Here is a 142,822-nt window from a genome sequence, read left to right as displayed (position 1 = left end):
ACTCGTTATTCTTTTAAACTTTTTTTTTTTTTTTTGCGGTACGCGGGCCTCTCACTCCTGTGGCCTCTCCCGTTGCGGGGCACAGGCTGCGGGCGCGCAGGCTCAGCGGCCATGGCTCACGGGCCCAGCCGCTCTGCGGCACGTGGGATCCTCCCGGACCGGGGCACGAACCCGCGCCCCCTGCATCGGCAGGTGGACTCTCAACCACTGCGCCACCAGGGAAGCCCATTATTCTTAAGTAACTTTTTTTGCCCAGGCATCAAGGTTTAATCATCTGGGCCAAAGAAGTAGGTCTAGGTAGAACTGTGATGGCTTCTGGTACTGGCCCAGCTCGGCAATGTTGCTTGAAATGTCACTTGAATGTGAAGGCAGTTTGAGAACTTGTATATTGAACAAATGCTGACAGAAGTTTTAGTGCTGCTAAGCCTGACGCTTGTTTTAACATATGTCACCTTCTCAGTGACCTGTCCTAACCACTCTGTCTGGATTTGCAGTCTGCCCCCTTAACTAAGGCCCCTACACACCTTATTACCTTTGCTTTGCATAGTTTATCTAAAGCTCCTCTAACTAACTTACAGGTAGACCTCGTTTTATTGCACTTCACAGGTAATTGCGGTTTTTACAAATTGCAGGTCTGTGGCAACCCTCTGTTGATCACGTCTGTCTGGGCCATTTTTCCAACAGCATTTGCTCACTTTGTGACTCTGTGTTACATATTTTGATAGTTCTCAAAATCTTTGAAACCCTCCACCAGCAAAAAGATTACATCTCGCTGACAACTCAGATGATGGTTAACTTCTTTTAGCAATAAAGGATTGTTTAATCACTTTTTTTAGACACAATGCTGTTGCACACTTATAGACTACAGTCTAGTGTAAACATCACTTTTTTATGCACTGGGAAACCAAAAAATCCATGTGACTTGCTTTATTGCGCTACTCGCTTTATTTGGTGGTCTGTAGCCAAGCCCACGGTATGTCCCAGCTCTGCCTGTACTTACATGCTGAGTTTTCTCATACGTATTGTGTGTCTTCCCTCACCTCCCAACCTCTTCCTAGAATGTAAGCTCCACAGGGGCAGGGATTTTTATCTTTGTTCAGTCTTGTATCCCAGCACCTAGAATTGTGTCTAAAATACCGTAAATGCTCAATAAATATTTAAGGGAATAATACGTTGTGTTTCTTAAAGGTGGAGCTGTGACATCAATTGGATACACACACCACCACCACCCCAAGATGATAAAAATGAAGACTAGGGGTTGATGTGCATTGACTTGTGCCCTCTAGCCCTCCCTTCAGTGACCGGGGGCGCCCACTGTAAGGTGACCGATCTACGCCTGGGGGCTACAGCGCTGCCTCTGCACAGCCTTCTGTCCTCAGACCCTCGGCATCAGCGCAGCTCTCCAGCCAATGGAACGGGTGCATTTTAAACTGGATTGTTGTTTTGACTTTGACCACGTGAGACCATTTGACTGTTATCCAAAGTGCTTGGGCAACAGTGTATTGACTGATGAGTTCTTCAATCCCAAATCACCATAACGTAGGAGAATGGGAGACCTGATAGAAGCCTAGCCTTATAGTCACGCATTTTCCCAACTCTTCCCAAATATGGACTGAAAGTTCTGAAAACAAGTTGATCTTAAGAGATGGTTCTGGTGGTGGTCTGTGAGAACTGTTCCAGATACAGATTTTTTTTTTTTTTTTTTTTTTGCAGTACGTGGGCCTCTCACTGTTGTGGCCTCTCCCGTTGCGGAGCACAGGCTCCGGACGCGCAGGCTCAGCGGCCATGGCTCACGGGCCCAGCCGCTCCGCGGCATGTGGGATCCTCCCGGACCGGGGCACGAACCCGTGTCCCCTGCATCGGCAGGCGGACTCTCAACCACTGCGCCACCAGGGAAGCCCCAACAGATGTATTTTTGATGTATTTGTGGGGGGAGGTGGGCTCCACTTCCTACTCCACGATCTTGACCTCCTCCTCAAGGGATGGTTCTGAGTTTGAACTAGGCCTCTGCTTCCTTGAGAAGCTGACCAACTCCCACAGTGAAGCACAATCAACAGGGCATGAAACAGGACCCCAGCCCCAGGGGTGGGCAGGATTGTCAGTAGGTGCTTGGTCTGGCCCAACGTGGTTTTTCAGTAAATGATACCAATATTGGCGGTGATGTTGGGAGCCTCCCTCCTGCTGCCGGGCACATGAGCGTGGTCAAGGCTAGCCGGGGCAAGCTGCAGGAATGGATAAGGTACCTGCCGTTGGGGGAAGATTTCTCGTCTGTGGATTGCGGGAATTGGACCAGATGGCCATCAAATTTCTCCTTTACAATTCTATTATTTTAAAACGCGTAGCATGGACTTCCCTGGTGGCTCAGTGGTTAAGAATCCGCCTGCCAATGCAGGAGACATGGGTTCGAGCCCTGGTCCAGGAGGATCCCACATGCCGCAGAGCAACTAAGCCCGTGTGCCCAACTGCCGAGCCTGTGCTCTGGAGCCCACGAGCCACAACTACTGAGCCTGTATACCACAACTACTGAAGCCCACGTGCCTGGAGCCCATGCTGCGCAATGGGAGAAGCCACTGCAATGAGAAGCCCGCGCACCGCAACGAAAAGTAGCCCCCGCTCGCCACAGCTAGAGAAAAGCCCACGCGCAGCAACGAAGACCCAATGCAGCCAAAAATAAGTATAAAAAATAATAAATAGTTTAAAAAAAGAAACCGTGTAGCACAGATGACTCTTATTGAAAGGAGTTGCCAATAGGTATTTTTGGGACTTCCCTGGCCATCCAGTGGTTGGGACTCAGCGCTTTCTCTGCCAGGGCCCGGGTTTAATCCCTGGTCGGGGAGCTAACAGCCCGTAAGCTGCGAGGCATGGCATGAAAAAACGAAAAAAAACTTTCAGAGAGAAGGAAAGGGGTCTCAGATGAAGGCTTGAAGAGGAATACAGAATGAAAAATAAAGAAAGCACGTGTGAGGGCAAATAAATAACAGCCGTTGATTGTTAAAAAAAAAAAAAAAGAAAAATTGTGTTTTACCGGAGTCCTGGGTATTGCTAAACAAAGTGCTGTGGTTTTATCAGGATGGCCAAAGGCCTCAAATTTCGTGCTCAAAGAAGTTTTTCTCATGGATACTGCACATTGTGTGTTATCTATTTCTGATTATGATTTCTGGCTTTATATAAAATTAATAAAGCAACTCACAGAGTGAAAAAAAAAGTAGCATATCAATGATTTAGAAAAGGCCCTTCAGAGGCCAAGGTTAGAATTACATCTCTTAAAACAGTTTGTTTATTGAAATACAATAAGTGGGTTTAAGGTGCCAGTTATATCCCACAGGCCAGGTTTGCTTTTTACCTGTATCATAGTCTCATAAGGCAATTTTATTTTCTTTACCATGTACCATTTGAATTTAACGATGGGAATTCTGTTCCTTGTCCTGCAATAATTTTTGCTCCTCTGGAGGGAGATATTTGCCTAAGTTCTTATCATTAATGTCCTGCGAGCTGCAGGAATGGCCCGTGGACTATTGATTGCACAGGAGGCATAAGACTAGTCAAGTTCATGTCTTTACCTTCTCCTTAAAGGATTAAATGAATGGATCCTTATGACAGCAGGTGCATGTTTGGTGGTTGATGTTTAAATTAATCCTTTGCAAGAGCTCCTGAAGAAAGAGCTCCTCAATAACATTTCCTAGAAGTTGTAATTCATTTAATCAGGAGTTGTTCATTTTACTTTAAAATTAGACACATACTTGAAGCAAAGAATATCAACCACACACAAAAAGACTCCTACGGAGCCTTAGACTGGAAATCTGACCTGTTATTAACTTGTGATGCTCACTTCATCTTTCTGGGCCTCAGTTTCCTCATCTGTGAAACAATGACATTGGGGAGATGAAGCCTGTGATCGTTCTTGAGCTGCACTTTCCACGTGGTATCCACGGGCCACATGTGACGGTTAAGTTTTTGCAATGGTGCTAGTCTGGACTGAGAGTGTCAAATACACACCGGATTTTGAAGACTTAGTATGAAAATAATATATATATATATATATAAAGTAACTTTGTAATTTTTTGATAGTGATTACTTGTTGGAATAATAATATTCTGCATGTATTGGGTCAAATAAAATAAATTAGAATTAATTTCACCTATGTTTACTTTTCTTGTGGGGTAGAAAATTTTAAATGACATATGTGAATATGTGGTGTATAGGACACAGCAACATACAAAGGAAGGAATGAGCAAGATGTTCCCCAGAATCTATCTCAACCCTTCTTCTACAAGAGAGTTTTAATATTTCATATTCAAAAATATATTATTTCTGAGGGCAAAATTGCCATTCTAATTGGCTTAAATACAGATCGTATATACGGTGTATGAGGGACAATAGGGCTTTTTAAAAATAAACAAATAAAAGGAGACATTAGGACTTCCCTGGTGGCGCAGCGGTTAAGAATCCGCCTGCCAATGCAGGGGACACGGGTTTGAGCCCTGGTCCAGAAGATCCCACATGCCGCGGAGCAACTAAGCCCGTGCGCCACAACTACGGAGCCTGAGCTCTAGAGGCTGCGAGCCACAGCTACTGAGCCCGCGTACCACAACTACTGAAGCCCGTGCACCTAGAGCCCGTGCTCCACAAGAGAAGCCACCACAGTGAGAAGCCCGCGCACCCCATCAAAGAGCAGCCCCCGCTCGCCACAAGTAGAGAAAGCCCGTGAGCAGCAACGAAGACACAACGCAGCCAAAATTTAATTAATTAACTTTAAAAAGGAGACGTTAAATACTTGTTTTCTCCCCACAGTATTTTGTGCGCTTGTTGGTTTGCTCCTCAAACTTTCCTACCGAAAGGGATTCACCGAGACGGAAGAACATGGCCCCAGGATGCCTTCCACTCCACTTCCAGGCAGCCCTCTTTTTTTTAATCTCTTAAAGCTTAAGAGATTTTAGCTTAAAAGACAAAATCCATGTGAGTTTTGCATTCATAATAAATTTCTGTTAAGAACTTTGGGGAAAAGTTTTAAATTACCATCAAGTAATATCGATACTCCAGGAAGTGGTGCCTCACGTATAACCCGAGGTTTCCTTGGTCCACACCAGGACCGTCATAATCATATTTTATTTTAAAGTCAGTTGCTAGTGAGGATAGTGTAGCAGGATTATTGCTTGTAAATTGCAGAATAACCGTGTCCATTATATTGCAGTAAGGGTTAAATGAGATTTAATGCAGGCAAGTCATTTAGCACACACTAAATGTTTCTAAAACATAAGTATTGGCTATTATTCTCATTTGGTTCCTAATAGGTGCCGTTCCACATAAAATGAAGGACAGAGGCTAAAGACGTTTTCTTAGAGGATGCTGACTGCACTGGGGTGGCTCACATCAAGTTACAACATTGTATCAGGACTGCCATTATACCAGTGGGATACAGGTTTCATTTACAGTTTTGTTCATATTTATGCAGGTGTTAGTAGGAGCCCATGTGTCCTAACTGAAAAAGTCTCAGATTTGAATTAAGAAACCCTGAAATTTAGTCCAGGATCTGCTACTCCTTTTTATTTATTATTTATTTATGTATTTATTTATTTATTGCGGTACACGGGCCTTTCACCGTTGTGGCCTCTCCCGTTGCGCAGCACAGGCTCCGGACGCGCAGGCTCAGTGGCCATGGCTCACGGGCCCAGCCGTTCCGTGGCATGTGGGATCCTCCCGGACCGGGGCACGAACCCGTGTCCCCTGCATCGGCAGGCGGACTCTCAACCACTGCGCCACCAGGGAAGCCCTCCTTTTTATTTATAACTTATACTCTGTCTATGAAGAACTGTTAAATGGTCTTTAGTAAACAGCATATTCAATACTACCGATAAAGGGAACAAAGCCGTTTGGAGGAAGGGAGAAGTGAATACAGCAACAACCTATAGGCTGATATACTTGTTGCCTGGCTGAATTTCCTCATGTGTTGGGCTTGGAAAAGTCATATTTGACATAAGCCCTTGTCTCATCTCCTTAACGAGGGTGATTGCTAAGGCCTAAGCACTGAACTTGCAAGTCAGACAGCCTGACTTCAAATGCCACCTGGTTGGCATTTGAAGTCAGCCTAGTTTCAAATTCCACCTCCACTATTTGCTAGTTGGACAAACTTGGGCAAATCAAACTTTCTGAACTCGCTCCTTCATCTGAAATGAGCGTGGTACTCAATTAATATTGGTTTCCCCTAAGAATTCGAGGAAATGCTAAGGCAAGTTCCCTCGCTGTGTCGCTTTCTTGCTCCGTTTCCCTCTTCCAGAAGGAATACGTTTTATTTTACCAACAGGGTAACTGGGAACTTAAAAACGGAGAATTCCAGAGCGAGGGGTCTAAGTCCATGGACAGCCCTTGGAGAAGTGAGGAGAAAATGACCTTCACCACCAACAGGTTGCTTCTGGAATAGGGTTTTAGGAGCAGATGAGGGGTGGGAATTCCCTGGTGCTCCAGTGGTTAGGACTCCGCCCTTCACTGCAGGGGGAACGGGTTCCATCCCTGGTCAGCCAGAGGGCGGGGGATGCGGGAGGGGAATCTAGTTATAAGCAAACTAGTGGAAAAGGAGCAGATGAGGACCAAATGTACATGGTGAATTTCTGTGGAAGGAACCTCGAGGAGGCGGAGGGCAGGGGACTGCCGGAGGGGTGAGGTGGGAAGCGCAGAGATGGGTAGAAAGGGGAGGGTGGAGGAGTCCGAAAGCCAAACTCCCAGCCTGGGCAGTTTCACTGGTGCCAGCCCCGCCCTAGCTTAAAAGGGTGGGCGGGGTCGGCCTCATCACCACTCCCTGTTTTGGGGCCTGGGATCTCTGCGTGATGCTTGGAGGCTCAGGTGGCGCTGGTTCGACACCCACCCTAGCACCTGAGCAGGAGAGGCCGGCCTTCCCAGCTAGGTGAAGGGGTGCGTGCTCACCCCAGGGTCAGGGCTGGGGCTGCGGCTGTGAGATCAGCTGAGCGCTGGACTCCCCGCCCCCCGGGACCCGAGTGTCTCTGGGCAGGCCGGCCATGTTGTAATTAGGATTCTGCAGGAGAGCCGTGGGTTGATTTGGGGGATGGTCGTTTTTCTGGTTTTGCGTTTTGGCTGCTTTTTGTTTGGTTTGGTTGGGTTTAGGTTCATGGCAGCCTAGGGAGCATCTAGTTACCCGGCTCAGTGGAAAGTGGAAAGCCGGTGGCCCTTGCTTTCACCGGGAAGCCCACTCTGGTTAGGATGTCTCTGTCCCCTCCTGCAGGAGCTTCGCTGCTTCTTCCCCAGTTTATGAACGAGTCTGCTTTGTTTGCTGCTTTTAGCCTGTGCTCGCCAGGGAAGAAAGTGGCCAGAAAAGCAGTGAGCAGTCTCGGCCATTAGCTGGATTCACTCTCCCAGCATCTCTCTGAAATACCTTTGACCTTGGGGCATGGTTCTGTGGCCCTGGGATGGCCCAGAGCGGGCTGAAATCCTCCTGCCTCTGGAGTCTGGGCTCGGGGAACAGAGAGCAGGTTCTCTGGGGACAGTTCTCCAGGATAAGGCAGTTTCTCAAGGTGTCACGGAGATGGAAATCTAGCTCTCTGACTGGAATGGGCTTGTTAGGAGTCCAGGAAAAAAAGAAAAAAATCCTTCAAGGATCTTAACAATGGGAAAACATTTTTGTAACAAAGGAAGGGCAAGCCCCTACAAGAAGGCAAGTAACAGAAAAGATCTCCGAATGGTTGTATTTGGGGTTTGAAATTTCAGCTGCTTCTATCTTCAAGCCCAAGGGAGGCCCCACCCAGCCTCAGTGGGCTGTCCTAGTCCAAACACCTTATGCTGGGCACGTTGCCAGCCAGTATCAGCATCCCAGCATGCAGAGGAGTCTGTTTTCCAGACCGTGAGGATCGAGGGGGAGAAGAATCCGAGTAGACACATCAGGGGTGCTTTGGATACAGCTGTTGGCGTGGGTGAGGCTGCCTGAGGCCGCTGGAGCTGGATGCTGGCCGGAGCTGCGTCACATTGAGGCAGCGTGAGCACCGCCTGCACGTGATGGAAACCCATGTGTCCCCAGAAAATAGAGGACAATGAAGAAGGGCACCCAGTGCCTGTGCACGGGGGTGGTGCAGGATCCATCTGGCCTTTTAGGAATGTGCGAGGCCAGTGTCTGTGGACGTTCCCAGTAGCAGAACCTGCAGACAGAGTCCAGCCCGACATAGCTGGGGTTGTCCGCTAGGTGGATGGAGGTGGTTGAGGATCAGGCAGTCTGGGATTTGGTTGTCTGTCCTCTCCGGCTGCTCTTAGTGGTGGTGGTCCCCTTCTTCAGACCAGCTCCTTGAAGCAGGCAAGAAAGATGAGGAAGATCAGGCCGTGGGAAGAGCTTTGAGGCACCTCCTGGCCGAGGCCCACTTTGTCATCCCCAGCTCCAGGCGGGGCTGTCGTAGACTCTATACCCTAGATGTAGAAACAGGATCCACTTTCCCATGGCCCGTAAGGATCTTTCTTGGAGGGGTTTTATTTTTATTTTATTTTACTTTTTGAGGTACGCGGGCCTCTCACTGCTGTGGGCTCTCCCGTTGCGGAGCACAGCTCTGGACGCGCAGGCTCAGCGGCCATGGCTCAAGGGCCCAGCCGCTCTGCGGCATGTGGGATCCTCCCGGACCGGGGCACGAACCCGCGTTCCCTGCATCGGCAGGCGGACTCTCAACCACTGCGCCACCAGGGAAGCCCTCTTGGAGGGGTTTTAGATGCTCTCTGCCACACACAATTCCAAGAAGACCAGAGGAAGGAGGAAAGTCCTAGATGTGATGGTCAGCCCTGCTCTGGTTCTGAGGACGACAGTCCAGCTGCGGCAGTTTGACCGTCCCTCCCACGTGAGTGTCTGGGCTGCTCTGGGGCTCCTTCCCAGCCTCCGCAGGCCACGCAGCTGCTCAGAGGCCTCTGAGGCATCCGTGAGTCTGTTCTGGGTTGTGTGGTGTTGGGTTTTTGAAGTAGGAAATGTAAACAGCTGAATGAAACACCATCCAGGGCCCTCCTTGCTCTGGTTTATGACCTTTCAAGCTCCATTCTTGGGGAGGCCTTGACCACACAGAGTCCAGTCTGAGGTCCCAACAGAGGGCAGTAAATTTTTACAATAAACAGAGATCTGCATACCTTGGATTCTCTGACATCCATGCCCCCATCGAACGAATCTCCCTGCAAGTAAATAGAAAGTCAGTGAAAATCAACACTAACCATATAGTTCATTCTCTCTCTCCCTCTTTTTTTTTTCTGAATTAAATATTATTCTAAACCTACTGATGATATGCTATTGAGAGAATACAAGATCTATACTATAGCTACTGCCCTTAATGTTACTGCTTTCTTATGGAATAAAAAAACACACACACGCTGGCTGCCGGCGTCGGGAAGCCTTGCGCAGCGGGGGAGCTTTGATTGCTTCATCCCTCAGTGTGTGAACGTTCAAGCCATCCTCTGCCCTCAGTACAGTCTCCTGACCCCTAACTGTGCCTGGTGTCCCCCGGTCCAGAGAGCCTCTCCTTCACCTTCCCCTGGCAATAGATCTCCCTGCTGTTGCCATGGGGGAGGAGCAGTCGTGGAGTCGGGGAGGGGATCCGTGGCTCTAACTGCTTCTTAAACAGCTTTCATCCTCGACCTCCCGAGGAAGGAAGTCACACCTCCTTTACTGCTGGCTCCTGGGACCCCTGGTGCTGCCACTCCCCGCATCTTTTAAGGATTCTGGGCTGTAAGTCAAGCTGTTCTCAGCTTCCCCCGTTGGTTACTCAATCTTTTCAGGTCGGCAAAGTCACTTCCACTGTCCATCTGTTTTCCAGCTTCCAGAGTTTTATTTTGTCTCCTCTCTCATTCTCCCTGGCCATGGGCCGGTTTTGTTTCTTTGGTTTTTAGCACTTCAGGAGGAATGAAATGAGTTGTGTGTGCTCATCATGTATCTTTACCCTGAACTGCATCTCAGATTCTAACAGAACTGTTTGCTTAACGAAGGATATACAAACAGCAGAGATGGCCTGGAGATCTTTTATTTCGTTGGTGTGAGCCCCTATGAGAAAAGGAAGTAAAAATATTCCATTTCGATGAATGCATAATTCTTTTATCTCTATTTTATCTTAAGAATCTTTTCAAAGCAGGCCAAGGAAGGTCAAGGAGAGGTAGTATTAATGCATCATGGACAGATTTCAGGTCTCTTTCTCTCTCTCTTTTTAATTGATAAAACTTTAAAGATCATACATATTTTCACTTTTGACAATGGAAAAAAAGGATCACAAGAGGACAGGGTTACTTGGTGGGCAAAGGACCAGCAGAATTTTATCACTCACATTGCTTAGAATTGGCAGCACATGGTGGTAATAAAAAGCAGAGGGAGTTTTAATTGGCTTATTATTGTCGTTAAAATCTTTGCAGGCAAACCCATCCCTTATTGTCTGTACCCTCGATAATGTCTCCCTCTCCTAGGACAACCACTGCTTGGAGGTTCTGGCTGAGGATCCTGGGAAAAGAGACTTGTAGTGATGATGTGGAGATCTGAGACTTCAGGCAGAAAATGGCAAGTTTCTGGGCTTTCAGAAATTTTAAAACTTCAGGAACTAAAAATTGTTGGCGGTTCTTCATCTTATTTCATCTCTATAAAATTCTAAACGTGGAAAGAACGTGTTTCCTTGTATTCTTCTTCAATTAGTCATGCATTTAATACATATTTATTGAGAACCAGTTGTGTACCAGCCCTCTGCTGGGACTTGAGGGATGCAAAGCTACTTAAGACTTGTCTCAGGGAGTTCGTCTGGAGTCCAGCTGGAGAGAGAGACGTCTTCTTAAAAAATGCACCAGAGGTACCATGTGAAACGTGATATAGTAGGGGTTTTCCCAACTACACAGTCCATAGGAGGCCCAGAGAAGGATGGTATTGATTTTGCCTGGGGGCACAGGAAGCCTTCGGCTGGAGAGGGTGTCCAGATAGCAGAATAGCTCGGACAGAGAAGGGGCGTCCCGGTGAGAAATGTAATCATTAAGGATGCTGAAGAGTAGGGTGAGTTTTGGTGTCAAGGTGCTTCAGAAGAATTTAAATTGATTTCAAAATCAGGTCCATGGCAGGGCTACCCTCTTACCACTCATTGGAGATCCTGACTTGGCCTTTCTTGGGTCCTCTGAGTCTCCATTTTTAAAAAAGCTCTCAGGTCTATTAACCAGGTTTAGAAACCACTGCCTTAGGCAGTGCAGTCCCACTGAAGGCATGTTAAATAGAAAGAGAACATAACAGATTGGCATTTTAGAAATGCCAATCCCTTTGGCCACAATGTGGAAGTTGGACCCGGCAAGAGACTGGAGACAGAAAAGCCACTTTGGAGGCTAACGAGAAAGTGGGCCTTTCGGAGGCAGTGGTACTAGGGATGGAGAGGATTCGACTTGACAGCCCATGAAGATGCAGCCGTAGGGATGGGAGGAGAGCAACTCACTGACTCCCAGGTTTCCAGCGCTGATGGTGCCAGGCGAGACAGCGGCACAAGCCACCAAGATGGAGAATCAGGACACGATCAGGTTTGGGGAGACGGAACAAGATACTTTGGGGGAATAATGAGTTTGCAAGTGTGTAAGTCGATGTGGCGATGTGGGAGTTGCCACTTGGGGGAGGGGCAAAGAGGAGGGTTCGACATGATAGGAATAAGTGAGTTGCCCAACAGAGTGTGAGGGGTAGACGCGGGAAGAGAACATTGCTTTCAACATTGAAGGCAGGCAGGACAGTGCATGTGGGGTGGAAGAAGGTAGAGGACACAGGAAACATGGCAAGCAGGAGCAACCAGAGGGACGGGAGGAAGATGAAGGGTTAAGTGTCCCCCAAACAGACGAGGACAGCCTGGAAGAAGAAGGGTGTGTTCATCCAAGCCCCGCTCTCCCCCAAGGCCCCCTGGGAGCGGGTGGCCACGTGCCCAGAGGGGAAGGGAGGAGAGCAGAGCTGGGCATCTCCCTCAATTATTTTTAATCTCCTTGCAAATTCTGTCAGGACTCAGCAGCATTTTCTCCCAGAGACAAAAGCTGGCAGATGCTTGGGGTCTGGGTGGAGCTCCCTCAGCCTTTTGCTGAGTGAGAAGCTCCTGCAAAGCTTTGGTGTCCTGGCTTTGAAGGAACTGGGCTTTCCAGCCTCTGGGAAGAGGCCAGCTCTGAGCTGTGCATTGCCGTATACATTTCTTCTGATTTTGGCAGGATACGCCCAGGGCTCAGTAATCATTCTAGACACTGCAAAAAAGAGAAATGACATTTAAAGGGAAAAAAATACATTTTCCCCCCACATCCTATGCTCTCTGCTCTTTGTGCTTTCAGTTAAATGGGCCTTCATGGTTATTAAGAAAGGGTAATCAAGGCCCCCTATTATGAGATAAAATATATTTTATTTTTTAAGCTTTTTTTTCAGCCACCAAGATTTAGTGGGGGGGTTTCTTAATCATATATATTTATTTATTTATTGAAGTACAGTTGCTGTACAATATTATATAAGTTACAGGTGTAGGATATAGTGATTCATGATTTTTTTAGTGCTTAACAGTTTTAAGGATTTATAGTTATTAGAAACTATTGGCTATAGTCCCCATGTTGTACAATATATCCTTGTAGCTTATTTTATACCTAATAGTTTGTACCTCTTACACCCCTACCCCTATCTTGCCCCTCCCCCCTTCCTTCTCCCCACTTGTAATCGCTAGTTTGTGTTCTATATCTGTGAGTCTGCTAAAGATTTAGTATTTCTGATCTGAAGATTTCAGGCCTCATGAGGGACACAAATGAATTAATCTGTTCAGCACGCCCCGTAAAGTAGGGAAGAGCAATCCTCTCTGTTCTGTGGAGCTATTTTTTTGGACAGATGATTTTGGATAGATAATCAGGTGCTAGGATTACATTCTCTCACTTATTCGTTCAGCAGATATTTATTGGCTGCCTACCCTGTACAAAAGCGTGTATATGAAATTCTGCCCTGCCCACAGGGACACGGCCAGCCGGGGAGACGAGAGGTGCCACGCGCACAAAGTTTAAAAACGCTGCCGAGACGAGGCTCAGGCCATTGTTCTCAAAACGAAAGGCAGAAGGTAGGAGCTTCTGTTGTTAGGTCTGTCTGGCCTGGGGAGACTGGTGGAGAAGACGGCCTGGGAGCGAGATACAGCAGAGTGGCCTCTGCTGTGTGCTAGCCCTCGGCCTCCTCTGCTCTGGAATGGGTGTAACTCTGTCTCCCTAACAGCTGTTGAAAGCATGAAGTTAAGTGTGCCTGACATTCTTCCCTGTCCCCCCCGCAAACGCCTGCTCGCACTGCATTTGCAACAGCCTGCATCCTTGCCTGCCGCCCTCACTGGCTGCGTCCCCGTGAAGTCCCACCGTGGCACATCGTGGGGACTTTGTAAATATTTGTTGAATGAGGAAATAAAGAGCATTGTGGACAGAGAGTAGAGTGTGGTCTGAGCAGAGGCTGGAAAGCGCTTGGGGTGCTCAGAGGAGAGAGCGAGTCAACCTGCCTGGCTGGGGTAGAGGGCGTTGGGGGAGAGAACAGTGATGGGCAGATGCGGACCCCACTGGGCCACGTCCTACATGTCCGTGCATCAGGCTGAGGCTCGAGATGTTGTCCTGCTCGTACCAGGTGCTGGGGGGGTGGGGGGGCGGAGAGGGGGAGGGGGACTGACAGGGAGATGTGGGGCAGAGGTCAGCCTGGGTTGCTGTGTGGGATGAGGGGACAGGGCGAGGGGAGGGGGCAGAGAGCAGTGAGCACTGTGACAGGAGTCCGGGGGGTAGGATGCTGGCCGCTCCCACAGGGCGAATACAGAGGCAGGGATACAGTTTAAAGAGAGATGTGTCTGTGTTCCCCTAAAGAGCATTTTAGCCCCTGAGGGGACAATGACATAATTTAAAACTCCAAACAAGTTTTATTCAGGTTTTACCAGGATGACCTAAGCTTCTGAGCAAGGATTGACCTGAAGCTCTGATCTTTGACTCCCAAGGACGCCTCTCTGGTAAACAAGGCCTATCTTCCTAGGAATTCTCTCTGGAGGCCGGAGGGACAGAGATGGCGGCAGAAGAGTCTAAGCCCTTATCTTTGGTGTTTACTCTGACTCCCAGGAGAGACTCCAGGCACAGAGGTTGCTCTGGAGGGGTGTGTGTGTGTGTGTGTGTGTGTATGTGTGTGTGTGAGACCTCCCTCCTGCTTCTCCAGATCTTATCTGCAGCCAAACACTGTCCAGTTGCTGCTGATTGTAATCTCTGTTACGAGAGTCTCTGGAGCTCAGTAAACCTGGGCTTAAAAAGACCACAGTTCACACTTGCGGGAGCAGCGCGGTTTCAGCAAACCTCTTGGCCTGCAGATAAAGCGCTAATGGCAAATGTGACTATTCAAAGAAAGCTCCCGGGTGCTAGCTTTTAGATTTTTTTTTCCAGGTTGAATTCATTTGGAAACGATGATTGTACATGTTGGCAAAGAGGGGGAATGAAAAAATGCCCAGTAAAGGAAGAAAGGTTAGTTATTCGGGAGGGAGAACGGGGAGGGACTGGGAATTCTGAGAGAGGGTAGCAGCAGACAGAGGAGGGAAGGAAAGGACGGAAGAAACAAGGCAGGTGGGTGAGAATGCAAGGGATGGGAAAGGGAAGATTTGACTTAAATGAAATTTTGACCTTTTCACAGTTGCGCCAGAATGTATTGTAAATGTGTATTAAAATGCATACAGAAAACATCCACTTTGTAGCTGGACACGCTGCCCAGCTTTTATATTGAGTATCAGGAAATCTTGGACTTTAGTATGGTTCAGATTTTGCACTTCTGCAGCATTATTCATGATAGCCCCAAAGTGGAAACAACCCAGCTGTCCATCAGTGGGTAAACAAAATAGGTATGTCCGTACCATGGAATACTTTTCAGCAGTAAAAAGGAATGAAATTCTGACACATGCTACCACATGGATGAACCCTGAAGACATTTTGCTGAGTGAAAGAAGCCAGTCGAAAAGAACCACATATCGTATGATTCCATTTACCTGAAATGTCCATAGGTGGCAGATCCAGAGACAGAAAGCAGGTTAACGGTTACCAAGGGCTCAGGGGAGGGGACATGGGGAGTGACTGCTAACAGATAAGGGGTTTCCCTCTGGAGTGATGAAAAAGTTCCAGAATTAGACATGGTGATGGTTGCGCAACTTTCTGTGTATACTAAAAATCACTGAATTGTACACTTTAAAATGGTGAATTTCAAGATATGTGAATTATATCTCAATTAAAAAGATAAAAGAATTTTGCATTTCTGTGACTTCCCTTCTCAATTTTGGCCCTACTCATTCTGTTTTGTTTCTATTTAAACTTTTTCCCCCTGGAAATAATATTATTAGTCACATGTTTCAAGATTCAAAAGATCTGAAAGGATATCTCACTCCCCTTCATCTCCCCAGCTACTCAATTCCCCTCTCCAAATGTACACTTTAAAAGCAATAGTACCTTCTTGCGTGACTTTCACAGATTTTGTGCACACAGGCAAATATGTATATAAAACTTGCCCCTCCCCCCTTTAAACAAATGATGGTATTCCGCAGCTCTGCGCCTGGCTTCTCTCAGTAGACAGCGTATCTGGTTAAACGCTTTCCCACATCAAGGGGAAACAGCTGAGCGCCTCTCGACCTACCAGGGATGACCGGGCCTTGTCAAGGGAGAACGGGAGTGCAGGGGAGCGGCAGGCTGGGCTCAAGCAGAGTCAGGGCAGTGAAACGTTACAAAAAGCTGGTGAGGGCTTCCCCGGTGGCGCAGTGGTTGCGAGTCCGCCTGCCGATGCAGGGGACACGGGTTCGTGCCCCGGTCCGGGAAGATCCCACATGCTGCGGAGCGGCTGGGCCCGTGAGCCATGGCCGCTGAGCCTGCGCGTCCGGAGCCTGTGCTCCGCAACAGGAGAGGCCACAACAGTGAGAGGCCCGCGTACCGCAAAAAAAAAAGAAAAAAAAAAGCTGGTGAGAGAGTTAGTCAGTGTAAACGCCATTAGGCCAGCTGTGTCCACTAATCGGCAGTTCTCAGTGAGGCTTCTGCCCTCCTACAGCGAATGGGAGCCAGTGGCCCTGTCCTTCTTGATGACACTTAAAAGGAATGGCTTTGAACCGCATATATAAAAATATAAAATTTAAATTTAAAAAAAGAGAAAGGAATGGCTTTGAGGTCTTTGAGAAAAATCGTCCTGGGTTGTAGCAGAAACACACACATCTCAAAAGGACAGAGGAAATATTTACAATTGTTAAGTTTTGGGTTTTTTTTTTCAGCAAATGCTCCAAGAAAGGGAGGTCAGAGGCCTATCGGTAAGGGGTTGGCTGGAACAAATGGTAAATTTCTTTTGGCAGCTTTGTGTTTTTCCAGAGAAGAACGCTGACGTGGGAGGTGTGCGGGCTTCCCAGGGATGGGGGCAGAGGCTGCCAGAAGACCTACTAGAGTTTGGTCGGGTCGCGTAGTGAGGGGTTTGAATGGAGTCTTTCACGTGGAGAGTTTTTGCAGTTCTCACAGGTCAGTGGCATTAAGTGCATTCACGTTGCTGTACAACCATCAGCACCATCTGTCTCCCCAAACCGAACCCCTGTCCCCATGACACTAAACCTCCATCCTCCCTCTTCACAATCCCTGACAACCACCATCTACCTTCTGTCTCTATGAATTTGAGACACCTCATTTAAGCGGAATTATATAGTATTTGTCCTTTTGTGACTGGCATATTTCACTTGGCATACTTTCTTCCAGTTCATCCATTTTGCAGAATATGCCAGATTTTCCTTTTTAAGGCCGAATGATTTCCCGTTGTGTGTATAGACCACATTTTGTTTATCCATTCATCAACTGATGGACACTTGGCTTACTTCCACCTTTTGGCTTTTGTGAACAGTGCTGCTGTGAACACAGGTGTACAAAGAACCCTTTGAGAACTTGATTTCAATTATTTTATTTACTTTTGCATCTTCAGGGCTGGCCACCTGTTAGTGCCTCAATAAATACTTGTTTAAAATCTTGTTGAAGGAAATTCCCTGATGGTCCAGTGGTTAGGGCTCCACGCTTCCACTGCAGCGGGTATGGGTTTGATCCCTGGTTGGGGAACTTAGATCCCATAAGCCGCATGGCCCGGACAAAAAAAAAAAAAAAAACCTAAAAAAATGTTTCTTGGGCTTCCCTGGTGGCGCAGTGGTTGAGAGTCCGCCTGCCGATGCAGGGGACGCGGGTTCGTGCCCCGGTCCGGGAAGATCCCACATGCCGCAGAGCGGCTGGGCCCTTGAGCCATGGCCGCTGAGCCTGCGCGTCCAGAGCTGTGCTCCGCAACGGGAGAGCCCACAGCAGTGAGAGGCCCGCGTAACGCAAAAAAAAAAAAAAAAAATTTCTGTTGAGTGAGTCCTTGACAGTGGGAATGGCCCCAGCAGCTCTGCCAAGGCATACAACGGAGAGATTCCAGGAGGTCCACGTGGAGATAAGGGGCTCCTAGACCGGAGCAGAGCATCAGGGCCCTGGAGACAACAGAGCTAGACGCTGTAATAAAGAGCCCTCCAGTCCTGGAGGAAACTGGGAGTTCGAAGTATAGTGGCTTTCCATTGGCTGAGCTGTGGCAGTCTCTCATTGGCTGGGCTGTTGCCAGGCGAGGAGAAATCTTTCTTCTTCCGGCTGGGTAGTAAAGAAGTGTGACTTCCTGCCGGAGATGCAAGGTAAGACTCTTCCGGGGAATTTCCTCAAGGTCCAGTGGTTAGGACTCAGCACTTTCACTGCTGGGGCCCGGGTTCGAACCTTGATCCCTGGTGGGGGAACTAAGAGCCCGCAAGCCATGCAGCATGGTAAAAAAAAAAAAAAAGGGAAGTTTCTTCCCGTTGGGCTCTGTAATGATGCAGGGTGGTACGGTAGTGAGACCACCCCTTTCTGGCCTCCCAACTCCATTTTAGCAAGCTTTCCTTTTTTTTTTTTTTTTTTTTTTGCGGTACGCGGGCCTCTCACTGCTGTGGCCTCTCCCGTTGCGGAGCACGGGCTCCGGACGCGCAGGCTCAGCGGCCATGGCTCACGGGCCCAGACGCTCCGCGGCCCGTGGGATCTTCCCGGACCGGGGCACGAACCCATGTCACCTGCATCGGCAGGCGGACTCTCAACCACTGCGCTACCAGGGAAGCCCTAGCTTTCCTTTTATGAATTTAATTTTCACATTAAAAAAAGGCAGAATGAATAATGGTCAGTGTGGTTTCATGAAGAATGTTAAGTATCTCTGGTTGTAGTCTAAACAGCGATGGGGGAGAGGCAGTGACCCAAGACCCTGGCCGTCTAAGACTTCCCTGGCCTGGGGTGAGGGTTACGAAAGATCCCTGGAGCAAGCAGCTGAGTGGAACTCAGGCAACCAGATGATCTCGGGGGAGTTTGGGGGACCAGGCACGGGACACAACAAGGCCCCAGACTCCGGGATTAAGTTCAGGCGCAAGATTATTCATTAGAAGAAGCAATGAGAGTGGACAGGACTCGGCCAAGAGGAGCCAGACGTGAGGCTGGAGCTCCGAGCCTGGGGTTGGGCCTAAGGAGAGCAGACAGAAGGGTCCGATGAGTGGGTCCAGGGAATCGGTTTTGTGTGAAACCAGCCAGCAGGCTCTGTCTACTTTGATTTGGGCAGCGTTGGCCTAAGAGCCTGGGTTGGGGGTGAACAGCCTTAGCATTCTGATTTCAGGGCAACAGGAACCAGAAACAGGCAGGCCGCTATAGCAAGCATAGTATACTCAAAAAATGATGTTTCATGGGATATAAAAAACAAAACAAAACAAACCCCTCAGACCATAAAGGAAAGGGTGAAAATGAATGAGTTGAAACTTAAGGGACTTCCTTGGCGGTCCAGTGGTTAAGACTTTGCCTTCTAATGCTGAGGGTGTAGGTTCGATCCCTGGTTGGGGAGCTAAGATCCCACATGCCTTGTAGCCATAAAACAGGAGCCGTATTGTAACAAATTCAATAAAGGCTTTAAAAATGGTCCACATCAAAACAAACAAAAAAACCTTAAAAAAAATAAAGTAAAACTTAAAAAAATTTTTTTTCATCAAAAGCGTAAACAGAGCAGGGACTCAGATACTTGTACACACATGTTCATAGCAGTGTTATTCACAATAGGGAACACGTGGAAACACCCCAGTGTCCACTGACAGATACATGGATAAACAAAATGTGTTGTATACATACTATGGGTATAATATTATTCAGCCTTAAAAAGGGAGGAATGAGGAGTTATTGTTTAATGGATATACAGAGTTTCAGTTTTGCAAAATGAAAAGAGTTCTGGGATGGATGGTGGTGATAGTTATACAACAATGTGAATCTACTTAGTTTCATTCAATTATACACTTAAAAAGGGTTAAGATGGTAAATTCCCTATTATGTGTATTTTACCAGAATTTTCAAAAAAGAAAGGAAGGAGATTCTGACATATGCCTCAACATAGGTGAACCTTGAAGACATTATGCTGAGTGAACTAAGCCAGTCACAGAAGGACAGATACTGTGTGATTCCACTTATATGAGGTCCCGGAGTAGCCAAATTCATGGAGACAGAAAGTAGAAGGGGGGCTGGGGGAGGGGGGATGGGGAGGGAGTTGGTGTTCAATGGGTACAGAGTTTCAGTTTTGGAAGATGAAACATTTCTAGAAATAGATGGGGTTGATAGTTGCATAACATTGTGACTTTATTGATGCCAGTGAAACCTACACTAAAAAATGGTTAAAGTGGTCAATTTTATGTATGTATATTTTACTACAATGTAAAAAAAAAAGACAGCATAAACAAAGGGAAAAGATAAGCTTCAGACCAGGAGAGGATACAGTTAAGTTTTTATATCTATTATTCATTTAGTATCCTGACTGGAGGCATGAGGTTTCTGGATCAGAGAAGAGACCAATGATTTGCTGACATTATCAGTCTTACTGCCAATTCCCAGCAGGCAACATAGTGAGGGCAGATGTGTCCTGCAGGTCCAGGAGCTTGTAGCACAGGGAAGAGCTGGAGAATTATGGCTCTCAGAGCCGGTATAGCTGCTGCCGGCACATCTGTCCCTCCCTTGCACTCTGGAGGTAGAGGGAGAGACCTTTGCTCTCTAACCTAAACCACTCCACTCTGGGGAGAGGAGAGGAAGTTCTCTGGGTTTTTACAACCATTTGGAATGTAAACAAATGGCTCTGGGTTTATCACCTTTAGAAAATGAAGAGAAAAATGGGTTTGGGGAGAAAGGAGACCATTTCTACGTTTATAGCATGTCAATATTTGCTGCTCCAAAAGGTCTGGACAGTGCAGGGAACACTGAGAAATCCAGGGAGCATTGCCTTCCAACAATATCTGCAACATATTGAACCGATAAAGGACACCTGTACAGAATATGTAACTAAGTCCTACAATTAAACAAGGAGAAGGCAAGCAATCCTATTTAAAAATGGATAAAAGAATGTAAATTGGCATTTTCAAGAAGAATCCCAAATGGCCAATAAGCATATGAAGAGTGTCAGAATTACTAGTAATTAGGGAAATACAAATTAAAATGGGCACCAACCACATATTGAATCTTTCCCCAAATTACAGAAAAACACTAAGCAAAATGTTTTGTGGTCAAGTTGTAGGAATTTGTGAAAAGAAAGAAAATGTGGTTCCTTCTTATATGAAAGGTCCAGAACAGATAAATCTATAGGGACAGAAAGTAGGTCAGTGGTTGCCTAGGCCTGGGGAGATGGGGAGGGACGTATGGGGGTGACAACTAAAGGAACTGGATTTCTTTCTGGGGCAATGAAAATATTTTACAATTGATTGTGGTGGTGGATGCTCACCTCTGTAAATAAACTCAGAGCCATCAGATTGTACACGTTAAATGGATGAATTGTATGGTCTATGAATTATATCTCAAGAGGCTGTTTTTAAAGAGGGAGGAATATACCATTTTATTCCTGCTAGATGAGCAGAAACTAAAAAGTCTGATTATTCTATGTGTTGGTGAAGATGTGGAAAGATAGGAACTCTCCCCACTGCTGGTGGAATTGTAAGCTGGTACACTTTGGAAAGCAAATTGGAAGCATCTAGTAAAAGGAAAGCTGTGCTATTCTGTGTCCCAGCATCCCTACTTCTAGGTAATGAATCTAGGACACGCACACAAGGGGACTTTACAAGTATGTTCATGGCAACTTTATCTGTAAGAGAAAATTTCAAGCAACTTCAGTGCCCATGAACAGGAGAGTAGGTAAATAATTGTTTTTATTCATGCAGTGGAATACTATACAGCAAATTAAAATGGATGAATTAGAGTTACATGTGTCAACATGGATACATCTCATAAACATAATTTTCAGTGAAAAAAAATGTTTTAAGCTGCATATAGTGGGATGCCATTTGTATAAAGCCATGCAAAACATAACTTATTTGTATTATGACTAACATATGAAGTCTTGATGTAAAATATGCATGGGAATGACAAATAGCAAAGCTCTGCAAAGAAGGAGAGAAAGGATTGGGTACAAGTACTCAGGGAATATCAACTCTACCTGGACATTTGTTTCTGTCAAAAATATTTAATGTCGATAATTGATAAAGCTAGTATATACATATTTGCAAAATCATCTGTACTTTTCAGTACATTTGAAATATCTCCCAATATTAAAGAAAAAGGTGAGTGCAAGTTTTATGTTGTCAGGCTGTAGGAATTTGTGGACAGAGTGAAAGTCTGCTGTCTAGGGGAAGCTGGAGCAGGGGGAGCGGGGGGGGGGACTCGGGGAGTGGAGCATGCTGGGCACGCTGCTGTCACCATCTCCACCCTCCTCCCCTCAGCGAGGCGCGGGCCAAGGTGCTGGTGGGCAGTAGATGTTAGCAGACGCACGTTTGTCTCTGTCCTTGCTGTCTGGGCCAGAAGAGCACAGGCAAGGTTCCTGCCTGGGTGACTGTCTCCTGGTCCTGGAGGCTGTGGGTGGAAGTTTCAGGTCTGGGAAGGTCCTTGACTCTGCAGTACACCTAATTACTTAGAAATTGTGCCCTAGGGCCTCAACTGTCTCTTAGTTTATAGGGTGGCAGACTGGAAGACTAGAAAATGAGACTGCTTGGATGACTCCGGCATTCCATAGGTGTTGAGAAGCCACTGCTGGTTATCAGCGTTGCCATGACAACCACTGGGCACATGAATAACTTGACAGAGGTGAAAGGTCATTTCAGACACTGTTAAATGTATGTAGTAAAACCTCTTATGTGCCTGGACTATGTTCTTGAGATGCACTGGATGGCTGGTTTGAAAGGTAATTTTTCCCTTCACTCTCAAATGACCTCCTATTAATTTAATCTCTTTTTCAGTCTATTGCATTGGAATGTTGCTTAGCAAACAATTTTACCTGGTAGTACTCTTCGAAGGAGCATGTCTATTAACTATGTTAAGTACGATCAGCGATAAAACCATCTCCCTAGTTTGTACAGGCTTTAAACAACCATGACTTCCTTACCTCCATCCAGTGCTGTGATGGGCTAACATGAGCATGGTTTGCAAATCAGACTCTTAAGAGTCAAGATAATTAAACTCAGAATAATTAAAGACTCAGACAATTAAGCTCCCAGAAAGTTGGTGTTGAGGGAAGCCATGGATGTGCTCTAAGTCTTATTTTTCAAGAGGGCAGTGTCCACAGGTGGCTTTCTCTGGCTGGTCCCCTGCTACTCAAAGTGTAATCACTGGACCGCCAGCAGCAGCTGAGAGTTTATTAGAAATCCAGGGGCTCAGGCCCCACCCAGGTCTATCGGATCAGATTCTGCATTTTTTTCTTTTTTAAATTTATTTTATTTATTTATTTTTGGCTGCATTGGGTCTTCGTTGCTGTGCGCATGGGCTTTCTCTAGCTGTGGTGAGCGGGGGCTACTCTTCGTTGTGGTGCGCGGGCTTCTCATTGTCGTGGCTTCTCTTGTTGCGGAGCTCTAGGCACGTGGGCTCAGTAGTTGTGGCGTGCAGGCTCAGTAGTTGTGGCGCACGGGCTTAGTTGCTCCGCGGCATGTGGGATCTTCCCGGACCAGGGATCGAACCCGTGTCCCCTGCGTTGGCAGGCGGATTCTTAACCACTGCGTCACTAGGGAAGCCCCAGATTCCGCATTTTAATATAATCTCCAGGTGATTTTTCTGCACATCAAAATCTGAGAAACCATCTTAAAACCTGAGGTGACTGCCTTCTAAAAGACATTGGCATTGTAAGAAATAAAGCTTTCAGAAAGGGGAGACGCTCCCGGGAGAGTTCAGGAAGCAAAGCTATTCTAAAAGCCACACAGAGATTCTCCGGGCTGTCCTAAAGCACTGGATTGCTGTTTGTAGATTATATTTTGTCCAAAGTTGTTATTCCCTTTCCCCATCCATTGAAAATACGAGTTCGATTCCAGAAAATATCAGGAAAAAGGGTGGGGGAGGAAGGGTTAAAAATAACATGGAAGTCCCAAGTTCTCGCTGAATCATCTTCTTGTGTGATGTCCATCATGACCGTGACCCCACTGTGCCTTAGCTTCCCAGACTTTGAAAATAGCCCAGTCATTTCCCAGGGCCTGCATGGGACTCATGAGCCAGCGCTTTAAGGACTCTGCGGTCCCCAATGAGAGGCGTGGCCCAGGCGTGAGGCGTTTACTGGGGCCATTGCTGCAGGGCTGGCGGGCTCCTGATTCAGCAGCCTCCTAGCTCTCTGGGCCCAGGGTGCCCACTTTCATTTCCGTCCCTGGCTTGTCTGAAGGAAAGGCTGGGCAGGGCACAAGGGTGAGAGGAGGGAGATAAAGCAGCTTTGTGCACGGATGAGTCAGAAGAAGCCTCATTTGTCATTGGCAGGTCCACATCATTCACCGACCCAAGGTTGAGAGGAGCAGGTGTTTCTCCCTGCACTTCCGTGGTGGGAGGGGGACCACTGCCCGTGAGCCCCAGCTCCCTGGGGCGGGGCAGTTACAGAATGTCAGGCAGCAGGTTTGCCATCACACACCTGACAACACACAGCGATGGAGGTGAGTAAATGGCCATGACTCACAAAGTGGTTTTTAGACATAAGCAGGAAATGTCTGTAAATGAGTGACTCTCACGGAATCTCCTGGAAGAAGTGATTGCAAATGGGCAGGTCCCTGAGCAAAACATATCTCAGGTGTGCCTGGCTTTAGAAAATTCGGTGTACATAATCTAAACCTCTCAGAGTAGTTAGGGGGAGGAGGTGTGGTTGCTGACTTTATTCAAAATGAGACTTTGCTTTACAGTGGGACTCATATATGGCTCTCTTCATATTTTAGAATTTTGTAATGAACAGTACTAATTTTATAATCTGATAAAAGATGCTGTTTTTAAAACATAAAAGGAACTATCAAAAAGAGGCAGGATGATGAGAACATTATTTCATTGAAAAAAATAACGTAAAATAGAATACTAGCAGGAGAAACACTCAGAAATGACAGTGGAGAGCTAGGATCACATGCCATGCTTAACTTTGTCACACACTAAGGATGGTCCTAAGCATTTTCTGTAATCTGTCATAAAATCGAGGAAGAGTAGACCTGAAAGAGACACTGATTGCACGCTAACCCCTGCACACACTTCCTCAAGAAGAGGACGATGACTTGCTCAGACTCACACAGTATCTTTTTTTTTTCTACTGTGTGAGCTGTCATTTTATCTTGAAAGTTATGAAATTCTCAGGTAGGAAGTGGCATATGAGGGCTGGTAAATGTTGAGTTACAATTCTTAATTGTGACAGTTTAATTCATGAGAAGAGAAAGATTTAATGTCTCTAATGGGAGCATGACACATTCTAAAACAAAGGAAGGTCACTACTACCTGAAATAGACGTTTTAGGTTTGGCTGGTTTGGTTGGAGGGAAGCTAATCTTCTAAAAAGACATGCATGGCTAGTCTGAAATTCAACTTCCATGAGTATCTGTGGGTAGGTAGGGAGAGAGATGGAAATTGTGTTTTGGGTGTATATCCTTGTTTTTAATACAGCTGCTTTATATTGGCCTCATGGGAAGGGGATCTGATTTTCTTTGTATCAAATCTCTAGACAAAAGAAGTGAAGTGTTGATCCCGCAAGTTGCTGCTTGCGTTGGCAGGTGAATGAATATGCTTTCCCTGGTGGAGAGCTGAAGCTTGCGGCTTCCCACACCCATTCCTGAACTGCAAGTAAGAAACCTACCCAGAAGCTGGAAGGAATCCAGAACACCTGGGCAAACCTACAGCTGCTCCCTAGAGAGAGCTGCTCATGTCTCAGGTCTACTGAGTCTTAAGATTAATGAGGGACTGCTTGCCTCGGAGGCATTTCACAGAAGCAGGCTTGGTCCTGACCAGCAGCATCCCAGGCCGTCAGGATAGACACAAACTGGGGCTCTTCCGTCTGTGAAATCCCCCAAGTCACAGCTGCTGACCTAGAATTTTGTAGACCCTCTCAGCCTTTTAAGGCCGGAGGAACTCAGTGGCGAACACCCCTGGGGAGGTCTTCCTTTCCTTGTTACATCTTCAAATTAAATTAAGGTGAATGATCACAGCTAAATTTGAGAAATTATTAGCGCAACTGTCAATCAAATTCTCTAGATGGAAAATACTATTCTTTAGAACAGAATCTGAGTTCAGAACCCGTCTAGGATTTTTCAGTACCCTGGGGATCAACTTAAAAATTCCATTACCTTTCTTTACAACGCAGACGTCCGTCAGGGTAATGTGGTGGGGTTTTCTTCCAAGGCACTCAACTTGACAAATCTGGTCTCAGAGAGGAAAATATTGGTAAAGGTGTCAAAAATAACAGACAATGGCATTCAAAATATTTGGCCCATCTCTAACCTTAGTCATTTGCCCTAGTGAAGTAAAGCAAAGAGCTAGTTAGTTGGGGGTTTTGGGGGGTAGATTTTTGGAATTAGTGTAGATAATAATTATTTAGCTCCTACATTTAGATCTGAGAATGAATTTTTGCGTATAGTGGGAGGAAAGTTATACTTTTTTTTTTTGCCTTGGCATCTTTTGTTGGAAAGCAATTGATTGTGACCATAAGGGCTTATTTCTGGACATGCCATTCTGTTCTATTGACCCATATGTCTACGTTTATGCCAATACAAGGTTGTCCCAGGGAATTCCCTGGCAGTCCAGTGGTTAGGACTCCGTGCTTTCATTGCCAAGGGTGCAAGTTCGATCCCTAGTTGGAGAACTAAGATCCCACAAGCTGTGCGTTGCGGCCAAACAAACAAACAAACAAAAAAGATTGTCCTGATTACTCTACCTTTATAGAAAGCTTTGAAACCAGGTAGTGTAAGTGTCCCAACTTAGTTCTTTTTCAAAACTGTTTGGCTGTTCCATGTTCTTTGCATTTCCATGTAACTTGTAGGATCAGGTTGTCAAATTCTATTATACCAAAAAAGCCCTCCTGAGATTTTCGTGGGGATTATGTGGAATCTCTAGATCAGTTTAGGGAGGACTGCCTCTTTAACAATAATTGAGCCTTCTAATTGATGTGCATGGTACGCCTCTCCATTTGATCAGACGTTCAGGTAAATATCTCAGCAATGTTTTAGGAGTTTTGTGCATAGTTCTTGCACTTTTTTGTTAAATTGATTCCCAAGTATTTTGTTCTTTTTGATGCTATTGTGAATGAAATTGTTCATTTCTGAAAAATGAACAAAAAACAGTTCATTTCTGGATTGTTCATTGTTAGCATATTAAAATATAATTAACTTCGTATTGGTTTTGTGTCCTGTGGCCTTGCTGAACTGGTTTATTTATTCTAGTACATTTTTGGAGACTCCTTAGAATTTTCTACGTACAGGATCATGTTTTCTGTGAATAGAGACATTTCTACTTCTTCCTTTCCAGTTTATATACCTTTTATTTGTTTTTCTTGCATTATTTCACTGGCTGGAGATTCCAGGACAATGCTGAGTAAAAGTGGTGAGAGCAGATATCCCTGCCTTGTTCTAGGTCTTAGGAAAGCATTCATTCTTTCACTGTTGTATTTACTTATTTTTATTTTAAAAATTGTGGTGAGGCACTTCCCTGGTGGTGCAGTGGTTAAGAATCTGCTTGCCAATGCAGAGGACACGGGTTCGAACCCTGGTCTGGGAAGATCCCACGTGCCATGGAGCAACTAGGCCCATGCACCACAACTACTGAGCCTGCACTCTAGAGCCCTCAAGCCACAACTGCTGAGTCCATTTGCCACAACTGCTGAAGCCTGTGAGCCTAGATACCATGCTCCACAACAAGAGAAGCCATGACAATGAGAAGCCCGCACACTGCAATCAAGATTAGCCCCTGCTCGCCGCAACTAGAGAGAGCCCGCACGCAGCAACAAAGACCCAGCGCAGCCAAAAAAAAAAAAAAATTGTGGTGAAATATAAAATTACATAACGTAAAATTTACCATTTTTAAGGGTACAGTTCATTGTCATTTAGTACATTCGCACTGTTGTGCAACCATCACCACCATCATCCGTGGAACTCTTTTCATCGTCCCAAACTGAAACTCTGTACCTTTAAACAATAACTCCCTGTTCCTCTGTCTTCTCAGACTCCGGCACCAACCATTCTACTTTCTGTCCCTATGAATTAGACTATTCTAGGTACTTTATATAAGTGGAATCATACAGTATTTATCTTTTTTGTAACTGGCTTATTTCACTTAGCATAATGACTTCTAGGTTCATGCATGGTGTAGCCTGTGTCAGAATTTCCTTCCTTTTTAAGCCTGAATCATATTCCTTCACACAGTCAGTCATTTTTTTTGCGATACGCGGGCCTCTCACTGCTGTGGCCTCTCCCGTTGCGGAGCACGGGCTCCGGACGCACAGGCTCAGCGGCCGTGGCTCACGGGCCCAGCGGCTCTGCGGCATGTGGGATCTTCCCAGACCGGGGCACGAACCTGTGTCCCCTGCATCGGCAGGCAGACTCGCAACCACTGCGCCACCAGGGAAGCCCACACATTCAGTCTTTTACTGTTAAGTATGATGTTAAATTGTGGAAGCTTCCTTTTATCCATAGTTTATTGAGCAATTGTATCTTGAATGTAAATTGGATTTTGAGAAATGACTTTTCTGAAGCTATTGAGATGACCATGTGGTGTTTGTCCTTTTTTCTGTTACTATAGTGAATTACATTAATTGAATTTTGGGTTTTAAAACAACCTTACATTCCTAGGGTAAATTCCACTTGGTCATGGTGTATAATCCTATCCTTTTTTTTTTTTTTAAGAGTTACATAGTTCTAGCTCTTACATTTAGGTCTATGACCTATTTTGAGTAACTTCTTTTAGATGATGGAAAAAGGGGGTCCAAAATCGTTCCTTTGCATATTGTTGAAAAGACCCTTCTTTCCCCATTGAATGATCTTCGCACCCTTGTTGAAAATCAGTTGATTATAGATGTGAGGGTTTATTCCTGGACTCTCTATTCTGATCCCTTGATATATACATCTTCTTTATGCCATGCCACACTGTCTTGATTACTGTAACTTTATAGTAAATTTTGAAATCAGCAAGTATGAGTTCTCCAACTTTGTTCTTTTTCAGTATTGTTTTGGCTAATCTAGGTCTCAGATTTCTCCAAGTCCTTTTTGACTTTACCTCACCCGGGAAGAACAGCCTTCACTCAGTTGTGATTTAGTGTTGTGCATGAGGCTGGTGACTCTGAAGCTTGGCAATATGTAAGAATCACCTGAGGAGCTTTTCAATCTGCTGCTGATAAATGGGCCTCATCCCATTATCAGAGCCTCTGCAGTGTGAGGCCTGAGTGTTGGTAGAAGTGCCCAGCTGAGCTCAGCCCAGTTTGCTGACCCTCAGGATCATGAGCAAATAAAATGGTGGCTGTTTTAAGCTTTGGGAAGATTTATTACACAGCAACAGATAACTGATACAAACTCTATATCCCAGCTTGAGAACCTCTTTATTAACCTTTACTACAGAGTTTTACTTTACTGCTTTTGCTCTAGGAATGTATGATATAGTTTCTACTCTGTCATGAGTGGGGCAGGTGGAAGCTAATATGAAATTGTGTATGAGGTATATAATTTAGAACCAAATTTTTCAAAGAGCTAAGCTTCCCTTGAGGAAGTTTCTTTTCCTAAGAATAAGGACTATGTAACTGACCATATTTTCCTTTTCAGTTTGGCTGGTAGTAAACAAAAAGTAAAAATTGAGACTTAATTATGGCAACTCTATAATTCCTTACAGCCTACATATTTGTGATTTTACTTTGCCTCTTCTGTTATTAGCTTTTATTTTAGCTAGTCATGTTTAAGTTACCCATGATTCTATTGTTTTATTCTTATTTGTACTTAGTCATGTTATTGTAGGTATCTTTGTGGTAAATCACTTTATTTTATTTTTATTTTTATTTTTTTGGCTGCATTGGGTCTTAATTGCTGCCCACGGGCTTTCTCTAGTTGCGGTGTTTCTCTACTCTTCATTGTGGTGCGCAGGCTTCTCATTGCAGTGGCTTCTCTTTGTTGCAGAGTGCAGGTTCTAGTCATGCAGGCTTCAGTAGTTGTGGCACATGGGCTTAGTTGCTCTGCGGCATGTGGGATCTTCCCGGACCAGGGCTCAAACCCATGTCCGCTGCTTTGGCAGGCGCATTGTTAACCACGGTGCTACCAGGGAAGTCCCAGTAAATCACTTTAAATCCCTGGAAGGAAAAAGTAGGGTATAAATAAATGCATATAAGACTTTGACTTTTCCTTTAGAGAGCCTAATATGGTGCCCAGAACTTCCGGTTCTCCACCAATATATGTTTGGAGTGCTGAAATAAGGCAGAAGGGCAGGAAAAACTAGGTAAAATTTTATCAACTTGATCAGGGACAAGGATCCAGCCAAGCCCATCTATCATACATCAGTCATCTGCTGTGCTAGATACTTGCCTAGACCATTGTGCTCAAGACTGGGCTGGGTAACGGTGGCGGCTAAGTTCCCAGTAACATGGACTTTGTGATTATATTCACATCTGCAAAATAGGTGAACAATGCCTACCTCACAGGAATGTTGAAGGATTAAATGAGATAATATATTTAGAGCACCCACCACAGAGTTGAGCACGTGCTGGGTTTGTAAATGCAGTCAGCCCTCAATCTGAGTATTGCACATCCACAGAATGAACCAACCATGGATTTCCAGCTACGGTTTGTTGAATCTGCGGATGCAGAACAGCGGACATGGAGGGCCGACTTTCTTTTTTTTTTCTTTCTTTCTTTTTTCTTTTCTTTTCTTTCTTTTTTTTTAACATCTTTATTGGAGTATAATTGCTTTACAATGGTGTTAGTTTCTGCTTTATAACAAAGTGAATCAAAAAATATGGAACGCTTCACGAATTTGCCTGTCATCCTTGTGCAGGGGCCATGCTAATCTTCTCTGTATCATTCCAATTTTAGTATATGTGCTGCCGAAGTGAGCACGTACAGGGCATTTTCTATGAGGGACTTGAGTACCTGTGGATTTTGGTGTCTGTGGGAGTCCTGAAAGCAATGCCCCACAGATGCCGAGGGACGATTGTATTCTCTTCCTTCTTTACCCTCTTCCTCAATTAGATGCTAAGATAACTTAATAAAATTATGCTATGAAAAGAATATAATTTGTTGAATGTGCAAATGAACTTTGCCATGTCTTGATCAGAGGGAAACAGGGAGTGGGAGGCAGAGCTCCCTTGTTGTCCGTGATCAACAACAGACAGCTCTGTATGGTCTCATCACTGTGAGGGCTCGAGTAGCAGAGACATTGTGATGCTGGACGACATCAGAAGAGGAAATATCAATAGATTCAAAGGAGGGCAGGTGGTCAGGTGTGGAATGAGAATTCCCAGCAGCAGCCATCCTTAAGGACACGGAACCCTCCCCTCAGCGGAGCCTGGACTCTATTGCCTAAAAGCTATCGGTTCCCCACACTGCTTTTCCAAGGAGATCACATCCTACCTGTGCACCCCTTCCTCAACCTGCACATCTTCTCAGCCCAGACCCAGGACCCAAGCAGCCAACAGCAGGGCCCGGAGTCACTCAGCCTGCTGGGAATTGCCCCAATGGCATCCTCTTCCGACTGTCCCTGTTCTGCTTGACTTATTTGTAATAAACTGACAGTTTTGAAGTTGGGGATGGGGGCGTGGAAAGAGAGACTTTTTTTTTTTTTTTGGTACGTGGGCCTCTCACTGCCGTGGCCTGTCCCGTTGCAGAGCACAGGCTCCGGACGTGCAGGCTCAGCGGCCATGGCTCACGGGCCCAGCCGCTCCACGGCATGTGGGATCTTCCCGGACCGGGGCACGAACCCGCGTCCCCTGCATCAGCAGGCGGACTCTCAACTGCGCCACCAGGGAAGCCCAGAGAGACTCTTCTTTTGTTGCTACTGGTTCTCTGAAGAGTATGGTTGAGCTTTAAGAGCTTGGTTCAGTTGCTCTTAGGACCACTCATTCGAACTCAATCGTATTTTACAATCCAGTAACACAATTTATGTTGTGTATGTTAAGATGAAGATGAATTACCTGTTATTACTTATTGAGGATGGTAAAACATAGAACCCCCTGGCCTTACTCTGTATTTTCAGTCTCACTTCTTATCAGCTTACCCCCATATTTATAGCAATATAGATCTACACAGAGTTGTCCTAAACCCATCACTCTCTTTTGTGTTTCTTTGCACTTGCTGTTCCCTCTTGCTGGAGTGTTCTGTTGACTTTTGTAAGCATGAAAATGCCTATTCATTCTTCACTTTTTTTTAACATCTTTATTGGAGTGTAATTGCTTTACAATGGTGTGTTAGTTTCTGCTGTATAACAAAGTGAATCAGCTATACATATACATATATCCCCATATCCCCTCCCTCTTGCATCTCCCTCCCACCTTCCCTATCCCACCCCTCTAGGTGGTCACAAAGCACCGAGCTGATCTCCCCAGTATTCACTTTTGACTTTTACCTACCACCATGAAGATCATCACCACCCTTCATCCCCTACTCCTTTTTGTGCCTTTATCAGACTTTATTTTAATGATTTATTTATATGCCAGTCTTCCATGCTATACTGTGAATTTCTTGAATACAAAATCTCTATATTATTTATATTTGTATTTCCAACACAAATATAAATAATATATTCATGTGGGTGTGATAAACACTTCTGCAATTTTACATTAAAGACAAAATATTCATGAGGGGAATTCCTGAACTTACTTTACACCAGCAGGTTAACAATCTACTTCTGGGGTTATTCCCATCTTAGTTATTGGTTAGAATGAAAATTACACCCTTTTAGGGACACTCCCAGAAAAGCTAGTAGATGTTCTCAGTCTTTGTTTATCTACAGGATGGCATGATGCCATAAAATAAATAATTATCATGTGATTTCTTTATCTACAGGATGGCATGATGCCATAAAATAAATAATTATACATGTGAAGTATATAATATACTGTGTAATTAAAGATTTGATGATAATTGAATCTACTTCCCTGAAAGAGCTGTCTCTTAGCAATTAGTCTTTAGGGCAGCTGTGTGGTGTATCTGCATAGTATAATTTGAGCAGAACAGAGAAACCAAAATAAAGGAAAATTGAGCAAACTAGCCATCATATCAAATCTAACCAAATGTCACTTATACAGAAGTATGTATCTATTTTAAAGGCTCAGTTTTCATTTTTAAGCAGAAATGTTGTTACAGTCACACTTCTTTACCTGTGCTTTTCAGGAGGAGCTTTTCATTCAGGAGGTTTAAATATTTGAGGACATGTCTGATTTGCAGGCAGCTCACTCTTAAATTCAAAAGTGGAGAGCCCAGAAAATCAGTTTCCTGATCCAACTGAAGGTTTAGAATCATCCACATGAAGTTGCAGAGATATTCAAAGAGGCTTGAAGTACATAAGGACCCTATGTGCTCTCTTTTAAACATGTCCCTCTTTAAAAGCGGAACTTAAACTTCTTTAGTATCCCAGGGATGTCCTTTTCTTTTCTCCTAACAATCACCTCTTTGTACTTCTTTCTCCATCTTATAGGGAGCTGGGATTCTCTATATATCACAAACGTATTTTGAGCATCTTCTGTGTGCCAAGCACTGCCACGCACATTATCTCAATGCTCACGCTTTTCTAGAGATGGATCAGAACACTGCAGTGCCCCAGAGCCAGTGTCCTGCGGGGTCAGAGGAGGACGGAACGTGACTCTAAGTGGCTTTCTCTTAAGGTAACAGAATTCAACATTCTGCTGAATAGGAAACTGACATACCTTATCCTGAAAAGTAAATTAAAAGGCTATGGAAGCCATAGTGCCTATTTTTTTTTTGACATAAGAGATGCTGGAAGATTAAACATTTTCTAGCTAAGCAAGCTTTCGAGCATCTGTCATCTGAGTTTTTTTTTTTTTTAATTTAACATGGCAAAGGAAGTAAGTGCCGCCAGAATAATAAAGCTTGGGCATAGAAAGTGAACTTAAGAGATCATTTTCTCAGCATCTTGGGGTGGCCCCAAAAGCCTGTGGATCAGTCTGCTGACTCCAAGGGTGAATCTTGCTTCTCCCAATTTGTTGGAACAAATCTTCTCTGCCTATGATTTTTGTGTATTTAGGCATATTTTGGCATCTAACACAAAATGTCTTTGAAATAAAAGCCTGGCCATTACCACATACTCTCCCAATATCTACCCATTCCAGAGAGTGCCAGGTACACGTTGCACCTTGCTTCTGCTCCTCACATCTGCCAACTCTTCTTTTATTTTATAAAAAAAAATTTATTGCGGTAAAATATGTTTAACAGAAAATTTGCCATTTTAACCATTTTAAGTGTACAGGTCAGTGACATAAAGTACATTCACAATGTTGTACAAGGATCACTATCTATTTTCAAGACTTTTTCACCACCCCAAACAGAAACTTTGTAAGCATTAAGAAATAACTCTCTTGGGCTTCCCTGGTGGCGCCGTGGTTGAGAGTCCGCCTGCCAATGCAGGGGACACGGGTTCGTGCCCCGGTCCGGGAAGATCCCACATGCCACGGAGCGGCTGGGCCCGTGAGCCATGGCCGCTGAGCCTGCGCGTCCGGAGCCTGTGCTCCGCAACGGGAGAGGCCACAACAGTGAGAGGCCCGCGTACCGCAAAAAAAAAAAAAAGAAACTCTCCATTGACCCCTCCCCCAGATCCTAGTAACCTCTATTACACTTCCTGTGTCTATGGATTTGCCTGTTTTAGATGTTTCATAAAAGTGGAATCATACAATATTCGGCTCTTTGTGTCTGGCTTATTTCATTTAGCATAATGTTTTCAAGGTTCACCCTTGTTGCATCAGAACTTCATTCTTCTTTTAAGGGTGAATAATATTTCATAGTATATATATAACACATTTTGTTTATCCATTCATCTGCTGATGGGCACGGGTTGTTTCTTCCTTTTGGCTACTGCAAATAATGCTGCAATAAACGTTGGTGGACAGGTATCTGTTTGAACACCTGTTTTTAATTCTCTTGGGATATACCTAAGAGTGGAATTGCTGAATGATATGGTTATTCTATGTTTAGCTTTTTGAGGAAATAGCAAACTGTTTTCCAAAGTGGCTGCACCATTTTACATTTTCACCAGCAATGTATTAGCATTCCAGTTTCTCCACATCTTTGTCAACACATTATTTTCTGGGTTTTGTTTGTTTGTTTTTGATAATGGCCCACCTAATCAGTGTGAAATGGTATCTCAATGTGCTTTTGACTTGCATTTCCTTAATTACTAATGATATTATACATTTTTTAATATGCTTGATGGCTCTTTGCATATCTTCTTTGGAGAAATGTCTATTTAAATCCTTTGGCCATTTCTTAAGTTTTGTCATTTGTCTTCTTGCTGTTGGGCGTTAGCAGTTCTTTATATATTTTGGATATTAAACCTTTATCAGGTATTTGACCTGCAAATATTTTCTTCCATTCTACAGGTTATCTTTTCACTTTCTTGATAATGTCTTTTGGTGCATGAAAGTTTTTAATTTTGAAGTCTGATTTATCTTTTTTTTTTTCTTTTGTTGCTTGTGCTTTTGGTGTCATATCTAAGAATTCATTGCCAAATCCAAGGTCATGAAGACTTACCCCTGTGTTTTCTTCTAAGGGTTTTATGGTTTTAGATTTGATATTTAGGTCATTGATCCATTTGACTTGATTTTTGTATATGGTGTAAAATAGGGGACTGACTTCACTCTTTTGCATGTGGATATCCAGTTTTCCCAGCATCATTTGTTAAAAAGACTTCACCCATTGAATGGACTTGGCACCCTTGTTGAAAATTATTTGACCACAGACACATGAATTTATCTCAAATCTCTTATCCTATCCCATTGGGCTATATGTCTATTTTTATGCCAGTACCACACTGTTTTGATTACTGTAGCTTTGTGGTAAGTTTTGAAATTGGGAATTATGAGTCTTCCAACTTTGTTCTTCTTTCTCAAGATTCTTTTGGGTATTTGGGGCCCCTTGCAATTCCATGTGCATTTGAGGATCGGCTTTTACCTTTCTGCAAAAATACCAGCCAACTCCCCTTTGTCCTCTTCTTATAAGTAGTATTCAAACAGCAGTGTTCCACCCCAAAGTTTGCCCTGGCACCAGCTCCCCTCAGGCCCTCTGTATGATCCTTATCACAGGCGTTGGTCCTACCTGCTTCCAAGGACAGGTTAATTATCTCCTTGGATGCAGACTGCCAAGAGTCAGTCACTCAACCCTTTTATCAACATTATGCACGTGAGGATAAGTCAGCTTTGTGTTTCGACCCAGGAAGCTCCTTTTGGAGGTATAAGGACTCCTCTGCCTTGGGGCTGATGCTTTTTTGAGCTGTATTAAGGAAGTAAGGGGAGAGCTGGTGCAGTTGTGACTTAAAGGCTATTTCTATGGATTGAAATAATATACTTAAATTTTATCTCTACTACTTTTGTTACTAACCCCACTTCCTGGGCCAAGGGAAAAACCTCCATGGACTTCTGGGGTGTTGGCTACTGTCTCAGCATTAATTTCTTGAGCACCTAGTATGTACTGGATCTGGCAGGTAATAAATACGTAAGAAGTCCCAAATTTATAACCTCAAGGAGTTTAGAATCTCCTGGGGGAGTTTGCATGAATGTTCCAAACATCTTGAGCATTGTCATAATACATTATTTAATATCCTGGTGGATTTTATGGTATAAGCGTGTGTGATTAGGATTCAGCCAAGGGAGAGTGCCACCTGAACAGTAATAATCATGGAGGGCTGTGTGGACAACGCTGTGTATAAACTGGGACTTCAAAGATGGAGAGGATTTTCAGAAATAGGGAAGAGGAGAGAGGACAGCCTGGTAGGTGTAAGTGATGTGATGCAGGGAGATGACAACAAAATCCAAGACACAGTGGAAGTGAGTTTAATGCCTCTGTGAATCAGGAAGAATCTGTTCTAGTGTAACCCACCCATCCTGTAGAGGAGAGAGCACCCAGCTGCAGAGCCAGGGCGGGGCCAAACAAATTGAGTGGGCCTTGAATCAAAAGGAATTATCTGGAATCATTGGTGTCTCCGGACTTATGAGCTCACCTTACATGGCTTTGGTAACCGCTGTCCTTCCAGTTTCTAGAGGACTCATTGTTCTCAAGGTGAAGGTGGAATGTGGTCCTCACAGGTGCATCAGCTGGTGCAGGTGCTTGGAGCAACCACCAGGCACACCCGACCGTCTCCAGCTTTTATTCTGTGGCCAACACCTTGGTCAAGGCCCTTGTGGCCCCACACCTGGAATGACTGAATTAGCCTCTCATCTGACCTCCCTGCCTCCAGCCTCACCTCTGCTCCAACCCACAAGGCAAACCAGCGCCTTCTAATGTGCCCGCAACAGTATCAACCACCAGGCATTCCTTTGCTCCAGTGTCTTAGAGCTTGAGCTGGACTTCTCTCTCCAGTGCTCAAGGCCCTCCATGATCTTTCCTACTGTAAGTGTCCCACTAACTTCCCACCGTTTCCACAAACAAAGCAAACACAATTTGCTTCACTCATTCAGTTTTTCAACCATTTTCTCACCATTTATTACACTTCAGGTGTAGGCAACGTGGTGGGCTGAACTGTATCCCTTCAAAATTCATATAGTAAAGTCTTAACCCCCAGGACCTCAGAATGTGACTGTATTTGGAATTAGGGTCTTTAGAGAGGTAAGTAAGTTAAAACGAGGTCAGTAGGACAGACTCTAATCCAATAAGACTGGTGTCTGTAGAAGAAGAGGAAGTGAGGTCAGGACACAGACACACACAGAGGGAAGAGGCCTCAGGGGAAACCAGCCCTGCCCACACCTTGATCTTGGACTTCCAGCCCCCGGAACTGTGAGAAAATACTTTCCTATTGTTAAAGCCACCAAGTCTGAGGTACTTTGTTACGGCAGCCCCCGTAGACTAACACAGGCACCTGTGCCAGGCCTCGGTCAATGGCAGCCACCTCCCCTCACACGCTCACTCCCCCCGATTCCCTCATGCGTCTGCTCCTCCAGCCTGACCCACTCAGCCTTTCGTGCCTCTTCTCTGACCATCCAGCCATCAGGATTCTCTCTCTTCCAATTATGACGTCTAGGCCAATTATTCAGTAATCTGCTTTTGTGCATCGTCTTGTTTCCCCAGATCATAAGACTTTTTTTAAAAATAAATTTATTTATTTTATTTATGTATCTTTGGCTGCTTTGGGTCTTCCTTGCTGCGCACGGGCTTTCTCTAGTTGTGGCGAGCGGGGGCTACTCTTCGTTGCAGTGTGCGGGCTTCTCATTGCAGTGGCTTCTCTTGTTGCAGAGCACGGGCTCTAGGCACGTGGGCTTCAGTAGTTGTGGCTCACGGACTCAGTAGTTGTGGCTCGCGGGCTCTAGAGCACAGGCTCAGTAGTTGTGGCACACAGGCCTAGTTGCTTCACGGCATGTGGGATCCTCCCCCACCAGGGCTTGAACCCGTGTTCCCTGCATTGGCAGGCAGATTCTTAACCACTGCGCCACCAGGGAAGCCCCATAAGACTTTTCAAGAGCGATATCCATGTGGCTTCTCCCGTGTCCTGTGAAGAGAGGGAGGTAAGGTGTGAAGGAAAAGAAGGAACCAGGATGACTGATCCTTGTGTCTTTTGCCTTGAGCAGCTGAGTGGACTGTGGTGCACAGTGAGATGGGAAAGACTGAGAGAAGATCTGGGTATGTTTAGGCATGCGCACACATTGTTTTCTTGTAAAAAATGATATTGTACTATACAAATGGTTTTGAAACTCAGTTTATTTAACTTAGCAATACTCATGGGACATCTTCCACATCGGTATTTATAAATCTACTGCATTCTTTTTAACACATACAGTGTATTATTATTCCATGTACTTCCCTCAGTCTTTTTTTTTTTTTTTGGCGGTACGCGGGCCTCTCACTGTTGTGGCCTCTCCCATTGCGGAGCACGGGCTCCGGATGCGCAGGCTCTGGGCCATGGCTCACGGGCCCAGCCGCTCCGCGGCATGTGGGATCTTCCCGGACTGGGGCACGAACCCGTGTCCCCTGCATCAGCAGGCGGACTCTCAACCACTGCGCCACCAGGGAAGCCCTTCCCTCGGTCTTTTTAACAGAAAAACATTAATGACATTAATTTTATTAAAACTCCTAGAATCTATAACGTGAGTGAATATAGGTTGCCTTCAGAAAGTGAAGATGGGTTGGAACTCACACTTTCTATGGGAAGGACCACAGAAGCCACCTCCTGGAACTCCCAGATTTTAGAGATGCAAAAACAAAGGCCTGGGCGCCTTTTTGTGGCACAGTGGATAAGACTCCACGCTCCCAATGCAGGGGGCCTGGGTTTGATCCCTGGTCAGGGAACTAGGTCCCACATGCATGCTGCAACTAAGAGATCGCATGCCACAACTAAGTTGTTGGTGAGCCGCAACTAAGGAGTCCACCTGCCGCAACTAAGGAGCCCACGTGCTGCAACTAAGGAGCTGGTAAGGCACAACTAAAAGAGCCCGCGAGCTGCAACTAAGGAGCTGACCTACTGCAACTAAGAAGACCTGGTGCAACCAAATAAATAAGTAAATAAATAAATAAAAACAAAAAACAAAGGCCTGGAGGATTTAATGACCCCTAAAATCATTCCCAAGATAAATGCTCAAACCAGCAGAAGAATCCAAACCTCCAGGATCATCCCCACTCTATCTCAGTGCCGCTGAAATGGAGGGACCACCACACCCTCCCCGGGGATTGCTATATGGGTTCTCTTCCATCAGCCTATCTAACAGTCATTTTTATAAATAAGGAATCAAAAAACAGAACTCAATATGACTTTAGAGGTCAGTTGATCTAACCTCATCTTATAGATGAGAAAACCGAGGACCCGCATTGACTGGGTAGAGTTCTGATTGTAATCAATATTTCGTGTAAATGAAATCACACAACATGTGGCCTTTTGTGTCTGGCTTTTGCTAGTTTCTCTCGGTGTGTGTTTGTGTATAAAATTTTGGAGAGTTTTTTTTTTTTTTTTTGAGAGTTTTTTTTTTTGAACCCCTTTTGCAGATGAGGAAACTGAGGCTCAGAAAAGCTGAAAGCTGAGTAACCTCCCCAAGGTCACACAGGTAGCGAGCAGGGTGGAGATTGGGGCTGCCTATCGCACTGCTGCTTGGGAAGCCCCGCCCCTGCTCCCGGGATGAGGATGACCTGAGCTACCACCTGCGAGGAAGGTTGAGAGAGATTTCAGACGCAGATTTGAGAGGACTTGAGTGTTGAATGAGGGAGAAGGAGGAATGTGGAGTCATTTCCAAGTTTCTGGCTCGGACAGTGAGAGATGGAGGCATCGCTAAGGTGGGGAAAGGAAGAGGGAGCACAGGCGATGCTGTGATACAGGGCAAAGCGGTGGGTACCACGCGGAGCCCTGCCGCACTCTGGGGCAAGACAGTGAGGCAACCTGGGTGAGGGTATCAGAGAAGAATCCAAGCGGGCCGTGTCATTTGAAGCAGATTTTGGATTAGGAGAAAAGAGCTTTGGGCAGGTGACATTGCAAGGAAAAGCTTTCTAGGGAGAAGAAACAGGCCTGCAGGTAGTGTTTGGGGAGAGGCAGTGGTAGACTTTGGGGAAGGGGCACCATCTGTGTCCTTGAACGCAAGCAGAGCAAGGTGTTTCAGGCAGAGGAGAAGACATCCTCGCCTGGGCTTGATGAAGGGAAAGCTGTCAAGGTTGACCTGGTTGATTTCAAGTGGTTATAGAGCCTGGAAGTGGGGAGTCCAGGTCAGGGGGCTTTGCAGCAGTGCAGGGAAGAGGTGATGCAGCCTGGGTTGGGTGGGGACACGGGTGCTGGAAAGAAGAGGGCGGGCGTGGTAGAGAGAGCAGTGGACATGGAGTCGATAGGCTTTGGTAACTAGATGTGAGGCTGAAGAATGGAGAGGTTGTCCAAGGTCATTCTGAAATTTGGGGGCTTGGGTTGAAAGAAAGAAATTCCGTTTTGGAAATGTTGGTTTACGACAGCAATCACCTGTCCAGGCAGTGTGGCCCAGGAGAAGGTTGAAATTGGTCTGGAGAAAGGTCAAGGCTAGAGATAAACGTTTGGGATCATCCTCATGGAGGTCGCAGCTGAAGTCTTGACAGCAGATGACCTTGTGAGGGCAGAGTGAAGAGGCAGGCAGAAGGGCACAGAGCATCCCTTTGGGAAAGAGCCCCCTTAGGGGAGGAGGAGAAGGGGGAAAGGTGACCCCAAAGGCAGGTGCAGGAGAATTAGGGCGGGTGAGAGGCTCGGAAGTCTGGAAGAGGCATTTCAAAGAGGAGGTGACAGAAATAAAAAATTGCTTCAACACCCAGAGCCTCGATGATGTAGCACGCTGCCACTTCTATCATATTTTGTCCAAAGAGTAGATACAACCCTTTCCCTTTTTCTTCTTACTACTGCTGTGACATACTGAAACTTAAATTAAAAAAAGACTTTTCCAAGTACTAAACAGAGAGCAGAAACGATACAGTGAATATCGGATTTGCAAGGTATATGGTTCTAATCCACCACAGCCAGCTTCCTAGGTTTCATCCCAAAGGAGAGCAGGGTTCTCCACAGCCCAGCCTCAAAGGGGGCCCTTGCCGGGCATCCTCCTTCCAAGGACTGGATATTTCCACGTGACTGGCTCCCATCTGCACCCCTCACACAGGCATCCCTGACTCTACAGCCGGCATCTGGAGTCTGGGCAGGAGGGCTGCCCACCCAGGACCTGAGTTCTCTTTTCCTTTGCCCATTGTGAGGGACCTCTTGTCCTGCCACCAGTGACACCAGGAGTCGCGTCACTCTTCAGGTGAGACCGTGGCTATCCTCAGGGCTGAGAGGACAATCATAGGTTAAAGAGGTGACAGCTGTGCAGCCTCACATAGGCAGAGCGATGAAGGGGGGGTGAGAGCGGAGGGCATTGCTCTCAGAGTCAGAGGGAGTGAGCACGACGGTGCCCCGGGAGCCGGGGTGGAGGAGCCTCTGGAAAATGATGAGGCGGCGGCAGTGATTTTTGGAAGAGCGTATCAGTAGTGAGGCTGGCTTGACCAGAGCAACCACAAGGGGTTACAGAGGGAGCGTGGAGGGGAAGGAATCCACAGCCCCTTAGAGATGTTCGCCTCTTCCCTCCTGCTTTGGAAGTATACTGTTTCCTCTTTTCTTCATCCTGTGCAGTGGGGCTGCCCAGTCCCTGCTCTGCTGTCACTGGTGGGTGATTAAACCAGGAAAAATCAGAGGCCTCTCTGTTTCTCCCAGGCTCCCTGCCCTCTGCAGCAGGGGGTGCTGGGCCTTTCTGAGCACCTTTCTGAGCCCAGCTCTTGAGACCCAATTGGAATATTCCCCCCAGTCTGGGTTTACACCTCCTGCATCTGTCCTTCCCCTGCCTGCTCTTCTGGCTTATGGCATGTGTTCCCCTGCCTGCTCTTCTGGCTTATGGCATGTGTACTCTCCTTTTGCCCATAAAAGTCCTAAACCAGGGCTCTGAGTTCAGCTGTGAAAGGACAGGAAAGTCGCACTGTGGATAAAGTTGTGAGCATCAAAGTCCGTTTGCTTTTGTTTGGGAGCCACGTGCATCACAGGAAACAGTAGAGCAAGTCTGGTAATGCAGCCAAAATGATGGATTTTCAGGCTACAAATCTTCGTTTCTTCTTACTTGTGGTCAATCTGTTTATCCCAAGTTTTCCAAACATGCCACCTTTTTTTCTTTTTCTTTGTTTAAAATTTAACTTAATTTTTTTTTTTTTTGGCCGCACTGAGCAGCTTGCGGGATCTTAGTATCCTGACATGGGTTTGAACCCAGGCCCTCGGCAGTGAAAGCACAGAGTCCTAACCACTGGACCGCCAGGGAATTCCCTCCTCTTTTTTTTTCAAGGGCAACCAAGCCTCTTCTTGTTGACGGTATCACAAATACACCGTTGTGTCCAAGTCTTCCTGTTGCATTCCACACAAATATGACAAAAACAGTGCTCATCCCTCAGTTTAAACTATTAGAGCAAATTCCAGGGTGGGCCTCATAGGGAGCAATCTCTTCCCCTGAAAACCTGTTTTCAAGATAGCTATTCACCTCTCACTCCCTGTTTTTACTGCAATTACACCCTCTAACATGGCTTTATTTTTTGGCAGGACTCTGGGCTGTGGGTAACAGGGCTGTGCTTTAGGTAGCCATTCACTGGACCAGGACAGAAAGGATTTGGATTCTGAATTCTGACACTAATTTATAGTGTGACCCTAGATGAGTCATTTCCCCTCTCTGAGGCTCAGTTTTCTTATCTATAAATAAAAGGCTTGTGTAAGATCAATGATGTTCTAGTAAATTTCTAAACACCCAGTTCTTGGTGGAGGAGGGGGAGAGAGGGAAGCCCTGATTTGGAGTGTTTGTCAATTTCTGTGGTGTGAGGATCCCACCAAAGGCCCGTTTCAAGCTACCAACTTGAAATTAACTGGTTCACACATTTCCTGAAAATTTAACAGTTGGTTCTGACCAGACAGTGTAAGCCAGTTCCGTCAGGACTCTGGGTAAGATCAATACTGCACATTATTTTTATCCTGAAATTCCTTGATGTTATAGATTGAAAAATCCCCTTCAGCCCTAAAATGCTACAAGTCTATGATTCCAACACTGGGTGATTATTTTTTATTTTTTCTATTGAAGTAATTGATTTACAATGTTGTGTTAGTTTCAGGTGTCCAGCAAAGTGATTTAGTTTTACATATATATATTCTTTTTCAGATTCTTTTCCATTATAGGTTACTACAAGATACTGAGTATAGTTCCCTGTACTACACAGTAAGTTCTTGTTTATCTTTTTTTTTTTTTTTTTTGCGGTATGCGGGCCTCTCACTGTTGTGGCCTCTTCCGTTGCGGAGCACAGGCTCTGGACGCGCAGGCTCAGCGGCCATGGCTCACGGGCCCAGCCGCTCTGCGGCATGTGGGATCCTCTCGGACCGGGGCACGAACCCGTCCCCTGCATCGGCAGGCAGACTCTCAACCACTGTGCCACCAGGGAAGCCCCAATGTTTACCTATTTTATATAGTGGTGTGTATCTGTTAATCCCAAACTCCTAATTTATCCCCCCCTCCGCCTTTCCCCTTCGGTAACCATAAATCTGTTTTCTATGTCTGTGCATCTGTTTCTGTTTTGTAAATAAGTTCATTTGTATCACTTTTTTAGATTTGACATATAAGTGATATATGATATTTATCTTTGAGTTACTTCACTTAGTATGATAATCTCTAGGTCCATCCATGTTGCTTCAAATGGCATTATTTCATCCTTTTTATGGCTGAGTAATATTCCATTGTATATATGTGCCACATCTTCTTTATCCATTCATCTGTCGATGGACTTTTAGGTTGCTTCCATGTCTTGGCTATTGTAAATAGTGCTGCTGTGAACATAGGGGTGCATGTATCTTTTCAAATTTGAATTTTGTCCAGATATATGCCCAGGGGTAGGATTGCTGGAACATATGGTAACTCTATTTTTAGTTTTTTAAGGAAGCCGCATGCTGTTCTCCACAGCGGCTGCACCAATTTCTTTCCCAACAACCAGCTGTGGGTGCTTTTTAGCTTGTCGGCATGCACCCAAGCCTAATTGACTGCACTTGCTGAGCACATGAAGTCCATCGGCGTCCTGATTACAGCTGGCTTGCTCTGGTCCAGGTTGGCAGTGGTCCTCCTTCTGGAGCGAGCAGCTCTGGTCAGGAGACCTTTGCACAATAATTTGCTCTGAAACTGTCACGGCTTCTGAGCTGGGAGCTTGGGTCCTGATTCTCCACGAGTCATTCTGGAGCTGCTGCTGCCTTCCCTGGAGGGGTCAGAGGGGCTGTGATTCATCACCATGTTTTTCCAGCCCCAGCTTCCCAGGGAGCCTGGAAGCAAGGAAGGCCTGGGAGGCTGAAGCCCACGGAGGGAAGACAGGGAGGAGGACAGCACGGCACGCCCAGGGTGGAGCCCACGCCGCTGAGAGGTGAGCCGCTGTGAGTCACCCTCCCGCCCGCCTGGGAGCTACACCCTCTGCCCAGGTTCTGAAGGGCGGGCGGAGAATTTGCCTACACCAAGCTCCCGTGATCAAGTCCGAGCAGGTTTCCTGAAAGAGCATGCCCATTAAAATGAATGGAGTTAAAATAGGCTGATCTCTCCTGAAACATGATTTGTTTTCTTTTCTAAATGTTTCCGGAGTGTTTACAGAGAATCCTGAGAGTGGAGAAAAGAGAAAAGAGGGGGAAGCATACTTTGACATCAAGGAGGTCGGGGGCTAGAGTGAGGCGGAGGCTTTATGTGATTCCACGCTGCCAACCTAAAGAAACCAAGCTGAGGGCAGAGGGATGGAATGGGCGTGATCCTCACGCATTCCTGCACTGTGATCAAGGTCTTTCCGTTGTGTGTGTGCTACTGCTACTGAGTTAAGAAGAAAAATTCTAGAAGGGAAAGACTTGGTATGGTTTTCAGGGACACATCTCACATCCATCAGGAGGGCTGCTATCAAAAAAATCCCAAACCCCAAAACAAGTATTGGCAGACATGTGGATAATTGGAATCCCGGCGCCCTGTTAGTGGGAGTGTAAAATGGTTCAGCCCCTGTGGAAAACAGGATGGTGGTTCCTCAAAAAATTAAACATGGAATTACCGTATGACCCAACAATCCCATTGCTGGATATATACCCCAAAGAAAGCAGGATCTCAAAGAGATATTTGTACTCCCATGCTCACAGCAGCATTATTCACAATAGCCAAAAGGTGGATGTATCCCAAGTGGCCATCGCTAGGTGAATGGATAAACGAAATGTGGTCAATACGTACTATGGAATATTATTTGGCCTTAAGAAGGAAGGAGATTCTAACACATGCCACAACATAGATGGGCCTTGACAACATTCTTCTAAGTGAAGTAAGCCAGCCACAAAAAGATAAATACTGCATGATCCCATTTGTATGAAGTGCCCAGAGTGGTCAGATTCACAGAGACAGAAAGAAGAAGGGCTGGCGGAGGGAGAGGGGGAGGTAATGTTTAATGGGGACAGAGCTTCAGTTTGGGAAGATGAAAACTTTCTGGAGATGGATGGTGGTGCTGGCTGTACAACAATGTGAATGTACTTAATGCCACTGAACTGGACACTTAAGAATGGTGAAAGTGGACAATTTTATGATATCTGTGTTTTACCATAATCTATTCACACACACACTCACACACACACACACACCCCTTGGGGACAGACCTATGGGTCTGAATCCCTGTTTCATGGTTTGCCGGAAATATGAGCATGGTCAAATTACTTGACCAGCGTGAGGTTTTGTCCTCTGTAAACTGTAAAATGTTTTGACAAAGGAAACTAGGAGGTATTTTTTGGAAGAGGAAAAGTAATACGATAAGGGAAGGTTGAGTAGTAAAGAGGAGAGAAATCACTGTGAAGGTGAGACACTGGCTTACAAAATACTGCAGGAGTTTTGAAGCTCTCAAGCTAGGATGCTGAGCAAATGGTTCTTATCCCTGGCTGCACACTGGGGCATTTTTAAGAATTCTGGTTCTCAGACTGATTAAATCAGACTCTTGGGGGCTGGAACCCAGGCATCTGTATGTTGGAGTCCCCATTGATTCCTAAAGTGCAGCCAAGGTTGAGGGACGATGCTCTAGACCAATTCTTCTCAAAGTTGAACGACATGAGAGTTGCCTGGGGATTTTATTAAAACTGATTCAGTGGGGTGTGTGTCGGGGGAGGGAACAGAGGGAGGAAGCAGGAGGCTAAGATACTGAATTTCTAAGAAATTCCCAGGAGCTGTCAGTTCTGCCGTTCTGGGGATCCCATTTGGAGCTGCAAGTCTCACATGCTTTGAAAATGGCTCCACGTAAATAAACATATGTTATCGTTATAAAGGGCTACCATTCTTCTTTGAGAGGAAGTTCACTTGTTCAACAAATGTATAAGAACCTACTCTAGGGGACTTCCCTGGTGGTGCAGTGGTTGAGAATCCGCCTTCCAATGCAGGGGACGCGGGTTCAATCCCTGGTCAGGCAACTAGGATCCCACATGCCATGGGGCAACTAAGCCCATGCGCCACAACTAGAGAGCCACCGTGCCACACTAGAGAGAAGCCCGCATGCCACAACGAAAGATCGCGCATGCTGCAGCGAAGATCGCGCGTGCTGCAACTAAAACCTGATGCAGCCAAAAATAAATAATTTTTTAAAAAGAGTAATACTTGATAAAACATTTAGGAAAGATAGAAAAATATAAAGGAGATGATAAAAATCACCATAGTCCCTGCATGCCAAAATGGGCCCTGTTAATAGGCTGATAAATGTCTTCCCCACCATGTTTATTCCAGATGTGGCTTATGCAGCCTAGACAGCTTTGCTAGCCTACTTGTTCACTTATCATTCTTGCTAAATAACGTTTAAGGGGGAAATCAGTTTTCTTAGTCATTCAGGAAAATAGCTCTTCTATGGTATGAATTCCCATTGGTGGGTCATAGCCTTCACTGTAGCATCCTTTGTTGCTCACCTACAGGGCACAGCATCTGGTAAATGAATTATCCTGTTCTCCAGAGCCTTGTGGCAGGATTGCCATGAGACTCGGTCAAGAGTGATTCTGCCTGTGATAGGAATTAGTTAAGGTGGGTAGAATTTGCTCATTTCCACTCTCGAAATATCCTTGGAAATAAGGAGATGCCAGGCTTTGGAGAGTAGCCTCTACTGCCCCCAAAAGTGCCACCTGTGCGTTTGTAAAATAACGTCGTAATGTTTGCTTGACTGACTGCATAAGCTACCCTCGGGACCTTTTCAGACTAAGCGCTCGTTATTTCTTAAGCTTGCCCTTTCCTTCTCACCTGTCCATTAACATCGAGCCTCCTTAGACAAGTCTATCAGCAAGCCTTTATTGCGCTTTGACAGCTCTGGAATTTTAGGAATGGCAATGATCAGGTCCCTGAAACTTCCTTGGGAGATAACTTAGACTAGAGCTTTCTGGTTCGAGGAGCCCATGAGCACTGGTTCTCGTCCCTGGCTACACAATGGAGTCACCTGCTTTTGTGCTGAGGCTGAGCCTCAGACTAGGTGAATCAGCCTCTCTGAAGATGGGACTCAGGCATGTCACTTTCAAAGCTCCCCCGAGTGACTCCAGTGGGTGCCCAGGGGGGAGAACCAGAGCCATGGAGCACTGATTTTCATCTAATTAGCTGCACCTGAGGATGTTTCTCTAAAAATGCCTGGGCCCCACCCGAGAACGAATGAGTCGGACTCTCTGGAAAAGGAATCCAAGAAACTGTATCTTTTTCCTAGCTCCTTCAGATGACCTGATACACAGTGTGGGTTGGGAATCACTGCCATCGGCAACCTAGCAAATGAGAAAATCTAGATTTGAACCCATTTTTGGCTCTTTGGCTTTGCGAGCCATGCATGACTGTACGATGATGAGTTGCCTCAAGGAAGCCACGTGGGGTAATGGACACAACCCTGGGCTGGGGGGGTCGGACCCTGAAGGCATGACTCATGTCTTGCTCTGTGATGTCAGACAAGTTACAGAACCTCTCTGGGTCGGGAGCCCCTGTCTCTCTACCTATGATTTCTAGCAGGCCTTGTGTTTTCAGACTTTCTTTCCTCTTTCATTGATGTTTTACTGGTTTTCATTTGGTGGTCAGTATATATGCATGGTGATCAATTTCTATATAGTTCTTAATGCAAGCATTGAAAAATTTAAAAGCTATATAATTTTTTTCCTGTTATTCTTTTGACTTTCCAGCTTAAAATTTGGAGACAAATTGTTCTTAAAAAGAGGTTCTGCAAGAACTTTGAGGGCATTCTGCTAAGTACAATAAGTCAGACAGACAAATACTGTATCATCTCACTTATCTGTGGAATCTTAAAAAAACAGACATAGAAACAGAGCAGAGAGGTGATTACCAGTAGCTAAGGAGTGGGGGTAATGGGGAGATGTTAGTCAAAGAGTACAAACTCCAGTTATAAGATGAATAAGTTCTGGGGATGTAATGTATAGCATAGTGACTATAGTTAACAGTACTGTATTATATACTTGAAAGTTATTAAGAGACTAGATCTTCAATATTCTTACCACACACACACACACAATTATACGAGGTGATAGAGGTGCTAACTAACCCTACTGTGATAATCATTTCGATACATATGCATGTATCAAATCACCACATTGTACACCTTAAACTCACACAGTGTTATTCTCAGTTACATCTCAATACAGCTGGAAAAATATAGACCATGATTTTAAAACATTGATAACTTGTTAACTAAAATTCTACTAGGTCATCATTTAATATCATATACACTACATGCTCAAAATTTTCCAATTTTTCACAGCACTTTAACAGCATTATTAGGAAAAGCTGGGCTGAGAACAAAGTTGTCACAGAGAGCGCCCAATTCTATTAGGAAGAGCAAGGGTCAGGGAACAGTTTTATACATAATTCTACCGAAAGACAACAAGGAGATAAAGTAAGTCATAGGAAATGTTTACAAATTAAATGCATGGTTATGACTTCCAGTTGCCATCTGGCTATGCTTCTTGTTACATTAAAAACTGCCAGCACACTCTCCCCCCAGCCCCAGCCTATGATCAAAGCCTCCTTTAAATTGATATTTCATTAATTTTTGGTGGTACTGAAAACAACCAACCAGCCGATGAACTCACTTCTTAAAAAATGTATTTATACTTATAAAAAAATTTTTAAGGCATAGAGTGGGTATCCTACTTCTTAACAGTGTATTTCTAGAACAATTAAAATCTTGCATTTACAAAATAGTTGATAGAACAATTCCTCTGGACTGTACAAGAAGGGGGGCACTAGGACAGCTGGTGAGACTCCCTTTACGTTGGTCAGATTCGGCTTCTTTCTCCCCTGCTCCACAGAGGCTGGCCTTTCCTTAGCAGCTGTATTTCTGCAGGTGCGTCTTCTTTCATTTCTTGGTTGGTCACTTTGGCTCGTTTTCCTTTTGCATCCCCTTTTCCTTTTGTCTGCTTTTTTTTTTTTTTTTCCACATCACCGTTTGCAGGATCAGGTTTGGATGACATTTGGTGGGTCTCTGCTTGGGCTCAGTATCAGGGAGATTCATTCCAGGACCGCTGGAGATGCCAAAACCCACAGGTGCTCATGTCCCTTATGTAAAGTGGTGTAGTATTTGCATATAACCTACGCATATCCCCCCCCCCCCCCGCCCCCGTGTACTTTAAATCATTTCTAGATGACTTTTTTTTTAACTACTAGATGACTTTTAATACCTAATACAATGTAAATGTTATGTAAATAGCTGTAAATACAAAGCAAATGTTTTGTAAATAGTTGTTGGATGGCAAATTCAAGTTTTGTTCTGGGGAACTTTCTTGAATTAAAAGAATAATTTTATTTTTGATCTGCGGTTGGTTGAATCTGCAGATGTGGAACCACGGATACAGAGGGCCAGCCCTACTGCCTTTTGAGCTGAACTGCTGTCTCTCCTGGGCATCTTGGCACAGGCTGGGGTGGAGTGCACCTGGGTGTTTGTGGGGACAGCACAGCGAGAGCCTTCGCAGAGCTGAGTGGCTGGACATTGCCACTCTTGCCACTCCCGAGCTGCTGGGACTCCTGTTGCCAAACTTGTAAAAGCACCAGAACTCCTTTTTATTCATGAAATCTTGCGCCGAATCCGACACTTATTAAGGATAGAGGTGGGACTGTCTCTGTGAGCTGGGGGTGCTCTTGTGGAATGCAGATACATTTAACTTGAAAATCTCACTGCTTTTTCATGCAGTGCTGCAAAGACTTTTACTTGGGAGTATAAAAAATAATAAAAAGCCTCTTACAGTTTTTTTTTCCGTAAATGGGAATTACTTGTCTCTTCCGCCGATTCTCGGGATTGGGGAGAACAAGGTAAAGGGTGGATGCTGGCAGTGAAGGCTTTGGGAGCTAATGGCTCTTACAGTCCTGACACCGATGCCAGTGAAAGAGGGGTGCTGGATGGCAGGCCTCATGGGGCGGGGGAGGGCAGCAGGCAAATCTGAAGGCCTAATAGGCACGGATATGGCCCCTGTGTTCCCACGTGTTTTGCTTTCTTCAGCCATAAGTGCGGGTAGAGAACGAGAGGGGCATATCCTTCTGAGACAGAACGTGGTTAGAATGCAGCTGTGCTCGACCTGGTCACCCTGATGACCCATCAGGCGCTCAGCCCAATAGAAAACACCCACTGAGCCATCCTATTAAGTGACCCAAGACCTTGATTAATGACCACTGATCTGTATTCATTGTTTACCAGCAGGTGAATAAGGTCTTTAATGATACCAGAGAAGAAAACATTTAGGAAAATACAGGCTAGATGACCGTATGACCTGCAGAGCCTAGACTTTTTTTTATCTGGCCGATTGGTTTGGGCTCTGCAGTAAGCGTAGCCCCAGTTTTTAAAAATAAATTTATTTATTTATTTTTGGCTGCGTTGGGTCTTTGTTGCTGTGCCTGGGCTTTCTCTAGTTTGTTGCGGTGCACGGGCTTCTCATTGTGGTGGCTTCTCTTGTTGCGGAGCATGGGCTCTAGGTGCACGGGCTTCAGTAGTTGTGGCTTGTAGGCTCAGTAGTTGTGGCTCGCAGGCTCTAGAGTGCAGGCTCAGTAGTTGTGGTGCACGGGCTGAGTTGCTCCGCGGCATGTGGGATCTTCCCCGACCAGGGATTGAACCTGTGTCCCCTGCATTGGCAGGCAGATTCTTAACTACTGCACCACCAGAGAAGTCCTGAATTGATTTTACTATTTATCACACAAAAGGGATGTACAACCTTGGAGGATTCCTTTTCTACTTGTGCTTTTGATGTAAAGACTAAGGAATCCAGACCTGGAAGGGGAAAACGATAGTAAAACCAGCTATTAACCTGTGTGGCTTTTTGATGATCAGCCTGAGGGTCGAGCCTGAGTTTTCCTTGAATGAGGGTGTCTGTGTTTATACATTTGTTTGCTGAAGCCACAGGCGTCTTGTTTATTAACTCATTCATTATTTTATTTCCTGAGCCCTTTTATGGGCCAGGCATTGTGTTAGAGGCTGAATTTTCCAAGGGGGAGGTCTGTTCTTCACACCTGGGGAGACTTGGGAGCCCAAATAGAGTATTTATAGATTTCACCTTCAGAGTTCAAGAAACACCTAATTTCCTAAAATAAAATATTACTGCTTTTAATTATGCCATGTACATAATAAGAACTCTAAATGCATTTTGGGATAAAGATAATAGTATTGTGCATGTTTCTCTAGAATAAATCACGACAAACTGGATTGGTTAGATTGTCATGAATCCAAATCATTATTACTTTTTAAACTAAACCCAATCTCTTTGCCAGTTAATTAACAACAATGCATTGCAGTCCTTCATGGTGGGGGGCTTCTTTTCCTGGGAGTAACAGCTGACTGACATTTAGGCTGCCCCTGTCCTTTTAGCTCTACTGCCAAGAGTGAGAGTCACCACCGACGTCTGTGCATTGCTGTGAGGTTTAAAGTCTCATGTCAGAAGGATCTCTAGGCTTCTTCAAGGAAGTATTTGATAGATGTATGAAAAACATATTGAATAGCCTTTTCTTTCTTTTTTTTTTTTTACATCTTTATTGGAGGGTAATTACTTTACAATGAATAGCCTTTTCGAGCTGTGCAATAAGTTGTCAGTTTTTTGCTTCAAATGATTTCCTGCAAGCTCATGGCCATGTCACAAAGAAGAGTGACAATATAAGATTCGCCCAAGGGCACAGGGGTGGAGGGTGATTCTCTTCTTCCCGTGGCAAACATCCTCTTAGCGGTTGACCTTGACCGTTGGCTCACTTCCAACTTTGACTGAACTCAGTATCTGTCAGCTCAGATTCCTCTGAGGCTTGGACTGCGGAGAGGAAAGAGGCAGGCAAAATGAACTCACTCAATTGTATTTAAATTCATCGCACTGAACCCACTACTGTAAATGCCATTAACACCTGTAGTAATTATATTGTGTAATCTGTGAGGTGAGACACCAGCCCCCAACCCCGCAAGCCCCCACTTTGTATTCTTGTTGAGTGTGGAAGAGAGAGAAATGTCAGAGCTCTGCCCTACATTAACATTCCGCCCCAAAGAGAATTCCGGACTCAGAAGGAACGAATGCCCCTTTACAAGGTGCCACCCATCCTGCCCACTCTCAGCTCAGGGTCAGCAAACTCGTAGATCAGTGGTTTCTAGTCTCTGGGACGTGCATGCCTGAGGAGGTGAAGAGTTTCGTCATGGTTTTGCATCATCTATAACCACATACATCATGTTTTACACCTACATCTATTTTTCAAAAGTAGGAATATGTGCTTGTGGTTCATAAAGTACAAATTTGTTTCAAAGTATCGTTAAATGCACGGCAGTGTTTGTCACTACGTTCTTTCCTCCATCGGTTGCTAAAAGAAGCATAACTTTGTTTATGAGCAGATTTGCAATTTTTAATAATAAAGTGGTCCTCATAATTTAAAAGTTTGGAGGTCACTGTTTGAAAGTGTTAGTGATCTATGTTTAACTCATGAATGACTTCCTTCTAGCTGCATAAAATATTGAGGTGTTGACATTACAAAGCTGTTACAACTGGAATATATGAATCCTTTTCTGTAAAAGTCGCAATATTCTTAACAGCATCCTTTTCCAACTTACTCTGTCTCTCGACATTTACAAATCTAATTGGGGAAATATAAGCACACAAAAAATTAAAGTTAAGAAAATGCAAAGAGAAAACATACAGTATTTGATCAATTACCAAATGCTTTGAACTCAGAGGAAAGAGTGGGAAGAGGGGAAAGAGAAAGAGGTGGGGGAAGAGGTGAGAAGGAGTGTCACCCAGGAGCCCGGGGAATCAGGGCAGGCTGTTACAGACGCTGCTAATTACCGTCGGAGTAACCATGGACAGATAACCTGACCCCACTGAGCCTCTGTTCTACTGTCAATAAAATCAGTAATTTAATGCCTCCCTCACAGTGTTACTGTGAAGATAATTTATAACAACGTGTTTTAAATGCCTTGTACTACATCTGGTACAAGGTGTGTGCAAACTAAATGGTGGACTGTCAATCCCATCAGCACGGAAAGCATGACATTTATTTATGCTTCCCCAGAACTCAGCGCAATGCCTGACTCATAATAGGTACTAAAAAAAAAAAATATTTGCTGAATGAAAAGATGGAAGGAAGGATGGATAGATGGTTGGATGAATTTAAGAAATGAACCATGGGCTTTGGTGACCTGGGAGGGTCTCACGGAGAAGCAAGGCTTAAGGTGAATCTAGCAGATATACGGAGAAGGTGGGAGAGTGTTGCATTGCGGGGAGGGGCATGGATCAAAAGTACAGAGGCAGGAAAGCCTAGTGTGAGTAGAGGGTAGATTGGGACACAGTTGTGGAGGGCTCTGGATGCCAGGCTGGGGAGCTGCCAGTGGGGAGTCAGTGAGATTTTGAGATGGTGAATGATATGAGGAGAGAACCTTTCCAAAGGTTAGTCTGGTGCTGGCGTGTGGTGTGGAGCTGAGAAAGGGACGGGACAATTCATTCTAAGCAGGACATGGTCAAGTCCCTGACGAGTATAACAACCAAGGAAATAAAGAGAGATAAAGGAATGATTAAGGAGGGCATAGCTGTCGCAGTGTCTTCTCTATTCTCTATGAATTCTTAATGTGGTCATGTAAACCATTTACCACCACGCATACTGACGATTTTGAAATATACAAGATGACATTTTAAAAGTCATGGCATGGACTTCCCTGGTGGCGCAGTGGTTAAGAATCCACCTGCCAATGAAGGAGACACGGGTTCGAGCCCTGCTCCGGGAAGATCCCACATGCCACGGAGCAGCTACACCTGTGTGCCACAACTCCTGAGCCCACGTGCCACGACTACTGAGCCTGTGCTCCATAACAAGAGAAGCCACTGCAATGAGAAGCCCGTGCACCCCAATGAAGAGTAGCCCCGGCTCGCCGCAACTAGAGAAAGCCCGCGCGCAGCAATGAAGACCCAACGCAGCCAAAACTTAATTAATTAATTAAAAAAAAATCATGGCAGGTGAATGTTTAGCTGGAGAGGAGACATGCTGAAGTTGGAGGGTTGGATCCCCAAGGAGTGTGGAGCATGTGGCATCAATGGAGACAAGGAGTAAAGGTGATTTGAGGTCTAGGCTGGGTTTTTTTCTCTTGGCGACTTGGCAAGATAAATAGTGGTTAGATTAGGGTGGGTAGCAGAAATGGATTAATCCAAGAAATGTGAAACTGAACTGAGCAGCTAAATTGCTGAAGTTGCAAGGAGAAAGGTGAATTGGATGAGGTGCCGTGGGAGCCCATTGGGGGTGGGACACAGGGCCGACAGACTGAGAGAGATGGAGGAAGGAGCTGGACGGTTCCCCCAGCAGTGGAGAGCACAGTTGAAGCCTGGTGGGATGGAGCCAGATGTGGCCACTCCTCCTCTGTCACCTGGGCTGGCCTGGTGGACCTCCCCTTGTCACTCCGCTTTCGCTTGACTAGGAGGAAGCAGGTGGAGCCTGGGAGGTGCCGCCAGAGCAGGCTGCCTGCGTGTGTTTCATTTTCAGGAAAGAGGTCTGACTGTCTGTGGGGGAAATTATTCTTCCAGATGAAGGAACCATTTGTGGAAAGGGCTACAGATGAGAGAGAGAGAGAGAGAGAGAGAGAGGGAGAAAGAGAGGGGGAGAGAGAGAGAGAGAGAGAGAGAGAGGGAGGGAGGGAGGGAGGGAGGGAGAGGGAGGGAGGGAGGGAGAGAGGGAGGGAGGGAGGGAGGAAGGGAGAGAGGGAGGGAGGGAGGGAGAGAGAGAGAGGGAGAGGGAGAGAGAGAGAGAGAGAGAAAGAAAAGGAAGGAAGGAAGGAAGGAGGGAGGGAGGGAGGGAAGAAAGGGGACTTCCTTTCTCCTATTCTTAAGGGCAATTCATTCATTCATTTACCATATTTATTCAATTAAAAAAAAACAACCCACTTTCCTTTTCTTCCCATAACAGCCATGTTTACTGACTGCAGATCTACCACAGGAACTCTCTGCCACCCCTAATATACTTGTTTTCTCCTGCACTGGGGACCAAGCAAGAAGGGTGTTTAGGTTGAACCCTCTCCCCCACAAGTTTTATGTTCTAGAAATGATAGAACATCCTGATTACTGAAGGTTTCATAAAATGTACAAAGAACCAGAGTGGCTTTTGACCTCTCAATGGCAACTCCACAAACAGAAGACAATGTCCAACCAACACTCAACAGGCAGCAGGAACCCTTAGTGGGAAGATGGAGGAAACTTCCACATCAACAGTGGAGAAACAGGTCTGGAGAGCAATGGGCTCAGATTAGAGCAAGTCAGAAGATTCTAGGGAGGATTTCTTTCTCCCTTTCCCCCTTTTTTCCTTCCTTCCTTCCTCCCTCCCTCCCTCTCTCTCTCTTTCTCTTTATTTCTTTCTTTCTTTCTCTCTTTTTGAGGCTGCAATATCTTTTTTAAAAAAATTAATATATTTTTGAGGTAAAATTGACATATAACTTTATATTATTTTCAGGCATACAACATAATGATTCGATATTTGTATATACTGTGAAATGATCACAATAGGTGGTTGTGCCTAGTTAAAAATTTTTCTTCTTGGGCTTCCCTGGTGGCGCAGCGGTTGAGAGTCCGCCTGCTGATGCAGGGGACACGGGTTCGTGCCCCGGTCCGGGAAGATCCCACATGCCGCGGAGCGGCTGGGCCCGTGAGCCATGGCCGCTGAGCCTGCACGTCCGGAGCCTGTGCTCCGCAACGGGAGAGGCCACAGCAGTGAGGGGCCCGCGTACCGCAAAAAAAAAAAAAAAAAAAAGTTTCTTCTTGTGATGAAGAATTTTTATTTACTTTTAGCACCTTTTTTTTCTAATTGAAGTATAGTTGATTTACAATACTGTGTTAGTTTCAGGTGTAGAGCAATATGATTCAGTTTTATATATATGTGTGTGTGTTTCAGATTCTTTTTGATTATAGGTTATTATAAGATAATGAATATAGCTCCCTGTGCTATATAGTAAATCCTGTTGTTTATTTTATATATAGTAGTGTGTATCTGTTAATCCCATACTCCTAATTTATTCCCCTCCTTCCCCTTTGGTAACCATAAGTTTTTTTCTATGTCTGTGAGTCTGTTTCAGTTTTGTAAATAAATTCATTTGTATTTAAAAAAAATTTTTTTTGTAGTTCTCTCTTTTTAATTAATTAATTCATTTATTTATTTATTTTTGGCTGCGCTGGGTTTTCTTTCCTACCCGCAGGCTTTCTCTAGTTGCGGCAAGCGGGGGCTACTCTTTGTTGCGGTGCACGGGCTTCTCATTGCAATGGCTTCTCTTGTTGAGGAGCACAGGCTCTAAGTGCATGGGCTAAGTAGTTGTGGCTTGCAGGCTCTAGAGCACGGGCTCAGTAGTTGTCGCGCACGGGCTTAGTTGCTCTGCGGCATGTGGGATCTTCTCAGACCAGAGATCGAACCCGTGTCCCCTGCATTGGCAGGCGGATTCTTAACCACTGCGCCACCAGGGAAGTCCCTGTATTATTTTTTAGATTCCACATGTAAGTGATATCATACGGTATTTATCTTTCTCTGACTTACTTTAATCAGTATGATAATCTCTAGGTCCATCCAAGTTGCTGCAAATGGCAGTATTTCATTCTTTTTTATGGCTGAACAATATTCCATTGTATGTATGTACCACATCTTCTTTATCCACTCATCTGTTGATGGACATTTAGTTTGCTTCCATGTCTTGGCTATTTTAAATAGCGCTGCTAAACACTGGGGCTCATGCATGTCTCTTTTCGAATTATATGTTTTTCTTTTCTGGATACATGCCCAGGAGTGGGATTGCTGGATAATGAGATAACTCTGTTTTTAGTTTTTTAAGGAACCGCCGTACTGCTTTCCATAGTGGCTGCACCAATTTACATTCCCACCAACAGTGCAGGAGGGCTCCCTTTTCTCCACACCCTCTCCAGCAACATTTATTGTTTGTAAATTTTTGGCCGTTCTGACTGGTATGAGGTGATACCTCATTGTAGTTTTGATTTGCATTTCTCTAATAACTAGTGATGCTTAGCATCTTTTAATGTGCCTATTGGCCATATGTATGTCTTCTGCCCATTTTTTGAATAGGTTGCTTGGGTTTTTTGATATTGAGTTGTATAAGCTGTTTGTATACTTTGGAAATTAACCCCTTGTCAGTCACATCATTTGGAAATATTTTCTCCCATTCTGTAGGTTGTCTTTTTGTTCTGTTTGTGGTTTCCTTTGCTGTGCAAAAGCTTTTAAGTTTGATTGGGTCCCATTTGTTTATTTTTGCTTTTATTTCTTTTGCCGTGGGAGACTGCTCTAAGAAAATATTGCTATGATTTATGACAGAGAATGTTTTGCCTCCTAGAAACTCTTCTAGGAGTTTTATGGTGTCATGTCTTATATTTAAGTCTTTAAACCACTTTGAGTTTATTTTTGTGCATGGTGTGAGGGTGTGTTCTAACTTCACTGATTTACAGAAGGCTGTCCAGCTTTTCTAATACCACTTGCTGAAGAGACTGTCTTTTCTCCGCCATATATTCTTGCCTGCTTTGTCGAAGATTAGTTGACTGTAAATGTGTGGGTTTACTTCTGGGCTCTCTATTCTGTTCCATTGATCTATTATGTCTGTTTTTGTTAGCAACATTCAAATATATAATACAGGATTACTAACTATAGTCACCAAGCTGTGCATTCCACCACCATGACTTATTTATTTTATAACTAGAAGATTATATTTTGTAACCCCCTTCACCCATTTCACCCACCCTCATCCCCCGACCAGGAGGGATTTCTTCAAGCAGATGAAACTTATAGAATACCTGATAAGAATGTTTGTGTTGTGAAGAGATTTACTCAACTCAGGAAGAGTTTGGGAATAAATTAATGATAATTACCAACAACTAAGCAAAAGCAAAAAAAAAAAAAAAGACAGTTATTAACTCTGGGGGGAGCGGAAGTTCTAAAGGAAAAGTCTATAATAATTTTACTACTTAAAAAAAACAACACAGCAGCATTATTCACCATGTCCAAAAGGTGGAAGCAACCCAAATGTCCATCATCAACTGATGAGTGGATAAACAAAATGTGCAGTGGATATACTGTGGAATATTATTCAGCCTTAAAAAAAGAATGAAATTCTGTCACATGCTACAACATGGATGAACCTTAAAGACATTATGCTCAGTGAAACAAGCCAAATACAAAATAACAAATACTGTGTGATTCCACTTATATATGGTACCTAGAATAGTCACATTTATAGAGACAGATAGTAGAAGTTCCCAGGGGCTGAGGGTGGGTAGGGGGAGAGATTTGTTAGTCTTTAATGGGTACAGTCTCTGTTTGAGATGATGGAAAAGTTCTGGAGATGGGTGGTGGTGATAGTTGCACAACTTTGTGAATGTACTTAATGCCACTGAACTGTACACTTAAAAACAGTTTAAAGAGTCAATTTTATGTTATGTGTATTTTTTCACAATTAAAAGGAAAAACCTTGTCAGTTCCTGTACAAATGAATTGGATTATAATTACCTTTCTCATACTGATAAATATCAGATTTTTAACATTCAGGTGTTAGGGATCTCATTTTCAAAACTAGGTACAAAAGCTATCCTTTTCTTTAAGAATTGCATAGCTTTATTTAAAAGAACTATTATTAGAAATGTATATACTAAAAAATAGGTCTTCATTGATAACATCTATGCCTTAGATAGTATGTCTCTTATAACACATAACTTTTAATATAAAACAACTGACCGTACTATATATATATATATATATATATATATGGCTTAAAAATTGCCTTTTTTAACTTTTCATTTTGCCTTCTGTCTATGTAAACACACCCATTTTCTTTAAATGTCTAAAAATTTTAGATTTACACAGCCATGTTTTTAACATTTATCTTTTTTTTTTTTTTTTTTGCGGTACGCGGGCCTCTCACTGTTGTGGCCTCTCCTGTTGCGGAGCACAGGCTCCGGACGCGCAGGCTCAGCGGCCATGGCTCACGGGCCCAGCCGCTCCGCGGCATACGGGATCCTCCCGGACCGGGGCACAGACCCGTGTCCCCTGCATTGGCAGGCGGACTCTCAACCACTGCGCCACCAGGGAAGCCCCAACATTTATCTTTAATGATAATTCTGAGATCAAGATGTATTTTTTTGTCTTATTTATTTAAACATCTTTATTGGAGTATAATTGCTTTACAGTGGTGTTAGTTTCTGCTGTATAACAAAGTGAATCAGCTATACATATACATATATCCCCATATCCCCTCCCTCTTGCGTCTCCCTCCCACACTCCCTATCCCACCCCTCTAGGTGGTCACAAAGCACGGAGCTGATCTCCCTGTGCTATGCGGCTGCTTCCCACTAGCTATCTATTTTACATTTGGTAGTGTATATATGTCCATGCCACTCTCTCACTTCATCCCAGGTTACACTTCCCCCTCCCCGTGTCCTCAAGTTCATTCTCTATGTCTGTGTCCTGCCCCTAGATTCTTCAGAACCTTTTATTTTTTTTTTAGATTCCATATATATGTGTTAGCATATGGTATTTGTTTTCCTCTTTCCGACTTACTTCACTCTGTATGACAGACTCTAGGTCCATCCACCTCAGTACAAATAAGTCAATTTTGTTTCTTTTTATGGCTGAGTAATATTCCACTGTATATTTGTGCCACATCTTCTTTATTCATTCATCCAATGATGGACACTTAGGTTGCTTCCATGTCCTGGCTATTGTAAATAGTGCTGCAATGAACATTGGGGTACATGATTCTTTTTGAATTATGGTTTTCTCAGGGTGTACACCCAGTAGTGGCATCGCTGGGTCATATGTTAGTTCTATTTTTAGTTTTTTAAGGAACCTCCGTACTGTTCTCCATAGTGGCTGTATCAATTTGCATTCCCACCAACAGTGCAAGAGGGTTCCCTTTTCTTCACACCCTCTCCAGCATTTACTGTTTGTAGATTTTTTGATGATGGCCATTCTGACTGGTGTGAGGTGATACCTCACTGTACTTTCTTTTTCTTTTTCTTTTTTTTTTTTTTTTGCGGTACGTGCGCCTCTCACTGTTGTGGCCTCTCCCGTTGCAGAACACAGGCTCCTGACGCACAGGCTCAGCGGCCATGGCTCACGGGCCCAGCCGCTCCGCAGCATGTGGGATCTTCCCAGACCAGGGCATGAACCCGTGTCCCCTGCATCGGCAGGCAGACTCTCAACTACTGCGCCACCAGGGAAGCCCCTCTCATTGTAGTTTTGATTTGCATTTCTCTAATGATTAATGATGTTGAGCATCCTTTCATGTGTTTGTTGGCAATTTGTATATCTTCTTTGGAGAAATGTCTGTTTAGGGCTTCTGCCCGTTTTTGGATTGGGTTGTTTGTTTTTCTGATATTGAGCTGCAAGAGTTGCTTGTATATTTTGGAGATTAATCCTTTGTCAGTTGCTTCATTTGCAAATATTTTCTCCCATTCTGAGGGTTGTCTTTTCGTCTTGTTTATGGTTTCCTTGGCTGTGCAAAAGCTTTTAAGTTTCATTAGGTCCCATTTGCTTATTTTTGTTTTTATTTCCTTTCACTAGGAGGTGGGTCAAAAAGGATCTTGCTGTGATTTATGTCATAGAGTGTTCTGCCTATGTTTTCCTCTAAGAGTTTGATTGTGTCTGGCCTTAAATTTAGGTCTTTAATCCATTTTGAGTTTATTTTTGTGTATGGTGTTATGGAGTGTTCTAATTTCATTCTTTTACATGTAGCTGTCCAGTTTTCCCAGCACCACTTATTGAAGAGGCTGTCTTTTCTCCATTGTATATTCTTCCCTCCTTTATCAAAGATAAGGTGACCATATGTGTGTGGGTTTATCTCTGGGCTTTCTATCCTGTTCCATTGATCTATATGTCTGTTTTTGTGCCACTACCACACTGTCTTGATTACTGTAGCTTTGTAGTATGGTCTAAAGTCAGGGAGCCTGATTCCTCCAGCTCTGTTTTTCTTTCTTAAGATTGCTTTGGCTATTTGAGGTCTTTTGTGTTTCCATACAAATTGTGAAATTTTTTGTTTTAGTTCTGTGAAAAATTCCGTTGGTAGTTTGATAGGAATTGCATTGAATCTGTAGATTGCTTTGGGTAGTAGAGTCATTTTCACAATGTTGATTCTTCCAATCCAAGAACATGGTATGCCTCTCCATCTGTTTGTATCATCTTTAATTTCTTTCATCAGTGTCTTATAATTTTCTGCATACATGTCTTTTGTCTCCTTAGGTAGGTTTATTCCTAGGTATTTTATTCTTTTTTTTTTTTTTGGCGTACGCGGGCCTCTCACTGCTGTGGCCTCTCCCGTTGTGGAGCACAGGCCCCAGACGTGCAGGCTCAGCGGCCATGGCTCACGGGCCCAGCCGCTCCATGGCATGTGGGATCTTCCCGGACCGGGGCACGAACCCGGGTCCCCTGCAAAGGCAGGTGGACTCTCAACCACTGCGCCACCAGGGAAGCCCTATTTTATTCTTTTTGTTGCAATGGTAAATGCGAGTGTTTCCTTAATTTATCTTTCTGATTTTTCATCATTAGTGTATAGGAATGCAAGAGATTTCTGTGCATTAATTTTGTATACTGCTACTTTACCAAATTCATCGATTAGCTCTAGTATTTTTCTGGTAGCATCTTTAGGATTCTCTATGTATAGTATCATGTCATCTGCAAACAGTGACAGTTTTACTTCTTCTTTTCTGATTTGGATTCCTTTAATTTATTTTTCTTCTCTGATTGCTGTGGCTAAAACTTCCAAAACTATGTTGAATAATAGTGGTGAGAGTAAGAAACCTTCTCTTGTTCCTGATCTTAGAGGAAATGGTTTCAGTTTTTCACCATTGAGAACGATGTTGGCTGTGGGTTTGTCATATATGGCCTTCATTATGTTGAGGTAAGTTCCCTCTATGCCTACTTTCTGGAGAGTATTTTTTTATCGTAAATGGGTGTTGAATTTTGTCAAAAGCTTTTTCTGCATCTATTGAGATGATCATATGGTTTTTATCCTTCAGTTTGCTAATATGGTTTATCACATTGATTGATTTGCATATATATATATATATATATATATATATATATATTTTTTTTTTTTTTTTGCGGTACGCGGGCCTCTCCCATGGCAGAGCACAGGCTTTGGACACGCAGGCTCAGCAGCCATGGCTCACAGGCCTAGCCGCTCCACGGCATGTGGGATCTTCCTGGACCGGGGCACGAACCCGTGTCCCCTGCATCGGCAGGTGGACTCTCAACCACTGCGCCACCAGGGAAGCCTGATTTGCATATATCGAAGCATCCTTGCATTCCTGGGTTACACCCCACTTGGTCATGGTATATTATCCTTTTAATGTGCTGCTGGATTCTGTGTGCTAGTATTTTGTTGAGGATTTTTGCATCTATGTTCATCAGTGATATTGGCCTGTAGTTTTCTTTCTTTGTGACATCCTTTTCTGGTTTTGGTATCATGGTGATGGTGGCCTTGTAGAAAGTGTTTGGGAGTGTTCCTCCCTCTGCTATATTTTGGAAGAGTTTGAGAAGGTTAGGTGTTAGCTCTTCTCGAAATGTTTGATAGAATTCGCCTGTGAAGCCATGTGGTCCTGGGCTTTTGTTTGTTGGATGATTTTTTTTTTTTTTGCGGTACATGGGCCTCTCACTGCTGTGGCCTCTCCTGTTGCAGAGCACAGGCTCCGGACGTGCAGGCCCAGTGGCCATGGCTCACGGGCCCAGCTGCTCCGTGGCATGTGGGATCTCCCCGGACTGGGGCACAAACCCGTGTCCCCTGCATCGGCAGATGGACTCTCAACCACTGTGCCACCAGGGAAGCCCTGTTGGAAGATTTTTAATCACAGTTTCAATTTCAGTGCTTGTGATTGGTCTGTTTATATTTTCTATTTCTTCCTGGTTCAGTCTCGGAAGGTTGTGCTTTTCTAAGAATTTGTCCATTTCTTCCAGGTTGTCCATTTTATTGGCATATAGTTGCTTATAGTAATCTCTCATGATCCTTTGTATTTCTGTAGTGTCAGTTGTTACTTCTCCTTTTTCATTTCTAATTCTATTTGATTTTAGTCTTTTCCATGTTTTTCTTGATGAGTCTGGCTAGTGGTTTATCAATTTTGTTTATCTTCTCAAAGAACCAGCTTTTAGTTTTATTGATCTTTGCTATTGTTTCCTTCATTTCTTTTTCATTTATATCTGATCTGATCTTTATGATTTCTTTCCTTCTGCTGACTTTGGGTTTTTTTGTTCTTCTTTCTCTAATTGCTTTAGGTTAAGTTTAGATTGTTTATTTGAGATGTTTCTTGTTTCTTGAGGTAGGATTGTATTGCTATAAACTTCCTTCTTAGAACTGCTTTTGCTGCATCCCATAGGTTTTGGGTCGTCGTGTTTTCATTGTCATTTGTTTCTAGGTATTTTTTGATTTCCTCCTTGACTTCTTCAGTGATCTCTTGGTTATTTAGTAGTGTATTGTTTAGCCTCCATGCGTTTGTATTTTTTACAGTTTTTTTCCTGTAATTGATACCTAGTCTCATAGCATTGTGGTTGGAAAATGTACTCAATACAATTTCAAATTTCTTAAGTTTACTAAGGCTTGATTTGTGACCCAAGGTATGATCTATCCTGGAGAATGTTCCATGAGCACTTGAGAAAAATGTGTATTCTGTTGTTTTTGGATGGAGTGTCCTATAAATAGCACTTAAGTCCATCTTGTTTCATGTGTCATTTAAAGCTTGTGTTTCCTTATTTATTTTCATTTTGGATGATCTGTCCACTGGTGAAAGTGGGGTGTTAAAGTCCCCTACTATTATTGTGTTACTGTCCATTTCCCCTTTTATGGTAATATGTATTTAGTATTAAGTCCCTCTTATAAGCCAAGTCCCTCTGTAGTTAAAAAAGAGGTTTAAAAACCCTCCTCTTGTGTATTGCATTTTTTCTCAGGGATACATTAAATAGGAATGCTGATTTTTGTTTTAAGAACACAGTAATTCCAGTTTTAAATCCTTAAATTTTTTTATTCCTTATTCAGTAAAGAAAAATAAAAGCTTGTTTAGAGATGATAGCTGACATCTCTTCTGAGTGCCTGGGTGGGAAAAGACTACAGATGCTTTCCTAGATTCTGCCTGGAGCCAAACTGCTAAGCAGTCACAACTCCCAGGGGCCGTCAGGCAGGTTTAACGAGAATAGAGAATAAAGTGTAGCTCTCCACACCCACCTCTGCAAGACAGAACGGCTTCAAGGTTTGCTGAAACTGCTTCGGAACTGTGCTATAACTTTGTCCTGAATGTGAAACGTTTCTGGCTGATGTCAGCAAGGTTTAAATGTTTCAGTTTAAATACTACAAATCATTAAAAATACACACACACACACATCAAATCAAGTTAGATTTGTTGTCAAGGGCATTGATTTACAGCAGAAGAAACAATCCTCTATACTCTCCTCTTGATTTTGCATGACTTTTTCTTGAACCCAGCTCTTGCTAAAGGGAAGCTGGGGCTAAGGAAGGATTGCTGGGAAGACCCTACAAGGACTTGCCTGCACCCTTTGGGGCAGGACTGTTTTCCTAAACACCATTTGGTGATGGTTGTAGCTGCCTTCCATGAAGGATTGCTCCCCCCTCCAGCCCTGCCTCGCCCTTGCCCACTTGTTACCCATCCACAGGGGCTGCTGTTTGCCATTAATGTGAAAATTCTAGAAGAGGGGTGGATCGCATGTATGGAAACCTCCAGCATCTGCCCCTTGCTACTTTCAAAAAGCCTTTTTAAAAAAACAAACAGGGCTTCCCTGGTGGCGCCGTGGTTGAGAGTCTGCCTGCCGATGCAGGGTACACGGCTTCGTGCCCTGGTCCGGGAAGATCCCACATGCCGCGGAGCGGCTGCGCCCGTGAGCCATGGCCGCTGAGCCTGCGCGTCCGGAGCCTGTGCTCCGCAACGGGAGAGGCCACAACAGTGAGAGGCCCGCGTACCGCAAAACAAACAAACAAACAAACAAATAATAGTAAGAGTAGTTTTTTTTAATGTACCTTCTGCAAAGCATGCTGATTACTTTATAGTCACTGTGTTTCCAGACATCCTATGTGTCTAGTGTAGGAAAATAACAATTGATCAGATAGTTTCTTGGTTTCAAATTAATACCAATCATTAACTCAGGGAAGTTTCTTAACCTTTCTGGGACTCGCTATTTTCTTTTATTAAAATGTGGCTTTTGGTTTATACGGCTCTTCCTTCAGGGAAATGCTCCAGAGCCCAGGTGCAGTGGGTGGGTCCTGGGCTCCCAGCAGGGTACAACCAGTCTGCCCCCTGCCCCCCACCATGATCTGTTTTAGCTACTGGGTTTCATTGGTAGAAGGAGTTCCAAGACTCTCAATGTTTTGAAAACAATTCGTATAAAAGTTCTTGAAGGCAGCTTTCGTTTCTGAAATTCTTTATGGAATACATATTTTTAATTCTTTTGGTAAAGGCTGAATAGCAATTCATAATTTTCTTCATGGAGCTCTTAGCACAATATACATCCATGTGGTATTGGCTGATAACAGGGTTTACCAGCAGTAATGTAAACCCTGAGTACGTGTTCCAATCCCAACGTGGTAGAAGGACAATCTACTCACAATGACAGTCCCTCACAAGCATAAGCTTAAAAAACTCCTTTGAGAGTATATTTTAAAGGCTAGCTTATTTGGCTATTCAGTGACTGTGTGCTTGCCCAACAAAATTAAGGTGAGTTATTGTTTAGCTTGGTGGGTTAGAAGTCACTTGGCTAAGGGTGTAGGTGTCTTCTGTGTAGCCCATACCTGTGCATGCCATCATCCACGCCCTTAACTTCCAGCCTCCCTATCTTGCAAACCTGGGCTCTTAATGAAAAAGATCTGGCAGGAAAGTATAGATGAATCTCCAATATCTATGCTATCCAATTAAATGTAGTCAAAAAAACATACTCAAAACACAAAGGATGGACTTCCCTGGTAGTGCAGTGGTTAAGAATCTGCCTGCCAGTGCACATGTTCGAGCCCTGGTCCGGGAAGATCCCACATGCCATGGAGCAACTAAGCCCGTGCGCCACAACTACTGAGCCCACGCACTGCAGCTACTGAAGCCCATGGTCTACAGCCCGTGCTCTGCAACAAAGAGAAGCCACCACAGTGAGAAGCCAGCGCACCTCAACCAACGGCAGTCCCTGCTCGCGGCAACTAGAGAAAGCCTGCACGCAGCAACGAAGACCCAACGCAGCCAAAAATAAATTAAAAAAAATTTTTAAAGTCTATTAAAAACAAAACAAAACACCACAGGGCTTCCCTGGTGGCGCAGTGGTTGAGAATCCACCTGCCAATGCAGGGGACACGGGTTCGAGCCCTGGTCCGGGAAGATCCCACATGCCGCGGAGCAACTAAGCCCGTGCGCCACAACTGCTGAGCCTGTGCTCTAGAGCCCGCGAGCCACAAGTACTGAGCCCACGTGCCGCAACTACTGAAGCCCGCGCACCTAGAGCCCGCGCGTGCTCTGCAATGAGAAGCCACCGCAATGAGAAGACTGTGCACTGCAACGAAGAGTAGCCCCCACTCGCCGCAAGTAGAGAAAGCCCGTGCACAGCAGCGAACACCCAACACAGCCAAAAATAAATAAATAAATTTATTTAAAAAAAGAAAAAAAAACCCAAACAACTAACCACCCCAGATTTAAAAAAATTTAAAAAAACCCCACAAAGGATAGCATGATTTATTGGATATTATCTGTGCCAAAACAATGGGACAACTCATCAGTACAGAAATAGAAAATGTATTTGAGATGTTTCTTTCAGCTATTCAATTTCTGAAAAGTTAATCACCCTTCTCTGGCAAAAACGAAAAACTACTACAAACAGAAATTCTTCTGTCCCTGAAGGACGCTTGAACCAAGGAAAATAAAGAGAGTTCTGGGCTAATGTATCTATTTCACAAACACTTTCCCATTTCTGAAATGGAATTTCTGTGGTTTATGAAACTGCTTTCTTCATTCAAAGCTTTGAATAGTTTCAACAACTTTAGGAGAGATCAATCGTATTTTTATAATATTGAGAACACAGATTTTATGATTTCTGGAAGATTCTAATTTATTCATACAAATGGAAAAATAAGGAAGTAAAAAATATATATATTTATTTATTTTTACAATTCCAATCCTAGTGTCTGTAGTTCTAATTTGTTAAAATACTACTTCCCTGGAAATTCCCTGGCAGTCCAGTGGTTAGAACTCGGTGCTTTCACTGCTGGGGCCTGTGTTCGATCCCTTAGTCGGGGAACTAAGATCCCGCAAGCTGCTCGGTGAAGCCAAAGATAAAAAGGTAAAAGAAAAAAAAATACTGCTTCCCTGGCCGGCAGAACAGCTATTTTAGCTCACGGGCTGTAAATCTTTTCTATGGTAAAGCACTATCATTTACCAACAAAGAGATAGGAGAGATTTCCCATAGGATTCTGAGCAAGTAAATGATTCTTCTTAATCTCACTGAAATCAAGGTGCTCTGTTTCATTTAAAAACTATGTTCAGGATACAACTGATGCCTCTTTCCTCACTGCAAGGTCATTTTTAAGTTCAGCCAGAGAGAAAGTGACTTGTCAGTGATGTGTCTCTAAAAGGGCAAGGGTAGGTATCTACAAGTGGTAGGGAAAAAATAGCTGACCTTAGGGCAGCTAGCGAGGACTTTGCCAGACCGTGGACTCTAAACTGTATAAACCTCGTTGTAAGAAAAAAGCTACTTTTCAACCCTTCTGCTGTGCCCCACGACTCTGAAGACCTACCTTTATAACAGCAGACCTAACATTATATTGCAATTATTTGTTTTCCCACAGATATCCTACAGAGAGTGACCGGCAGTGAGCCTGCTGTGTGACACAGTAGATGCTTAATAACTGCTTGAATGAATGCTAAATGTCTCCAAGGGGGAGTTATACCGAGTCACAGGTGGGGTAAAGACAGAAGCACTAGAGCTAAACATTTCACACCCAGCAAAGAGCTTTCGGTTTAATGAGTGGCGCCATTGCTTTATGTGCTTCCAGGAATGTTCACATATTTTCTCTCACTTGATCCTCACTATAGGTTTGCAAAGTTGGCAGGACAAGTATCATTTCCATCTAGCGCCTGAGGAGATGGAGCTCTTCCCAAGTAAACTGCAGCACTCCTATCAGAGGATGGTCTTCTGATCCCCAGCCTTCACTGGGGGCCTCGTGTGAGACAGTCAATTTAGACAACGAATGCATGTATGTCTGGATCCCATCTGTCATGTCGATCTTTTATTTCATCCTCCTGTCTTCCTTAGAGAAAGGTAAATGAAAGTCGTCGTCTTCCCAGACCCGGCATGTTTGGCTAGCTGGAAGTCGGTCGCCTTCTTGGGAACATCTTAAGAACAGGAAGCAGTAAGGTAGGCCGGGAAGCAACGGTGGGCTGTGCTGTTCACCTCTACCCGTTTTGTAAATAGCTCTGCGGGTCTGGGTGATGTTTAGGTCTGTGAGTGCCTGGGCTCCTGACTACCCAGTGCGAGCTCTCAGAGGGACCCATTGGCTGAGCACAGCTTTCGCCACCACTGGGAGGTGGCTCACAGATGTGTGCTGTGTTTAAGGAGAATTCTACTGTGCAATTGTATGACCTTCTATTTACACATTATTGGACTGAAGGAATCCCTGAATTTTTAAAATTGAAGTTTTACTATAATGTTTTCAAGGACATTCTGTGTATATTCCAAAGTCTAGCATTGGTCCTTCTGTATAGGAGGTTATAACTACTTGCTGAACAAAGGAGGTGCATAGAAGTATTTTGTATATTATGGACTGACACCCCAAAAGGCTTCCCCTCCACCGACCCATGAATATCTGGGCCATTTGTGCAGTTGCTGACTTCCAGCCATTGATTCAATTTCAGAAGAAACACCATTCTTGTCTATACATCAGTGTTTGTGAAATCATTTGAACACTTTATCACATTAGCCTTTACCAGAAGAGGAAACTGAGAAAATGATGGGAATTATTGAGTGCTAACAGTGGCAAACTTTCATCTCATGGTATCTTTGACTCCTTGGATTTAGGCTGGTCAACTCTGTGGACCATTGTAGAGAAAAAGACATTTTGTTAAAGATTTCTGCCTAAAATTTGAGGTGTAACTTGGGGTGCTATAATCTGGGACCTTTTAGAGAACTCCCTCCCCTCCCTTTACAACATGCAAATATAGTTTGATTTTTGTTCTTTTCAGTTTATAAACATTTCAGAAATATACTGTATAAGAAAGTGAGTTAACTGTCATTGTTTAGGCAGATGACAAATGTTTATTATAAAGATCTTTAAATGGTGTTTATTAAAGAGTAATTGAACAGTTTTTCCAAATTATAAAAACAGCTTTTTATGGATGTTGTGACTGGGTCTGGATCTAAACCCGAGTCACAGAGACTGCGGTGTTGTTCGCAGGCAGCCACTAATTGGGAGGGGCCCTAGATCAGGTGGCTGGAATGTTCTGGCTCTGAGTTACTCAACTGTACCCAGTGGATGATCTCTGTTCAGGGTTCTCTGCTGCTCTCAGGTAGACTGAAGTCCCAGGAAGGCCACCACCACTGACTTGTGGGAAAAGCTGTTTCAAAAGGGATGGGTCGGGGGAGAAGCTGCTCAGGGGCACGCAAGAGAGGAGTGGTCCCAAGGTTTTTTTGTTGTTTTTGTTTTTTTGGTACGCGGGCCTCTCACCGCCGCGGCCCCTGCCGCCGCGGAGCACAGGCTCCGGACGCGCAGGCCCAGCGGCCATGGCCCACGGGCCCAGCCCCTCCGCGACACACGGGATCCTCCCGGACCGGGGCACGAACCCGCGTCCCCCGCATCGGCAGCCGGACTCCCAACCACTGCGCCACCAGGGAAGCCCCCACGGTTTTTTAATAAAATTTGGAAGCGGTCTGGGGTGGAAGTCTTTGCCATTTCTCGTTTAAAATGACTGACCATCACCAGGCAAAATAAAAGACACTGCAATTTATAGTTTCATGGTACCCTATGGGAACTGACCGTAGTGGATTCCTCTTTATCTTCATGCTAAAGAAATTAGTTATTTACGGTGAAGACTTCTCCAGAAAGCGGTGGTTCTGGGTAAAAATCGTTTTACACGTCGGAAAACATGCTTCTGAGGCAATCTTCTGAATTACTGGAATAAAAGAAAATTCAAAAAGAGTCTCCGAACAAAACCTCATCATCTGAGCATTCTCTCCTCAACTGTTTGTAGCCAAAGCTTGGCTGGCACCGTTTTCAGGGATAAGCAGAAGTAAAAGTTTAATAAGTAACTGTCCAATCGAATGACTTATTTTTTAGCCTATTTCCACCCGGGGGCCGTAGAAATCCTCAAAAGCTGGGGCCCTGCTTTCCTGGCTACGGCGGCGACGCGCGGAGCGCAAGCCCCGGCCAGCGCATGTCCACCCCTCGGCCGGCCGCGCGCTGGGAGCGCGCGGGTGCCGGGCCTCCGCCCCTTGCATGTTACTCGGGCCCCGGCGCGGAGGGCGGAGCCGCGGGCCGGTGGCGCAGGTGGGGAGGGGCGGCCGGTGCGAGTCGGTGACACCCGATGGGGCGGGGAGGCGCGGCGGCCGCACCCCGCCCTGGGAAGAAACCGGCCAGGTGTGGCTTCGGCAGCGTCGGGTGCCAGCGGGGAGGAGACTCGAGCCCCAGCCGACCAACACCACCACCCCGCCACGGCCCTGCTCCTCTGCGTCCTCGCCGCCCTAAGAGCCGCAGCCCTCGCTCCCGCTTCCACTCCCGGCCCGTCGCTGTCCCCGACGCCCGACGCCCGCCCGCCGTGCCGCGCTCGCAGTGTCCAGAACGGCCGCGGTGGAGAGGCGCGTCCTCGCGATCCTTCTGCGCCCCCAGCCCAGTCCCCGGTTTGGGCCTCTTCTGGGAGCCCCTCGCTCTCTCCGAGCCGGCCCGCCCTCGCGTCCGCCTCGGCGCTGAGCGGCGCTCCGAGTGCCAGCCAACATGAGCTGCAACGGAGGCTCCAGCCCGCGGATCAACACGCTGGGCCACATGACCCGCGCCGAGTCCGGCCCCGACCTGCGCTACGACATGACCGGCGGCGGGGGCGGCAGCAGCGGTGGTGGGGGCACCAGCAGGATGTACTACTCCCGGCGCTGCACGGTCACCGACCAGAACTCGGATGGCTACTGGTGGGTACCGGGCCGACCCGGAGCGCGCGGTGTGCGTGGGCCGGTGGGCCGGGGTCTCTACACTCCCCTAGCACCCTGGGACCGGGACGGACCGTCGACCTCTGACCGACGAGGAAGCTCAGGTCCAGAAAGGGGACAGTCTCTTTGTCCGAGGTCATGCACGCATTTCCTGTTCGCGCTGGGGCAAGACCGAGTGTCCCGGCGCATCGCACAGACCGGGTGGGCATGTGCGCCAACCCGCAGAGGAGCGTCTCCTTCGCTGCCGGCGGGGACTCGGGCCCCCCTTCTCGCTTCCTGCGTGCCGGGGCCCAAGGCCAGCCAGCGAGGGTGCAGGCAGGGCGCGGCGGACGGCGGGGGTCCCGGCTGTATCCGGGACTGTCCCCAGCGAGGCCTCGCCTTTGTCCCGGGCCGCAGGTGGGAGGTCAGGCGGGCGTGGCTGCGACCACTAAACCCAACCTCTCGAACTGTAACCAAAAGTAAAACAGCGAGGGGAGCGGGGCCTCCGGCCTGTCGGGTGGCCAGGGTGGACGTGGCTCTCGGCTTTGGCTAGTGGCTCATCGCAAGCTCGTGGTCACCCCGAGACCACGTCCGCAGCGGCGCCTGGGCTGCCCGGCCACCCGGAGGCTTTTGTGCAGAGGCTGCGCGTCCCGGCAGCTCGGGGTCGCGGGTCGAGAAGGCCCCGCCTCGGCCTCGCCTGCTACCCAAACCAAGTTTCCCGGCGGGAGCGGCTGCCTGTCCCCCCAGCCCGGATCAGCCGCGCGGCAGCCCCCGCCAGCGAGCACACCTGTGGCCCCGCGCCTGCGCCCTTTGTTTCCCGGTTTTTAAAAAGCATCCGAGGAACAGCCTCAGTGTCTCGGTGGCAGAGCGCGGGCGCAGGGTCTTGCGCGCTGAGCGGGATAGCGCGGGCAGGGGCCCGTGGCGGGGAGGCTCCGCGTACCATCCCGGCCGGCCCGCGATGCTGGGGGCGCCCTGGGAAGAGGGCGGGGTCTGCCTCTCCGAATCATCCCGGAAACCCAGGTGGGGGAGAGGGCGGTCAATCGGGTGCGGGTGGAGAAAGATAATGAACGTACATTTACCCGGTCCCCGGAGCCGGACTCTCCCACGTGAGCCGTGAGAATTTTGCGGCTCTCACCCCCCTTTCCCGCCCCCTGCAAGTCCTTCCCTTGTAGGGCTTCGGGGGAAGAGGCCTGAGTTCCAGAACTTTGTCGACCTAGCCTTGTGGCCTTAGGCTGGGGAGGAGCAAACTGAATACACTCCAGGGGGTTTTTGTTTTGCCAGCAGTTTTGGGGGCCGGGACGGACTACTCGACTTGAAACCTGCTTTCTGCTTCGATTTATTCATTTCTTTATCTTCCCGGAGCACCTTGAAAATTTATTTTCTCTTTTTGAGTCTGCAAAGAATTGTCTCAATCTTGGAGCTCTTTCTTTAATGAACAAAATGCACCTGGGGGTTTCCAGGAAAAAATACGCCAAACCATTAGAGAGACTGGGGAGAAATTTTTGCTCGTTTACACTTTGGTTTTTAAGTTTGTTTGAAAAGTTGGCCAACCATTTAAATCTGAAACTTTACTTTTCCCTCCCAGTCTTGCAGTATTTGGAAAGCACATGCTTTTGAATCCACACATTTAAATCCAAGTCAGAATTTGCAAGGTTGCTTCTTTCCTGCATTTATGAACCAGGTGGTTTTTTGTTTTTTTTGTTCCTTTTTGTTTTTTTGAATATGCTTCTGTTATCTTAGCGTCCCTATGTTTTAAGTTGACAATAAACATGGCTGTTAATGGAATATTTCACTCCCTTGGCTTCTTGTAGAAGTAGATTTGTAATTAATATCTGGGTTAATGATCTGCATAAAGATACCCGGTTTATAAGGATGCTTCACCGAACGTTAAATTTGGGCGAGGCTTGATGTTTTCTCCTAGTATAGCATCATTTCTTGTGTTCGGTTTTTCCAACCTAAAGGCTGTTGATAAACCTGTCAAGTTTTAACATCTCCCCGGGAAGGGGAAAGAGACTCTAGCGAAAAGTGACCTAACTTGGAGGGAGGTTGTTTTTCTGCGCGTTGCTGTCGAGCTGCCAAGGGCCGCGGGGCGGCAGGCTGGGGGCTTGAGTCAGCATGTGGCCGGCGTTCTTTCTGGATCCAGGTACTGGAGTTTCCCCAGGCCTGTCCCGGCCTGCGCTTGTGCTACTTGCCCTTAGAAACGAAGCGTTGTCACAATACACAGTAGCCCGCAAACGCTGAGGTCTGCATTTTAAAATAAGGACGACTGACTGGAGAGAGTCGGGGTCCGCACCGCACCTGTTTTCCTAGGGTTTTTAGCGTCTTGTGCGGAAGGATTTGTTTGGCCCTGGCACGCACTTGGCAGAAGCAGGATGGCAGCTCTGACTCGACTGCCCTCTGCTAAGTGAATGATGAAGGATTTTAAAAGCACTTTTCTGACCGAAAGTTTTTCTAAATAGAGGTGTTTTGTTTTTAAAGCGACAAAACCAAAAAAAAAAAACCAGTATGAAAACGACTGGTTGCATCTAAACTCCCTTATTTCTAAAACTCCCACTTTATTGGCTGAATCGGATTGGTGATTTTTTTAATGATCAATGTGTGTACTTAGCCCTTCCCTAAATAAGCTAATTTGAGTGTGTACAGAGCCCAAATCTTATTTTTCCTTTGAAAGTGACTTTACAGCCTCTTGCCTTTGTCTGTCCTTTATTTAGTAACACTTGTCACTGTTTAGGACCGGATATTTCTCACTCTGATTATCCCTCGTTTCCCCACCTGTCTTTTGTGTCTTTGTTTTACCCTGCATGGGATCTGCAACGACTTTATTTACCTTCTTCCGCTGCTTTTCTTGATATTTTAAAGTTTGGTACATGTTTCATGCTTGATCATTTAAGATGTTTATTTTTGAAAAATTTAAACTTTGGATTTTTCTTGTATGAGATGCTATATTGTTTTCAATGATGGCAGAATTACACTGGCCTTATTCCTGTAGTTAAAAGAAATTACAAATCTGTAGTGAAATTTGGTGGCCAAGTGACAAAGTCCCCCAGTTAGATCTTCCGCCGATCAAAGTGTGGAATTTGTAGGAGGATTACAAACCAGATACAGTCACTAAGCTTCAGAAATATGTGCATAAAATGCTAAGGCTTACATTTCTCCAGAACTTGATTTCCAAAGCGAAGTATGTGTGATCACTATTTGATACCTATTTTAAAGTTTGCTTTAAACTACCTTTTAAAAGAAGCCTGTTTCTCAGCATGAAGTTAAACAGGCGCATTTACATTTAATTTTAGAGTGGAAGGGGGTCCTGAGGAGGACAGAAACCTCACTTTTCCACTTTAGAGACAAATTAAGACTTGCCCCAAATCCCGGAGTCCACCATGGCCGAGCTGGCATGAGAATCAGGGGCTCCTCCCTCTGCCCTCTGGCATCCTGTGCGTTTAGACCATGTACTTGTGTATGAGACTGGACAGCCCTGTACTTACAGGATGAAAGTACCTCAAGTCCATGTATTCATTCATTCATTCAGCCAATATTTCCTGAGCATCTGCTGTGTGTTAGATGTCGGGGAGATTCAAAGGTGAAAATACAAAGACTTCTGGAAGGGAGCAGATGCTCTTTAGAGGAAGATAAGTACATGAGTACTATAATACAAACGGATAATGCACAGGAGCGGTACCCATGACTCAGAGGCTTCTTAAGGGGACAAGGTAACATCTGTAGTGGCGGCATTAGTAAGATTTTATTATAAAGGAAGTGGTGTTGACTTGGACTTTGGAGAATTTCAGCTGGTAAAGAGAGTGGGCAGAGAGTGCACCTGGAGGAGAGAAGAGCATGAGAAAAGTGTGAGAAGTGGAAAAGCAGGTGCAACTTCAAGGCCTAGAGAGTGGTCTCCTTTTGGAGCATTCGCTTAAGTGGGGAAACAGTGAGACGGAAGGAGGAAGGACGGGCTGGGGCCAGAACCTGGGATATCTCGAATCCACGGTGGTGGGTTAGGGTTAGGCACAGGGGAACCGAGCCAGTGAAGGTCTCCTTTGAAGGAGCAGAGAGATAAGACCGACGCAGGAAGCCATAGGATTGTTGCTGTGGCCAGCAGTGTGTGAGAGGGGTTGCCTTAAGGAAGCAGTTATACCAGTGAAGGAGGGAGGTGAAAGTCTGGTCGAGGTTGGTGGCAGTGGGACAGGAGGTAGATGTGATGGAATGACAGCTTCAGCTCAGAACTGGATCAGAGAGGCAAGGGAGAGTGAGAAAACAGGCTTAGAGTTGGCTGTCTCAGAATGGTTATTCTAAATATTTTTCTGGGAAACGATGGCAAAGTAAGATTCAGTGTAGCTTAATATATGGCAGTAGTAACACTTACATAGTGACTAAGTTTGAGTAGGTTATATATTTTATACAAACATCGGATCAGTGGTTAATAATAGGTTACCATTGCCTGGCCAACACCCACCATGTGCCAAGTATATTGTTATCTCAAGCCTCGCGACAAACTTCCCATTTCACAGGTGGGAAACTGAGGTTAAAAGAGTTAGATGACTTGGCTTAGGTCAAGCAGCTAAGTTAGTAATTGAGCTGCATTTGAATCCAGTATACCACGATGGTGCAAGAAAAGACCTAACTTTAGTTATTAGAATTCACCTCTTCTTGTAAACTCTTCTATCCAATAGGAGTTTTTACTTTTTTTTTAAATTGTTGCATTCCTGGGAAATATTTCATAGCCATTGTGTTCTTGCATTCACACTTCTGTAGAGTTTCCATCTGCTGAGGAATGAAGGACAGTGGGATGCTGCGTTAAGCCTGCTGAATGTCAGGCACATCTACAGAGCAGCTTCCAGCAAGTAGTTAATCTTTTCTGTAAACATGGACGTAATTTCATTGTTGTCCGGGCGCCTGAAATGTCTTGGGAAAGACAAAAAAGTGCTGATGCCTCCACGCTGACATCTTCGGGTGGAGCTGAGGAGGGCTTGGGTGTGTCTCAGGGAGTGTTAACTCAGCCCTCCGCCAGCCAGTCTTTCCAGACTTTTCAAAGGTTCTGGAAGAAGCGCCTCAGTCCCCAGGCCTTGGTGCCTGGGGCCCTGCCGCCCCGCCCTTTGCTTTTTCTCCGGCTCCCTCTGGCCCTCCTGGGAAAATGGGCAGGGGTGGTTCTGATGTTGAAGCCACTGCCCCACGGACCCCAAGCCTCAGCATGCCATAAAATGCCAGGGCAGCCCCATCACGTGCACCTTACCACCAGCACCTTGGGCTGGGAGGGTCCAGGACCTTCAGAGACCTCAGGAATGTGAAGTCTACATTTCATGAAAACGAGGACACCAGAGTGAGAGGCTGCAGGCCTAGGTCTGAGTTTTTTGCCTGGAATTCAAATGTGTGACATGCAAACGTAATATCCCTTGCTTCGTAAGGTACCTGAAAAAAATTAAAAAGGACTTGGCCTCTTGGTGGATAACCAGATGCCTAAATCAGAATGAATGTAAGTTTTCACATAGGGAAGGAATTCAAAACAGAAATCCCTGTTTTGGCCTTGAATTTGTAAGGGTCAAATATTCATCCCCATTTAATAAAGGAAAGGAAAGCATCTTTTTCTGAATTTTCTAATCCCTTCAAAAAGATGTCTTTCACGCAGTTAAAATGTATCTCTGTCTTTGAATTGTCTCAAACTTTTTTTTAGGTCTCGTAGATAATTTTAGGAATTAAAAATCACCTGAGAAAGTCTCAAATGCCTCACACTTAATACCCAATCATCATTTCTTCTTCTTTCCTTTTTTTCACTTCTCACTCCACCTCCAGTGTGCTTGCAGGATATCCTTAAAATTGTGAACTGGGTGAACTGCAAAATCATGAACTGGGGCGAAAAACACAAAATGAAAAATAAAAGCAAAATCTAAGAATCATATCACAACAGCAGCTTCCCCTGTACGAACGATCTCGCAGCGAGGATTTAGTTTCTGCCGGGCTTTACAGACCTCACTGGCTGCTTCTCTCAACAGCAGGCCAGCCCCGAGAGGTGACTGTGTTCCTGCAGAAACCCTAGGCCCCGCGAGTCTACTAACTTGCTCCGAGTCACAGGCTGTCCGGCCAGAAGTGGCTGAGAACGGGGTGGACCCCAAACTCTTTATGAAGTTAATGATCTGTGATCAGGTTGCCCTCCCCGGCCCCCACCCAAGCCACCAAAAACTGTGAAAATAGCAAACATGGAAAGGCAGTGGAACTTTTATTAGAGTACCGCTTCCAAAGCTCCTGGGTGAGGACAAGATGAAGGTCCAGAGGAGGCCTTCTTCCTAAAATTGATAGAGAAAACCTTTTTTTTTTTTTTGGCGGTACGCGGGCCTCTCACTGCTGTGGCCTCTCCCGTTGCGGAGCACAGGCTCCGGACGCGCAGGCTCAGCGGCCACGGCTCACGGGCCCAGCCGCTCCGCGGCATGTGGGATCTTCCCGGACCGGGGCACGAACCGTGTCCCCTGCATCGGCAGGCGGACTCTCAACCACTGCGCCACCAGGGAAGCCCCCCCTTTTTTTCCCCACTCTTGGTGGGGAATTGGGGTGCAGTAGATGCGCTACCTGATTGAGCTTTGGAAATCAGGGTAATGAGTAGTAATATCTTCATATCAGTCTTCGATTTGCCTTTGTTTTTCTTCTACTTTCCTAAACCAAACAAACATACGTTAAGGACCTTCTGGGTGAGGAACTCTGTGCTGTTAGGTGCACGTAGGAGCCGAAAGTGACTAAGGTGTGAGACTTTGCTTTCCAGGTGTGGGCAGACAGGTGTGTAAATAATTCGTTCAGAAGGAGGCAGAGATGTGCCAGGAAAACTGTGGAGGCGGAAGCACTTGGTGTGTAACTTCTGATACGTGACATTTCCACTGATGTGTTTAGTGAGTCTTGGAGGTAGGGTATTGTCCTTAAATGAAGACGTAAATTTTTTTTTTTTACAAACTCCATGGATGTTTTTCTTTTTACTTAAGATCTTTTAAAGAAACTCAAAATAACATATGGAACATGTTTGAAACATTGTAAGGAGCTCAGCAGATAGGTTTTAGATCAATATGAATACAAATAAGTTTTAAGATCAGTATTAATGCATTACATAATTACCATCATTTCCATCAAGTCTTCATTGACTTTTTCCAAGGTCATTATTCCATGAATCCGAATACACGTGAGTCATAATTTCCGGCACACATCCAGGACCTTATGTTGATGGAATGAACCAAAAGAAGAGAGAGAGAGTGGGGGAGAGAGAGAGAGAAGGGGCAAAGGAAAGAGGAAGGAAGGAAAGAAGGAACCCAATGGGAGAGAAAGTATTGGGTTGGCCAAAAAGTTCTTTCTGGTTTTCCATAGACTCTTACGAACTTTTTGGCCGACCAGTGTATATACAAAAATAAATCCAGAGTTACGTGGCACCGGCCAAGTGTCTAATGAACAGAATAGATGATTGTAAAATGACTTTCATAAAGCAAGGAGAGTAACTATTAATAAATATCTTGTAATGCTTCAAGACTCTCTTCAAAGTATTTGTCTTGTATTTTTGTCTATAATATTCTTGGGAAAAGTGTGAAACTAGTGGCTTCACAGTTAATTTTGGGGTCTTACTTTTTTAAGAAAAGACTGTTATTTGGAGGTAGTAAAATAAAACATCGAAAGCTCTTTAATACTGTTCACACGTTCATGTGGCCCAGACCATGTTTTCCTTTTAGCCTCTGATGAAGGGATCTTTATGTAAACTGTTGGAACCCTTACTTGTTTAAACAAGTTTTAGAATGAATTTTCAAAAAAAGTGTAGGCAGGTTCTTTGTTGTACGAATAATTTGTCTTTGTAAGTTTGAAAATAAGAGATTTCAGAAAGGTTAAAGACTTTTAAGGACAAATGTTATATTTTCAAGGCCAGCTATTAATTTTAGTTTAGAAGTCAATATTTTTTGATTGATTTGACCCAAATGAACTTTCTTTTCTTTCTTTCTTTCTTTTTTTTTTTTTTTTTTTTTGGCATGACTTCTTTCATCTTCCATGACACGGAAATGGGACTTAAAAATTGAACTCTGACCTCGTTAGTTCAATTCCTAACATGGTTTAAAATCTCTGCACCCCTAATACCAATACGTACCAGTGTTGAAAATTTCTTTGAGGCTAGGGATTTTTAAAGTCCTTATATGCTTGTTAAATAAGTATTTATTTTAAAATGATTTCTTCCTCTATGATGGAATTTTGCATTTTCCCAAATTGCACTGTATGAAGAGGAAACTTCATTACCTTTACACAGAACATAGACTTTTAGATTATTTTCAGTAGGAGGAGTGAGTTTGGTGGTCTCATAAAATAAAGTTACAGATCAAAGGAGCTAAGGAAATCTTAGATAGCACCTAGCCCAAAAGATGAGAAAACTGAGATCTAGAATATTTCTGAGGTAAACGACAAAAGACCTAAAATTATGTGAAAAAATATGATTTTTGACTTAAAAAGTTCTGAATGACACACAAAATGCCTGTGTTCCCTGAAGCATGCTCTCCTGGCTCTCCTGCCGAAGGGTCCAGCCCTGCACAGCATCTGAGTGAGTGTCTAGTGAGTCGAAATCTTCTCCACGGACACTTCCTTCTTGATTTAAGTACAGTCATTTCTGTGTGGATCCTTCACTGGGTGGGGACAAGCAAGCTGAAATGTGAAGGTGGATTCTCTTTTCTCATCCTCAGGGGTCTGAGTTGTCCTTCCACCTGCTCGATTTGATGGTCTGTTTTCCAAGGATGTTCCGACTGAAGTGAGATGCTTACAGATGACAAACGGGACATGTAGATCTTACTTTAAGGACCAGACACAGTCTTGAAAAGTTGTGCCTAAGGAAATTTGGTTAATTAGATCATACTTTCCTACCGACAAATCACAATACCAAAGATTCTTCATTACATTGTTCTAACACTTTCGCTTTTCTTTCTTTTTACTTTTAGAAAGATTAGATTTTTGTGCAGACGGTTGTTAATCTATTCCTAAAATGCCAAGGCAAACACATAGGGTTTTAGTGGCTATCAAGGGTATGTATGGTGAACATAGGCAGGCCTGTTGGTGAAGCATGAATAATTCTTTTCAGTATCATTAACAGCATATGAAGTTACCGTTTTGGTGTTTTTTTGTTTTTGTTTTTTTTTACCTTTTTGTTTTTTAAGTGCAAGTCCACCAATATTTTAAGCCAGCGTTTAATTGCCTCACCTCTTTTTCCTTAGTTCATTTCTAAGTGTCATGTAACTAACTACTCTAGTAGTTGGGTAAAAAGAGCTGAAGAGTTTCATATCTTGTTGGCAAATGAATTTAGTGTCATAAATTCATTTTTAAAAGACTTGTATATACACTTTGGAACTTTCATTCACAAATGAGTTTGGACTCTCTGCTTCTTTTTTATTTTTTGTACATTTTTATCCTGGAATAATTTTAGGATTATAGAAAAGCTGCAGAGATAGAGGGAGTTCTCCTACACCTCACCCAGTTTCCCCATCTCCCTCTGTCTTAGCACTCACTGTGTTAGTTTTTACAGTAGCACACGTTATTAAATCATTTCAGAAACTCTTGACTTTCCACTGTGCTAAGAGCGAGCCCTTTCCTTTGTATGCAAGGGACTGGCATTCTCTGTGGGAATCACCCTCTGAACCCAACTGCTGACCAGAATTACTAAATGTTTCAGAAGAAAGGGCCTCTCATGCCCCTTCATTAAAGAAAACAAATCTAATTACACAGGACCTCCCTAATTACTTACCCATCCTAGACTTCTCAGTGATGTTTCTGTATTTCTCCCTTTGTCTCTCTTTTTTCTTTTTTTCCGTTTGTCTCTTGAATTTCTTTCCTCCCTGTTATAATGGGTGCATTTTGGAAAGTGTTCTAAGTCAAGTGGAATTTTGCACAAGTTTTGACAACGGATGGAGTCCTGTTAACATCTCAGCAATCTGAGAAGTGTGCCAGGTTTCCTGTCTGATTCTGAGTGGCAGGCAGAGAAGGGCAGCATTCATGCGGGGGGGGGGGTTGTGTGTGCGGTGCCCTGGTGTTGATGGGTGGGCAGTGCCAGGGCCTGCCTGGAGGAGCTGCGGCCTCACCTGGCACTGGTTCCCAGGAGAGCTGGTTTCTCACCCACATACTTTCAGCCAGGGCTGGCTTGCAGGGAAGCCTGGCCGGCAGAGAGAGAAAGCGCCTGTCCGATGTGAAATGAGGCAGAATCAAGGGGCGGTGGGAGGAGTTTCCCACATTCTTGTGACTTTACCCTATCTCTGCTTAGTACAGCCTGTGCTTTTCAAACTTTTTTTTAAACAGTGAAATTCTTTCTTCATTATTTATTTATTTAAAAAATTTATTTATTGGGACTTCCCTGGTGGCACAGGGCTTAAGACTCTGAGCTCCCAATGTAGGGGGCCTGGGTTCGATCCCTGGTCAGGAAACTAGATCCGACAAGCATGCCGCAACTAAGACCTGGCGCAAATAAATAAATAAAATAAAAATTAGAAAAAAAATTTTATTTATTAATTTATTTATTTTTGGCTGCTTTGGGTCTTCGTTGCTGCACGTGGGCTTTCTCTGGTTGCGGAGCACGGGCTCTTTAGTTGCGGCTCGCAGGCTCTAGAGCACAGGCTCGGTAGTTGTGGTGCACGGGTTTAGTTGCTCCGCCGCATGTGGGATCTTCCTGGACCAGGGCTCGAAGGCCCCCAGGACCCGTGTCTCCTGCATTGGCAGGCGGATTCTTAACCACTGCGCCACCAGGGAAGTCCGGAAATTCTTTCTTTAAAACGCACACAGACACCCTTCCCGACACAGACACACATAAAAGAAAGTTCAGTACATTGAACAGGCGTCTGTTTTATCTGAAAGCTCAAGCCGGCCTGGCTGGTAGCTCAGAAGCCCTGGAGGAACTCAGCTTTCTTGTAGGACATTCATAAGACCTTTCCTGAACGTTAATAATTTAATGTGCTTTAAATCGCTCTTAAACTAAGCCGTAGCGGGCTGTGCTGTAGCATAATGTATCCTGGCAAATTAAAAAGTAAGACTTGTTTTATGATAGATTACTCTTTTTACTTGTATCTGGAGCAAACTGAATTTCTATAATCTCTTTCTTTAAAATGTAGAATATCTACAACATTCTTCTTAAATACCATGGTCGTTTTAAGGTTTCTGCTACCTGTCTTCCAGAATAGTGCCACATTTGATATACACGTGTGGGTGAGCGTCATTGTACAGGATAATATTCTGGGGTCATCCTGAAAGGAAAAGTGGCTTCTTTTTGCATTAAAGATATTTAAATTTCCCATCACTTTCTTTACCCCATCCTTCCTTTACCATTATCAGCTTTTTCTGGTTGCAGAAAATATTTTTGCAGAATAAGCTTTTCTTTCGTCTCCTGGTCAATGAAACCCTGCAGCTCTGGCCCTGATGCCACCTTTCCCAGGACTGGTGATGGCATTGATGTGGGATGAAGGGAGAGGGGTGACAGAGAAGATGCTGGAAATGTGTTTTCACAACTCAAAAGGATATTTCTGGATTAGATTTTATACCAGAAAAAAAAAAAAAAAAAAACTTGGTGTGAAGGTTAGTACAATTTGAAAAAGTTCTGTAGATTAGAAAATAGTATTCCATCATTTTTAAATGTCTTGCTTTTGGTAATTGTACTGTGGTTATATAATGGAATGGCTTTGTTCTTAGGAAATACATGCCGGAATATTTTGGGATAAAGAAGCGTGATTGTTCTCAAATGGCTCAGAAAAATGTATATATACTATACATAGATATACACACATACAGGGGGGAGGGGAACAAAGAGACATGGCCAATGTGAACAATTGGGCAGTCTGGGTGAAGGGCCTACTGAAGTGTTTTTGTCTTGTTTTTGCAGCTGTTTTGAAAGTTTAAAATGAGTTCAAAATTGAAAAAAAATTTTCATATTTTCTTTCTTTGTGTTTGCTCATCAGTCAAACCGGAACGATGTCCAGGCAGAACCAGAACACCATCCAGGAGCTTCTGCAGAACTGCTCGGATTGTTTGATGCGGGCCGAGCTGATCGTGCAGCCGGTAAGCTTTCTTTTTCTCCTAAAGTACTGTCCACACCTGGTTTTGTACCTGGTTTTGCTCCTGGTTAACTTAGACTCAGAGCCCTGACCTGTGCATTCTCTCCCCGCCCTCCTAGTGTTTAGAGATGCTTTTTCTCAAAACAGACGAGAGCGGGATGTCTATCTTCCTAACTTACTTGCAATGTTGGCTTAACAATGGGAACCAGTTTTCACATAGTTTTTTTCCCAACAAATATTTACACTACGGATTAACACCCTTTTGGAATTGCAACAACCTGTTGTCATTTCTCTGATTTTGTAATGCTTTCTTTTCCTAGAGGTGCAACCTGACATGTTTATGTCACTGGATTGTCATGGGTTGTGATGTACACCATCAATTGAATGTCTTTTTTCAGGAAAATTTACCATCTTGTGAGAACAATTCTACATGAGAAACATTACAAAATATGGATAAATAAGCAACTGAAAATTGAGGGGAAATGGTAACATTCGTGAAAGCTCACAGTATTTCTTGATGTTACAGAGATAACTTAGGATCTTATTGAAACAGGCTTAGAAGGCACGAGACGCATGATATTTTCCAAGTATCCGTCACCCAGCTCCCCACAAAGGTGGCCATCTCACTAAGTATCACCCATCATCAAAACCAGGAAATTGATTGGCTCAATACAATTAACTAGACAGCTTTCTTTTTAAGAACCAAAAAGTTATCTCCCACAAGTTGCAGGAAGAGCTCAGTTTGTGTGTAAAAAAGACCTCATCTGGGGGCTTCCCTGGTGGCGCAGAGGTGGAGGGTCTGCCTGCCGATGCAGGGGACGCGGGTTCGTGCCCCAATCCGGGAGGATCCCACATGCCGCAGAGCGGCTGGGCCCGTGAGCCATGGCCGCTGGGCCTGCGCTTCCAGGGCCTGCGCTTCCGGAGCCTGTGCTCCGCAGCGGGAGAGGCCACAGCGGTGAGAGGCCCGCGTACCAGAAAAAAAAAAAAAAGACCTCATCTGGTACAGTGTTCTTATCACAGTGAAATTACAGTTAGATGAGTGTCCTGTGAAAATAAGAAAGATAGGCATTTAACACTGAAGTAAGAGAAAGGTCAGCACTCTGTGAATATGCTTTTAAAGGGGTCTGAAAATTTAAAATGTAGGCTACAAATTTTGCTTCATGAATCTCCCTAATTTACCTCCCTATTTCAAATTAATAAGACAACTTTCAGTTAGAGGCTTTTTGCACTTCCGTGGAACGGGGCAGGGGACTTAAATATTTAAGTTTACAGCGGAAGCTTTTGCTTCTCGTAATACGCGTGAAGCTTTTCTCTCCAGTGTTATGTGTTTCCTTCATGTGGCTTCTTTCTTGTAGGAACTGAAGTACGGAGATGGGATACAGCTGGTGCAGAGCAGAGAACTGGACGAGTGCTTTGCCCAGGCCAACGACCAGATGGAGATTACCGACAGCTTGATTAGAGAGATGCGGCAGATGGGCCAGCCCTGTGATGTTTATCAGAAAAGGTATTGCCCACAGAGCGAGCGTGGTGCCCGCAGGCCTCGTGGAGTTGCTCTCAATCCCCTGACCCAGGTCTTCCCTGAAGAAAGCACAGATATTCCCCAGAAAGGGCTCCCTTGCCTGGTATTAGAGCTCAATGTGTCTCTAATACAAATTGACTAAACCCACTACCTTCATCTGTCGTGGAATCACAAAGCTGCCATGCGAAGAACGAAACAGACCTGCCCAAGAGGGCGTGCTTCTTTTGAAGAGTGAGTTTGCTCTGAGACGTTCACTGTGCTTCCACTTAGGGGGCAGCAAAGACCTTTGGCACAGCGATTGACTTTGAAGAGTCTAAAATTAAGTCCAGCTCAGTTTAATGCATACAGAAATGAGACTCACAGAGTTGAAAATGCCGTTTAAAGCAGAGGTGTGTAGTCTGATTTTGAGATCACACTACCCAGGGCGCATGGTCCTAGGAAATTCCCAGGGTGGAACTTGTGAGAAGGTACAGGATGCTGCCAGGTTGGGCGAAGGCAGTTACACTTGCTGTGATGCTTTAGGCTTGGAGCATCAGAATATTTAAGGCTTTGCATGTGATCAAGAAAAAAAAAAATCTATGAGTAAAACATTTGTGATCTCTGTACTGACACTGAGGGGGCCGTTTGGCCAGGACATGTTTCATGGGCTGTTTTCCGGCAGTGGTGTGATTGTTTTCCTTTCCTTTCAGACTGCTGCAGCTCCAGGAGCAAATGCGAGCCCTTTACAAAGCCATCAGTGTCCCTCGAGGCCGAAGGGCCAGCTCCAAGGGAGGTGGAGGGTACACCTGCCAGAGTGGCTCCGGGTGGGATGAAGTCACCAAGCGCCTCACCAGCGAATGTCTGGGGTGGATGCGGCAGCAGAGGGTAAGCGGCTTCCGGTGGGAGGAGGTTGGTTCTCAGAGATCCTGGCCAGGTGTGCAGACCTGGCGGGATGGAGGTCGGGACATCAGCTGGCAGCAACCACGTGCTGTTTTCGGCATTTCCTCATATTCTTTTACTTTGAAATAAGTGAAAATTCAGGGATTTTTTTCTTCCCCGTGTGGCTTAGGGAACCAGCCTCATTGCTTTATAGTCGTACTTTATCACGTAGGTAATATTTAACACGTATCACTGAACTAGATGGTGAAAATCTAGTTCTCACCGTTCACAGCTGGAAGATCTGTTATGGTAGTTCACGCGCCAAAAAACTTCATCGCTGAGCTCTTCAGGTGTTACTGAGAGGTGCTTAAGAGAAAAAAAGCGAACATTGTGGAGGTTCATTTAAAATATTAACAAATTGGACACGCAGTAAAACTGGACCTTCTGGTTTGGTCTCGTTGGTTGCCTAACCTTATTATATTTTTGAAGTGTCAGCTGTCTTGTGCAATCATGACATCACTTCTGTGGGAGAGAAGTGAAATACTAGCACCAGAGGTGCTGAGCCTTTCCCTAGCACTGGAGTTTCTACAAAGGATGTTTCGGTGCTAATTATTGGTTTGTTGTTTTATGTAGTAATTATGTGCCGTAATGAATGTAGATGGGAATTTTGTAATGAAAACGCGATCCTGATGAGCTGTCCTTCTCGTGAGGAGGCGGGCGTGTTAGAATGATCAGTTGGGCAGAGATGCGGTTGTCGTTGTTGGAGAGAGTGGTTTCATTACTTGTTGTTGGACCAATTTAGCAGTGGTTCTGAAGTTTCTCAGCCACTTAAAGATTTTCGTAGGTGTTCTTTGGCACGTGTGAAGGCTTATGCAGCTAAACATGCATGTGTGCATTCCTTCATTCAGTTAACCTTTTCTCCCACGTATTGTAAAGACTTTATAGCACTTACAAGAAGGTGGGGTTTGTAGAGGAGGAGAGTCAGTTGTAATCCCAGAAACCTAAATACAAACCTATTTGCATGTTTCCCAAGCCCCTTCTAATCTTTGAACACACATTTCTGGAACCTTTACTATGTTTTGGCACCATGCCAGAAAATGAGGTTCAAAGCTTATGTCCCATAGCCCTGAAAAGGCATATTATCGAAGAAAACAAGATACATACAGCCAAATGCTAACTTCTTCTGCATGAGCTGTGCTAAAACCCTGCTCAGATGGGAGTGGGGGAGGGCTGGCACTCCCGTCCCTGCGGAATGGAGCCAGGAGAGAAGGCTGGGCCAGGCTCACGGGGCTTGGACTGCATGGGGAGGGTCAGTGACCAGTGACAGACGTTAGGTGAAACAGCCTTTGAACCAGATTACTTATAAAATGGCAAATTCCCTCATTTCTTCTTAGTCACTCTGACAGTTCTAGAACATGACAGCTCATAATTTGTCATTTTCTGTATTCATGTTGGGTGTAGCTTTGTAAGAATCTTTTGTAGCTCAGCATTTTAAAATTTTGGAAAACGGCATTATCACGTGGACTCAGTTTTCTGTCATGGCGGGTGGTGGGGAGAGGGGGTGGGGTGCACCCCTCTTACAGATGCAACTGATGAGCCGCTGCTTTTCAGATCAGGTAGCCCCCCGGGTTTCAAAGGGATTAAAAGCAGTTTTATCACTTGCTGCTTGTTTGCTCTGGCGTTCCTCTTATCCCTTCTTCCCCTAAGCATAGCCTGCATTCTTCCTCTCACTCCCAGGGGACTGAGCTGTAGGGCCAGCTGATAAGGGAGAAGTGTCCCCAGAGGCACAGTCCGTATGCAGTCACACAGCTCCTGGGCCAGGGTTGTGTTTCCCTGATTTGTGTTTCTCCTGATGGATGGGGCAGATACTGTACACCTGGCTGGTAATGAGAGGTGGGATCGGGAGCCTGGTCATCTCATTAATTTCCCAGTGTACTCGCTTGTTTCTGCTTTAAAGTCGAAATGAGCCACCGGAGAGAAAGGTCAGAGTCCTGGGTAACTTACAGTTGTCTGGTGGCTGCCCTTTCTGAAGGCTCGCCAAGTACATGAGAACATGGATGTGGCTTAGAACAATGTGTGTAATGTTCTTGCCGCAATACCAGTCTGGAATGTTTGCCCTCAGCATGTCCGAGAGATGACACAGGTGATTTGGAAATTTACATGAGCTCACGCAAAAGGAAGACAATAGACTCGCCACAGTACGAATCTTGTGAAATAATATGTTTGATTCTTACTGTGTGGCATTCTTAAATTGAAGTAGTGGAGACTCAAATTAGAAAGTTAGATTTAATTTTTAAAAAGCTAACATAAATTCACCATCTTCATATTGCCAACATTCATTGAAATGAAGGCATTGGGTATATATTGTAACTTTTCTTTGAAATGGGTCATAGGGAGTTTTGCATCCCGAAAGGCAATGCTAAATTGTGGATTTAAAGAGTCAAAAATCACATTACTCAACACAATTTAAAGAAATAAACAATGAAAACTTCTCTTGGGTCAACTGTTTAGCTTGGGAAGTAGAACCTGACTGAGCTTAATGAACTATTATTAATGCACATTTAAAAATAACTGAATATTGAAACGTCTGTCAGTATCTTATAACATTGTATCATACGTAGGTGCGCACCCACAGCTGTATATACACACAGGCCACCTGCATGTGCACAGGTAGATTTTTTTTCTTTAGAGGACACGATGTAGGTTTTAAGCATCTCATTTTGGATTCATCTCTCCTCAGCCCATCTCGAGCTAGGGACACATAAGTTGAGGGGACCTCCAACTTATTACTGTGTTGGGCAGCCCTCCCTAGCTTTTTGGGAATTCCAAGCCTTTACAATTTTTTTTCATTTCAAAAATATTGACTGTTTACAGCTTCAGTTGTATCTCAGTGGAAGCTCTGTATGTCCCTGTGTATGTACCCGACCCCTGATGATGCTGTAGGTGAGGGGGGTCAGACATTGAAGGGCCCGCTCTCTTTCCCTTGGCAGGCGGAGATGGACATGATAACCTGGGGCGTGGACCTGGCCTCAGTGGAACAGCACATCAGCAGCCACAGGACCATCCACAACGCCATCGGGGACTACCGCTGGCAGCTGGACAAGATTAAAGCCGACCTGGTACTTTTAAAAGTTTGTTTAACAGTGATTGTTTAAGCGACAGTGATGAGCCCTTTCCTTTTAGAGATGCCACCACCAGGCCAGTGAGGTTTGCCTCCAGATCAACTGAGAAAGGTCCCTGTGGGTGAAAGATTTCATAGAGCAAATTCTTCTTTCCACCAGGGAATCTGAAGTTAGTATGTATTTGACAGAAGGAGATTTAGAAGGGCTGTTCTCTCTATATAAACCCTCAAGGGGAATTAAATAATTATTCACTGTTGGTCTTCTTCTAGCGTGAAAAATCTGCAATCTACCAGTTGGAGGAGGAGTATGAAAACCTGCTGGTAAGACGACTTATTTCTGAAGGCTCTGTGTTCAGTGCAATTCGGTTGTATAAGTGTGGACCTGGGGATAAAGCACCTGCTTGGCGTTATCCCTAAGGACCCAGGAAGTGCCTGGAAGTATACCAAGGGGCTTATAGATGCTGATTTTATTTCTACTGCTGTGTTCCCTTTAGAAGGAAATTTGAAAAGAATTCTTTTCTGAAGACAGTACTTAGTTTTTGCAAGTTTAAGTGTCACATAATTAGCACTTGTTAAATACTTGCAGTTAAAGCCATAAAGCTTTTCCACTTGTGAACTGTAGCCTTTTTAGGAAGTATAAGCAAAAGTAAGACTTGTTTTCCTTAGAGAGAGGTTTATCAGACCATCATCACCATTTTATGACAAACTGAATCAATTACTTGACTCATAAGAAGAGATATGTCCATTCTTCTTCCTATTTGTGTCACCCTGTCTTCCCTTTTCCAGTATTTCCTTGTTGGCAGTGATACTATTTAAATAACATGGCCAGTGGTGACGCAACTATTTTCCAAGGTGATGGCCCCTTGACTTTTGGGGATGTGGGAGAGGGCAGAAAAAGCTTGATTTATCTTTTTTAATAATCTATTTTCTCTATATAATCTAAAACTAATTATTGAAGCCAAACACCAGTGTCTGAATCAAGACCCTTCTGGATTAGGCTATTTCTCTGAATCTAAAATTGACCCCCTACTCATCCTAAGTTTGGGTGGGTCCTTTTCACCTACCAGCTGATCAGTGAATGCAAAAGATGAACATTTGACCGATTCTTGGGATTTTTGTTGGTAAAAGGGATCACCGAGGGTTTACCTGTGAAATCTGCAGGGAGCATCATTCATTTGCATATTGTTGTCCTAACGCTGCTTTGACCTTCCTGTGCAGAAAATATCCTTTGAGAGGATGGACCACCTGCGACAGCTGCAGAACATCATTCAGGCCACGTCCCAAGAGATCATGTGGATCAATGATTGTGAAGAGGAGGAACTGCTGTACGACTGGAGCGACAGGAACACCGACATCGCTCAGAAGCAGGAGGCCTTCTCTGTAAGCCCCGGGGGTCGTGCGGTGCTGATGAAAGCACTTGTGATCGTTTAATCGGCCACCTGTGATGCAGCCTCAGTGGGGTGGTCGTGAAAAACCATTCCTTTCTGAAGGCTTTTCCGTGACCTAAGAGAGGCAGTGCAGGGCTTAGCATCTCAGAAGACAGCAGACGGGCTGAGATCGGTTCGGTCAGACATCCTCGAGTGTGTGTACCGCAGAGTGTGGTGGCTTAGAACCGAGAATTAGAAAATCTCACTATGTGTTGTAGCTCTGTCCCTTCACCTGGGTGAATTCAGACAAGCCGTGTCACCAGTCCGGCCTCAGCTGCTTACTGGATGATCTCAGACATCCTTTCTGGTCTTAAAAATGCTAAGGTTCTTGAGAAACACGTAATGCAGTTCTTTGACATTGTTCATTTCCAAAATGCAGTTTTGTGTTTGACTTCCTTTAACAATGGCGGGGGGGATGGAAGGCTGCCGGTGACTTGTTCTACAGGACTTGTTTTTCTTTTATTCGCAGATACGCATGAGTCAGCTGGAAGTTAAGGAAAAAGAGCTCAATAAGCTTAAACAAGAAAGTGACCAACTTGTCCTCAGTCAGCATCCAGCTTCAGACAAAATCGAGGTGGGCTTCGTGAGATTTATATTCTTATCAGGGGAAAATAGGGGACCCTTTTCAAAAAATAAGACTGTACAGATGAGTGGTTCTGACCCAGCCTAAAGCCATGACAGGTTGATTTTATCAATACCCTAGACCGGGGGTTGGCAAGCTTTTTCTGGAAAGGACCAAATAATAAATATTTTAGACTGGCAGGCCATTTGGTCTCTGTTGAAATTAACTCTGCCATTGTAGTGTGAAAGCAGCCATAGCAACATGTAGATGAACGGTTGTGGCCGTGCGCCAGTGAAACTTTATTTATAAATGCAGGTGGTGGCCCGGATGTGGCCCTTGGGCTGTAGTTTGCTGACCTCTGCCCTAGACTGCCATCTCTGGGCTGTGCTCAAGGCTGACATTAGCTGGTAGCACTGGTATGACCATTTTGATTGTTTAAAAAAATCCAGATATTTCCGTATCAGTTGGTAAGCATCACTGCCTTCGTCCCCCACAGGCCCTCTTCATGGCAGGTACCTTTGTAACTGAAAGTAGGGGCGGTCCAGCTATTTGCTGCTCAAAAGCTAACAAAGGGGCTTCCCAGGTGGCGCAGTGGTTGAGAGTCTGCCTGCTGATGCAGGGGACACGGGTTCGTGCCCCGGTCCGGGAAGATCCCACATGCCACGGAGCGGCTGGGCCCGTGAGCCATGGCCGCTGAGCCTGCGCATCCGGAGCCTGTGCTCCACAACGGGAGAGGCCACAACAGTGAGAGGCCTGCGTACCGCAAAAAAAAAAAAAAAAAAAAAGCTAAGAAAGAGGCAAGGTTGGTGGAAAGGAAAGTGTCCTTTATTTTGGATGCCGGCAACCTGTCCAAAGGCCACCTCTCCCCACTTAACAATCAGGGGCCAAGAGCTTTTATCGATGCGGGTAGGGGGCTACCTGTCGAAACAGCACAGTCAGCTCTGACAGTCATCTTAAAATTTGTCATGCCGTCGTCTGATCAGCGTCATCTTGATTGTTTTAAGTGCAGTTAGTCTTTAGTTCCAGGATCGGTTTGTCCCCATTTCTTTGAGGCCAGTTCTTAGAACTGTGGCAGCTTATGTCATGGCTACAGTCTGGTCATCATGTAGTTCACTTCTTCCACCTGGTGTGGGTTTCAGTCTCTATTGGACAGCTCACAGGATATTGTTCAGAATATTATCTATAGCCCTTGAGGAGGAACTAAAGGTCCTTGACTAAGCTTAATGAATAAACTATTGTTATTTAGTCTTGTTGGACTGTTCCTTTGTTTCTGCATTTTCTCACTTCTCTGATTAAACTTATTCTTTGGCTAAAGTTTTTTCACAGACAGAAGGCAGGTTGAGGACATGGGGGGCAAGGACCATTGTGTCCTGCTCTGTTTCACCTTGGACCTCCGCATGATCTAGCAGCGGTACAGGAACAGGGCTTGCTGCCCCAGTGCTATCCCTGTTCTGACTGGTCTGTTTTGATTGGTCAGTAGCCATGCCATTTGGATGAATATTTTGACTAATACTCCTAATTATATCCATGTGTTAAAGCTGTTTTTTGGGGTTTTTTCTGGTTTTTTGGCCACCCAGCTTGCAGGATCTTGGTTCCCCGACCAGGGATTGAATCCGGGGCCACGGCAGTGAAAGTGCTGAGTCCTAACCACTGGACCACCAGGGAATTCCCAAAATTGGTTTTAAAATTTAATTTCTACCAAAGCAAGAGTGCCCTGTTGGGAAATTCTGGTTTCAAGTTTTAGAAAAAGTTTGCTTGATTTGGAATTAGATAAGAAATGCTTCATGGTTTTCATTCAGGCTCACCTATCTATGAAATAGCAGATGCCTCTCTATGGCTGAACGGTGGAGAGACAGCTGCTGTTTTCTTGTTTCAGGCATATATGGATACTCTCCAGACACAGTGGAGCTGGATTCTTCAGATCACCAAATGCATTGATGTTCATCTCAAAGAAAATGCTGCCTACTTTCAGGTTTTTATACCTAGTAATCATTTAATTGTCTTTTGGGTCTTCACAGCTTCTCTTCCGAATGTGTTTGAAAAAGCACCGAAAACAGTCTTCACACTATGGCGTGAAAACTATTTATTGGTTTTTAGTTTAGAGGAGCACAGATTGGTCACCAATCATTCAAGTAGCCTCTTGCTCTCAGATAAGTTAATATACTTTCTGCTCAAATTCTTTCCTTTAACCACCTATCAGATAGACTCGTAGGGAAGATAATCCTTGAAGTTGAAATAGTAGGTGATGCTGCGTATTGAGTTGCTTTTAATTGACACGGGGTCACCCGCATCCTTAACAGTTTTTTGAAGAGGCCCAGTCGACGGAAGCCTACCTGAAGGGCCTCCAAGACTCCGTCAGGAAGAAGTACCTGTGTGACAAGAACATGCCCCTGCAGCGTCTGCTGGAGCAGATCAAGGTGCTAGAGGTACTGTCTCAGACCCAGGCCCTTCCCCGGGAATAAAACAAATGCGCCCACCGACTCAGTTCAGATTATCTGCGTTTATATTGCTCTATAGAGCCGCGAGTGCCCAAGGCTCAGGCAAGCGTTGTCTTCATTTTCAGTGGTTTTTCTCTAAATACATTTCTTTGCACGATCTGCTGCTGTGGCACGTTACTTCTGCTTCAGTAGTTATGGGTGCTCAGGACAAAACCGGAGAGAGCACTGATGACTTAACATGAAAATCCCTTCGGAAAAGCGTACTTCACATGTTGTCAGCATAGCCTTTTTGCAAAGTGATGTTCTTTCCCGCCCACCTAATTCATGGCTGTGTTGCCTCTGTAGTGGCTTCTTTTGAAAGGTACCTGTGGTCCCTGCAGACAGATGAATGGGTGGTTTTTTACAGCTAATGCAGCTACAGCGGTATCTAATTTGTAATGTCATGATAGCTATAGTAATGCCATTTGAAGGTCTTATCTCACTCTCAGAGATTATCTGTGTTCGAGTATGATTTTATTTGCAATTGCAGCAAGAATGGGAGAAAATCCTTGAGAACAAGCGCCAGGTGCAGAACTTGGTAAACAAGTCCAAGAGGATTGTGCAGCTGAAACCTCGGAACCCGGACTACAAAAGCAATAAACCCATTATTGTCAGGGCTCTCTGTGACTACAAACAGGACCAGGTGTGTACTCGGCTAGAATGCTGCCAAAGTTTTCCCTTTCTTTACGGATGCATTTTTATCCAGGGCAGAATTTAATTTAGGTTTCAGTGAGCACCCTAGTAAATGTCTTTCTTTTGTATACAAAGTGGCAAGCTGTTGAAAAAATGCAGTGATTTTTGTTCTGAGTTGTATGATAGTTGCAAATAAGTAGGACAATAGTTATTTTTAAACTATTCTAATTCTGTTTTAAGGCTTAAGCCTTCTTTTCTTCCAATATGCAATTAGCATCTGTGATCCCTCTTTAAATTTCTGAAATTTAAAAAAAAAAGAGACACGTGGCCATTATGCTGCATGTAAAGGGAATGTCATTGCGGATTTTACGCATTAAATGAGCCACATCAGTTCTGTAGGCTCAGTGGTAAATACAAACATTTATATAGAAAGATGACTTGGTTTTAGTCATTATCTATGTAATTTCCTCTATTTTCTTATAAAAATTATGGAGGACTTAAGAAATAAAAATGTGATGAGTTGGTGAGATGGACATTATAAAACAATGGAGTTTATTCTACCATGCAGAAATGGTTTTAGAACTTGGGTGGAGAGAAGTAAGAAATCTAAAGGGAGATTGAGATACCTCCATGTCGAACTTGTTACATTTTAGTAGTTAAGATAGTTGGCATATTTTAAATACCCATTTTAAGAAGCTATATAGAGTTAATTTAGAAAAGAAGCTATTTAGATGCTGGAGTGAATTTAGGAAGTTATTTTTCTGGGGACCTGATACCAAAATTTTTTTGTTTTCATTTAACAATTTTAAGAGCAAATGAATGAGACAAGTGACTCCCACGCACTGAACTCTATGATATAAAACACAAACTCACAAAAATAGAAAAGCCAGGGAGTGAGTTTTTGCTTTCCAGAAGGATGGCTCACTTCACCGGGGGACTCCCCTGGCTGTCCCCTGGAAAGTCACTCTACCTAATTCCCTTCAGACACACCTTGTAGGCTCACCTGTCTTATTTAAAGCATCAGTCGTGTTGGGTTGTGTCCAGATCAGCTTCAATTGAGGCAAAAAATACTAAGAGCAAAGCTGAAACAGCACATCATCACTGCTGCTGCTTCTGTTCTTGAGCAAAAAGATAAAAACGTGGGCTCGTGGATAAAGCCAAAACACAGTGCTGCTTGCCTTGCAGAAAATCGTCCACAAAGGGGACGAGTGTATCCTGAAGGACAATAACGAACGGAGCAAGTGGCACGTGACTGGCCCGGGCGGCGTGGACATGCTCGTGCCCTCCGTGGGCCTCATCATTCCTCCGCCCAACACCCTGGCCGTGGACCTCTCAAGCAAGTACGTCTTGAACTTCCTTCTGGCCGTGACATGAACGCGGGTGGGGAGAAATAGGGCAGAGGCTGATACGAGACATACCGCTTCTTACTGCTGTCACCTCCCCCCAGAGGGGGACCCGGTGAAGGTCCCTTTGCCTTGTCTTGAGGTTTTCTGTTGCAGATACTGTGGTTGTCTTGGGAAGATGAAAAAGAATGTCTGACAGCAAAGGAGCTCATTCTGGCCATGCACTTTAAAGACGGTGTTTTGAAATTCTTCTGCCTTTTAGACCATCAGTAGTTTGGCCTGTAGCCACAAATACAAAATGCACTTGGCATCAATATTTGGCCATCAGTAGGTGGCGCATTCATTTGACAGATTGTCTAGGGCACATTCTTCCAAACCTTTTATGATGGAAGTCTTCAGCCCGCTCAGGGTGGGGTGAGAGTAGCCCAGTGAGCCCGTGTCCAAGCTCCAGCAGGCGTTCTGTGACCCGAGACCCATTTCTCACTGTTGCCTGCACGGCGCCAGACCTCCGTCAATTAAAAAGTTGTTGACAAACAACCCAACAACCACAAATTGTACTGCCTGTTTTGACCGAAATGATTCCAATGTATCGAAACCCATGTCGGTCATGGAGAATGTACTTTTGGGTATTAGTCTAAATCCATTGAAATGTTGAATGTTTTGCAAATGCTCCATTCACCCATTGCTCTGTTAGTTCTCCTTTGAGTTTTCTGTGCCCTTGGGGGAGCGTGGCCAGGTTTCCCGTTTGGGATGAACTTGGAGAGCCTGGCTAGCGTGCTTTTTCCCTCTGCACCTCCTAGGATCGAGCAGTACTACGAAGCCATCCTGGCCCTGTGGAACCAGCTCTACATCAACATGAAGAGCCTGGTGTCCTGGCACTACTGCATGATCGACATCGAGAAGATCAAGACCATGACCATCGCCAAGGTACGTCCTCAGGACCACCCGCTGCCTGGAGGGGCCCCCCAGCTGCTCCCTGACGTGCGGTTTCTACCAGGCAAACCTAGCTGTGCAGCTGATGCTTTTGTGTGTCAACACGAGAGTCGGCTGAGCCTTCCTTAGAGGTTCTAGTCCGTCCAACACAGGATGGGAGGGATTCACACCCGGCCGGTTAAGAGACAAACAGAAGTACCAATTAAAGTTACCGGACAAGCCAGAAGTCCCTGTGGGAAAGGCATGAGGTCCTGTGGTACTCAGGGTCCCACTCTCCTTAGATGTAATGGAAAGTGAGGGCATAGGTATTGACTGGATAGCACAGAAGTAAAAGGTGGGCGTTGAATTCTTGGAAGCATTAGTTACCCTAGATCAGTGGTTTTCAGGTAGTGGCCCAAGAATCCAGGTGAGGGAGTCCTTTGGGATGACAGGGACAGCAGGGAGGAGAGGGGCAGGGAATGGGTAAGTTGGGGGCTTCCCTTTACCCCTTTAACTCTTTTCAGTCAGAGCAGCTTTGCTGTGATCTGCTTGACATTTGGGGCTTCTGAGTCCTATTTCCTTTGAGGAAGAAAATTCCATAGGAAGAAGAAAATTGACAACCCACTGCTTTGGTTCTTAGGCGCAAGCTCTAAATCATCAAAGACCTTTTCTGCCTTAATGGGTCTTTGAGGGGCGTTGCCTCAAGCGCCACCAGAGTAGTGCATTTCCCAGGAAGCTTTCTCGGCCACGCTCTGGGGCCAAGAAACACTCCCCGCCTGGTTTATTTCCAGCTGAAAACGATGCGGCAGGAAGATTACCTGAAGACAATATCTGACCTTGAGTTACGCTACCAAGACTTCATCAGAGACAGCCAAGGCTCAGAGATGTTTGGAGATGATGACAAGAGGAAAATACAGACCCAGTTCACGGATGCCCAGAAACACTACCAGACCCTGGTCATACAGCTCCCCGGCTACCCGCAGCAACAGACAGGTTGGTTTAGAGCCAGTCCTTCTTTGTAGCCACCATACATGCCGTTTTCAAAAGAAAGTACGTAGTTTGCCAAAAACTAGTTGCAGAATCACTCCTTTGAAAGATCGTATATCAAAAGTCATTGAGATGCTAGGTTTTCAGAACCAAATCAAAGGAAGTAGCGACACTTTCATGCAGCATGGATGTTTTCTTGAGGCCTTGTGCCCTTCTAGCCAAGAAGTCTCTGATTTTTGTGGTCCTAACATTTTTACAGTAACCACAACTGAAATCACTCATCTTGGTTCCTGCCAAGCTGTCAACCATAATAAAGTAACTGAAACCAACAGAGAAAATGACAAGCAGGAAACGTGCTTGCTGATGGAGCTCCAGAAGATTCGCAGGCAGATGGAGCTCTGTGAGAGCAAAATGACCCTTAAAAACATCCTTCTGGCAGATCAAGGGTCTTCGCACCACATCACAGTGAAGATAAGCGAGCTAAAGGTAGGTATCCATTAATGTTTTGCTTGATTCTAGGTGTATTTATATTTAACTGTGAAGTAGTAAAGAAAAGACCTCCTGGTTTAAATATTTATAGGCAAGAAACCTTCATTTTCAAGAAAAGAGCCTTCTGGCATGATTGCCTTTTCTCTTTCCCATGCTGCCGAGTCTGTGGAAAGATACCAGGCTGGGGATTCAACCACCTTTGCTGTTAGTTTGTGGGCCACTCAGTCCGGCTGCAGTGTTTTTCCTTTTCTGCAATGTAGTGCTTTGTAGATTTCGAAAGTTTCCACAAACATTCATTTGGCTTCTGCCTGAAACAACCTATGATGTGGGCTAGACAGGTAGAATGATCTTACTTGTGGACAGTAGGGGGTGGGGTAAGAGCTGCAAGGCGTCGGCCGAGCTGGGACTGCAGCCCAGGTGTTTCAGTGTCAAGCTCAGTGATCTCTTCCGCTCGGCCAGGCCCGGGCACTGCGCTGGAATCTACGAGGTATATATTCTAAGGAAGAGGGTCACATTTACCCAGTGCTGGTAAGGCCTCCCTGATGAAGGACACGAAAGGTCAGCTCTCACTTGAGTCGTTCACATTTCGTGGGCCTTTTGAGGACATGAATGACGGTGAGAAGCATACAGCTAAATCAGAAGCGCTTCCCTTCTTTTCGGACAGGGCTTACAGAATGATTCTCAAGCAATTGCTCAAGTTCTCAACCAGCTGAAGGACATGCTGGCTAACTTCAGAGGTTCGGAAAAATATTGCTATTTGCAGAATGAGGTATTCGGATTGTTTCAGAAACTGGAAAATATCAATGGCGTCACAGACGGCTACTTAAATAGGTAAACGCGACTGACACTGACCTCAGATATTTGGCTTTTCTCAAGCTTCGTTTTCTGAGACTTCATTTGCTTTATGTGCTGGTTGCTGGAGCTCTTGCCTTATGGGTTCTCTTTTCATTGGAGCCTCACTCACATTCTTCTGTGCTTTTGAGAGAGGGTCCTCCAGCCTAGGGTGCCAATCCCACTGTTCTGAACTCCACTGTCTCTTCCAGCCAAGGCATCCTCTAAAGGCCAGAACTTAGAATTCTTCCATTGATGCAAGATGGTGTTCTGAGTCATGAAAGAGGGAAAAAATGAGGGCTTCCCTGGTGGCGCAGTGGTTGAGAGTCCGCCTGCCGATGCAGGGGACGCGGGTTCGTGCCCCGGTCCGGGAGGATCCCGCGTGCCGTGGAGCGGCTGGGCCCGTGAGCCGTGGCCGCTGGGCCTGTGCGTCCGGAGCCTGTGCTCTGCAATGGGAGAGGCCACAACAGTGAGAGGCCCGCGTACCGCAAAAAAAAAAAAGAGGGAAAAAATGTATTGCTCCGTAACTTATAAAATAAGCAGGGTAAATTTTTATCTGCTTTCATATTGTTCCCTTTTACGAAGAGTGGCGAGAGCCCGAGAGAGTTTCCAAGTCTAATTATGTCGCCGGCAATTTTATTTTTGCCTCTTTGGCACTCGACAGCTTGTGCGTGGTGAGAGCACTCCTGCAGGCCATCCTCCAGACGGAAGACATGCTGAAGGTTTACGAAGCCAAGCTTACCGAAGAGGAGACTGTTTGCCTAGATCTGGATAAAGTGGAAGCTTACCGCTGCGGACTGAAGGTAAGGAGAAGGGTTGAACAGCGAGCGGCCCGGCTTATGGGAAAGCATACAGGACTACTCAGTCCCCGGTGGTAGAGCCTCACTAAGTCTTCATGGGTTTGGAGGATTACTGGATTTCGTTGGCCACACGTGGTTGACATCAGCCGTTATCTCTAGAGCACTGTTGTCCAGAGCGTGTTGGCAGGACCTACGTGAGAAAGTCCGTTTGTGGTGAGATTAGTCTGGGGAACGCGAGTTAACCACAGTTAAGCTGGTACTGTAGTACTTCTCAGAACCTTTAATAGGCTAATAGATTTTATAATTTTTCAGGAACGGAATGGAGTGTGATACGTAGCATTTCTCAAACTAATTTACACATCGAATCCTTTTTTTTTTTTTTAACCGAGTTGGCACAAGGAACTAGGTCACTGGCACAAGTATAGGAGATGCAATCAGTAGATATATTTTCCTTGTGGTGTAGCATCAAGCGGGAATGCGGTTAATTTGTACTTTTTTTTCCTCCTGTGACAGAAAATTAAAAACGACTTGAACTTGAAGCAGTCCTTGTTGGCCACCATGAAGACAGAACTGCAGAAAGCCCAGCAGATCTACTGCCAGACTTCACAGCAGTATCCAATGTACGACCTGGACCTGGGCAAGTTCAGTGAAAAAGTCACACAGCTGACAGATCGCTGGCAAAGAATCGATAAACAGATAGACTACAGGTGTGCCAACCTCCTTCCATACTTTCTTTCATACTTTCTTACATTTGGTTGTTCCCAAGATAATGTCACTTGAAGTCATCGCTGTAAAAAACAGTGGTTTTGTTTTGTGTGTAAGTTCAGCATCCTGGGAGCTCTCTTCACGCACTGGCTGTGGGCAGCTTTGTTGACAACAGGAAGAGAGTACATCCAGCGGCCGAGCTTGAACCAACCTGTGTCAGAAGCCCTTCAGGTTCTTAGGGAAATAATGGAAGCCATTGATCAAGTTCTTTTGTGCCCTGTAAACTCCTATTATGACTGTTGGAAGGAGTAGCTCCTTTGAGGGAGCATTTTCCAAGAGTTTGTGAAAATTAAATCTTACACAAAAGAAATGCCTTACTGCAAATGAGGGTTTAAAAACATCTCCTGAATCTTGCTTATCGTTTATTTTACGAGCAGTGCTTCTTAAAAACATCTCTATTGATATATAATTCACATGCCGTATAACCCACCCACCAAAAGTGTCCAAGTCACTGGTTTTTAGTATATTCAGAATGTGTAACCATCCCCACGATCTAAGTCAGAACATTTTCATCACCCTAAAAAAAAACCCCATATCCACTGGCAGTCCCTCCCCATTTCCTCCCAACCCTCCAGCCCCAAACCACCACCATTCTACTTGCTGTCTCTATAGATTTGCGAATTATTCTGGACATTTCCTATGAATAGAAAGATACAATATGTGAATGTTTTTTTTTCACTGAACATAATGTTTTCCAGGTTTATCCATGGTGTAGCACGTGTTAGTACTTCATTTCTTTTCATGACTGTATAATATTCCATTGTATGACTGTATCACATTGTGTTTATTCTTTCATCAACTGATGGACATTTGGGCTGCTCCCAGTTTTTGGCTACCGTGAAAAGTGTTGCTACAAACATTCATGTATAATTTTTTGTGTGGATGCATGTTTTCAGTTCTCTTGAGTATGTGCCAGGTGGAATTGCCGGGTCATGGGGTAACCCTGTGTTAAATACTTTTGCAGAGCAATAGCGATATTTAATAATTTTATTATCTCTGTTTGCCCCAGATTATGGAACCTGGAGAAACAAATCAAGCAGCTGAGGAATTACCGTGATAACTATCAGACTTTCTGCAAATGGCTCTGTGATGCCAAACGCTGCCAGGATAACTTAGAATCCATGAAGTTTGGAGATTCCAGCATGGTCATGCGATTTTTGAATGAGCAGAAGGTATAAGGCAATTTGTCATTGCATAGATGTCACTGGGTGTAACCTGTGTTTTCCTCTGGTTTTCGTAGCAGTACTTAGGTTTAAAATGATAAATTTTTAAAAAACTTTATTGAAGTATAGTTGATTTACAGTGTTGTGTTAGTTTCAGGTGTACAGCACAGTGATTCAGTTATACATATATATACATTCTTTCTCATATTCTTTTCCATTATGGTTTATCACAGGATATTGAATATAGTTCCCTGTGCTACACACTAGGACCTTGTTGTTTGTCCATTCTGTGTATAATAGTTTCCGTCTGCTAACCCCAAACCTCCAGTCCATCCTTTCCCCCTGCCACCCTTGGCTACCACAAGTCTGTTCTTGCTGTCTGTGAGTCTGTTTCTGCTTCATAAATAAGTTCGTTTGTGTCATATTTTAGATTCCACAGATAAGTGATATTATATGGTATTTGTCTTTGTCTTTCTGACTTACTGCCCCTAGTATGATATTCTCTAGGTCCATCTGTGTTGCTGCGAATGGCATTATTTCACTCTTTTTTATGGCTGAGTAGTATTCCAGCTGTGTCTATATACCACATCTTCTTTATCCATTCATCTGTCAATGGACATTTAGGTTGTTTCCATTTCTTGGCTATTGTAAATACTGCCACTGTGAACATGGGGATGCATGTATCTTTTCATGAAATGATAAATAATTACTATTACTAGTCCATTTTATGAATGCTTAAATAGTGTCCAGAGGAAAAGCAATTGAGAACTTTACAAAGAAATGCAGTTGTGAACATGGAAATAATGTAACGACCGTCATAGTAAAGTATCTTTATAAATTGAGGTGATAGGACCAGAAGAGAGTGCCAGCCAGATAGTAACCTCTTAGATCATAAGAACTTGAAGATCTTTCTTCTATTTTCTGAATAGAAAACATGCTCATCTCCTAAGGTTTAACTGTGAGACTATGGGGTCTGAACATGTAGTCATAAACTGAGGGGAAAAAAAAAACAAGTAACAGTGGTTAAAGAATGAAAAAAACATTTATTTTAAATATGTCTACATTTTAACATTTATAAATATTTCCTTTTCTGTATAGAACTTGCACAGTGATATAAGTAGCAAACGAGACAAATCAGAAGAAGTACAAAAACTTGCCGAACTTTGTGCAAATTCAATTAAGGTATGTACGTTTCACAAAGAATGTTGGTGTTTCATCAAGAATATTATTAACCATGTTTGCTTCGGCAGCACATATATTAAAACGAATGATACAGAGATTATTAGCCTGCCCTTGTGCAGGGATGACATGCAAATTCATGAAGTGTTCCATACTTTTTTTAATAAAAGAATGTTATCAACTACATTATTTTCTGATTCACTTTAAAGATTACAGACTTCTTGAGGACAACGGTTATGGTTTTTATATAATCTCTCGTGAACAAACTGTAAATGCTGTTATCCATTAGCTTGAATTGGTTGTACATTGGCAATATCTACGGGAATGGGCCGGTCTTCATCCTTTAGACTGGTGGTGTGTGCAGAGATCTCCATTTTGCATATAAAGTGGTGCTGCTTGGTTTAATAATGTCATATGATGCTTGGACACTAGCAGCACGTGATGGCCTTTGGGGTTGGACATTAGAAGTACAGCTTGGTGATTTAAAGCTTGGGAACTGTAGCCATCAGTGACTCCTTTTAAGTCAATTAAGTATGTTTTTCTGAAACATTATTATTCTGCAGGATTATGAACTGCAGCTGGCATCATACACCTCAGGACTGGAAACTCTACTGAACGTACCTATCAAGAGAACCATCGTTCAGTCTCCTTCTGGGATGATTCTGCAAGAGGTAGATATGTCATTACCCATCTCTTAGAGCTCGCCCCTCCCTCTGCATCTTCTCTTTTCCCTGTCTTTCCTACCCTCCCTGAATTCATCTCTTGCCATAGGGTATCCATTCAAAAAGGTTTAGTAGGTTATCCTCTCTCTAGTGTAAGTCATCAGCATAATGCATTTTAGGGAATGATCAGTGAGAAGTCTGGGTCTATTGCTCATACATTAGAATCTTTGCAGAAACTGGGCTTAAATTCTGGGTTTAGTGAGGGGGACATTTAAAGAGTGGAAAATATCCAGTCGATTTCTAAAAGACAACTTCTTCTCAAAGGTGTCAGAGAACATCACCCATCAGATGGTTTAGGGGGAACACCCTGGAGTGATGAGGATGAAGTGTAAGGTTTTTGGCCCTTTGTTTTATTGTACTTTATTCTTTGATTGGGTTTTGGAATTAGCACAGGTGAAAGAAGGGAATTCACTCCTTAAAATATAATTTCACTATTGGATTGTTTTAGAAAACAGTTGGTCAGCTCGCGTAGGACTTCTTTTGAACGCAGTGCCTTTGATTTTTCCTTGCACTTCTTTTCTCCAAGGCGGCAGAGATGCATGCTCGGTACATAGAACTTCTTACAAGGTCTGCAGACTATTACAGATTCTTAAGTGAGATGCTGAAGAGTTTGGAAGATCTGAAGGTAATTTACTTTACTTCCTTGGAGGATCAAAAAAGAAAATAGAATGGAACTTAATTATTACTGCCTCGTTATAACATGAATTTGGACATACTCATTGGCAAAAGTGTATTTCCTCTAAACAGTTAGTATGATATAGTTTATTCATAAATCAGGTGTCAGTCCTATTCTCCAGTACACTGCTCGGAATGCACTCAGGTAGTATTTCCAAAATTATAGCTATTTTACCTTGCCGTAACCCCCAGTAATTTCATTTAATGTTTGGTCAAGGAATTTGCTTTCTTTCTCTCTTTGTGTTAAATTAAGAAGAACATCCAGGACTGGCTGGATTTGAATTTTCCATGTCGAATGGCTGTTTAATTTATTCCTCATTTCTAATATTCGAATTGAGTTTATATGGAAACTTACTTGATACCTGGAAATAAAGGAAACATAATTTAGGAGATCATAAGCTTTTGGTCTTGGAAGAAATTCCCCTATTCACAGATGAGGAAGCTGAAACTCAGAGAGGGTAGATCCCTTACTAAGATCACGCAAGCAGTTGACGGAAGAATTATGACAAGAATACAGATGTCTTGAATTTTTTGTCTAGTAGCTTTTGCCTTGTATCAGTGTCTACATGTGTGCTCGTGTGTGCGTGCTTGTCTGTGTGTGTGCAGGTGTGTAAAAGGAAATGAGAAAGCACGTTGGTCTTGCAGGGAGGAAGTACCACTTCTTTCTTATGATGTGAGGCATCTTTCTTTCAACATGCTTTCTGATTTCCCTTCCACAGCTGAAAAATACCAAGATCGAAGTTTTGGAAGAGGAGCTCAGGCTGGCCCGAGACGCCAACTCTGAAAACTGCAGTAAGAACAAATTCCTGGATCAGAACCTGCAGAAATACCAGGCGGAGTGTTCCCAGTTCAAAGCAAAGCTCGTGAGCCTGGAGGAGCTGAAGAGACAGGCTGAGCTGGATGGCAAGTCAGCCAAGCAAAATCTAGACAAGTGCTACAGCCAAATCAAAGAGCTCAATGAGAAGATCACCCGGCTGACTTACGAGATCGAGCATGAAAAGCGAAGCAGGAAAACCGTGGAAGACAGGTTTGATCAACAGAAGAACGAATATGACCAGCTGCAGAAAGCGAGGCAGAGCGAGAAGGAGAGCCTCGGCTGGCAGAAGATAGAGTCTGAGAAAGCCATCAAGGAGAAGGAGTTCGAGATAGAGAGGTTGAGGGTTCTTCTGCAGGAGGAGGGTACCCGGAAGAGAGAATATGAAAATGAGCTGGCAAAGGTAAGAAACCACTATAATGAGGAGATGAGTAATTTAAGGAACAAGTACGAAACAGAGATTAACATCACAAAGACTACCATCAAGGAGATATCCATGCAAAAAGAGGATGATTCCAAAAACTTCCAAAACAAGCTCGATAGATGCATGAAGGAGAATCGAGATCTGAAGGCTGAGATTGTCCGGCTCACCGACAGCATCCTGCAGACCACGGAGCAGCGGAGGCGGGCAGAAGAGGATGCCCTGCAGCAGAAGGCCTGTGGCTCCGAGATGCTGCAGAAGAAGCAGCATCTGGAGATGGAGCTGAAGCAGGTCATCCAGCAGCGCTCCGAGGACAGCGCCAGGCACAAGCAGTCCCTGGAGGAGGCTGCCAAGACCATCCAGGACAAAAACAAGGAGATCGAAAGACTCAAAGCTGAGGTTCAGCAGGAGGCCAAGCACCGTCGGGAATACGAGAATGAACTGGCTAAGGTAAGGAGCAATTACGATGAGGAAATCATCAGCTTAAAGAACCAGTTCGAGACGGAGATCAACATCACCAAGACGACCATCCACCAGCTCACCCTGAAGAAGGAGGAGGACACCAGCGGCTACCGAGCCCAGATAGACAACCTCACCAGGGAAAACCGGAGCCTCTCGGAAGAAGTAACAAAGCTGAAGAACGCTCTAGCCCAGACCACGGAGAACCTCAGGAGGGTCGAAGAGAACGTCCAGCAGCAAAAGGCCGCAGGCTTGGAGATGTCGCAGCGGAAACAGCAGCTGGAGGTGGAGCTGAAGCAGGTCACGCAGGTGCGGATGGAAGAGAGCACGCGGTACCGGCAGTCTCTGGATGATGCCACCAAGACGATCCAGGATAAAAACAAGGAGATAGAGAGGCTAAAGCAGCTGACAGAGACAGAAGCAAAGCAGCGGAAGTGTCTGGAGGATGAGAAGGCCAAGTGGCAGAGGGCACAGTGTGAGCTGCAGAAGGCCTACAGCAGTGCCACGGAGACAGTCAGCAAACTGAAGGTGCAGGAACAGGAGCTGATATGCCTGAGGACGGACTACGAGCGGGTGTCCCAGGAGAGGGCCGTCAGGGACCAGGACATCGCCCGCTGCCAGAGCTCCCTGAAGGAGCTGCAGCTGCAGAAGCAGAAGGCAGAGGAGGAGCTGGTGTGGCTGAAGCGGGCGGCCTCCGAGGACTCCTGCAGGAGGAAGAAGCTAGAGGAGGAGCTGGAGACCCTGCGGGCGTCCCTGAAGGAGCAGGCGATCCAGGTCACCAGCCTGACCCAGCAGCTGGAGCAGGTGTCCATCGTCAAACAGAGGAGCGAGGACGAGCTGCAGCAGCAGCGGGACGTGCTGGACGGCCACCTGCGGGAGAAGCAGAGGACCCAGGACGAGCTGCGCAGGCTGGCCTCCCAGGTCGAGGCCCTGCAGCAGCAGCTGCTGCAGGAGCGGGAGAATGCCAGGCAGGCGCAGGTGCGGAGCGAGCATCTCCAGAAGGCTGTTGAGGACAAGAGCAGGAGCCTGAACGAGAGCAGGCTTGAAATCGAGAGGCTGCAGTCGCTGACTGAGAACCTCACCAAGGAGCACCTGCTGCTTGAGGGGGAACTGCGGAACCTCCGGCTGGAGTACGATGACCTCCAGCAGGGCCGCAGCGAGGCTGAGCACGACAAAAACGCCACCATCTTGGAGCTCCGGAGCCAGCTGCAGATCAGCAACACCCGGACCCTGGAGCTGCAGGGCCTGATTAATGATTTACAGAGAGAGAGGGGAAATTTGAGACAGGAAATTGAGAAATTCCAAAAGCAGGCATTAGAGGTATTCACAAATATTTGATCGCCGCTTCACTTCCTCTCAACTAACTCCCTCCACGGTCCTCCCAGCTGGGCTGTGCTCTTGCTACTGGGCTGGATGCTCGCATACGTCTCGCTTTTCTTTTTGATGCTGTGCTGCTGTCTGTCCTAATCCAGACGCTACTTCAGGGTCACTTCAGTGCCATTTGCCCTTCTCTTCTACTCCCACAGCGAGTGCCCGTCCCTGTGTAACCCGCACTTGGCTCTGCTCTTCCAACTTTGGCTGGGGTGTGACATCTGAGCTCACTTCCTCTCAGTGTTCCACTCTGTCTTCTAGAAGGTGGCTCTTTGTGAGCTGTGACGTAACATTTGTAACTGAAGTTTTCCTAAATAAAAGCCACATTAAATGGGTTTTCTGTGCAGTTTGAAAATCGCTTTCTTGCTTGCTTCTGTGATTTTTCTGCATGCGTTATTCTCTGCTCTTTCCATCATGGCCCTAATATGTTTCTTTTTGTTTGACTTTTCTTCTTTTAACCCCTAATTAAAACACTCAACCTCTTGAACTTCTAATACGTTTGACTTCTGTAGACAATATTTGTGTGGGGCTGGGTGAGGGGTGTGCGTATGTCTGTAGATTTGTATTGCTTTATTAAACATGTGAGTATAGCTGTAACAGGTGAAGTGTAGGTACAGCAGGTGGGATAACCTGGAATAAAACTCCCCATATCTGTTCAAACCATAATTACTATTAAGAGTAAGCCAGGTCTACAGCTGCTCCTTTTTCCTTCTGTGGAAAAATATAGAAAGTACAGAAGCCATTTATCAAAGTGGCAACATGTATCTACAGAATTTTTTTCAGGAACTTGTAAGATAACAAAATTAATAGTGTGCTCAAGGAAAAGAAAAGGGCCGATAAGTAAATATACTTTTTTTAAAAATATAGGAGAAGAAGTTAAATGATAATGGCCCTGTGATATGATCACATCATTATTTTTTCCCATTTCTTTCTTCTTTTTTGCATTCTAGGCATCTAATAGGATTCAGGAATCCAATAATCAGTGCTCTCAGGTGGTGCAGGAGAGAGAGAGCCTCCTGGTGAAAATCAAAGTTCTAGAGCAAGACAAGGCCAGGCTGCAGAGGCTGGAGGATGAGCTGAATCAGGCCAAAGTGGCCCTCGAGGCAGAGAGCAGGGTGAAACAGCGCCTGGAGTGTGAGAAACAGCAGATCCAGAACGACCTGAACCAGTGGAAAACGCAGTGTTCCCGCAAAGAGGAGACTGTTAGGAAGATAGAGTCCGAAAGAGAAAAGAGCGAGAGAGAGAAGAACAGCCTTAGGAGTGAGATTGAAAGACTCCAGGCGGAGATCAAGAGGATCGAGGACAGGTACCAGCGGAAGCTGGAGGGCTCCAGCAGGGAGGCCCAGTCCCAGCTGGAGACAGAGCGCTCCCGGCTTCAGAGGGAAATCGACAAACTCAGGCAGCGCCCGTATGGGTCCGACCGCGAGACCCAGACTGAGTACGAGTGGTCCGTTGACTCCTCGAAGCTGGTGTTTGACGGACTGAGGAAGAAGGTGACGGCGCTGCAGCTGTACGAGTGTCAGCTGATCGACAAAACAACCCTGGACAAACTGCTGCAGGGGAAAAAGCCAACGGGAGAAGTTGCTTCTGAGACCCAGCCTTTCCTTCGGGGAGCAGGCGCTATCGCTGGAGTTTCCACTTCCCTTAAGGAGAAATACTCTTTGGTAGAGGCCAAGAGAAAGAAATTGATCACCCCAGAATCCACAGTCATGCTTCTGGAGGCCCAGGCAGCCACTGGTGGTATAATTGATCCCCACAGGAACGAGAAGCTGACTGTTGACAGCGCCATAGCTCGGGACCTCATCGACTTCGACGACCGCCAGCAGATATACACAGCAGAGAAAGCCGTCACTGGGTTTGATGACCCATTTTCAGGCAAGACGGTATCTGTGTCCGAAGCCATCAAGAAAAATTTGATCGATCGGGAAATCGGAATGCGTCTGCTGGAAGCCCAGATTGCTTCAGGGGGTGTGGTGGACCCTGTGAACAGCGTCTTTTTGCCGAAAGATACAGCCTTGGCTCGTGGGCTGATTGACAGAGATCTGTATCGGTCCCTGAACGATCCCCGAGATAGTCAGAAGAACTTCATGGATCCGGTCACCAAAAAGAAGGTCAGTTACATGCAGCTGAGGGAAAGGTGCAGAATCGAACCGCACACCGGTCTGCTGCTGCTGTCAGTACAGAAGAGAAGTATGTCCTTCCAGGGAATCAGACAACCCGTGCCCATCTCCGAGCTGGTTGATTCCGGTATATTGAGACCATCCACTGTCAATGAACTGGAATCAGGTCAGATTTCTTATGATGAGGTTGGTGAGAGAATTAAGGATTTCCTTCAGGGTTCAAGCTGCATCGCAGGCATCTACAGTGAGACCACAAAACAGAAGCTTGGCATTTACGAGGCCATGAAAATTGGCTTGGTCCGACCTGGTACTGCCCTGGAGCTCCTGGAAGCGCAAGCAGCTACTGGCTTCATCGTGGATCCTGTTAGCAACTTGAGGTTACCGGTGGAGGAAGCCTACAAAAGAGGGCTGGTGGGCATCGAGTTCAAGGAGAAGCTCCTGTCTGCGGAACGAGCTGTCACCGGCTACAACGACCCTGAAACAGGAAACACCATCTCCTTGTTCCAAGCCATGAACAAGGAACTCATCGAAAAGGGCCATGGCATTCGCTTGTTGGAAGCACAGATTGCAACCGGTGGGATCATCGACCCGAAGGAGAGCCACCGCCTGCCCGTTGACATAGCGTACAAGAGGGGCTACTTCAATCAGGAGCTCAGTGAGATTCTCTCGGATCCAAGTGACGATACAAAAGGATTCTTCGACCCAAACACTGAAGAAAACCTTACGTATCTGCAACTGAAAGAAAGGTGCATTAAGGATGAGGAGACGGGGCTGTGTCTTCTGCCCCTGAAAGAAAAGAAGAAACAGGTACAGACATCCCAAAAGAATACCCTCAGGAAGCGCAGAGTGGTCATAGTGGACCCGGAAACCAACAAGGAGATGTCTGTCCAGGAGGCCTACAAGAAGGGCCTCATAGATTACGAAACCTTCAAAGAACTGTGTGAGCAGGAGTGCGAGTGGGAAGAAATAACCATCACTGGATCAGACGGCTCCACCCGGGTGCTCCTGGTAGACAGGAAGACGGGCAGTCAGTATGATGTTCAAGATGCGATTGACAGGGGCCTCGTTGACAGGAAGTTCTTTGACCAGTACAAGTCCGGCAGCCTCAGCCTCACTCAGTTTGCTGATATGATCTCCTTGAAGAATGGTGTCGGCAACAGCGGTGGCACCGGGAGTGGCGTCAGCGATGATGTCTTCAGCAGCTCGCGACATGAGTCCTTAAGCAAGATTTCCACCGTCTCCAGCGTCAGGAATTTAACCATAAAGAGCAGGTCTCTGTCCGAAACCCTGGAAGAATCGAGCCCCATTGCAGCCATCTTCGACACGGAAAACCTGGAGAAGATCTCCATCACGGAAGGGATAGAGCGGGGTATCGTTGACAGCATCACGGGGCAGAGGCTTCTGGAGGCCCAGGCCTGCACGGGCGGCATCATCCACCCCACCACGGGGCAGAAGCTGCCCCTCCAGGACGCCGTCTCCCAGGGCCTGCTCGACCAGGATATGGCCACCAGGCTGAAACCTGCTCAGAAAGCCTTCCTCGGCTTTGAAGGAGTGAAGGGAAAGAAGAAGATGTCGGCAGCAGAGGCAGTGAAAGAAAAGTGGCTCCCCTATGAGGCCGGCCAGCGCTTCCTGGAGTTCCAGTACCTCACGGGGGGCCTGGTTGACCCCGAGGTGCAAGGGAGGATGAGCATGGAAGAAGCCATCAGAAAGGGGTACATCGACGGCCGGGCAGCGCAGAGGCTGCAAGACCCCAGCAACTACGGCAAGATCCTGACCTGCCCCAAAACCAAGTTGAAGATATCCTATAAGGATGCCATGAATCGCTCCATGGTGGAAGACATCACCGGCCTGCGCCTTCTGGAGGCCGCCTCGGTCTCCTCCAAGGGCCTGCCCAGCCCTTATAACATGTCTTCTGCCCCAGGCTCCCGCTCCGGCTCCCGCTCCGGCTCCCGGTCCGGTTCCCGCAGTGGGTCCCGGAGAGGAAGCTTCGATGCAACGGGGAATTCTTCCCACACCTACTCCTACTCCATTAGCAACAGCTCTGTTGGGCACTAGTAGTCGGTTGGAAATGGTTGCTAGACCTTGGCTTTCATTTATATGAACTTTCACTTTACTAAATAATAGAGAAAGAAAACCTTGTGCTTGTAGGATAGTGATAGAACTTTCTAGGCTTAAGAAAACGTAGCCATGGGGGGAATCAAATGGTAAAGGCTGTTCTGGCTTTTTATCTTCTTAGCTTACCTGAACCAATGTCATACACTGGATGTAGCGTATAGGAAGTAGTAATCAGTTGTAAGGAAAACACAAATTGAATCTAGAGTCTCTTTCTTCTCTTCTGCCTTTAGATTTTTGAGTGATGCTTCTTGAACTTCTTATGGCCTATAACCCAGATTTCTGTTCTTGGAGATAAAAAATGAAATTGACCTTGTAGTCATCAGTCTGCGTCTCATCTAAATATTTCCATTTTCTGTATGAGGAGAAAATTACCCTATCCCCCCGCTCCCCCCCACAAAAAGAATCCCCCTCAAACCCCAGCATTTTGGAATGCGTCTCCTCGGATTGCATGACCCATATACTCTTATGTGTACCTGTTTGGTTTGGTATTAATTTGACTGTATGTGCATGATAGTAGCAATCTTTGCTGTCCTTTAGTCAAAGTTTTCTGTTCATTTTGCTTGTCATTTTCTATGTACTTTCAAAGGTGTCTTTATGAAGTTTGCTATTCTGGCAATAAAGTTTTAGACGTTTGAAGTTTTTGCGTTTTGATTTAATAATATGTTCCTACACACAAGGGCATTTAGCAGAAGCTTTTTATTGTAAAATGTGTCTGAAACTGTTTACTAAACATCTATTAAGGAAGACCGTTAAAAAACTGTTCTAGTTCTGAGTTCTTGTTAGAAGTTGGTTTTCTGAAGGTAGTTTTTTCAACATTTATGTACCAGGTAGAGTCCTTGAAAGAAGCCTGTGTAAGGAGGCCAGGCAAGAGGTCAATACCCACTTCTGGCTTATTCTGGACAGTGAATAGCATGGGGAGAAGTCACTGTCATACCCTTTAAAAAACATGAAGTGGCTAAGATTCCATTTTGGGTAGCCTTAAACTACATGGTTGCATTTTTGTCCCCAAAGAGAAGGGAATTGACCTTGAATCTATGAAACTGATTCCTGAAGAGTTCTTGGTTCTCTGTTGAAGGACAACGAAATATAAGCCTATTCTTTGGATCAAAGAAAACTTTTGAAATTCGGACATTTGTTATTAAATTAATAATACTTTACTCAATGCCTGGTATGTCTAGTATTGGGCTGGGTACAATGAGGATTCAGTAGAGTTTATAAGACCCTGACTTCAAGGCACGTACAGTCTGGATGGGTACAGAAAACACATGTAAAACAATGAGTGGGACAACTTTCATATATCAGAAGCATATATTAATACAATCAGACACATTTGATGGTACGGTAGAAACTAGGAAGACAAATGAAATGCTAATTGTGTAGAACAAAAACGATCATACTCTAGATAATCCTTAACTTATTGGTGGGGGGGGCTTTTGGTACTCAGGGTGAAAACAGCACTCGTTTCTTCCTTACCTCGCCTCTCTTTTTCTTCCTCTTGGCCCCCTCCCAATATGGAGGATTTGTTATTAATTTCATTCACTGAATATTGAGTTCTGTGTGCCACACATGGTCCAGAAGCTGTGGATCTAATGGGAGAAGTACCTGGTACAAAAATAGCCCTTGTAGTTTAAAAGGAAGGAAAGTGCCTGGGAAATGCTATGTTGAAGGAAATGAAGGAGGATCCTTAGGCCAGAGCTGGGGGGGCTGCATTAGCTCGGGCTGCTGTGACGAGATAGCACAGACCCCGTGGTTTAAACAAACATTGATTTTCTTATAGCTCTGGAGGTCAGAAGTCCAAGGTCAAGGTAGATGCCACCAGGGTTGGTTTCTGGTGAGAGCTCTCTTCCGGGCTAACAGGCAGTGAAGGAGCTCTGGCATCTCTTCCTCAACTTAGAAGGACACTAGTTCTGTCACATGAGGGCCCCACCCTTATGACCTCATTTAACCTTAATTACCTCTCCAAATACAGTCACATTGGGGGTTTGAACTTTGAATTTTGGAGGGGACAGAATTCAGCCCAGAATGGAGGCCTAACCTAGAACGGGGGTCAGGAGACCTCTTTAGGAAAATGGTGATTGGACAGATTAACATGAATCAATGGAAAGGAGTTCTTCAGGTTGATATGGTACACCCCCTCCAAGCTGCTGCCGGAGTTGTCATTAAGCTGTGAAATGAGAGAGCTGGATCCTGGAGAGAGGGCATACTTGACCTGGGCTGAGTTTTGATCTGGTTCACGTATACTGTACATCCACAGAAAAGGGAACTGTATATGTAAATTTTCAACAACAGTCAATCACTTCACACCCAAAAATAGACTCACATTTTCCAGGAGGCTTGGCAAACTATGTAATGGCAAACAAAAAGTAAGGATGCAGTGGGCAGGGTATGAATAGACTGCTTCTCGCCACACATCCACTTGTAGCTACTGGCCTGTTTCCATATTATCACCTTTATTTGTGTGTGTGTGTGAGAACTGTGCTATTTGCCTTTGAGAATAGTTGTTCACAAAAGTATACTCCACGGTATACTGCCTGATGGAAGCAAGTGCAAAGGAAAGCAAAGATTTGGCATCAGGCTTGAAAAAAAAAAAAAAAACATAAGAGGGATTAGATTCTGGTAGTTAAAACCATTTGGGGAAACCAAAAGGGCTGGTTCCAGGTCTTGGGTAGGAAATGTACAGAGTAAACTTGGGTTAATCAAAGCAGGGAAGTACTTGAGGACTAACAGGGATGTGTCAAAGAGACACAGGTGGTTATAGTGGTTTCCACTGGTCAAACTTGGGACCATTTGAGCATCAACAAGAATTATGATGGTTAAAAAAAAAATTAAGTCCAAGATACAGGATGGAAATGGACATTGATTATTAATGGGCTGAATCCATATAACAAATACTCATAGTCTTTAGTAAATGCCTCTTGCATTGTTCACTTTGTGTTGACAGCATCATTTAGGCTATGTCAAATACCAGTGATCTTACTATTCAGAAGAAATCCATGGAACCATGGAAAAATTTTTATTACTGATTTGATCCAATTCAATTTTCTCAAAAATATCAGTATTTTGTATTCACTTTATAATTTCTGCAAACTCATTTTCTGCTTATAAAACAAGAATTATGATGGTAATGGAGTATGTAATAACGAATTTTAAAACCTTTAATAATGATTTTTAAAAAACCAAACCGTGATTCCATAGTGAAAGAAACAATAGAAAAAATGAAGGCGTGGTAAGAATGGCAGCTAATAAACGTGGGAGCATGACAGAGTTACAGAATCATCGGGTATGCAATCAGTAATGTAATCACAGATTCAGTGAAGGATTGTGTGAGTTTGCTGGGAACGGGACGTTCACATGGCCTCCAAGTAGCATCCCTCAGATTACTTACCAAATACCAAGAGGAAAGTGTACAGTTACAATGGAGCCATGCAGTCACTGTCTTTACCGAGTGATCAAATTTAGCATTACTGACAGCAGGAGAATCTAAGATATGTGTCCTCTATGAGGTGTGATAAAGAGGTACACACGTCTTGCAAAAAATGCTTAACACTGAATCTAGTCGTAAGGGGAAGATCTAACAAGTCCAGAAGGAGGAACATTCTACCAGACAACTGGCGGGGAGTCGGGACAAAATTCAGTGACAAGTTACAGAGGAGAGTGGAGGAGACTGTTCTGCAGTAAAAGAGCCGATTATAGCTCATGGGTTGAAAAAAATAATAAAAACGCATATCAAAGGAATTTCGGGGGCAGCTCGGGAAATTTGAATACGAATTATGTTAGATGATACTATGAAATCATTAATTTTCTAGGTTTGATCATATATGATGCTTATGTCGGGCTATGTCCTTATTCTTGGGAGATGCATACAGACGTCTGTGGGGGTGAAGTATCCGCAACTTTCAAATAATTCGTCAAAAATCAGTGTGCGGGGCTGTGTGTATGGAGACGGTGGGAGAGAGGCCAAATGTTAAGCAGTTAATGAACTGGAGGACGGCTATGCGAATGCTCATTGTACTACTCTTTAAACTTTTCTGTAGATATAAGCGTTTTTTTTTTTTTTAAATTGGGGCGGGGAACGCCGTTCAGGGAAGGCCAAGTGCAAAGGCATCCACGAGCCTTACGAAGGTAGCGACGTCGGGAAGGGACGGAAGAGACTTCTCAGAACAGCTTCCGCCCTTCCCGGGGCCCTTCCCTGTTGGCGGATCCAGTCACGTGGCTACGTGGCCCCGCCCACAGCTCCCAGAGGCCCGCGCGCGCCGCCGGCAGTTGGGCCGCTCCTTCCGGGCCGGCAGGCGGGTAAGTGGTCGTGCCGCGGCCATGGATGGCGATCCTCCACCGGTGGAGGAGCGGCGGCGGCTGCGGGAGGAGCTGAGCGAGTTCGTGGAGAGCTGCTGCCGGACGCTGGAGGAGGTGACGGCGTCGCTGGGCTGGAGCCTGGACCGGCTGGACCCCGGGGAGGAGGAGGCGGCCGAGGTGAGGGGCGCGGGGTCCTCCCGGGGGCCCTCAGCCTGCGGAGCCCCGGGCGGCGGCCGCGGCCCCGCGTCTGCAGGGCTGTGGGCGGCGCAGGATCCGGCCTGCAGCGCCCGACGCCCCCGGGATGCTCGCACCCACCCCCGGGCTGCGCACCCCTGCGGAACCTCGCCCTAAGGAGCCGAGGGATCGCGGCGGGTGCAGAGCGGAGCGGATAGCCGGGCTGGGGTGTGACTGGGAGATAAGCGGGCGGGTTCGGGGTGCTGCTCGCGGAGGCGGCGGCGGCTTGCCCTGTCATCTGTCGCGTGGATTCCGCACTTCCACCAGACTCGGTGTCGGGAGGGCTTGGGAGTGCAGGTCATCTTTCTCAGCCTCCAGACTGTGCACCGATTCCACGATTATTAAAGGATGTCAACCTAGAGTCGGTATTAGCAGCTCTCCTGGACGTTAGGAAGAGATGTAGGCAGGAGTATTGGGGTGAACAATCCTGATTTTTTTTTTTCTTTTTAATGGGATGGGAGGAAGGGAAGTGCTCCAGTGTGGCATCATTATTCATGCGGTCGACTATTCTTTCTGGGTTTACCATTTTGAAAAAACACTTTTGGGAATTCCCTGGCGGTCCAGTGGTTAGGATTCCGCGCTTCCGCTGCAGGGGGCCTGGGTTCAATTCAACCCCAGGCCTGGGAACTAAGATCCGGCGTGCTGCCCGGCCAGAGGAGAAAACAGCAGCAACACTTTTATTATTTGTTTAGAGGTATATTTGAAGCTGCGAATTCCATTGAGTGGGGCCTGCCAAGCCTTTCCACACCACTGTTTACCCAGCGATTTAGTAAATTTAGATTTCTTTTATTAACAGTTAAATAGAGCTTTGTATATGCCACTTACTATAATTACCTCCTTTAATATTCATAGTTACCCTATGAGGTAGGTACCGTTAGCCACTTTTTACAGATGAGGAAACAAACCAGAAGAGGTGATACTTTGTCCCAGGACACATTGCTGAGAGGTGGCAGTTAGGATTTGAACCCCCAGGCATTCTGCTCTGAGAGTCCCTGTGCCTACTTGATATGCTGCCGCTCTAAAACTCCTCTCTGAAGTTCCAAAATTCGGGCAATCGGCTGTGGGTGTGTATCTGACCTTTGCAAAACCAGTGTCTGATATTCAGGAGAGGAACTGGCTTAAACATCCTGGTAAGTGACATTCATACTTCCTAGACCAGGTGCAGTCCAGATAGGCAGTGAATCTTTACTTTTCTGCTGGAGTGTTTTCATACTGAAGCTGAGTGAACAGCGTCACAGTTCCCATCCTCACAGAGCTCAGCGGCTGGTGGTGGTGATGAGGGGGAATACAGAGAGATCAGCCGCTACATTGTAATGTGATAAAGTCTGTGAAGGCTGGGTTGGAATTGCTGTAGTGCCGGTTATTGTAGGCTGTGAGGGGATGGCCAGGACTTCCTGGGTAAAGTGAATTCTAAGCTGATAAATGAAAGTGAACTGAATTAGCTACTGAAGCACAGAGAAAGCATCAACAGCATGTGTAGAAATCCAGAGACAAGGGTGTGGTGAAACCTCCGGTAGTTAAGGATAGCTAAGAGCATAGGCTATGGGGAAGGAGGGGAATGATGGTCAGTAGGGGCCAGACCTTAAAGATCCTTGTGTCAGCCGTGTTAAAGAATCTGGATTTTTTTTTTTTTTCTTAATGAGAACAGTGGGGGAGGCATGGAAGTTTTTGTTTTTTTCTTTAATTTATTTATTTTTGATTGCCTCGGGTCTCTGTTGCTCCACATGGGCTTTCTCTAGTTGCGGCGTGCAGGGGCTACTCTTCTCTGCTGTGCGCGGGCTTCTCATTGCGGTGGCTTCTCTTGATGCGGAGCACAGGCTCTAGGCGCGTGGGCTTCAGTAGTTGTGGCTCGTGGGCTCAGTAGTTGCTGCACGTGGGCTTTAGAGCGCAGGCTCAGTAGTTGTGGTGCACGGGCTTAGTTGCTCCGCGGAAGCCCCGCATGGAAGTATTTTAAGCCAAGGCATATCATGATTATACTTGCCTTTTAATAAAATAATAATTGCTTATATTTATTGAATACTTACTATTTACCAGGTCCAGTCCAAATTGCTTTATGTGTATAAACTCATAGCTCTGTGAAAGAGGTCCTGCTGTTACACCCCTTTTATAGATGAGGAAACTGAGGCAAAGTAAGGTTCAGTACCTTGACTAAGTTCATATAGTCAGTAAGTGGCAGACCTGGGATTCAAGCTAGCTGCAGTGTGGAGAATGGAGAACAGCCAGACTGGAAGTGGAGAGAGCAGTTAGGCAGTGGCCCTTGTAACCCAGGAGGGAGGTGATGATCTCCTGCATGGGGACATGGCAGTGGGCATGGATTATGTGGAAGGATTTCAGAGTTCGTTAGGAGGAAAAAAGACTAGCTGATTGGTAGGTGAGGTTGTCCAGGCAGTGAGTGTAAACACATCTTTCAAGAGTTGGGCTTTGATGGGTTGAAGAGGGGCAGAGACTGTAAGGGGGAGAGAGAATGAGGGAGGGTTTTTTTTTTTCCTTCTGTGTACATACACTCACACAGGGGCGTTGGGAGAGGCCTACGGAAGAGGATATAAAAACATTTAATGGTATAATTATTTCCTTAAAAATTATGTACCTTTTTTCTTTGCTTCTGTTTGATCTTTATAGGATGAAGTTGCCATATGCCCTTATGATTCCAATCATCGCATGCCTAAGTCGTCTCTAGCAAAGCACATGGTATCTTGTAGATTGAGGAAACTGGGCTATACCAAAGAAGAAGAGGTACCATATATCTATTATGTGTATGTTGTGTAATTCATACCTTAATAAATTCACAGTATTTGGAAGGTACAGTGTGATGTTTTCTGACAAAATAATAGTCATTTGAGGGGTGCAATGGTACTTGCCTCATTTTTCAAATTATTGCAAGAAATGTTTAAATGATATTAATCTATTGTTGGTTTATCTCAAATCTTAAAATAGTCATGATAGTGAAAAACACTAAGATTTTTTTTTTTTTATTGTTTAGGGTAAAATGTATAATTCTGACTTTTTCTATGAGAATGCGAAGATACCTTCAGTTACCTTGAGTAAGTATTGATATAATTTTAAAATATCTTAGTGTAGCTGTACCTGTATAGGTATTGATATTTCTTTTTTTAAATTTATTTATTTTTATTTATTTTTGGCTGCATTGGGTCTTCGTTGCTTTGCGCGGGCCTTCTCTAGTTGTGGCGAGCGGGGGCTGCTCTTCATTGCGGTGCACGGCCTTCTCGTCGCAGTGGCTTATCTAGTTGTGGAGCACGGGCTCTACGCGCGTGGGCTTCAGTAGTTGCGGCTCGTGGGCTCTAGAGCGCTCTGTAGTTGTGGCGCATGGGCTTAGTTGCCTCTTGTCATGTGGGATTTTCCTAGTCTAGGGACCGAACCCGTGTGCCCTGCATTGGCATGCGGATTCTTAAATGCTGTGCCACCAGGGAAGTCCTAATGTTTCATTTTTGAATTATCAAAAGAATGGACTTTATAAGTATACTTATGGTTGGTTAAGAAGGGTTTTCTTTTTTTTTTTTTAAGATTTTTTTTTTTGATGTGGAACGTTTTTTAAAGTCTTTATTGAATTTGTTACAATATTGCTTCTGTTTTATGTTCTTTTGGTTTTTTGGCTGCGAGGCATATGAGATCTTAAGCTCCCCAACCAGGAATCGAACCCGCACCCCCCGTATTGGAAGGCGAAGTCTTAACCACTGGACTGCCAGGAAAGTCCCAAGAAGGATATTTCCTATAGTGACACTAGTTTGCTCAATCTGAAATTTAGAGACCAGGCTTATAATAGGCAATGAAAATCTTCCAAAGCTTTGTACAATAGGACAGATGCCTTCCTTCTTGATTATAACAAAAATCTGTCCACACACATAATTTGACGATAGAACTGAGGATGGAAATGTGTTCCAAGTGTTCACAGCATACATAGAGGTTAAAATCTTGGACTTTGGAATCAGAATGCCCTGAGTCAAGTAATTTTGTCACTAATAGTTGTGTGACTTTCAGTACGGTAATTAACCTGTTAGTTGCCTAAATTTCTTTATAAAATGCGGATGATGATAATAGCACCCTTGTGAGGATTAAATGATGTAATGATATATGTAATATGGTTAGAATACTGCCTGACACTTAGCTGGAATTCAAGAAATGTTAGATATTATATTGGTTGATAAAATTTGTAGCAGCTACTGCTGCATGCTTGATTATAGTGTTTTCTGAACTGCTTGAAGTCTGGTTACTTACTGGATTCTAGGTAGATCTGAAAGAATTCTGCATTCAGAGTACCTTGGCAGCACTGTGGGTGTTAAGATTCTGGAAGGTTTCTCAATGTGCCCAGGGAGCTTGGATTGGAACCCAGTTAATTTCATTGTGGACACTGACAATTCATATTGTATTTATGGATTTTTTTGACAGATAAGGACTCACAATTCCAGATAATTAAACAAGCTAGAGATGCAGTTGGAAATGATGGTGATTATTATAATCAAAGTAAGTGGCATCAAAGTTTGAACTAATTAATAAAACTTTTTCTTCCATAGCACATGTTTCTAATTTTCAAGAGAAATCTTACGAGAACAGTTATGAGAAAGGCTAAGTTTTATATTTGACATTAGACTCAGTGCTTGGTGTCAGCTTCATTTGTTAGATATATTCCACTGAGATACACCAGTCTCACCAGAACACTGTTTTAGCTAGGGATTCATGCTTTGGAATTACCTAATAGGTGAGATTGCCTCGTAGATAAATTTTTTTTAATTATGATTATTTAGTAAATAAATCCCACTGAGTAGACTGTCTCACCCTGACATTTCCCCTCTCTCTTGAGAATTAACCCAGCGTTAAATGTAGGAATGTCGAAATGCAACGTAAGAGGAAAGGCTCGGGCTAATCTGTCCCCACAGCTACTCCTCGGTGAAGCACAAACAGCGGTTTTATATACAATTTCAGAGGGTTTGTGGATCCCTGCATGCCCAGGCTGGCTTAAGAGTTTCTGCCTGGGACTTAACTTCAGCAGAGACTAGGTTAGAATTTTTAAGTTTGAGCTTCTAGGAAATTGAAAGAAACCTTAATCCTTCAAAATCATAGAAGAAAACAAGTAAATGCAGTTAACAGATTTCTGACTCTAGGTAGACCATCCAGCCAAAGCTGACTGGCTCTGATAAGAATTCTCAGTTGACTTCCTTAAGCCTCCTGAAGGTAGCTTTCTCTGGACATCTTACCTTTTTCTCCCTCACTCTTCTTTTTAGCTGAATGATACTCACTAGCCCATAGTTAGGATTTCTTTTCTCCTGTGTTGATGTTCAGGGTCTTAATCCCATTGTTCTAAGCCAGTATCTGGGCTTCATTTCTCCCTCAGTTGCCCTGTGGCTGCAGAAGGAAGACGTCTTCTTAGTCTGCCTTAGATTGGTTCCTCGGAACAGCCAGAAGCCTATTGCTTGTACTTCCTGTTTTGAAGATCCCATTTAGTACTTTTTGTGCTAAATTGCAGGTTTTATTCTTTGAGGGAGACATTTGACTCTCATCTTATTTGAAGAGATTACTGAGCTATAGTCAGTCAAGCCTTTTTTGACCCCTGTTCAGTTAGTGAACCAATTAAAAAAGTAAAGGATTTTGGTTTTGTTTTTTTTTTTTTTTGGAGGGGTTATTAGTTAAAGGACTTTTTTTGACCTTAGCTAGTTAGATAGATTTACTGAATTTATTTTAGAGTTGAAAGAGAACTTGGAGATAATCTAATCCAGCTTCTGCTTTTTACAGATCAGGAAACAAATCCTGTCTGATAGAGATGATAAAGTTCTGGGGTGCTTGTTCTAAAGGTTCTCAGTGCTTTTATATTTTAGAAGAGAGTTTTTTTATTTTTCAAAGCTCTCTTATTCATTTCATTTCCCTTTGACAACAAACTTGTGATAGGTTGAACAAGTATTTGCTCTTTCATATTAGATGAAGAAATAGAGGCACACAGAAGTGAATTAACACCCCTTTGCTATAATATAGGAAAGCTGGATTGAGAGCCAAGTTCTGAATTTTGCAGATTTGCACCTTGAGTTTAATTTAAAAGCAAATAATTACTTTGAATGAATAGTTCTTTCAATAGATAGTTAAGAGGAACTTCTATTTGATTTTGAATTTTTGTATTATCTTAAATTAAGACTTCATTGTTAAGAATAACATGTTATATGATCTGTAACCCTCTTTTTAAAACTTTTTTTCATCTGTGTAGAGTTCTGCAATTTCTCAATAGAGATTAATTTTTGTGGCGCACTTATGTCTTACACATCTAAAATTTTTTACCCCAGGACAAAAATCTCTTTAATACTTTCTTATTGATGTTTACTTTGAAGGAAGAATAACTAACATTAATAGTTTTACATTTTCCATTTCATTAATGTTTTGTTTGTTATATACTAAATTGTCAGTTTTTTATGTTTTCATTTCATCAGTCACATCAGGTCTAAACTCAAGGTATAGAGTTCTCAATTCGTTAATCTTTGTCAAAGCTTGAACAGCCATTGGATCTACTTATTTATTTTCGGATATAGTTACTTTGGTTAATTTTATAACCAAGATACTAATTTCAGTCATAAACAGTCATTTTATATAGTTGGTGGTTTATCTTTTTCCTTCAATATTAAAAATTCAAGTTTCTGTACTTCAGTTTCATGGCATCTGTTTGGGTGGTGGCCGTGATTTGAACATCAGTGTACTATGATAAAGAACCCCAAAGAGACAGGAGATTATGGTTCTAGACCTGATCTGTTCCTACCACTTGTGAGATGTTGGCAAATCGTTTTACTTCCAAGGACCTCATTTCTTCATCTCCAGCGTTAGGAAATTGACTCTGTATGAATTCTTCGCAAAATTCTGAGTTTGTACCTTTAACACGAGTTAATGTTTAATATTGTTAAATATATTATTATTTAATATTAATATTTAATATTGTATCTCACACGTTTGAGATGCCCTGTGTTGGCAGAAAGGACTAACACAGAAGAATGAGAGTTCAAGTTATTGAAAAAGTAGATTAGAGTTTCAGTTTGGGATGATGAAAAAGTTCTGGAGATGGATAGACATGATGGTTGCACAACAGTATGAATGTACTAAATGCCACTGAACTGTACACCTGAAAATGGTTAAAATGGTAAATTTCATGTGTATATTTTAACCACAGTTTTTAAAAACTACTATACAAAAAGGTAGATAGAGGGTCACAGAATTAGTATGATTACAGCTCATTCAGATATACCTCTAAATTGTATAGAAACTTGCGTTTGAACTTTTACATTTTGTGGAAATGTAAGCTTATTTAAGTGTGTTTATTTTTTTGTGTGTCAGAAATATCTATGTTCTGAATGATTTGAATGCAGCTTGTTTAACTTTTCCTGTACTTTTTCTTTTTCAGTAATTGGGGTGAGTATAAAGAGGAATTAGGAACCTGAATGTACTCCTTATTTAAAGATATGCAGTATCCTTTTTGCAAATGATATCCTTTTAAAAGTATCACTCAAATTTCTAAACTTTATCTTAATCACTGTCACAATATTATAGTCTTGATTTGGAATTTTAGTTGAATTTCAAAGAATTTAACTATCAGTCTTGACCATACAGGAATTTAAGATGAATAAAGAAAACTCCAAAATATTTTAAGGAGGAAATTATACTTCTTTGTTTAAAAAGAGCAGAGAGAGGTTTATGTGGAGCTTGTTTATAATACATCAGTGTTTTCTAATCTTTTGTATTTTTCTCCTAGAATATATAACCTATATTCAGATAAATTGGGTTTATCAAAGCCATCTCATTTTTATATTATAAAATTAAATGTTTTAACATCTGGCTTTCCCTAGCGTCTACCAGAATTAGAGTAAGATTGATTGAAAAGGAGGGAACCCTCCTTCCGCACTAATTCAGAAGCCTTCTGCTAGTACAGATGCTTATCTGTAGCTGTTACACCACGGACTGAGATTCAGTGTAGCTCTCGTCTTAATTTGTAGACAAATGTAAAGTCATCTCTTTTCTTGTGTTGTCATGCTTAGTTCATAGGGTGCTCTCATTTGAATTTTTGTTTTGCCTCTTTACCTAGGAAGTCAGTGAGATTAAACTTTATCAAATATAAGTATTTGAGAAGAGCTACTGATTTTACATTGTTCTGTGAACCTGAGTTATTACTTTAGGGTAACTAGCAAACATTAAAAGGATTCCTTTAGTAGCTCATGTTCTTTGTTTGCATTTGTGAGTAATGAAGTCTAGAAAGAATCATTTTAAATTGCTTTATTTACAGTTACAGTAATTTTTTTGTTTCTTTGAGAAAATTTGAATCTCAAAACAAATTTTCTTCAATGTTTAATACATCATATCAAGGTATTGTATTTACTTTTTTTCATTAATGAGCAGATTTTAGAAAGTTCTATGACTTTGGTGGGGGGGGTATCGTTAACGTTTTTCACTTAATTTGGTGAAGTCAATATGCTGCTGCTTCCGAAAATTAAATCAGGGTTAGTCTCAGTCTGTCTTTCTCTGGTCTTTCTTGGGATTTCTGCTACTTAACTGTTTCTTGGTCCCTAGCTCTAAGTCATTGCACAAATGGGATGTATTTTGACTATGGAACATCTAGCTTGATGTCTCTCTTAAAAAATGATATTTTTTACACATTTTTCATATTTCTATAATTTATCTTCAAAGGGACTGTAATGTGTATTACCTATTAAAAACATTTTTTTCCCAGCTTTTATGGGGAAAAGCATATAGACAGAAAGAAAGTTAATATCTACCTTTACAGTATGGGTAGCCTTTTAAAAGTTTTTTTTCTTAGCAAATTGTCTCATGGTTATTACTGCCTGCCTTCATGGGATCTGTCTTAACATTGTTGGAAAGAATAGCAAACGTCCACAACAGCAAACATTCTGTGGATGTAGCATTCAGGATAGAGTCAATGTTGACCGTTATCACACAGATTGATGTTTTGTATGTTTAGGGATTACTATGAAAACAGATTGCTTGTGTTAATTTAATGTTGCATTATTACAGCGCATGTTTAAAGATAAGTATAGTAGATCATAAATCCACAAAGCTTCATGTATTGTTTATCCTTGTGATTTTATTTTTACTCTAGGGATGTATTCTTCATTGCCTGTTGAAGTTCCTCTGAATCACAAACGGTTTGTTTGTGATCTAACCCAAGCCGATCGTCTTGCCCTCTATGATTTTGTAATTGAGGAGACAAAGAAAAAACGGTCAGATTCTCAAATTATTGAAAATGACAGCGATCTCTTTGTAGACTTGGCTGCCAAAGTCAATCAAGGTTTGAGACGAATATCATAGTTTTCTATTTCTTAATTGTCATTCCGTCCTTTGAGTGTTATTAAGATGACTTGTCAGGCCACTTTGAGTTGGAATAGGATGGTTTTGTATCATCTGTCATTCACATATATATTAAGATGTTTACTTAGTACTTGAAATTTTGCTCTCTGATTGTTACATTAAGCATACCTTACTTCTGTGAGAATGTTCCTTGAGCTGGGCTGTTACTTTAATCTCTGTACCTAAGCACTGTTATGTTCAATTAATGGTTAGAGAAAAGGAGTGATATAAAACTTAGTCCACTTATATAACAGAATTTTCAGAATATTTTTGAGTGCTATATTATTACAATACATTAAAGCATGTTGAAATATCAGATGATTATGGTGTTCCTTCCCACTAATTCATAAGAATTTATAGCTTCTGAGGATGTAATAATTTTATTTTGTTCTTTTATTAGATAATAGTCGGAAAAGTCCAAAATCTTACCTTGAAATCCTGGCAGAAGTGAGAGATTATAAAAGAAGACGCCAGTCCTATAGAGCTAAGAATGTTCACATAACCAAGAAGTCATATACTGAGGTATGTTTGGCATAATTTTATGGAGCTTTGTCGAACACAGAGATTTCCCTTAGATACTTATCCTCTGTCCCGTGGATTTCCACAGTTCCTTAGAGGTTTTCTGAGCGGAAGTGGCTCCACGGTGGCCACACCTGCTTTGCATTTGCTCCATCACTCTCAGACCCACCCTTTACCAGACAAAGGCTTTTCAGGGTACAAAGCCCTTCTATAAAGAGGTTGTGCAGGGCTTCCCTGGTGGCACAGTGGTTGAGGGTCCGCCTGCCGATGCAGGGGACACGGGTTCGTACCCCGGTCCGGGAGGATCCCACATGCCGCGGAGCGGCTGGGCCCATGAGACATGGCTGCTGAGCCTGCGCGTCCGGAGCCTGTGCTCCGCAACGGGAGAGGCCACAACAGTAGGAGGCCCGTGTACCAAAAAAAAAAAAAAAAAAGAAAGAAAAGAAAAGAAAAGAAAAGGTTGTGCAGTCTTACAAAAACACTGCTTTTGAGAAAGTGGTATTACATCACGATGAGGACATAGATTTTGGCTTTAGACAGACCTGAGCTTGAGTTTTGATTCTGCAATTTATCATTGGCTCTTTGACTTGGGCAAATTATTTGAGCTTTTCAAGATTCAGATTTTTTCATTTTATAGTAATACAGACTGCAGGGTTATTGTGAGAAGTAATTGAAATAATGCTTATGGACAAAGAAATTGTTCAGTGAATATCTTTTTTGGCAGAAATTTTAGTGTGCGTTTATGTACTTTACTAAACATTTGGGCTTAAGAAATGTCTTGGTATAAATTATTTGTAATTTATATTATAAAATAATTTTATGTATATTATAAAATTTAAGTACATTAACCTCTTGATGTATATCTAGACTTATTTTCAGATGTCATTTAGTGGGTAGAGTTGATGAATTTTTGGTACACGAATCACCTTGCCTAAACACTGTAAATAATTTCCTCATTGAATCTCTAATTGTTCCCATGTCATTTCTTCCTTACTTTTATGATTCCAGAGACCTTCCATAATCTGGCCTCATTTTACCAAGCGTTTTCTTTTGTTTTAGTCAAGCATGTCTGTTAAAGTGTATCTGACCACACGTATTTATTCTTACCTCAGTATCCTAATACACGTTGTCTCATCTGTGGTGCCTTTTGTTTTGCTGTTTAGAAACTTGATGCCCACTCACTGTTTCCATGAGGTGTTGATGGCTCTGAGCCAGCTGCTGGCTTACTGCACTCATGCTCTGTACCGACAGCTTAGCACTTGGTTTTATGCTGTGCTTTTTACAATTAAAGTACATGTTTTAGACTTACCTTACTCGGGCATCGCCCTAGTGAGTCTTACAGTCCCTCAAATCCTTGGTGGTTCAACACTTGTTTCTTCTCTGGTCTCATAACCTTGAACTCAAGTATCAGTGTCGTTGCTAAGTGCTCTTTACAATTTTATGGTTAACTTTTTTTTCTTTTTAATAAATTTATTTATTTAATTTTTGGCTGCGTTGGGTCTTCGTAGCTACGCACGGGCTTTCTCTGGTTGCAGCGAGCAGGGGCTACTCTTCGTTGCGGTGCACAGGGCTTCTCACTGCGGTGGCTTCTCTTGTTGAGGAGCATGGGCTCTAGGTGCATGGGCTTCAGTAATTGTGGCACGTGGGCTCAATAGTTGTGGCTCGCGAGCTCTAGAGCACAGGCTCAGTAGTTGTGGTGCACGGGCTTAGTTGCTCCGCAGCATGTGGGACTTTCCCGGACCAGGGCTCGAACCCGTTTCCCCTGCATTGGCAGGCGGATTCTTAACCACCGCGCCACCAGGGAAGTCCCTGAGTAGCTCTGTTATCTGAAATTCGGTACTTAACTCTCTGTAGGTGATTCGGGATGTGATCAACGTGCACATGGAGGAACTCGGCAGCCAGTGGCAGGAGGAGCAGGAGAATGCAGAGGATGATGCGGAGAAGTACGTCAGTGCGTCAGTTGGTGAAAATAGTTCTGTTTTTATTCTGTCACCCGTAATCGTTCAACTGAACTTTAGCGCCTCCGAGACCATTAGTAGCATGCTGTGATTCATCAGAACACTTACTGTTCTTGATTTTACCACAGTTGTGAAACATGCCATTAAGAGCTACGTTTCTTTGCCCGCCCTCTTATCTGGAGTGCAGGGTTATACGTGTTTAGTCTCTGTCTGTCACTGGTCTGATACAGAATATTGAGCTTTAGGCTGGTCTGTACTGGAGACCATAGTTAAAACTGTTTAATGTTCTTTCTGTTTCAGGAATGAAGAAAGGCGGTCGGCTTCAGTAGACTCACGGCAGTCTGGGGGAAGCTATCTGGATGCGGAGTGTTCACGACATAGAAGGGATCGGAGTAGGAGCCCGCATAAACGCAAAAGAAACAAAGAGAAGGACAAACACTGGGACTCAAGAAGAAGGAAAGAGAGGTAAGCCCGGCACTGCGTCATTCGCTGTCGAATTGTTGATGCTTGAGAAGCAAAAGGCCCTTCTCTCATAGGCCATGCTGAGGACATGGCTTGTAAGTAAATTAAGGTGAGGAGAGTAAACAATTGATGAAGATTCTTAACATTCATCCTGTTTCAGTTCAAATATCCACAGCTCTACCTGCCTGATTGGTACGGTTTCCCTTTTTGATTACTTGTTTCCTCACCAGGAGATGGGAAAGTAATGTCTAGGTAGAAAGTTAACCATGTTAAAAAGGTGTTTGCCTAGATCTTTCTTCAGTCCTTTCTGTGTCCCTCCCTCCCTTTCTTGTTTCGCTTTCTCATCCTTTCTTTCTCTTGCTAATTCATCAGATAAAGGATGTTATAAAGTCAGAGAGGAGGTCTAAGCTTTAATGGCAGTCAGTTTTGCCCTTGTTGGTATTCCTGATAAAATTCTGAAAGCTGCGGAGATATAAAGTAATACTGAAATAGTGAATTCAGATCGACCGAGGTCTGTTCCTGTATCCAGCTGCTTACTGGGCATCTACGTGGATCTCAAATTTGTCAGGTCTACGCCTGAACTTGACTTTTTCTTGGTCTGCTCTTCTTCCGCCAGTACTCCTGTCCTGGTTAATGGACGGCCATCATCTGTTCACCTAAGCCAGCAGTCGAGGACTCATGCTAGAAGCTCCCTTTTACTCCTTACCATCTGGTCCTAGTCGTCCGTTTTGTGTGAAGATGCCTCACATGCGCCTCCTCTCTCTGTCCTTAAGGCTGTCATCTGGAAAACGATGGCTGTGCTCCTCACTGTTCTCTCTGTAGGCTTGTCCCACGTGGATCCATCCCCGCCCTGCTGCCAGAGTGGACTTGAACCTCTTAAAACTCCTCAGTGGTAGAGTTCACATTCTTCGGAACAGCTCTCGAGCCCTCCCGGAGCAGGGCGCCTGCCTACCTACCTTCCTTGTATTTGCCCCTGCCCCGTGAACTACACACCTTCTGCTCTGGCCAGCCCGCATTCCTCACAACTCCCCACCCGCACTGGGCCTCGTCCGTGCCTTTCCACCTCGTGTTCCGCTGCCTGGTGGTTGTTGTTGTTGTTGAATATTTATTTATGTGTTTGTTTGGTAGCACCGAGTCTTAGTTTCGGCATGTGGGCTCCTTAGCTGCAGCTCGCTGCCATTCGAACTCTTAGTGGCGGCACGCACATGGGATCTAGTTCCCTGACCAGGGACCGAACCCGGGCCCCCCTGCATTGGGAGTGCGGAGTCTTACCCACTGCGCCACTGGGGAGTCCTTTAAGCCTTCGGTAAACTCATCCTTTAAGACCCAGCTTAGTCATGCCCATGAAGCCTTTTTCACTCATTCAGACAGAGCTGATCTTTCCCATTTTGTTACCACTCTACCCAGCACCTACTTTTTATTGAACATAAGTTATTTCTCTCTCTACTAGACTGAGCTCGTTGAAAGCAGGTCCATGTCTTATTTAGTATTATTTGCACAGTGCTTGTCTAGCAATTGGCTTTTTTTTTTTTTTTTTTTGCGTTACGCAGGCCTCTCACTGTTGTGGCCTCTCCCGTTGCGGAGCACAGGCTCTGGACTCACAGGCTCAGTGGCCATGGCTCACGGGCCCAGCCGCTCCGCGGCATGTGGGATCCTCCCGGACCGGGGCACGAACCCGTGTCCCCTGCATTGACAGGCGGACTCTCAACCACTGCGCCACCAGGGAAGCCCTAGCAGTAGGCTTTTAAGTGACACCTCTCCAGGGCCAGTGGTGATCAGGATATTAGTAAGACTTACTGGTTTAATAATTTTGCTCATCTTATTATCATTCAGTTCATGGAGTTAAAGCTAGCTATGATTTAGTCCTCTTATAAAAATGAAATATTTGCTTAGTAAACCCTTTTGATTCATTTAATGCATGATAATCTGTGATAATTATGCACACGTTAACTTTTTTTTTAAATATATTTATTTTATTTATTTATTTTTGGCTGCATTGCGTCTTTGTCGCTGCGAGCAGGCTTTCTCTAGTTGCGGCGAGCGGGGGCTACTCTTCGTTGCAGCGCGCAGGCTTCTCACTGCGGTGGCCTATTGCAGAACACGGATTCCAGGCGCACGGGCTTTAGTAGCTGTGCGGGCTCAGTAGTTGTGGCTCGCGGGCTCTAGAGCACAGGTTCAGTAGTTGTGGCACACAGGTGTAGCTGCTCCGCGGCATGTGGGATCTTCCCGGACCAGGGCTCGAACCCATGTGCCCTGCATTGGCAGGCGGATTCTTGACCACTGTGCCACCAGGGAAGCCCCTGCACACGTTAACTCTTGATTAGCTATCAGAAATTGTGCTGTCTCACTTCTTCTGGTTGTCAGTGCTTCTTCCACTTAAGTAATTTTTGACACGTCCAGTCAGTCCCTATTGACTTACATATGTTAGATAACCTCAAAATCTAAACATGAGTAATCTTCCTTTAGAGAGGATAAACTGAGTATTAGCAGGAAACACTTCTCACTAGGATAGTCTTTGAGGGCCACCCTTGAGAGGGAATGAATTGTGGGAGCTGAGATGGGGGCCAGGGTGAGTAGATCAGACATCTGAACTCCTCCTATGACTCTAGCATCCTGTTTGCAATGAACTCTCAGGTCATCGACCGGGTACATATAGTCAGAGTTAATTTTAAAGTGTAACTCGAAACGCAGGTAAAGAATCCGTTTTCCTTATCCCCATCTCAATTTTGTCCTGTAGTTTTAATGAAGCATTTTTTATATCTACTCCTAAAAAAAGTCACTGATCAGTTTTAAGGGCATGTTTTAACTTGTTCTGGTTTATATCTGATGTCAGTATATTACTGTGAATTATTATTTTAAAGCTTTGATATTAAAATGCCTGTCATTTATAATTTTTTTTTCACCCCTTTCATTTCAGGGATGGGGAAAGACATCATAGTCATAAAAGAAGAAAGCAAAAAATATAAACGAAGTATTTGTGCGTGTATTAATTATGCTTATGCCATGGTAACCAGTATGCTGATGTTTTTATCATAATTGCTTTGAGTAGGAGAATGTGCTTACATGAACTGTTCAGTGCTCAGATCATTATTTTTCAACCAATACTTACATCTCAAACCATGAGTACATTGATTATGCCCTAGAAATTTGTTTTCCTTATATTTTAATGGATGATTGCCTCCTATTACTGATTTTGTTTCATTCTTTTTTTGATAATTTATGTTTCAGAAAATTCTTTAATTAAAGTGAATATTTAAACTATATAACTAATACATAAATGCATTCTTACTGTAAAAAATTAAACCTTGGGCTTCCCTGGTGGCGCAGTGGTTGAGAAGTCCGCCTGCCGATGCAGGGGACACGGGTTCGTGCCCTGGTCCGGGAAGATCCCACATGCCGCGGAGCGGCTGGGCCCGTGAGCCATGGCCGCTGAGCCTGCGCGTCCGGAGCCTGTGCTCCGCAATGGGAGAGGCCACAACAGTGAGAGGCCCGCGAACCGCAAAAAAAAAAAAAAAAGAAAAAGAAAAACCTTACAGATAAGGCTAAAGAATGCTTGGAGCACCACCTATGATCCCTGTGGCCACCCCAGGGGGTAACCACAGGTGAACTGTAAAAGGGAAAAACAACCCAAATATTCATCAAAAGGGGAAAGGCCTGGCTAAATAAAATGTGGTGTAGTCACATGATAGATTACTATATTGGACTTAAAGAAATAAACTGTATTATCATGAATAGATCTCAGAGACATGCTAAATGAAAATAAACAAGTTTCAGAAACATATGTACAAGTTATATCTATGTACAAAACAATACTGTACATCTTCTCTGGCTGTATATGTATGTAAATATATTTCTAAAGGTTCAGAAGAACTCATCCCAAACTCCCAACGGTGATTATTTGAGGGAGGAGGTATAAATGGGAGAGAGAAAGGATGGAAACCAGGATTGGGAGGATGGTCAAAGGGAACTTTAGCTTTATTCATTATGCATTAATTTTTAAAAAATAAGGTATTTGTGTTTCACTTGTTAATTAAAAATATACTGTCGTTTTGTTTTTTGTAAATAAAGTTGATTGAGGTACTGTTTACATACAGTAAAATACATTCATTTTAAGTGTACATTTCATTGAGTTTTGACAAACTGATACCCCCCCACACCATGTATCCTTCATCTCAGTCAAGACAGAGAACATTTCCTTCTCCCTCAGAAGTTCCCTTATACCCCTTTTCCCAATCAGTTTCTCTACCACCAGCCCTAAACAACCACAGATCTTCTTTTTGTTACTGTTGATTAGATACATCTTTTCTAGAATTCATGTAAGTGGAATGCTACAACACAGTACTTGCCTCTTCACAGACTGATCCATGTTGTGTGTGTCAGTAGTCTGTTCCTTCTCGTTGCTAATAGTATAGTCTATTGTATGCCAGATTGTTCAGTTGAAACTTTGGCATTAAATGTTAAACATCTCATGTCTGAAGAGCAGTATCTGCGAAACCCAGGTGAAGGATTCCAAGGTGGGTTCCAAATAGAAAGGAAACCTTGATTACGTGAGTAAGTAACTGACAACTCCAGAAAGGTTGACTGGTTTTAGATCAGATTGGCTGCTAGGTTCAGGTGTGGAAGAAGCTCTCCAATTTATAAGGTGAGAATCAACGGGTCGCTTGCCAGTATGAAGCCCTATTTAGTGCCGTTGTACTTAATTTCTAAGTATTTAAAATTCAGATTGAAAAGTCTTAAAAACAAGGACTTCGGAGTTACCATAATGTTGAGCTGTGTGACATTGCTGCCTTTGTAGGTCAAATCCATTTGAATGATCAGCAGTTTCATATAGTATAACTTAATTCATAATATTGTTTTTCATTATGATTTCAATGACTTTACTAACTAGAAGATGGACTTGGGCTTTTAGTAGGAGAGAGAGAAGGGGAAAGGAATAGGGTGGTGGGATCGGGGAAAAATAGGATAGTGTTTCTTTAATGTCTTGCTAGATTCACTTGTTTGCAAAAATTTGCCAAATTTTTGTTAAGGTGTCTCGGTTCATGAGGTATATCGGTCTGTAGTTTACTTGTAATGTCTGTCTGGGTTTTGGTATCAAGATGATGATGGCTGGGAAAGTTTCCTTCCTCTTTTTTTATCTGGAATTGTGAATAATTGATACTGTTCCTTTTTAAAAGGTATTTGGTAGAATTTACCAGTGAAGCCATCTGGGACTGGAGTGTTCTTTGTGGGAAGGTTTTTATCTATGAATTTAATATACTGAATCTATTTCAAGGTATCTGTTTCTTCTTGAGTCAACTTAGATAGAAAAAGAGATTGAATTAAGCCCACATTAAGCAGAAGGAAGAAAACAATAAAGAACATAAATCAGTGAAATAGGAAACTGGAAAGCAATAGAGTGAAAGAAACCAAAAACTAGTTTTTCAGAAAGGTGAATAAACGTGATAAGCCTCTGGGCAGATGACTCTAGCCAGGAGGAAAAAAAGAAATTAGTATCAAGAATGACTGTGGAGGTGTTGCTAAAGATTCTACAGACTTTAAAATGATAGGGAATATCATGCCAGTAAATTCAACAATTTAGATGAAATGGGTAAATTCCTTGAAATACACAAATTACCTAAGTTTACTCAAGAAGAAACATACCTCGGTCAATGTAATTTACCATATTGATGTGCTAAAGAAAAACCCTATGACCCTCCATAGATGCAGAGAAAACACGATAAAATTCAATACCTGTTTAGGGCTTAAAAAACACAAAACACTCTCGGCAAACTAGAAATGGAAGGGAACTGCCTCACCTTGCAAAGGGACATCTACAAAACATTGTAGATGTTTTAAAGTGAAGGATTGAATAATTTTTCCTATGACTGGGTGCAAGGCAAAGATGTCTGCTCTTGCCACTTCTATTCAACATTGTACTGAGGTCCTAACTGGTACAATAATGCAATAGAAAGAAAGAAAATGTGTATAGATTGGAAAGGATGAAGTAATAATTGTCTAAATTCACAGATGACATAATCACCTATGTAGAGATTTACCCAAAAAAAACCCTACTGGAACTCATAAATTTAGCAAGGTCAATTCATAAAAATCTATTATAACTTTTATATGCTAGTAATGAAAATTGGAAATAGCATCAATAAGCATAAAATACATAGGAAGAAATTTAATAAAGTATGTGTGAGACCTGCATGCTGAAAACCACAAATCTTCCTGAGAGAAATTAAAGACATAAATGAAGAGGTGCTGAAACTGAGGGTAGTCATCAGTTAGACCCATTAAACTGTAGCTTGCTTAATAAATAATGAACTGTAACTGCCTTCACTGATCAAGCTGGCTTTAACTTTAAGAAAAATTCCCTGCCTTCCAAGCATCAGGTAGCCTGGACAGTAAGATGTCTGCCCGAGTTGGTTTTCAGGAACTTGGTGTCAGCTGCGTCCAATTCAAGTTCGAGCTGGTTAAGATGGGTTGGGACCCTTGAGACCCTCCAGCTTGGGTGAATGTCCAATCGGTGACCTTTTGACGTCAAAGAGCTGAAAACTCCACCCTCGGAGTGTGTAGATGCTGCAGTTTTCTGAGTGTGAGTCCCATGGAGAAGCCTGTAGCTTAGTGGCGCCTGCGCATAACCACGATGACCTCACCTTTTTCTTCTTGCCAGTCACCTTTCCCACGCTCCCCATGCCTCAGCTTTATCCTGTAAGTATCCCAAGCCCTGGCCTTCGGGGAGGTGGATTTGAATTGTTCTCCCGGCCCCTCGTGAATAAACCTCTTCTCCACTGCAGACCTCAGCATCTCAGCGTTTGGCTGGCTGCGTGTCGGGCAAACAAACCTGGTTTGATAACAGCACCATGCTCACAGATGAGAAGATAACATGTTTAAGGTACCCGTTCTCTCTAGATTGAACAACTTTCAATGCAATTGCGGTACATTCCCAGCAGGCTTTTTTTTTTTCTTTCTTTCTTGAAAGCATAATGCATTTTAAAAACTGATAAAATATACATAACATAAAATACATCATTTTAAACAGTGTTAAGTGCACAGTTCAGTGACAGTAAGTACATTCACATTGTTGTGCAACCGTCACCTCTGTCCATCACTAGAACTTTTCCAGCTTCCCAAACTGAGACTCTGTCTCCATTAAACGCTCCCCATCCCTCCCCATCCCTCCCCACCCCAGCCCCTGGCAACTATCATTCTCCTTTTCCTCGCTATGAATCTGACTATTCCAGGGACCTCACATAAGTGGAACCATGCAATGTTTGTCCTTTTGTGTTTGGCTTATTTGTCGACAAAAAAATCTCATGAGAGTTGTGCGTTAAGTTTTATTCGGGGCAAAATGAAGACTATAGCCTGAGAGCATCTCAGATAGCTCTGAGAAACTGCTCCAAAGAGGTAGGGGGACAGGTCAGCGTTATATGTGATTTCAGTGAAGGGGACTCTGTGCAGTCACATATGTTGGCAGATGCTGGCTGCTGGTCACGAGGAGCAGATGTCACCATGAATGACTTCAGTGCTTTTCCAAATATGAGGAAATGCAAGAAGTGGGCTCATAAAATCTTCTGAAAATATCTATCTGAAGGCCTGTTCTGCCAGTTTTTCTCGGAGCACAGAGGGCCTCATTCCTGATCTCCACCCTGAACTCCTTTCAGGGCGTGTTGAAGGTCAGTGGCTGCAGTTGCTTGTGACCTAATCCTCGTAGAGGCGGACGGCAAGTGCCAATCTTTCGCCGGCGCGCTTCACCTCAAAGTTCACCCAGCGTTGTAGTATGCCAGCAGGATTTTTTTTTTTGATAGAAATTGACTTAAAAATTTATATGGACATGCAGTGGATCTGAAAGAGAACAGTTTAGGGAGGAAAAAGAATAAAGTTGGAACACTTATACTACTTGATTTCAAGATTTATTACAAAGTTACAGTAACTAAAACCGAGTGGTACTGGCAGCAGGGTAGCCATGTCGATGAATAGAACAGAAAAAAAAAATCTAGAAACAGATACACAGATATGTGATCAGTTGGTTTTCGACAAGCCACTGAGGTAATTGAACGAGGAAAGGGTAGTTCTACCAGCAAACGGTGCTGGGACAACAGGACATCCACATGGAGCACAGTGAACCTTGGCTTCTACCTTCAGCGATATACAAACAGTCTGAAGTGAACCGTAAACTTACATGTAAGAACTAAAGTATAAAATTTCTAAGAGAGAACGTAGCAGAAATTCTCTGTGACCTTTGGTTAGGCAAAGATTTCTTAAATAGGACACAGAAAGCATAAACCATAAAAGAGAAAATCCCTCGGTTGGATTTTATCAAATTAAACTTTTGCTCCTCAGAAGACACTGTTAAGAAAATTAACAGCAATTCCAGTTTCCTTCAGGGAAGGAACTTAACACTGAGGCTTTCCTATTAACAAGTCATGGCAGGCTTTCCTGTCTCACTTTTTTCCATCTGGAAGGACTCTGGGTTCTTCTTTGACTCTGTAAGGCAGTTTAAAGCACGTGTGTGGGGTTTTTTTTTTTTTTTAATTTATTTTTTATTTTTATTTTTCGCTGTGTTGGGTCTTGGTTGCTGCACGTGGGCTTTCTCTCTAGTTGTGGCGAGCGGGGGCTACTCTTCGTTGCGGTGCGCGGGCTTCTCATTGCGGTGGCTTCTCGTTGCAGAGCACGGGCTCTAGGCACACGGGCTTCAGTAGTTGTGGCGCGTGGGCTTCAGTAGTTGTGGCACACGGGCTCAGTAGCTGTGGCTCGTGGGCTCTAGAGCGCACGTTCAGTAGTTGTGGCACACGGGCTTAGTTGCTCAACGGCATGTGGGTTCTTCCCGGACCAGGGATCGAACCCGTGTTCCCTGCATTGGCAGGCAGATTCTCAACCACTGCACCACCAGGGAAGCCCCGGCCTCTTGACTTTTTCACCAATACATTCGATTCATTTCCTCCTGACTTAAATTTCTTCTTTCCTTTAAAGGAAATCGTGTTCATCCTTTCAGTCCCACCTGGAAATCTTGCCTGGTTAATCCAGCTCTCACTTTTTATGGAAACCTTAAAACACCACCTCTATGTATGCCTCTTCTTATAAGGACACTAATCCTATCAGATCAGAGCCCCACCCTTATGACCTCATTTATCCTTAATTACCTCCTTATAGGCCTTATCTCCAAATACAGTCACACTGGGGGGTAGGGTTTCAACATATGCATTTTGGAGAGGACACAATTCAATCCATAGCACTAGCTGGTGCATAGCAGAACCTGGTCTAGAATCCAAGCTTCCTAACTCTTATTCCCAATCCCTTTTCTGAATACTCATAAATATTGCTTCTCTTGACCCACTTACAGATTTGAGGGAGTATTAGAGGCTTCTTTAGTTTTCCATACTGAATCTACTATCCTCTAAAGCAGGGGTTGGCAAGCTACAGTCCACAGGTCAAGTCCAGCTGGCCACCTGTTTTTGCTCAGCTGCTGAGTTAAGAATGGTTTTTACATTTTTAAATGGTTGGGCAAAAAAAAAAAAAAAAAAATCCAAAGAAGAATACTATTTCATGACACATGAAAATCATATCAAATCCAAGTTTCAGCACTTATAAAAAATGTTTCCTAGAGCACAGTCATGCCCATTTGTTTACATATTGTCTGTGACCGGGTTGGAGCTACAAGGGCAGATCTGAGTAGTTGTGGCTGAGATGCTGTGGTCTCCAAAGCCTAAAATGTGTACTGTCTGCCACTTTACGTAAAATAACTTGCCCACCCCTGATCAGAAAACCTCGGTTTTGTTCTCTTTTCTAAAAGAATGATAAATCGTGTGTGTATTTTAAGGTGAGTGACAGCATCCTGCAGCTTTTATTTTGACAAATTTTTGGATGTCCTAGTACCATGCAGCATAGTCCTATAACCTGGGGGCTCTTATGGGGCGCTTCTCACATGTCCCACTCAGGTGTGTGCTCAGAAGGGAGCCTGGGCTTGGGATCCAATGCTCTGCTTTTGCCGTCTTGGAATTCTTAATGATTTATCTTTGAATTTGTGTCTTGGGAGTGCAGTCAGATGGGATAATGGAGCACGTGATGGGGTGAAGCGTCTCCCCCTCCCACCTCCCACCTCCCAGGGATGGTCGTTAGTCCCCACTCCTCGTCCCTGCTCGGCGGGGGGAGCTTGGGCACATTTACCCCAGGGGAGGGGGTGTCCGGTGGGTGTCCGACACTCCATCTGTGACCGTCCTCATGCCTGTCGGAGTGTGACATTAAAAACAAATAAAACCCACCATGACAGGTCAGGAGAGATCATGGAAGAAAGGAAAAGCCTTTTTTGTTTTCCTGTGTTTTGAATAAGGGGCCCTGCATTTTTATTTTGTTCAGGGCCCTGTGAATTATGTAGCTGCTCTGTTCTTCTGACCCATAGCCTGGTGGTTTTATTGAATAACTATACGGATCCATTTGTCTGCATTAGAGAGTGTTGTTAGCACATAAAAAGGGAGATAGGTGGCACTTGTCTTTGCTCTTTTATTTTCACTCCCAGTATCAGCATTTTAAGATAATCACTCTTTTGATGTACTAACATTCTTTAATATCTATTTGGCAAGGAAACAAGGCATTCGTTCCGGAATTAAAGGCTAACATGGTCAAAAGTTATGAATTTTCCGTTTGGTGCAGAGTTTAGCCATATTACAGATACTTAGTGAATGTTTCTTTTTATGGTCTTTCCATCTAAGGATGGCCAAGTGTTAGATGAATGTACTATTCTGAGGAAAAAATGCATAAAGTTTTTAAAAAGTCAGTTTTGCTGAGACAAAAACTATGCATCCCTTGAAGGGCAATTGTTTTTCAATAACAATTTTGATATATTACAATTTTGATATATTACAGATCAAATGGAGTGCCCCAAACAGGAGCACAGCACATTTATACATGTAGATACTAGGCCCCCCCAGTCTCTTTGTCACGGAGCCCCCAGGTGATTCTCATGAAGCCGGCCTGGTCCTAGTTCATAGCCGTGGAGAACCCCCGCCCGATCCATTGGCTTGACGCAGTCAGGGTCGAATACATTTCATCCTCCTTCAAGGGTCTTAAGAAATTCTGATCTTTGAGGCAATTGTTTGATCAGTGGTTTGGGGAACATGAGGCTGGAATTGTCTAGAAGAAATTTTATTTCATTTATTTCTTAGAGGGGAAGGGGTATATAATGAGTGGAAAGGATTTCTTTTGATGAAAGACCTACGTGAATAAAATGGTAGGTTTCTGCTTTTAAAAACATGTTTAGATGAGTTCATTTCTGAATAATTTTGATATTGAGTTTTACTCTTATGTTAGAAGTTCATATCTTCCTTTATTCATTGGTCTTGCAGGGAAGAAGGCAATGATATATGAGGATTCTTGGTTATTCTTGATTATTAGGCAGTTGGGCAATCATTCTTGATTATTAGGCAATTCAAGACCTTATTAGTCAATTTACAGTTGATATACATTTCCTGCCTCTCCCCCCAGAGCCCGTTTCACTCTCCTAAACATCTCCTCCATAAGCAGGAGCAAGGGATTAGCAATGAAATACAAGCACATGCGGTGTTGCTGTGATCTGCTCAATGTATAATTTGGGGATGCACTGAATGTACTCAGTGTCCTTGTGGTTGTTAATGCTCTCTGACTTTAAAATGAAATGCAGACAAAACCCCAAATCAGATAGCAGTCAGTCACTCTAATGAGAGTTTGCATAAATATATTCCCTCTGCTGGGCTTTGAAATTTTGAAACGTATCTCTCAGAATGAAAGGATTTGTTTACCTTAAAGGAATTGGAAGTCTCAGAATGCAGATGATGGGGAAGGTTTTATTTTTTATTTTTTTTTGAGGGGGATTTTCTGATATCCCAGTAATCATACTACCCTTGTTTAGTCTGGCTCTGAGCCTGCTTTGTCATTCTAGGGCTGGAGCAGGGACTGAGGTTTCTTCTCTCAGTCATCTCTCTGCCTCCATGAAAAGACGGGGATGGAAGTTGGGGGCTGGAACATCAGGAAGTAAAGAGCTCTTCTCAGAGCCAGCTGGGACCTGGTACTTGCCCTCTGAGCACGGAGGTCCCCTCCCTCCACCATGATTCCGCAGCTTTAGGAAACCGCTGTGAATCCAACCTTCTATCCTCCCTGAAGCTGAGCCTGGATCTTTTCCCCACCCTGTGCCTGAGGGTGGGGAGAGTGCCTTACTTGGCTTGCAGGCCAGTTAGGGCTGGAGGATGGAGGGCTGGTACCAAATGTGACCAAGAGAAGCTTAACTTTGGGCTCTGGAGGTAGGTTTCTAGGGAACTCTGGATTGGAGGAGTTGAACCCCTCAAAAAATGTGAGTTCGCTACATGGCATTAAGAGATATTATGGTTGGGACTTCCCTGGTGGTCCAGTGGTTAGGGCTTGGCCCTTTCACTGCCGTGGGCCCTGGTTTGATCGCAGGTCGGCGAACTAAGGTCCCACAAGCCGCGTGGCTCGGCCAAAAAAAAAAGAGAGCGATGTTATGGTTGACTGTGAAGTCCACATTTCAAAAACGAAGACTCAAGATTTAATCGCAACTCTTTCACCAACCAGCTGTGGCTTTAGGCAAGTAATGTAACTTCTGAGTCTTAGTTTCCTTATCTGTTAAAAAAAAGGGACTTTCTAAGATCCTTCCCAATAATATGTCTTGGGTCTCTGATGCTCTTAGGAAAACAGTCATTGTCACCACTGATTAGAAATACTGTAAAATTAACAGAGCATGAAGAGAAAAATTGAAGATATAGTTTTGTTTGTGTGCTGTAATACAGCATATACCTGGTTTTTGTCCTCAGTTTCTGGCCAAGCCTCAAAGATGCTTGGAATTTCCTGAGACAAGAGTGTCTTTGTTATGCTAATGAGGTGACTCAAGGTGGGCCCCTAGAAAGCTTCAGGATGGCGACTGGTCGCCGGAAAGACCACATGGTTAGAAGGTTGGAACTTTGGGCCAGCCTGACCTCCAGGGAGTGGGGTTGGGGTAGAGATTGAGTTCAGTCCTGTGGCCATTGACTTAATCAATCATGCATAGTAATGAGGCTCCGATAAAAGCTTTGGAGACCGGTTTTGGTGGCGCTTCCTGGTTGGTGAACACACTCATGTGGCCGGGAGGGTGGTATGACCAGCTTCCACGAGGAGGCGCCATGGAAGCTCTGCTTTCCCCCAGACCCCACAGACCCTGCCCTGTGCATCTCTTCATTAGGCTCTTTCTGAATTTTATCCTTTATATTATAATATACTGTAATCACAAGTAAAGTTTTAAATGACCTCTGTGAGTCATTCTAGCAAATTATTGAGACTGAGGGGGTTGTGGGAACCCCCCAAATGCATATAGCTGGTTGATCAGATGTGCAGGTGGCCTGGGGACCCCACTTGTGGCTAGAGTCTGAAGTGAGGGTTGTATTGTGGACTCAGCCCTGACGCCTGTGGAGTACGATGCTCACCCCAGGTAGTCAGCGTCAGAACTGTGCTGCAGGACACCCAGATGGTGTCAGAGACTTGGTTTCAGAACCCCGTTTGCCTAGAATTAATATGAGTTATAATTATATGGACTGCCCACCCTTTATGCCTTATTACTATGGAGCCGAATACTAATTGTATTTGAATATGTCAACTTAGACTCATTTAATATACAATTATTTGACTACAGTCCTAGACTCTGTTCATGGATACTGCAGCTTCACAGTTTGCTGCTCATTGATTTTGGTCATCTACTCACATGGTATGTTCGTGACTTGAAAACAACAACATGCAAATGAAACTGAAGGAGTTCTTTCATTCCTTCATTCTTTCTTGTTTCTTTTCTTTTTTTTGCTTTAAAAATTAAGTCATCAGGTATAAATACAAAATCATTGATAATTCCAATGGCAGATCTCAATGTAGACATTTGATCTTAGCTGAAAGGCTGATTGGCAAAAAAAAGCTAAAAGGCAATTCAGTTGTCGGTGTAGAACTAGAACCTAGAAATGCTCAGGTAAAGTGTCCAGATTCTGATGATTAGAGAAGGAAAGTGTATACGATAGAAAGTGTGTATGATGGCTGTGCTCATCATGCAGGATTTTCCTCTACTTCCTGGGCATGTGGGAAGACTTCCCCGATAGCTCACAGTTTTGCTAGCACCATATCACCAGTTCTGGCCAATGGGCCGTAAGCAGAGGGAACAAGTGTCACTTCCAATCAGAGGCACTTATGAGCAGGTGTGAATATTCCATGTCCCATTAAACGCTGAAGCTATGTTAATATGGTGGCATCACAAGATGGTACAGCCTCCGTCAGCCTGGGTTCCTGAGTGACTGCAGAGCCTTCTACTGAACCACATTGGACGTGCCCCGTGAGGAAGAACTAAATTTTCATTATGTTAAGTTACTGATAGTTCAGGATTAATTTGTTACCACAGCCCATCCTCGGTTACCCTATTTAGTGCCTCTGTGTCCTTTTTTAGTATAGAGCTAAGTACCAGTCCTGGACTGGGCTCCTGAATGAATCTGATGACTTTGAAATTCTTGGTGGAAGATCTGAGCCTTGTGTAAAGAGAGAAATCCTCTGACATCTTACATTAGAAATAAGGAGCACTACTTAGCCAGGATTTCATGTTGCTTTTTCACATAGTGACTGGGTGTTGGAGCTGCAAAGACCCTTAGAGATCATTAAGGTCACTTAGCAGACACCATTTGTTGCATATCTAAATCCATCCCTTACCCTTTCTCTCTTGCTTA

At 44.3% G+C, this 142,822-nt stretch overlaps 3 protein-coding genes, 1 long non-coding RNA gene and 2 other non-coding genes across 10 annotated transcripts in view; 5 read left to right on the top strand and 1 right to left on the bottom strand.

Annotated features, from left to right (window-relative positions):
• The window catches only part of RIOK1 (RIO kinase 1), a 33,257-nt gene extending 29,157 nt beyond the window's left edge, over positions 1 to 4,100 (top strand). The window contains exon 18 of one of the 3 annotated variants that reach the window (XM_060163736.1): positions 1,189 to 4,100. Coding sequence is in view for 1 of the 3 variants with exons in the window: in XM_060163735.1 (XP_060019718.1) it covers positions 1,189 to 1,200 (12 nt within the window). In the remaining 2 variants the exon portion in view is untranslated. The remainder of the gene's footprint in view (positions 1 to 1,188) is intronic. The other 2 variants (XM_060163734.1, XM_060163735.1) reach the window with 2 other exon arrangements.
• A 4,493-nt stretch (positions 4,101 to 8,593) lies between these two features.
• On the top strand, positions 8,594 to 10,613 carry LOC132528271 (uncharacterized). Its single transcript, XR_009543155.1, has 2 exons — positions 8,594 to 8,822; positions 10,369 to 10,613. It is a non-coding gene; the product is annotated as an uncharacterized LOC132528271 (long non-coding RNA).
• A 19,614-nt stretch (positions 10,614 to 30,227) lies between these two features.
• Positions 30,228 to 30,334, bottom strand: LOC132528325 (U6 spliceosomal RNA). Its single transcript, XR_009543197.1, has one exon. It is a non-coding gene; the product is annotated as a U6 spliceosomal RNA (small nuclear RNA).
• Positions 30,335 to 71,086: 40,752 nt separating this feature from the next.
• Positions 71,087 to 111,951, top strand: DSP (desmoplakin). 2 transcript variants are annotated; one of them, XM_060163731.1, is made up of 24 exons: positions 71,087 to 71,535; positions 83,457 to 83,556; positions 84,908 to 85,056; positions 85,761 to 85,935; positions 88,920 to 89,048; positions 89,321 to 89,371; positions 90,269 to 90,430; positions 90,947 to 91,051; positions 92,916 to 93,011; positions 93,340 to 93,465; positions 94,007 to 94,159; positions 95,335 to 95,489; positions 96,293 to 96,419; positions 97,196 to 97,397; positions 97,651 to 97,877; positions 98,545 to 98,711; positions 99,376 to 99,514; positions 100,025 to 100,218; positions 101,286 to 101,448; positions 102,538 to 102,621; positions 103,182 to 103,289; positions 103,867 to 103,965; positions 104,735 to 107,029; positions 108,031 to 111,951. In XM_060163731.1, exons 1-24 carry the CDS (start codon positions 71,348 to 71,350, stop codon positions 111,253 to 111,255), a joined length of 8,619 nt encoding a protein of 2,872 aa, XP_060019714.1. In that variant the 5' UTR covers positions 71,087 to 71,347; the 3' UTR covers positions 111,256 to 111,951. The 2 variants fall into 2 exon arrangements, with proteins under 2 accessions (XP_060019714.1, XP_060019715.1); XM_060163732.1 differs by having other exon boundaries at positions 71,090 to 71,535; positions 104,735 to 105,232.
• LOC132528282 (U6 spliceosomal RNA) lies at positions 102,676 to 102,777 on the top strand. Its single transcript, XR_009543165.1, has one exon. It is a non-coding gene; the product is annotated as a U6 spliceosomal RNA (small nuclear RNA).
• A 3,627-nt stretch (positions 111,952 to 115,578) lies between the features above and the next one.
• SNRNP48 (small nuclear ribonucleoprotein U11/U12 subunit 48) lies at positions 115,579 to 132,230 on the top strand. Of its 2 annotated transcripts, none has more exons than XM_060163729.1 (9): positions 115,579 to 115,785; positions 118,462 to 118,575; positions 118,823 to 118,883; positions 120,247 to 120,321; positions 124,937 to 125,125; positions 125,585 to 125,706; positions 127,558 to 127,646; positions 127,962 to 128,126; positions 131,041 to 132,230. In XM_060163729.1, the coding sequence occupies exons 1-9, from the start codon at positions 115,630 to 115,632 to the stop codon at positions 131,087 to 131,089; spliced, it is 1,020 nt and encodes a 339-aa protein (XP_060019712.1). In that variant the 5' UTR covers positions 115,579 to 115,629; the 3' UTR covers positions 131,090 to 132,230. The 2 variants fall into 2 exon arrangements, with proteins under 2 accessions (XP_060019712.1, XP_060019713.1); XM_060163730.1 differs by having other exon boundaries at positions 115,589 to 115,722.
• The last annotated feature ends 10,592 nt before the right edge of the window (positions 132,231 to 142,822 follow it).

This window comes from Lagenorhynchus albirostris, chromosome 10 (genome assembly GCF_949774975.1).
Source record: "Lagenorhynchus albirostris chromosome 10, mLagAlb1.1, whole genome shotgun sequence".
In the NCBI taxonomy this organism is placed as follows: Eukaryota; Metazoa; Chordata; class Mammalia; order Artiodactyla; family Delphinidae; genus Lagenorhynchus; species Lagenorhynchus albirostris.
This window is presented reverse-complemented; position numbering and strand designations above follow the sequence as displayed.

Coding starts and splice junctions, on each gene's coding strand:
- DSP (XM_060163731.1), top strand. CDS start 71,348: ATGAGCTGCAACGGAGGCTCCAGCCCGCGGATCAACACGCTGGGCCAC. Junction 83,557..84,907: donor CCGAGCTGATCGTGCAGCCG/GTAAGCTTTCTT, acceptor TCTTTCTTGTAG/GAACTGAAGTACGGAGATGG. Junction 95,490..96,292: donor GCCGTGGACCTCTCAAGCAA/GTACGTCTTGAA, acceptor TGCACCTCCTAG/GATCGAGCAGTACTACGAAG.
- SNRNP48 (XM_060163729.1), top strand. CDS start 115,630: ATGGATGGCGATCCTCCACCGGTGGAGGAGCGGCGGCGGCTGCGGGAG. Junction 118,576..118,822: donor GCTATACCAAAGAAGAAGAG/GTACCATATATC, acceptor TTTATTGTTTAG/GGTAAAATGTATAATTCTGA. Junction 125,707..127,557: donor CCAAGAAGTCATATACTGAG/GTATGTTTGGCA, acceptor AACTCTCTGTAG/GTGATTCGGGATGTGATCAA.